At 54.0% G+C, this 128,484-nt stretch overlaps 11 protein-coding genes across 14 annotated transcripts in view; 5 read left to right on the top strand and 6 right to left on the bottom strand.

The window, feature by feature from the left end:
* The window catches only part of LRRC3 (leucine rich repeat containing 3), a 4,005-nt gene extending 3,107 nt beyond the window's left edge, over positions 1-898 (top strand). For all 3 annotated transcript variants that reach the window (XM_044250826.1, XM_044250825.1, XM_044250824.1), the window contains one exon: positions 1-898. This exon is cut by the window's left edge. The gene's annotated coding sequence lies outside the window, so the exon portion shown is untranslated.
* Positions 899-12,309: 11,411 nt separating this feature from the next.
* TSPEAR (thrombospondin type laminin G domain and EAR repeats) lies at positions 12,310-83,076 on the bottom strand. Its single transcript, XM_044251724.1, has 14 exons — positions 83,041-83,076; positions 73,310-73,507; positions 73,100-73,205; positions 72,237-72,457; positions 33,428-33,666; positions 31,391-31,481; positions 30,403-30,559; positions 28,643-28,774; positions 27,839-28,068; positions 26,590-26,776; positions 25,831-26,060; positions 15,941-16,128; positions 14,843-14,944; positions 12,310-12,463 (listed from the first exon to the last, which is right to left on the bottom strand). The coding sequence occupies exons 1-14, from the start codon at positions 83,074-83,076 to the stop codon at positions 12,310-12,312; spliced, it is 2,271 nt and encodes a 756-aa protein (XP_044107659.1).
* Positions 35,453-36,205, bottom strand: LOC122908248 (keratin-associated protein 10-7-like). The gene has a single exon (XM_044250828.1). The coding sequence runs from the start codon at positions 36,203-36,205 to the stop codon at positions 35,453-35,455; it is 753 nt and encodes a 250-aa protein (XP_044106763.1).
* Positions 45,125-45,709, bottom strand: LOC122910373 (keratin-associated protein 10-8-like). Its single transcript, XM_044255005.1, has one exon. The coding sequence runs from the start codon at positions 45,707-45,709 to the stop codon at positions 45,125-45,127; it is 585 nt and encodes a 194-aa protein (XP_044110940.1).
* LOC122908244 (keratin-associated protein 10-7-like) lies at positions 51,363-52,214 on the bottom strand. Its single transcript, XM_044250822.1, has one exon. The coding sequence runs from the start codon at positions 52,212-52,214 to the stop codon at positions 51,363-51,365; it is 852 nt and encodes a 283-aa protein (XP_044106757.1).
* LOC122908665 (keratin-associated protein 10-7-like) lies at positions 83,075-96,533 on the top strand. Its single transcript, XM_044251723.1, has 7 exons — positions 83,075-83,312; positions 83,380-83,520; positions 88,860-89,015; positions 89,390-89,529; positions 90,356-90,748; positions 95,544-95,737; positions 95,837-96,533. The coding sequence occupies exons 1-7, from the start codon at positions 83,075-83,077 to the stop codon at positions 96,531-96,533; spliced, it is 1,959 nt and encodes a 652-aa protein (XP_044107658.1).
* Positions 90,379-91,122, bottom strand: LOC122908249 (keratin-associated protein 10-8-like). Its single transcript, XM_044250830.1, has one exon. It carries the CDS (start codon positions 91,120-91,122, stop codon positions 90,379-90,381), a length of 744 nt encoding a protein of 247 aa, XP_044106765.1.
* A 13,187-nt stretch (positions 96,534-109,720) lies between the features above and the next one.
* Positions 109,721-110,575, top strand: LOC122908664 (keratin-associated protein 10-8-like). Its single transcript, XM_044251721.1, has one exon. It carries the CDS (start codon positions 109,721-109,723, stop codon positions 110,573-110,575), a length of 855 nt encoding a protein of 284 aa, XP_044107656.1.
* Positions 110,576-120,696: 10,121 nt separating this feature from the next.
* Positions 120,697-121,761, top strand: LOC122908239 (keratin-associated protein 10-7-like). The gene has a single exon (XM_044250811.1). The coding sequence runs from the start codon at positions 120,697-120,699 to the stop codon at positions 121,759-121,761; it is 1,065 nt and encodes a 354-aa protein (XP_044106746.1).
* Positions 121,762-125,762: 4,001 nt separating this feature from the next.
* On the bottom strand, positions 125,763-126,293 carry LOC122908261 (keratin-associated protein 12-1-like). 2 transcript variants are annotated; one of them, XM_044250852.1, is made up of 2 exons: positions 126,069-126,174; positions 125,763-125,990 (listed from the first exon to the last, which is right to left on the bottom strand). In XM_044250852.1, the coding sequence occupies exons 1-2, from the start codon at positions 126,141-126,143 to the stop codon at positions 125,763-125,765; spliced, it is 303 nt and encodes a 100-aa protein (XP_044106787.1). In that variant the 5' UTR covers positions 126,144-126,174. The 2 variants fall into 2 exon arrangements, with proteins under 2 accessions (XP_044106787.1, XP_044106788.1); XM_044250853.1 differs by having other exon boundaries at positions 125,763-126,293.
* A 2,025-nt stretch (positions 126,294-128,318) lies between these two features.
* The window catches only part of LOC122908260 (keratin-associated protein 12-1-like), a 285-nt gene continuing 119 nt past the window's right edge, over positions 128,319-128,484 (top strand). Inside the window, exon 1 of the mRNA XM_044250851.1 lies at positions 128,319-128,484. This exon is cut by the window's right edge and continues 119 nt beyond it. Coding sequence (XP_044106786.1) covers positions 128,319-128,484 — 166 coding nt within the window.

Genomic DNA, 128,484 nt, shown 5'->3' with positions numbered 1-128,484 from the left:
TTCTGCGCCCACCACCCAAGCCGGGGGTGCGGGGATGGAAGGCGGGGCCTTAGCTCCGGGGCGGGGGCGCCTGTCCTCCTGCCCGGAAGCTCGCCATTTCCTCTTATGCTGGAATCAGCCCAGAGCCTGGCTTCCCCCCAATGCAGGCTCTTCGTGGTGGGTGGGTGTATGGGGAGTGTGAGGTGACGCTGCCCCTTTCTGAGGACCCCGGACACACCAGGGCTGGGCTGCCGGGCCCTCCTGGCCTTTCTGGCCTTTCTGGGATCACCCTTCACGGGGACGCATCCCAGAGTGGACACCTCCCTCCCAGAAACCCCACCAGGCCCCTAAACTCCAGGACCACGGAGCTCCTTCCTGGTCATGGGAGCTCACAGCCCTGGTACCGGGGAGCCCTCTGCTCTCCCCTTGAGGGACGCCTCAGGACGACACCCCAGCTGGGCCCAGCCCCTTCCTTGCTGCCGCGTGTGGGCGCGTATCCCTGGATGCCCCCATGGGCCCCACAGCAGACTCAGCCCGCACCCTGGCCCTGAAATCTGTAGAGACTGTGGGGGGGGCGGTCAACCTGGCCTCATTGACAGAATCAGTGTTGACGGTGTCAGGTACGGGACAAAGGGGGTTCCTGTCTGTCGGGGTGGGGGGGGGTCACAGTCCTGTGGGACACGGGCGGCCCCTGACTCTCACTGTGATCCAAATGGGGACTCTCCGAGCACTTTATACAGACACACGGCTTTATACAGGACGGCTGTTGAGCGCCCTGGCCGCGGGAGGTAACGCTTCACAGGTCAGGGGTCAGGGCAGGGTGACTTTGGGGCTCCCCATGGAGCAGAGAGCTGGAACAGCCACCCCTGCTTGGGGGGTGACAGGGCCTCCCTTCCTTCCCATGGGGGTCGGTGGTGGCACTCTGGCTTCGAGGGAGACCTCAGGGCCAGCGTGGGGAAGAGGGCCAGGGAGGGGCTGGTGGAACCCGGTGGGGGCCTGGTTGCCCAGCCCAGCTGGTCTGGTTGGGCTGCTCCCTCGGTCCCCAGTCTCTCCACTGGTGCTCCTGGTATCAAGAGCCCCACCCCTGACCCTGACCCTGACCCTAGGAGGGGGCACCCTAGGAGGGTGCCTCCTGGCACCCCAGCCTCCCTCCTGTTTGGGTTTTGCGGTCACTCCCACGGGTAGCCCAGTGTTAGGGATGGGCCATCCTGGCACTCAGGGGCTCTCCGTGCTGGGCGGGGGGCGGCTCCCAGCTCTGCTCCTGAAGCCCTTCCCAGGCCACTCCCTGGAGCTGCCTGCGGGCTGTAGGGAGGCAGGACGGGCACCTCAGGACGGCTGCGGGGCCAGGACTAGGGGCGCTGGCCCCTGCGGACATGGAACAGCTTCCCTTGTTCACCCTGCCCTACAGCCTGGTACCCAGGGGCCACCTCCCCCCGCGGGGCCACCAGTCCCCAGCTTGGCCTGTAGTGGGGCAGGGGGGACAGTTTTAAAGTGGATGTGAGTTTGGGGAAGCCTGGCCTAGATGTGTTTCCTAATGGACAGCGGCTGCGGGTAGGAGACGAGGGGGTCCGGTGGTTAAAGGGAGGGTCGGCCACAGGCGCAGCCCAGGGGCGGCTACCATTCCCGGGAGGGTCTAAGGCCTGTGTGCAGGGTGGCTGGAGTGGGGGGTGGGGACTGCAGAGCTCCGCCCAAGGCCAGCGGAAGGCGTCGGTCAAGCCCGGGTGCGGGGCGCGCTCTCCTGGGAGTTCTGAGCAGCACAGCGGGGCCCTGGCCACAGGCACTGGGAGCCCCTCGGTAGGGCGTGCACCGGCCCTGCCCGGCTGGCTGGCTGGCTCCCGGACTCCGGCAGTGCGCTCCCCACGACGCGTGATCCTGGACGGGTCCCCTGGGGAGGAGGGGGCGCTGCTCGGGCAGTCCCCTGCAGAGATGGACCGTCCTGGAGTGGTGGGAGCTCCCAGCGCAAGCAGGAGCCTGGCGTGGCTTCTGGAGCCATCTTTCCGGAAGCTGGGTCTCAGGTCTGACCCACTGTCTTCCCCACTGCCCCTGAACTCTCAGTAAACCTCGCTGTGCTTAAGTCCTCTGGAGTGGATTCTGTTATCGGCTCCCCGGGGCCCGCCCGGCCCAGATCCCCTCCCCCCACCCCAGCTTCACGGTCACCTTGCCACCTAGCCGAGCGGCCACACCTGTCAGACCCGGGAGCCCACGCGTGCAGGAGCCTGTCGGCAGGTGGCCGCGGTGGGCGCTGGGGCCGGCTCCTATGGGCTCGAACCAGTCCTGGCGGCCAGGAGGTAAACCTGGGGGAGGAGGGCAGCCGCTTGACATCGTGACGGCCATCGGCAGCCAGACCCCCCTCGCCGGCCCCAGGACACTGAGCCAGGGCGCCACACTCCGCTGCTGGCTGAGGGCTTTCCGTCCAGGCACTCCCGGGCTGGTGCGAGGGTCACCTGAGGTCACCGCAGTCGGTGGTAAATCTGTGTCCCCAACGGCCTGTCCCACCCCAGGCCCTGCCTGTGCCCGTCCACCTTCTGCCCTGGGCTGCCCAGGCCAGGTCTCGTGTGTTCTGGGCACTACCTCCTGCTTCCGGCGCTGGCCCTGCCCCACAGCTCCTGGTGGGGGTGACGGGGGTGTCTCTCTGCCACCCGCAGGACCCCCCGCTTTCACAGTGTCGCCCGGCCCTGCCGTTCCCGAAGAGGCCCCCTGGTGCAGGAAGCTGCGCTCTCCTGGTCAGTGCGGTTCTCCCTGCGGGAATGGTGCCTTTTTTGTTTTTTTTTCCACGGAGAAACTCGTTTTTTTGTAGTTTTACCTTTTCTAGAAGTTTCATGTAAGTGGAATCCTTTGAACACAAAACTGTTATTGCACCGAGAACTTACCGTGGCTCTCCAATGCCATTGAACAGCCACACGTGCCTGACCGTCTCTAAATGTTGGGGTTGGTTTGGGTCAGCGCTCCATCAAGGACAGGCCGCGCACCTGCCTGGCACGGCCACTGGGCTCGTGGCATGGAAAGGCTCCTCCCCATCCGTCCTCGCTTCCCTGCAGTTCTGTGGTCGTCCTGTGACCCGCCCCCACCGTCTGCATTTTGCTGTGTGTCCTGTGGTGGCGTTAAGTTTGTTCCTCCGTCCCCGTTCCTGGGAACCTGGTGGTTCTGCTTGCTTTTCCTAGCAAGGCCGCGCTGTGGGTGGTGGTGTGCCCTTCCGCGAGGGTGTGGGGTTAGCAGCCTTCCATGGTCAATGCCGAGGGTTGCTACGTCCCTGGGGCCACTGCCCACGGAGTCTCAGCTCTGTGGCCCCTGCCCCATCTGTCAGCCGCAGCAGCCTCACACACGGGTTCTCCGGTGGCCGTGTCATGCGGCAATGGCAGGGTGAATGTGTGGTTCTTTATCAGTTTTCAAAACAAAGAGGTGGTTCCTCTGAAAATGACCAGTAATTTTGAAAGCGTCGTTATGCAAGAGTTTCAACACACCGACTGTGTTTCAAACCGCTTGGCTTCCTTTCCTGGGTGAAGCTCGAATCAGCCGCCGGGCAGCGGGGGGACCCTCCCCGTGTGGGCCGAGTCTGGTGGGCTACCCCCAGCTGGGACCGCGTGTTCTTGCCCCGCACATCCCCCGCCCCCCACCCCGGGCTCAGCCGCTGCTCTGGTCCTTTCTGTGTGGTGACATCGCTAGACCCCTCTGCCCAGGGGGCCCTTGTGCCCAGGCCCGTCCGGTGGACAGAGCTGTTTGAGAGAAAAGTCAGCCTTGGGTTCAGGTGGATGCTTCCAGCTCAAGCCCAGGCTGCAAGGTCGCCCTCACTGCCTGACCCCTGTGCTCCGCCCCAGGCACCGGGCACCCAGCGAACCTGCTCTGCCTTCCCTTCCTCTCCCCAACTCATGCAGCCACGGAGACGTCCGTGTCCTCATCCCAGAGCCTGTGAGGATGGAAGACGGGGCCAGGAACTGAGGAGAGCTGGAGGGAACGCAGGTGCCTCGGGACGCCGGGGAGGGGACGGAGCAGATCCTCGCCTGGAGCCTCCGGAAGGAACCCGTCCTGCCCGCGGTGTTTAGCCCCGTGGAGCCCGTCTGGGCGTCTGGGAGAGTAGGTGTGTGGCACTTTGTAGAGCAGGCTCAGGGGACGGGCTCAGCCCTCACTTTGAGAGTGGCCGGCGTGGCCAGAGCAGATGGCCGCCCGTGCCCAGTGGCCGTCCTACTCACCATCTCCACCTCTGAGCTCTCGGAGCCAGCGGGCCCTTCAGCCCGTGGCCAGGTGACCCCGGGAGCTCACGTCACCTGTTGGCCTCACTCCTTTTCCCGCGGAAGGGCCCCCAGGGAGCGGGCAGGGCCACAGCGTGGGGTGCAGCAGGGCGGCCCCACAGACCCACACACGCTCTCAGGCGTGTGCCCCACGATCGCACACACAGCCCTACACCCCCACGGGCACGGACTCACGCTCACCACACGCGCGCCAGGCGAGCACACTCCCACATGGTCGCACACACGCGGCCTCGGGGTCACACACCCCTCACTCACGCACACCCCCGCCAGGCGCGCCCCGCCCCCACTGCCTCCGGCACGCAGGCTGGAGAGGGAGAGCCTTGCCCCCATCTAACCTGGGCACCTGGGCAGATGCTGGGGGCTTGGTGAGTCGGGCTGGGAGTGGGGTGGGGGCCAGGGCAGGCACACGAGCAGGGACGAGGGTTTGACCCCTCTTTGGGGCAGGCCTGGGGGCAGGAGCTGAGGACCAGAGTCAGGAGGGTGCCCAGCCCTGCAGGAAGTGGGTATGCAGCAGCCCTCAGGCCCCAGCACGAGGCTGCCTGCCAGGCCGGGGCAGCAGGGCATAGGGCACCGGCCAGCCTGCTCCCCAGCGCGCCCCGCGAATCCTCCCAGGGGCCCCGCGCGGTCGAGAGCATGTCCGTTTTCAGCTGAGGGACGGAGACTCCAAGGTCTGCAGGAGACCAGTGTCTAGTCGGGAGCCGCCGGGTGGGGGCCGGGCTGTGCAGGAATCTGGGCCTCCTGACGCCGGGCCTGGAAGTTCTCTCTTGGGAGGGACAGGCCCAAGGCCTGTCAACACAGAGGTGGGCCCGGGGATTTGCCTGGGGTCAAAGCACAGTGCGGCGGGAGAGGGCGAGGAGAGCAGGGTCCATCCAGGGGCCCAGAGAGGCCCGGCATGTGGGGTGGCCTGCGGGAGCGGGCACAGGGCTGGCGGCCAGGCCGGCCACCGGGCGCTGCTGGTGACGTCGGATGTCAGAAGCCGCTACGCGCCGGCTGGGCGTCTGTGCGAAGGAGGTGGGGACATGGGGGCACAGCGGCTACAGACGGTCCAGGGTCCCCTGAGCTGGCAGGCGCCCCGCTGAGCTGTGACCTGGCCGCCACGCAGCTGGGGACAGCAGACAGACATGGGCACCGTCCCCGAAGCCTCAGCAGCCAGGCGGAGGGAGAGCGTGTGCGGGGAAAGTGGGGGGACTGTGCGTCCACCCAGCTCACGAGCGACTGTGGCCGCCGTGGCTCCAGGACAGAGTCTGCCGGCCGGGGTGTCGCCCTGGAGGCCTCTTCCTGCGTCAAGCCCGCCAGGCTCCCAGCGCCCAGCCGGCCGGCCGGGGCTGGTGAGGAGGCTCAGGGAGCCCCACTGCCCTCCCCTCCTCCCCCTGCCCCCCCTCCCCTCCTCCCCCTCTCCCCTTTTTCCCCTCCCTTCCTCATCCCCCTCCCCTCCTCCCCCTCCCACCTTCCCCTCCTCACCCTGCCCCCTCCTCAAACAGATGCTTTTGTCAGGACAGCGAGGAGGACCCTGGGGCGTCTCTGAGCAGTGGTCGTCTCGGTGCTGGACTTCCCGAGGGCCAGTTGTCCGAGGCCATGTAGGGGGTGAGTCCCCCCGGCGGAGCTCTGAGGTGCGGCCCTGGCCAGGCCCCACGGGGCGTCGTCCCTCCATCCACATGAGAGCTGCAACGGCCCCCTTGGGGGGGCACACACAGTCCTCAGCCCTCCCGCTGCCTCACGCTCAGCCCGCAGCCCCTCTGCACCCACTGCAGGGCCCCGGCCAGCGCGGGCCGAGCTTGGCCAGGGGGCCGGGCCCTGCTGTGTCTGCGGGTTAGCGGTGTTGACCAGCGGGTGGCCATGTGTGCCGTCGGCCCGAGCCAGGTCCCCACCAGCTTCCCCTGCTCTGGGGTCTCTCCGGGGCCGGTCGCTGGAACCGCTGGGGCGAGGGCTGGGAACGGACACCAGACCTCCTGTCCTTGCTCTGGACGGAGAATCAGAGCCCAGCAGTCGATGTCATAATAATTAGGACACTGAGCCTGAGGTTTCCCAAGCCAGTAGCTTCCATCGCCAACAGAAGGAACCACTCTGCCGAATTTTTAGCAGCGCGGCAGCCCCACGGGTCGGACCGGGCAGATCCTGTCACCACGACGGGCCCCGAAGCACCTGTCCCTGGGACGCCATGGTGACCTGGGCTGTAACTCCCCAGAATTCAAGCCTGTTTTCCTCTGCTGTGAATGTTTGCTCACGCCCTTTGCTCTGGTTCCCGTGAGGGCCTCGCGTGTGCACTGGCGTGTGAGCTTCCTCCAGGCCTCGGGGAGCGAGTCCAGCCCTGATGGACCGGCAGGCTGGTATTTCAACTGTACTTTTCGATAGTTTAAAAAAGCACAACATTATCTATTTGACAGATACGTAATCTTCCCTTTTCATTTATTGCCATTGTTTTTACGTCTAAAAAGTTTCCATCCAAATAGAAAAAAATCTCTTCTGGAATTATTTATTTCTGACATCTGTAACTTCAATGTTTCTGAATTTGTGCCAAGACCAAATCGAATTGGTTTAGTATAACTTAGTACATTCCAGAACGTTCTGTGGATCTCCCATTCACCCTCCAAAGTGGCAGCATTGGGCCTGGTCGCGGCGCACAACACCCCACAGTGACTCGGGAAACCGAGGCCGTGCGCGTCACTGGAGGGTCTGTCCAGTGCCTGACTCCTCTCCCAGAGCCTGACTTTGTGGTTTCCTCAGACTTTATCTCTAAGGGGTTGGGACGGTTTCAGCCGGGCTCTGTCTGTGCATGGGCGACCGTCCGTCTCTGTGAAAGTCACGCTCTGTTGGATGAGACCTCGAGGGTCCTGACTGGACACAGTCCTGCCCCTCCCCCCCAGCACGGGAGCCCTCTCGGGGGACACACCAGGGTCTGGGACCCAGGCAGAAGGGTCTCAGCTGTTCATGCGGTGGAAGTGGGGAGGGGGTCAAAGCCCCTGGGAGTGCTGGGCCCTCAAAGATGCCCCCATCTTTGAATCCCCAGAACCTGTCACTGTGTTAGGTCCCACAGCAAGGTGGGGTTCGGGTTGCTGGCCAGGGGCCATGGGAAAGGGACACTATCCTCTGTTGTCCTGATGGGCCTCGTGATGGTTGCAGGTGGAAGGTGGGGGCAGAAGGAAGTGATCCAGGCAGACGGCGGCGAGCCCCCCGCTGCGGGCCATGGAGGCAGAGGAGGAGCCCCCCCAGGAGGAAAGCAGGCGGCTTCTAGAAGCTGGAGGAGACAGGAAGGGGTCGCCCTGGGGCCCCCAGAGGAGTGACGCCGCCGCCCACCCCTTGACCTTGGCCTAGTAAGACCCGGCTGGGCCCTCTGAGCCCCAGAGCTGTAAGATAATACATTCTCATTGCTTTAGGCCACTAGTGTGTGACTGTTGGCGACAGTGGCCAGTGGTCTTTCTGGCTCTCTGCCGTCCTCCCTCCGTGGAAGCTGACGAGCTGGGCTTGGGCCCTTTCACGCACTTCCGGGCCAACGGAACTTGTGAAATGCTCTCACTGTTTCTACCACGTTCCCGCCGACCTCTCGTGTTTTTTCCTGGGCAAAGGGCAGACCGCCTGGGCTCCGGGGACACACGGCGACACAGGAGTCCCCGCCGGCCGTCAGGCTGAGAGCTCTCTCTGTTATCACGGGAACGAAAGACTTGAAAACGGCCAGGCCATTGGACAGCGGCTGGTGAGAAAGCTCTGCCCCTGGGTTCGCGGCTCCAGCAGTGACCCCACGGGCCACGCATGGGGCTCGGTGACGTCTGCTGCAGCCCTGGACGGGAAACCACCCAGAGGCCGGTCGGTAGAACAGATACACAGTGACAGACTTGTCATAGGAGGGAATAAAGCAACAAAATGAGCAGTAAAATCAGCAATAAGAGGGTGCCTGGGGGGCTCCGTTGGCAAAGCGTCTGCCTTCGGCTGAGGTCACGATCTCAGGGTCCTGGGATCGAGTCCCACATCGGGCTGTCTGCTCGGCAAGGAGCCTGCTTCCCCCTCTCCCTCTCCTTCTGTGCACTCTCTCTCTCAAATAAATAGATGAAGTCTTTAAAGAAGTAAAATAAAGTCAATATTAAGAACAAACAAAGACGTCACGACAGGGACGAGTCTCCAGCCGGGGGGCAGAGGGCCGGGGGTGCGCAGGGCACCTTCGCTGCGGGGAGAGCCGGGAGACTCCAGGGAGCCTGCGCCGCGGAGACGCTCGGAGCCTGTAGTGAATGGCCCCACATATCCCCAGGCAGAGCCAGACACGAAGGAGCAAACCCGCATGTTCCGAACGTCTCTGTTTTGTGTGGCCAAGTGCGAGCAGGTGAGAGAGACGGAGTCCTGGGTGCCCTGGAGGTTGGGGGGGGCTTTGTTGACCTGAGCCGGGGAGGGCCTCTCGCAGGGCCCGGGTGAGAGAAAGCTGAGACGGAACGGAGAATGCCAGCCTGGAGGGGAGCAGCTGAATGGCCGGGCGCAGGGAGGCGGAGGCAGCCTGCGGGGCCAGGTGGGGGCCGAGGGAGGAGGAGACGGCGGGTCTGTGGCCTTGAGGCTCACCCTGAGGAATCCGGGTTTTAACCCCCGGAGAGTTTGGTGGTGACTGGACTGTGTGGTCATGTGCGTGTCCCCAGGCCCGGCAGGACAGCGGGCACATAGTGGGCACTCGGTGCGAACAGTCGGCCATCGCCACCCGGGCCGTGAGCCGGCACCGAGCTTCCGCAGAACCAGGCCCCGGGTCTGCCCAGGACACAGCCCTTGGCTAGGAGGGACCGGAAGACGTGTGCACACCTGTGTGTGTCTGTGTGTGTCTGTGTGTGCACAGGTGTGGGGCATGTGTACTTGTGCACACGTGAGCGTGTATACATGTGCACGTGTGTAGGTGTGTGCAAGGTGTATGCTGGTGTGTGTGTGCATGGGTGTGTGCGAGAGGGTGTGTGTGGGGGTGTGTGCGAGATGTGAGCTGGTGTGTGCATGTGGGGTGTGAAAGTGCGTACATGTGCGTGCGTGGGCGTGCCTGAGCAAGTGTGTATATGGGAGGCGTGTGTGTGTCTGCAGATATGTGTGTAAGTGTGTGTTCAAGGTGTGCACTTGTGTGCATGTGTATGGGTGTGGGAGGCGTGTGCATGCGTGTGTGTGGGCGTGCCTGAGCGGGTGTGTTCTAGGAGGGTGTGCGTGTGTGTGTATCTGCGTGTGTGTGGCAGACGCTGGGGTCCGTGCTGGTGGTGGTGAGGTCAAGAGGCGTCTGGAAGAGGAGCCCATCACGCCGGGAGCGATGGCCGCGGTGGACAGGGCACTCGGCCCGCAGCCGACCTGACAGACTGTGAGAGAGGCGGAGTCCCCTCCTGGCCAGATGGGGGGACGGGTTGTGCCGAGCCTTGTTCCGAGGGAGCCTGGGCCAGAGCAGGACCTGGAGAAGCTGCCACGGACAGGATTTCTGCAGGAAATCCCGACTTCAAGACACGACCTTCTTTATCCCAGTGAAGCGCCTTGGAGAGAATTCCATGGGTTCACAGACGATGTCCGCCCAGCAGACCCCGGAACGCCGCCCAGAGGAAGCAGCGCGGCTGCCCGCGTGACAAGCACGTGGCCCCACAGGTCACACGCAGATTCACGCGGAGCCGCCCGCCGCCCGGCAAACCTTCATCAACTGGACAGAAACCAGAGCGCTCACTGGAGAAGATGTAAATATTTTAACATTCTGACCGTTTCCCCTCTTGTTTGCGTTCGTAACTTAAACAAATCTGGACTCACATGTAGGAGAACAGAGATCAGATACTGGGCCAAGGACGCGGCCGCGCTGTTTGCTGGCAAAGCCCCGGGCAGGGACGTGGTCGTTCCTGCGCGTCCCCGGCCGCCTTCCTCCCTGTGGGGGCCGCCCCTGGCCCCGGCCCCCGCCCCCAGGGCGAGCCCCATGCCACAGCGACACCCGCCAAGCCGATAGGAAGCTGGCTCACGTCTGTCCCGGTCTCTCCAGGGAGAGAGAAGTTGTGGGACGGCGCCAGCAGGCCCTTCCCCCACGGGTAAACCGAGGCTGGGAACCTGGGTCGTGGCACGTGGAACCAAACCTGGCTCCTGAGTGCTTTGTCCGTCAGCCCACTGTGCTGCCGGGCTCTGCAGAACATCGGCCCCGATGGGACAGGGCAGGAGGGACAAGGGCCTTGTCACTAGGACTAGGCGCAGAGGGTCTCGGAGGCTGTGAGGGCCGCCGGCCTGGGGGACGCCGGGTAGGGCCGAAAGGGCAGCTCCCGTCTGGGGAATCCCCCTTCTCGGGAAGCCTGCTCTGTCCTTCCAACCCTGCCTCCCCCTGACTGGGGGGGCCTGCTTTGCGGACAGCCAGCTGCTTTACTCGGGGTCCTCTGAGCGGGGTTAATGTCACCCTGAAGCACCCTCTGAGTCGACACACAGAATCATCGCAGGGCGCCTGCCCCGGCCCGTCATCGCCTCTGACGTTCTTCCTTGTGTCAAATCTCAGAAAAATCAGAGCCGCCCCCAGCAGACCCTGAGAGGCCTCATCACCACCACTGCTCCGCGGGGCGCAGACGGGGCGACCGAAGCCGGACAGCCGCTGCGACCTGAACTTCGCGCAAAGCCCAGACGTGCTCTAGTACGTGCTCTGGGCAGTCCTGGGGACGCGCGCAGACTGTGGTTTGTGGCTCTCATGGGACTGGGGTCCTGTCCTTTCATGGGGTGCCCTCGGCCCGCTGCCCTGGACCTGCGGACCCATGGCCAGCAGCATGGCCACGTGGCCCAGACACCCTGGGGCCCCAGGACACCCCTCCCCCCCGCCCTTGCTGTCATCCCTGGGAGGGACATGCTGTCCGGGGTCAGCCCCAGCCCTCTCGGAGGCACATGGCCATGTATGGGCCCAAAGGGGGCTCTAGAAAAATCCCCGCTTCTGGAAATGAGGAGGGCCCAGGCCTCTTGCAATCCCCGTCTGGCCCAGCCTGAGACCCCGCTTTCCTTCCCGGGAGGGGGAAGCGCCCTTGGGTCTCCCACGGATGTGGTCCTGGGAGCCAGACGCCGCTGGCTGGAGCGGCACCGCGCGCCTTGCTCCGCGATCCGCGGCAAAGATCACTGAGAATTTCACGACGGAAGCGACGGAGCATTAAACCGAGTGTGGGCCTGAGCAGCCTGGCTCCATGCCCCTCCCGGGCCTTCGCTCTCCCAGGGCGGGTGGTCGTGGGTGATGGAACAGGCCTGGCTCGACCCCACCCCGGTCTCCCGCCCGTGTGCGGACTCCCTGGTCTCCATGGGGCTCCCCAGCAAAGCTTCTGGCGAGCAGCACTGATTTCCATCCAGGAGGCCTTCCTGGAGGTGATGGTGCCTCCCCTTCTCCCCCAGGTTCCCAGAGTAGAGGCCCTGCCGGCTGTAGGGCTGGGACATCAGGCATGGGGCAGCCGAGTGAGCGCTGGCCCCAAGGCGGCAGTCCAGGTCCAGCCTGCGTGCCCGCGAGGCCAGCCGTGGTGACCAGGGAGCCGGCCGGCGTGCACAGACACACGGGCCCCAGGGACGGGCCCTGTCCCCCACGGGTGGGACACCTGACCCGCACCCCTGGCCGTTCCTCGCCTCAACCCACCCCCACTGCCTTCTGGGGAAACTGAGGCCAGAGGCACCAGCTCCCTGTAGAGGACAGGTGCCCTCCAGCTGGGCGACTAGAGCCCCAGGGTCATACCCCCCCGGTGGCGGGCCATCCTGCCCCCGTGACCTGTCCACGAAGAGCTGTCCCCCGGACACAGGCAGACACTGCCACGCTTTGGGTAGAAGCACCATAAATATATTTCTGTGTAGATAGACACGATAAATAGTTGGTAGAAAACAACATCCGCACGGAGCCTGCTCCGCCAGGGCTGGCCAGGGCCATGGACGGGGACCCCGCGGGCGCTGAGGTAACGTCTGGTGGGAACTTTCCTCTCAAAGAGAAATCCCCGCGGGACGCGCAGCCTCGCAGGGCAGCCCGGGGCTTCTGAGACCCGCCTGCCAGCCGCCCGGTCCGACACCGCGGTGCCCAGGGCAGGGGGTGGGCGGCCGTCCCTGCCACGTGTGGGCTAGGGACAGGGACCACGGGCTTCCCCAGGCCTCCGGGGTGTGCAGGGGGCCGTCAGCCCGTCCTCAGCTTCAGGACGCGGGAGCGCGGTTCCTTGGCGCTGGAGTAGACGAGGTAGGAGCCGGCCGCCGTGCGGAACGCCTCCCAGTCTCTGCAGCCGAAGGTCGGGAGGCTGTGCACCGCCACGAAGCCCTCGTAGCCCTGCCACCTGCGGGAGACACAGCGTCAGCCTCGCCCCTGCAGGCTGACCAGGGAAGCGCAGTGTTGCCCTCTAGGTCTGCACCCGTCCCTCCAACCCCTTGGTGCCCCTGGGCTGTGCGATCTCCCCGTGCCTACGGGAGGGAAACAGAGCCTATTCAGCCTCCGAGGAGGGAAACTGAGGCCCGGAAGGGGCCCCCTACCCTGTCCAAGACCCCGTAGCTCCTCACGTCCAGCCTGGGTCTTGCCAGCCCAGCGTGCCCGCAGATACCCCCGTGGGCGGGGGACATGGACGGGATCCCGGCCGTGCCAGAAGGTTGGTTGTTGGCGCTGAGCTGGGACCTCCCCCTCCTCCTGGGGCCGGTGTGGACGGTGAGCGCCCCCACGCACGCCTGTCACCACACAGGCGTGGGGACCCTCTGTTTTCAAAGGAGGTAGCAGCTCCTGGCACAGCGCCGGCCGACCCGGCCCCGACCCCCGAGCCCGTCCATCAGGCCACCCGCAGAGTCAGCGGTTCTGGGCTGAGCCCCCACAAGGGATCTGTGGGCGGGTGGCGTCCCCAGGGCAGGGCGCTGGGGCCTAGCGTGGGAGGGTTTTCATCTGGACACGCGTGCGGGTGACTTAGTGGGGAGGCCGGGCGGCTCCTGTCCCCACGGCCCCGTGCGCCGCCCGCCAGCCCTCCTGCTCACACACACTCTGCATTTTCTTCCTGTGCATGTCCTTGTCCCTGATCCAAACTAACACGGTCTTTTATCAACTTTTCTTTGATTCTGTATGCGATGCTTCTTCCACAGAAACCCCGAAGGCTTGGAGTCGCCCCGGCGGCCGCGTGTGCGGAACCCCACGGCCTCCCGAGCGGCCGAGGTCGTCTTAGCCTCCGCGGGCGTTTCTGTTGTTTACATTTTTCCATTTGGATGTTTAATCCCCGTGACGCTTGTTTCTCTCCACGACATGAAGCCGACGATGGCTTCACCCCCTCCAGATGGACAGGAAACTACCTACGGCTGCTTTGTTAAGTGACACGTCACGCGTTCTGGTCCCGTGGACGATGAGGCACTTGTCGTGACTGGAAGCCGCTGGCTGTCCTCTGGGCTGTGGCCCCCCCGCGGGCTCACCTCCGGCTCATCCGCCGGCCGCCTCCACGGGGCAGGACACTCCTTCACGAGCCTCCTTTTTCAGAATTTTCTGGGCCGCCTTTGAAAATCTGTTCTTCCGCATGAATTCTCAAACTCATTTGTCCTCTTGGAAATTCTACTTTCTAGTAAGTTAGAAAGCCTAACGAAAATCGGTGATTTTTCTGGCAAGTGCGGATGCCCCGACCGTCTGGAGAGGAGGCGAAAAGACGGGCTGCGTCAGTCGCCGCGGGAGAAACCGGGGAAGGCGCTCGAGAGACACGCCTGAAAAGAGCCAGGCCCGGGCGGCCTTGTCGCGGGATTTAGGCCGGCCGCAGGGAGAAGGGTCTGCTGGGGAGCAGCTCTGTGAGTGGACAGCCCAGCCCACGGGTGGAGGTGCAGAGCTCGGCCTGTGTGTTCGCCGAGCTACGCTCCGGATCAGACGGGGTAAAGGTAAGTCCCCGCGAGAAACGTCCGGCCCGCTCATGCGCTATCGTGGAGCGAACGCTGGAAGTCAGGCCCGCGCGCTGGGACCTCGGCGGCGACCCCAGCCGCCGTGCAACACCGTTCGGGGCGCTCGCCCGCCGCGGGAAGGCCCGGAGATCCTCCCTGAATCGTGACGTCGGCAGGTGGGCGGAGAAGAGCCAGGCCGGCAGGAGGGACCCGGCCACAGCGGGCCACGTCAGAACCACCGGGACACTCGGTCCGCTCCCATCAGACAGCGACACAGAGCTGTGGCCAAGACTGTTCTGGGATTTCTAGCTACTTCGGCAAACCAGTGAGGAGAACAAACATTAGAAATCGGGGGACAAAGCTGCCTGTACTCCCGGGTGTAATTATACCCCCAGGAACTCCACGAGATTCTTCTCAAGAAAAACTAGCCGACCTGAGATGATAATTCGGTCGGGCATCTGGACGCTGGTTAAATCCTGGCAGCAGCTGGAAACGGGAAGGAAAGGGTCCCCGGGGTTGTGCTCACAAAACTTGAAAGCAGCCCAGAGCGAACCGAATGCTGAGGCCCCGCACCGTGTGAGACACGCAAACCTGCGCCGACGGGGTAAGGGGCGTCCTGCCACCGTCCCGCACGGAGCTTCCACAGCGTCGAACCCCACGACCTCTCCCGCCACGGTGTCGGAAATTCTGCAGCTCCGGCCAGAAGCCCGCGGTGCGCGCGTCAGCGTGACCCCCGGGCCACCTGCCCTACAAGAATAGCGAGTCCCCAGCCCCCCAGGTAGACCCAGGGGGGAGGGAGGGGGCAGCCTTTGGAGGGTCTTTACCTGTAAATAATACTGTTGACAGAGAAGGTGTTTCCGTCAAAGGAGTTCGCCACCACGAGGAAGTAGTCCTCTCCCACCGAGAAGAACTCCCAGTCCAGGGCGCTGCGGAGACGGGGGCGGGCGTGAGCGGACCCGGGCACGGGCTCCGAGCCGGCGCTCCTAATCCCGGGGTCCTGTGCCCCCCGAGATCCGGAGCGGTCTTCTCGCACGGTCAACCGGGTCTGTTCTGGGGAAGTACAACTCAGCTGTTTGCTTTTTAAAACATTTTTTAAATTGATGAACTACAACTAACACGAACTGTGTCACCTTAACAGTTTCCCGTGGTCTGAGGACGTTAGTAACACCGCGGCCGTCACCAGAGGCCGTCTCCGGGACCTTCGCGTTCCCAAACCCAACCTCCGTCCCCCTTAAGCCCCAGCCGGGCTCCTAGAGCAGGCGTATTTCCACTCTTCAGAGCCGCGGCATTCGGTCAACTGTCCCTCAGCGGGCGGTGGACGGGGCCCACAGGATGGACCCATGAGCAGGATGGAACGTCGCTGGGCCGTGGAAAGCCGTGGAACCTGGGCTTGCGCCACACGCGGAGGAACCTCAAGGACCGTGCCCAGGGAGGACGGCAGGCGCCAGGGGTCACCTCCCACATGACTCCACGTGGACGAAACGTCCAGGATCGGGAGCTCCGTGGAGAAAGTAGACGGCTGACTGCCGGGCTGGGGAGGGGGGAGGGACAGCCGAACGGTAGGGGGATTCCTCTCGGGGTGATGAAAATAGCCTAAAACCACCTGGTGAGGGCTGCACGGATCTGCGAATTTAATAAAAATCATGGAACCGCGGCAAACAAGCAAAGTGCACGGTTGGAAAGCCGTAGGGCCAAGGTGAGAGTTTGGGCCCCACAGTCACTCAGCTGCCCTGGGAGGAGCCCCGAGAGGCCACGGTGCGGCCCCACAGACGGGGACACGCTTGCGCACCGGGAGCCGCCGCGTGCCCGGCTCTGGCCTGCTGCCCCGAGGGCAGGGTCGTCCTGTAAGTGAGCGGGCCCTGCCCCTGCCCCGGCCCCCGCCCCGGCCCCCGCCCCCGCCCCCGCCCCCGGCCCGGGCGCACCTGCAGGTGGGAATCTCCTGGAACTTGACGAAGGTCTGCGCGGTGACGTTCAGCTCGTAGATGACCGAGTTGATGACGTAGGAGTCGTTGTGTGCGCGCGTCTCCACGTCGTAGCTGTGGCTGTTGGCGACCGCGAGGAAGACCCTCTCTCCGATGTGGAAAACCTCCCAGTCCGCGGCGCCGAACGTCTGGGCAGGGCGAGAAGGAGAGGAGAGCGCCCCCTGCAGCGTCCTAGCTGGACCCCACGCGGCGCGGCAGGCAGGGGACAGGCGGCCCTCCCCACGCCGGCTTTGCTCACTTCCCAGCCTCACGGCCGCCACCCCCGTCCTGTGTGTGGTGCCCGAACGCGCCCACACCAGACAGATCACCTGTGCCAAGTGCTTCTTAGCCTTCCGTGCCTCCCGCTCCCCCAGCCCCAGTGCTGCCCGTCCTGCAGGTGCCAGCCGCTAAAACACCTCTTCCGGGGAGCCCTCCCTGCTTCCTCCAGTCCCAGCTCTGACCTCTGAAGCAACCTCTAGGCACTTGTGTTTCTCATGACATGCTGTCCCGGGCCTGAGGCTTTCCCTGAGTCCGATCAACAGCCCCACCCCTGGGACCCCGTGCACCCGTGCATCCTGTTCCTCCATAAACCCCTCATCACCCTCGAGGGTGAGGTGTGCCCGGGGAAACGGGGCGGGACTGGTACGCGGACGGCGCCGGTGCACTGTGGAGCCTCTGCCCAGAGCTCACGCGGCATGAGCTGACTTGCATGGGGACCCAGGAGGAGGACGTTTCTGCCCCGCTTGTGGCCAGCATCTCGGGGACTATGGGGGGTGCCGGTGCACAAGGAAGGATGGGACCAGATGCAGGCTCTGAGCCCCGAGGAGAGAGGGGGGGCCCCGAAATAAATGGGGGCATTTTCCTGGGGAGACGAGGGGTCCATGCAGGGGAGGCCCTTTGGGCAACCGCATAGGAAGACAGGGGATGGAGGGGGTCAAGCCGGAGAGGGCGAGCGTGGCTCCCCATGGCGGGTCTGTCGCGGATGGAAGAGCCGTCGGGGAGCCTAAGCCACAGCGAGTGGACGCCGCCGGGCTCTCGGTGCCCGTGTCGGCACAGAGGGGTTCCATGGACCCCATCTGTCCCCGTGGGCCACAGAAGCGGGCATGTGCGTGGACGGACTTCCAGCCTCCAGTGCAGACCACACTGTCCCCTGCTGACCAGGCGCAAACACAGCTGAGCCCGCCTCACATGGAGGCTCCGGACAGGGCCAAGGGCAGGCCCACCCCGCAGGGGCCGTGACCCCGGAACGAAGGGAATCCCGTGCACGCATCGCGTGTTTGCCTGACCCCCCTCCTGCCGCAGGGACAGGGCCCTCGGTGGGTGCAGCAGGCTGGCTGGCTGGGGGTCTCCAGGGGAGAGTCTGAGCTTCCGAAGCGGCTAGACATGAGAGGGAGCCCCCGAGATAGGAGGGAGCCCGGAGGGGGACCCTCAATGTCGCCTCTCGACCTCTCAGGGTCTCGTCTAGCTCCTGAGCTCACACCTGGGGCGGGCGTCCAGGGACTCAGGGGCAGCCGCCCGGAGGCTGGAGGCTTCCGCAGAAGGCAAGAGCGATGTGTGATCGAGAGAAACACGGATCGGAAACGCGGCAACAGCGCAAACACCGCCGCTGCCCACGCAGGCCCCGCGAGGCCTCTGGGGAGAGCCGTGGGGAAACGCGCCCGCGGCGAGCGCGGAAGCGGACGTTCGGCAGCGTGAAAACCGCGGGAGCCGAGGCACCGTCTCTAACGGAAATGTCGTGTCTCGATTCGGACGCTCGCGGGACGGGACAGCACCTGGGCCGTCGCGAAGGGACAATCAGGCAACCGCAGGGAGAGCGTCAGGAGTCATCCGAACGGAAGCGCACGGAGCGGAAAAGAGGTCCCAAGACACACGGACAGAGCCCACGTCCCGCGGGACCATGTGATGTGGTCGGGCAGCCGTGGGAGGGCAAGAGGAGGAGGCAGAGAGGACATTCACCAGCATGAGGGCTGAACTGTTTCCAGACTGGATTAAAAACACCAACCACAGGTCCGAGAAGGTCAGAGACCAGCGCAGAGTAAGTAAGAGACCCATGCCTGGACACGTCGAGTCCCCGTAGCTGGCGCAGAAGACAGGCTGAGAAGCTCGAAGGCAGCGGGAGACGATACGTCCCGGACCGCAGGGCGTGGGGACAACGGGGCAGCGACACCGGGGACGAGGGGAGCTCGGCGTCCACGGGAAAACATCCTCCGCGTCATCGAATGGAAAACACGGGTGGGAAGGTGAGGGTGTGTGGGCGGACGCGCGGCCCAGGGAGGTGAGCTCCCTGGCACATCTGTCACCTGCTCGGGTGTCACTGTCCCCTCTTGCAAACTCGGGATGTGCGGCCCAGCCTGCCTGCTTGTCCCCTGTCCAACCCCAGCCACAGGACCAAGACCAAAGTGCGTGGCTGGAGGCGGCATTCTCTCCACGCCCAGCAGAGGGGGCCGTTGTCTGCCGGGGCCCCTCCGACCGCGGAGAACAGTCCTCCCGCGGTCCCCAATGGGCCCCTAGTCCAGCAGCTCCAGAAACAGGTCTGGACCTGTCCTGAGGAGCGGAAACAGATGGGTTTCAGCTGAAACAGTAAGACTCCCTGGGACACGGACAAGGGGACCTGGACCCCCGGCGGTCACTGACTCGACGCGGGCGCCGGGGGCCGGCCTCAGGCCCTTCTGGATGAGCGTGTCTGTGGCTCCACGAGGGGCGCGGGGTCTGTCCCCTGGGGTCGCCTCACATCCAAGCAGGCTCACGGACTCCTGCGGCCCACGGAGCCGTCAGCATGGTCCCCGGGACACCTGCTGGGGACACACACCCGCGCGGAGAGTCACACGGCCGTCCCGCAGGAGCTCGGGCGCGAACGGGAGCGTCAGTCCACCGGGCCACAGCCGGCCTCCAGCCCCGCGCTGGGGAAGCTACACCACGGGGAGACGCACGTGTGCAAACACGCGAGTCTGCAGCCCCGCGCGCACACGTACGTACCCACGCCACGCGCTCCTGCGTGCACACACCGGCACACACACCGTACCCCCCACACTGTACGCCCCCCACCCGCACGCACCTGCTCACACACACTGTCCCCCCCACGCTTGCACACACACACTGTCCCCACACACCCACACACCCACACACACAGGCACGCGCACTCCCGCAGGGATGTGGCCGCAGGTGGTGTAACCCCCCCCCCCGCCCGAGCACCAGGGCTTCCCTCTGCTCCCAGACGCAGGACCTCAGCACGCTCACGGGCCTTCAGGGCCAGCATGGAGGCGCGTGCAGACGGGGCCCCGAGGGGGGCTGTGGGAGGCTCCCGGAGCGCGGGCAGAGGAGGTGCCGGGGCGGGGCGGATGGCCAAGGGGGTGGCTGGCAGCAGAAGGCAGGGAGGAGCCCTCGGTGCCTGAGCGGTTTGGAGGGGTGTCGCCTGCCCCTGCTCCACGCCCCCATACAGCAAGGACTGGGGTGCCTCATGCACTTCCAGTTCCAGGTAAGCAGGGGTTTCAGTCTGTGTGTGTCCTGTGCACTGCTGGGGACAGACTTTACTAAAGTTATTCACGGTTTACCTGGAGCCCAAGTTGAGCTCGGCATCTGGGGTTTTATCTGGGCACAGGGTGGCCAAGACCCCCAGGAGGCCTTCCGGGGCCACAGCCATTGGCCGTCGATGACCCCTTCCTCCCCATGTTGCTGGAGCCCCTCTCAGAACAAGGCCACCCCCTGCACCCTCGGGTCCGAAGCCAGAGTGGGGAGCGTCTGCCTGGCCGGGAGGAGCAGGGGCCTCGGGCCTGCTGTCAGGCAGCTCCGGGACCCCAGGCACACGAGGGATTCACAGGAATTCCCACATGAGACCGGCCTGCCAGACCCTGCCTGGCACCCGGCGAGGTGGCCAGCACCTGCTGGGCTGGGCGGGCCCCTCCCGCCGTCCCTCTGCACGGAATTCCCCTGGGCCTGTCCCGACCGCCCCCAGCACAGTGCTTGGCTGCCCGGGCGCCTTGCCAGGATGATGGCTTTTTAGGTACTTGGCAGCCAGACGCACCTGGAGCCCCCAACAGCCTCCCTCGTGGGTGGGTGGGCTCCCGGTGGCCAGAGGGTCAGGCTGGGCCAGGAGGCCCTTGGGTTCTGGCTTCAATGGAGCAAAGAGTCAAGGTCGGGAGTGCCGGGGGGCAGGACAGGGAGACAGGTGTGCTGCCAAGGGAAGGCGGGCGGCCCCCAGCGGGCCCCGGGGCGGGGCTGCTGCTAACCTCACGGAAGGCAGTCGGCCAAGGTGGATGAACTCCAGTTCCGGGGGCTCCGGGGAGCAGCACCCACCCTGGCTGATCTCTGGGTCTCCCCCAGGCTGCCTGCCCTCCCCCGAGCAAACAGAAGGCGCCAGGAGGCAGCCCGCGTCCCAGGGCCACCCCGCCATGCTGGCCCCGAGGGGCTCTGCTGCTGCCCAGCTTGCAGGCACGGCTGTCATCCCGCGATCTTGTCTGCCTCCCAGCTGCTTCCGGACTCTCACGTGCTCGGTGCAAACGGAGCCTCTGACGAGCCCCAGTTTCACCCGCTGCCCCCACACGCACGCTGACCACCGGCTCCCCTCTGCCCGTCCCTCCCTCAGCGGCTGCCCCCGTCCCTGGCACCTGAGACGTTCCCCCGGGAGTCCTAGGGGCGCTCTGCCAGCCCCTCACGTCCATCAGCCCGCCGCCCGGGGCCACAAACCCCGAGGTGGTCAGCGGCTCCCTCCCCTCCCCCACACCCCATGCCGGGTCCACATGTGATGACCGTGACCGCCGGCCCCACGGCCCGTGAGCGCAGGAGGCTGGATTTCCCGTGGACAGAGCTCCTGCCTTCCTGGACACACCCAGCCCCTCTTCTTCAGGACACCCCGTCCCCGGAGTCACAGCCCCAGGAACCCCCTCCTCCTGCCAGGAAGGGGCCTCGTGCTCACCCCAGGCCGCCTTGTCCCACAGGAGTATCAGTGTCACTCCGTGGCCCCCTTGGCTCTACGATGAGGCCCAGTCATCGGAGCCCTGTGTCTGCCCCCGGCTGGAAGATTCCGGAATTCCTGGGGGGATGCTGTGAGCAGCCAGCCTCCCAGTCACACCGGCCACCGGCCCCGTATGGCCAGGGCCTTCCTTGCGAGCCGACCTCGGGTGCCCAGCGCGCCCCAGCTCCTTGCCAGTACCGTCCTGCGGGACGTCCTTAGACACCGTTGGCCCCACGCCCGGCCCCGCCCTCTGGAAAAGGACCCCGAGGTCTTTCAAAGCTCCCGGCCTTGCCTGCTTCAAAGCACACGGTCACAAAAGATGTTGTAAAACTTCAAACAGGAAACACTCAGGCAATGCCAGGACCTAAAAGGATTGAAACACAGTGGGGGAATCGCTGGCAAACCATGAAAGTGGGCTGCTGCGGGGTTGGGGGCTGTCCAGGTGTGAGGAGATGGGGCGCATAAGGGAAGGCCTTGGGGCAGGGCACGAAGTCGCTGGTCCCCCGGGGCCTCCCTCGGTGGCCTGCAGGGTCGGGGGACAGTGGTGCCCCAGAGTTCTAGCTCCTGGGAACCCCCGCAGACTGGGGCGGGCGCTCAGAGGCTGCCCAAAAGTGCAGAACAGAGGCTGCCATCGGGGCTGGCTCTCAACCGATGTCGCCGGGGATGCAGTCCTGAAACTGCGGTCTGGGAGCCTCTCCCACCTGCCTTCAGCGCAGGCCCAGACCCCGGGAGGGTCGGCTCAGCAACACTCAGTCTCTCATCCCAGCCCCCGGCGGACGGAGAGCTCTTGGAGGGACGAGCCACGCTCACAGGTGCGGGGAGAACACACATGGCCCCAGGGACCCCTTCCAGGGCCCCAGTCCAGACTCCGGGCTCCCCATCCCGCAGTGATGGGGCCTCGTATGGACGGATGGACGGATGGCCCCTCCACACCCCTCCCGTGCCCCCAGCTGGGTCCCCTTGCTTCCCGCCTCCGTGTTCTCATCTGTGAACTGGCCTGCGGGCGAACCACGAGCCAGCTGAGCGAGGGTGACCACAGATCTGCCTTCAAATCTCTCTACCAGCAGCGGAAAGACTTTCCAGAGGGGGAAGCAAGAAAGGTTGGCACCCATGGGAATTCCAGCGTTTCTGGCCTGAGGCCTTCAGGAACAGGAAAAACCACGTCCCAAGCACAGGGCAGGGCCCACGGCCATCCGGTCTTGCCGGCTGGGGAACCGGCCTATCGTCTAGGGTCTGGGCCCCTGGAGACAGTGTGGCCCCTGCCTGGGGGCTGTGGGTGACTGTGCCCCTTAAAGAATCCCCGGGAAATGCCTCTGACTCCTGGAGCTCTAGGAAGAACACACGGGCCCCCTACTGTCCTTCACCACCCCTTGTCCCTCTACCAAGGAGCCCCAGCACGGACACTCAGTGTTGGACCCCAGACCGAGCCTGCGGGCTCTGTCGTGGGGCGACTCCAGGATCGAGATGTCCCTGTCAGCACTCACGGTGTGCAGACCACCTCCCAGTGTCACTCCTGCCGAGCCCTGCCCTTGCCGGGGGTTTCAGTGGTGGGAGGAGCTCCGTGCCACGCCAGGGACAGTCCCCACATGCAGGTCAAGCAGACTCTGTTGAACAGTGACCGCCCTGCCCGTGGCTCCCCGCACACGAGCCCCGGAGTGCTGCCCGCGGCGGCGTCCGACCAGCCGGAGATTGCCGCTGCGACCCCAACCCGTACCCGCTCCCCTCTTTTTCCTTTTTGGAGAAGAAAATCCCCATCTCTGCCATGACCTTGTGTTCCAGCCTCTCGCAGGTCCTGCCCCTCCCCGGGAGCTGTTCCGTCCTGCCCTGTGACACGGATAGCACCCTGGGGACGCCGTGTCCGCAAGCCCCTCCCGGGGGCGTCTGCTGCACCTCCGTCCCTCCGTCCTATCTTCACACGAGCCGGCCGTGTGTCCATGCTGTCCTCCCCTTCCCCCGCTGGCCCCCTGGCCTCTCCCCGCAGGCCAATGAGACTGTCCTCGCCCTGGAACTTGCCCTCACCACCATCTGGGCGGAGCCGCAGCTCCCACTCTGATTCCCACTGTCTGGTGACTCCGGTGCACGCAGGCACACGTGTCGTGGGCAGCGCCCCCCACCCGGTTTCCGTGTCCCACGCAGCTGCGCCGGCCAGCCAGCGCCGACACTGGGTGGGGCTGACGGCTGGTGGGGGCTTCCCGCCTCTCCTTGGATGGAGAAGCCACACGGCAGAGGAGATCTGGGGGCCCTCGTCATGCTTCACCGGGTGGGGACTAACCCTCGGTGGTGGTCTGGGTTCCTTCTCCCGCGCACGGCACAGCACACAGAACTCGGACTGGAAGTGGTCTTGTTCGGAACCCAGGGGAGAAACCCGCGGAGTGGCAGCCTGAGCCTCGCAGATCTGGTCTCCGGGGCCAGCGTCCCCCAGACGCCGGCACGGTCCCAGGTCTGGGAGCCCCTCGATGGCTCCATTGCTCTCCGCTCCCACGTCACTCCTTCTGGATCTCCTGGGTTGATCCCCTCGGTCTGTCTCATCTTCTCCTGCATCTAGATGTTTCCCCTGCCTCGACTTTCCGGTCTGGTTGACAAGTATCTTCCTGTACGGCCCTCTTTTTAATGCCCAAGAACTGTCCCTTCATGGCATCTGCTACAGACTTTACAAAGGTGATGTCTCCTTGAGTTCTTCTGAAGGTAATTAGAATTTAAAGGGTAATTAGGGTAATTGCAATTTTCAAAATCCCTCGCGTTCCTAGAGTTAGCTGGGTTTGGTCCGGCGCGGTGCACGTCTGCACACGAGCTCGGCTGTTCCGAGTCTCGGTCCTTCACCAGAGCCCGGAGGCCCCCGCTGTCCGTGCGTGCCCCTGGGGAGGACGCCGGCGGGTGGCTCTGTCCCTGCCAGGCGGTGCCTCCGGGAGCAGCCCTTGATGAAGAAGGCGGTTCTACCGGGGCCTTCGGTTCAAGTGCAGAGAGTTAGGATCCCGGTGCTGGTAGCCACAGGACCACGATCTCCCGGACGCCCTCCCAACCCGGCAGGAGCCCGAGTCCTACCAAACGCGCGGTTTCTCGGTTCTGCTCAAGACCCGGCCAGGGGGGCCACGCGGCCGCAGGCAGCTCCTTCCGCGCTCATTATGGGACCCTGTTCTCGGGACACCCCGGGGCCTGCTCCCCACCCCCGCCCACCCGCCAGCTCCTTGGAAGCACTCATCCCGCATGACCCTTCAGAATGAAGCCTTCCGTTCCCGCGGTCGCCCCCCCGCGGGCTCCCGATGCTCGGGCACGTGGACCCCCCCCCCAGCTGGCCTCCACATGACATCCTGTGTGGTTCCCCATGAGCTGCCGTGGGCCTGTCACCGGGCAGGCCCTTCCGCAGTGGCTCTGGGGCCCGTCATCCGCCCCAGCCCGTGCATCTAGGCCTCCCTTCGATTCCCTACGTGGCCACCCAGGGTCGGCTCCCAGACGCTCCGGCACCACCTTCTCATGGGCTGGGCTCTCGTTCCACGGGGTGTGTGACGGGCAGACCCCACACCAGCCGGCCGCTGAACGCTTTCCAACTGGCGAACCCACACCCAGCCCCGTTGTTGGGCACGGCTCTGCCCCGGCCAGCCCACCTGTCGTCTGGGGTCCTGGCCTCACGGCGATGGTGGGCGCCGTGGAGGGAGCCTGTGCTCGACGCTCTGTCCACCGCTGGGCTCCCATCCCGGCTCGGCCGGGTGCCGGTCCCAGGACCCTGTGCCCCGGCGCCCCCGGGCGTGAAGGGAGAGTACGGGCAGCTCACAGGGTGGAGGTGAGGGCCGGCTGGGCGGAGGGGGCGAAGCTCCAGGCTCCCGCACTTTCTGCCAGCCTGGCTCCGTGCTCAGCCCCCGAGGCCTGCACAGAGGCCCGTGGCTGCGAGGACTCCTGCCCGCCGTCGGCCCTCTTCTTCGGGACACCCCGTCCCCGGAGTCACAGCCCCAGGAACCCCCTCCTCCTGCCAGGAAGGGGCCTCGTGCTCACCCCAGGCCGCCTTGTCCCACAGGAGTATCAGTGTCACTCCGTGGCTGCCCCGGACCTCCCTGCGCTGGGCACACGGCCCAGCCACTCCCTCCTGCCCGCGGCCACGAGGGGCCACTCTCTTGGCTCTTCTCCGCGGCCTACACGTCGCGGACCCGGCCGCCTCCCGCGGCCCCACCCTCTGCGGCTTGCCCTCACGTCCCTCCCCGAGGGAGCCGCACCGACTGCCAGACACACAAGCAGAGGATGTTCCGGAAGGATCGGGGAGGGAGGAGTCCTGTCGGCGGTGATTGCAGCGAGTAGAGAACGAGGCTCACAGCTCCATCGCGAGCCGGGAAGGCAGGCAGCGCCGCCCAGTGTCCCAAGATGGGTGGCGTGCGTCCCCACCCCGCCCCTGCACCTGCTTCCCACGACCCTCGGCCAGGCCCGGAGCCTGCACGATGGCGTCCCGATAAACCCCTGTGGCCCTCGCTCCTCTGCACTTTGCCAGACTCCCCATGGAGCCTGCAACCCTCCGAGGGACTTCACGGTCTGAAGGGACAGTGGCCAGAGCTGTCCCTGCCCCCATACTCGGGCCAGCTGGGGGCCTGCTGCCTGGCTGCCCTGGGGCAGGAGTCTGATGCCCACGCGCCCTTCAGATGGTCAGGGCCTGGCCAGGGCCCACGAGCCCCACTGAGCACCCCGCGCTGCCCAGGAAGCTCCTGCCAGAGGGAGGGCAGGGCCCCCTCCCTCCTCAGCATCGGGCTCATCGCGGGGTTGCACGGGCTCAGCCTGAGCCTCCCGTGGGGGGCAGTGCTTGGCGAGGGCCTGCAGCCGGGCACCAGTCCTGCTCTCCGGGTCCCCTGTCTCTAGCTGCCGCGTGGCAGAAGCCGGGTGGCCGATGGAGGCGGGACTCGGGGCTCCCACGGCTCCTTACCAAGAAGGCCTGGAAGAGCCGGAAGGAGCCGAGGAGCCAGACGTAGAGGTGCGAGTGCAGCTTCGTGGACGTGCCGTTGAAGGCGTTGGCCACCACCAGGAACGAGTAGGGCCCCACGGTGAAGAACTCCCAGTCGTAGGCGCCGGACGTGGCGATGGTCTGGTTGGCTTCGAAGAGGCGCGTCCTCGGGTTCCACTTGTAGATGACGCTGTCGATGTTGTGGTTGTCGCCTGCGAGCCAGCAGCCGCCGTGAGGGACGCCAGGCAGACCTCCCCCAGCCACGGTCACTCAGGCCATCACCCCAGAAACCAGGCCCCCAGCCCCGGCCAGGCCTGGCCCCCACTCTGCACCTGCTGCGTCCCAGGGTTTGTGCCCAGAAGGCACGAAGCAACGTCCCGCATCCCTCCAGCGACTCTGCCCGCACACGGTCCGCACCGCCGTCCCTCTGCCAGCCCAGCAGCTGACCTTCCCACCTCCCCAGCCCGCCCAGGAGGAGGCTCGTTAGTTGGTTAGTTAGCTGCTTAGTTTCAAATGCGGTGGTCGGGCCCACATCCCCACCCCCACTGTGCGGGCCCCCACGCAGACGGTGCACCTGTCCTCCCGCCTGGACGGGAAGGAGGCGCTCAGGTGTGTTCACCGGATGTCACCGGGCCAGGTGCGATTCGTGATTTGTTAACCGGGCGGACACAGACCGGCAGGTGAGTCAGCCTCCCCCTCGCCCCACCAGGGATTCCTTCCATGTGCGTGACCCCGGCCTACCTTCCCGGTGGTTGGCCACGGCCAGGAAGTGCTCCCCAGCCACCTCGAAGGCCTCCCAGTCCCGGGCGCTGTGGGTGGGGACCCTCTGGTAAGGCGTGAAGCGCAGCTTCCTCTGACTCCACTTGTAAATGACAGAGAACTCCTGGCCCTTCTCATTCGGCTCGAAATTAGCCACAGCCAGGAAGACCTGAAAGGGAGAGCCCGGGACGCTGGCTCTGGCGTGGGTGCGTGGGGCCTGCCGCTGCCGCTGCCGAGCGCCCGAGTCCCTGCGGCTCCGGCCCTCACGTCTCTGCGCTCGTCGGCCCGTCGACCCATTTCCATCCCCACACGTGGGGACGGCTTCACGCGCACACTGTCCTCCGTGCCCGGCCTGCGACAGGCCCGGAGCAAGCCGGCTGGCTGTGTGGGGCTCGTCTGTTGAGCCCAGGAGCGAGCGTGCGTCCAGGAAGCCCTGCCCCTGCGTCAGGGACCAGACAGAACTTCCCCCCTTGTCTTTGCTGAATTTTCTGGTATTTCTTTGAGGCAAAGTTAACATTTTTTATATGAAAATAACCCAAAGGCCAGAGTGCTAGTCAGCCATTCACCACGCAGGACGGGGAGCGCGGCTGGGCTGGGGCGGACGGCGGGAACGGGAGCGCAGAGCCCTGTCCATTCTGCTCCCCGGCCATCCTGGGGCGGCCGAGGGGAGGGCAGGTTGTGCCTGGCACACACGAGCTGTGAGTGAGACACTGGGGGGCCGGGCGCAGGACAGCAGCCCCAGGACATTGCCCCTGGAGCCAAGGGTGTAGACGGAGCTGGTAAGACAAGGCATCGAGCGGTGGGCATCCCTTGGGCCCAGCGTCTGGGCCCCTGCTCCTTCTGGCCCCGGCTGCAAAGGGCCTGCCCACGAGGGTCTCACCCCCAGCTCCGGCCCCGGCCCCCTGCCGGAGTCTGGCCCCTTCCCCAGAGGTTCCCACCTCATTGACCGGCTCCTCAAATGGGCCAACGAGCTTTTAGCTCAGCCCCGATGGGTCTACGTCGAGCCGGACCGCAGGGTGGACACGGTCTCGTCTCCATTCTGCAGGAAGCCAAACAGACTTCCGTGCTGGGATTAGAGACCCCGGCCAACTGCCCGACCGTGTAAGCTGCCGAGAACCCAGGTAAGACCCTGAAACCAGGAGAAACACTTTCCCGGATCATCCGCGCGAGCCGTCCCAGCCTTTGGGTTTTCCCGAGAGAAGACGGAGACAGTGGCTGGGCACACACTTGCCTTTTTCCCGATGGTGAAGTGTCTCCAGGACTGGGCTTGGTGCGTGCGGATGTTCTGGTACGAGGAGAACTTGCCGTCTGTCCACTTGTAGATGGCGGACGTGGCTTTGCGGTTGGCGGCCGCCACGAAGAGCCCGGCCTCGGGGATGGCAAAGACCTCCAGACCCAGCGTCTCCGAGGTGGTGAGGAGGCTCTGCTGCTCCTCCACATAGTCCAGCTTCTCCCTGGCCGCTGCGGCGATCGGAGCCGGTGAGGGCCTCCCGGAGCGGGAGCGCGACCCCAGGGTCCCACGCCCAGACACCCCGCGTCTGCCACGGTCGGGCATTCACCGGGGCGACTGGCCCAGACCGCGTGCCACCCTCTCAGAGGAGACAGCTCGCGCCTGCCTGGGCTTCCGGCGGGGACGGCCCGGACGTGCCATTCCCACGCTCGCGGCTCCTGCACAGGGCTGTGCCCTCAAGTACACGAGGGACCAGGGTCAGGGCTCGCGAACGGCGGCTGCAGCCAGCTCCCGTGTCCTGCGGGCGAGGGCCTCGGGCGCCCTGGGCAGCCTCGACGTCCCATCCCCACGCGGGAAGGCACCGCCGGGAGCGCTCGGGGGAACCGCACGCCTCCAGGCTCTGGCATCGCCGCCTGGTGTCTGTGATCCGAGGGCGGACGGGGCAGCTGGAGGCTGCCCCCTGGGGCCACGGGGACGAGACGCGCAGGGGGGACGAGCCCTGCCCCCATGACGCACGCAGGTCTGCTGGCCTGGGGGGTCGCTGCCCGCTCCCAAGCAGCACCGGCTCGAGAAGAGCCGCCTCACCTGCTAACACGGAGACCCACTCGCTGCCCACGCACAGGAACAGCCCCTTCCGGCTGGCGTCGAACCAGAACTGGGCGTCCTCCCTTTTGGTGCACGGAGGCCGGGAGCCTAGCGTCACCTTCACGTCCGTTTCTGGGGGAGACAGGGAAGGGGAGCGTCCAGGCGCAGGTTCCCTGGAGGAAGATGGAGCTGGGAGGTTGCCCCCGCCCCGGGCAGTCCTGCCTTTGCCTCTGCACACACACGGGGACCGTCAGGACGCAGGGGTCTCCAACACGGCCCCCGGGAGGAAGTGAGGCCCCCGCGGCAGGACGGAGGCCGCGAGGCTCCCGGCTGGCCTCCCTGCCCACCGTCCCCTGGAATATCCTCAGTCATCACAGCCTGAGGCTAGTTTTGCCTTGTTCCCTGGCATTGACCCCATCACTTCCGATGGCTCCACCTCCGCTCAGGCCAAGCCACATGGTCCTGATGAGGCTGCGAGACGGATTCACAGCGACGTGGGCGCTGCTGCCTGCGCTGGGGGCACCTGGGCTCACAGCCTGCCTCCTGCCTCTTGTTCCGAGCTGGAACTGGACAGAAGCAGGAAATTTCCACTGGACAGGGAAATAATTTTCCTCTGTGTGTCTTCTTTTACAATAAAAATTATTCAAAATTATACTCTTACTATAAAATTCAAAATATCATGGCGATAAATGGCATCAGTATGTAGACTATCTTTGGAAAGATTTACTTACTTTAGAGCAAGACAGAGCAGCAGTGGAGGGGGAGGGGCAGAGGGGGAAGCAGGCTCGCCGCTGAGCACAGAGCCCGATGCGGGGCTCGATCCCACGACCCTGAGATCATGACCTGAGCTGAAATCCAGAGCCGGGTGCTGAACCGACTGCACCACCAGGTGCCCCAGTCTGTAGACTATTAAAGTGCTCCCCAACGTGAACAAAGAAAAAGCAGCCGGGGGTGGGGTGGGGCGCCTGGGTGGCTTCGTTGGTCGAGTCCAGCTCTTGGTTTCGGCTCAGGTGATGGTCCCAGCGTCCTGGGATGGAGCCCCGTATCGAGCTCCCTGGTCAGCAGGACCTCGGCCCCCCACCCCCGCTCTCTCTCTCTCTCATTCCTTCTCTCAAATAAATAAAATCTTTAAAAACAATGGCAGCAGACAAGCAGGTGTTGCTGGCACTTGGGAAGCCCAGGCCAGGACTGGATTGTGGGGGTGATGTGCTCAGGGCTCCCTGACTGGTGGAGTGTGACCCTGAGGCTCGGGAGGGGTGGGGGCTGGGAGGGGACGAGGCTGCTCCGGGGCAGGGGTGTGGCTTTCACAAACCACCCAGACAGGACCTTTCTACCTGGAGAGCACACAAGCACACACTAAAGAGAGCAGGGCAGGGGACCCTCGGGGTCCCCCGGGGTGAGGACTGAGGTGTAGCTGTCAGAGGCAGATGGGGACAAAGACCTCACATACTGGTGTGGGGGCAAAGCAGGCGGCAGATGAAAGTCCGAAGGCCCAAGGGAAGGAACGTGACGTTAGGGAACAGTCCCCGGCGTCCCAAGCAGGACCAGCGGTTCCCTGGGGACACCATCCAAGTGGGGTTTGGCGGCCACTGGGCAAGCCTCCTGGAGGAAAGGTGGATGGTGCTGGCTGGTTTGACGGAGACAGTCCTTCTGTTAATTTGGTAATCACTCTCCTGTCTGCTCCCCGGGGACGTGGGGAAGCGACGAGGCTCGCGGGGCCACCATCGGTGAAGGGGCGTGGGTGGTGTTGACCTACTAACCATAGGGATACTTTAGCACCTCGTTATCCTCTGGCTTCCCTGGGATGCCCTGCAGGACCGGGGGGATGGACAGCGCGGCCAGCTCGGCCCTCGGGCAGGGACAGAGCCGCGGGGTGGCGTCTGAGCCGGGCAGCAGGACCAGCTGCCTCACCAAGCCCTGCGGAGAGACGGACGGCGCGTCAGAACCTCGTCCCCAGAGTGCCAGGACCCCAGGGCTCAGCCTGTCTGGACCCTGGGGGAGGGGTGGGAACGGAGGATGGTAGGTCCATCGACCTGCAGAGCTAGGAGGGAAGGTCTGCTGATTGGCTGGGGGGGGGGCGCTGAGAGCAACGGCGGGGAATTCGCTCTCATTCTACGTAATTGAGTCACGGAAGGGGTTTTCCTGTGACCTAACCTAGGGTGACTGGGCTGTATTGCTCATCCAACCATCTGTCCTTTCGTCTGCCCATCCGTCCATCCGTCCGTCCGTCCGTCCATCCGTCCGTCCACCCGCCCACCCACTCATCCGTCCACGCAAGCACGCCATCCGTACATCTTCACCAAACGCCTATCGTGGCTCAGACGCGGGTCTAGACACAACAGAGCACGAAACACATCCCTTGCGCTCAGGGAACAAGCTCGCCCGGCTGCAGTCCAGGGGAGAGGCGGGTAACGAGCACCCAGCGGTCTGCGGGCGGTCAGGGCCGCAGGGGATGGGAGCAAGGCCCACCTTCTCTGAGGGGTGGGGGACGGTTTCCACAGAAGAGGACGCAGCAGGTCCCCGAGGGCAGAGGGTGTGAGCTGTGGGGGCCGTGGCCGTGTGTGTGTCAGGAAGAGGGAACACGGCAGAATGTGCCGGGCCATAAGGCGTCCCAGTGTAGCTCAGGGTCCCTGATCCGCGTGGCACACAGCCCGGCTGTCAGGCGGAGCGTGAGGACAGCGGGCCTGCAGGGACGGTCCCTCCGCGAGCTCTGGTGCTGGGGGGGGGGGCGGGAAGCCCCTACCTTACCGTGAACAGGCCTTTGGTCCTCTTCCTGCTGCCGATGAAGAACCGGGCTCCTCGCACTGACAGGCCGGCCGGGAAGGGCACGTCAGCCATTCTGAAACCATGGGAGGGTGGTTTTAGGGCCACGCGGTGTGGCGGGGGCGGCAGTGTCACAGCCCATTTATGGAGAAAAGGGCAGGGGGAGGCAGCACAGGCAAGATACTGGCTTCCCGGGGCGGCTGTGACAAACACCACGCACGGCGGGGCTTCAACAGCGGACGGTCCCCAGCTCTGAGGCCGGAAGGGTGGGTTCCTCTAGCCTCCTCCAGCCGCTGGGGGCTGCTGGTAGCCCTGGCTTGTAGCCCATGCACCCCTCAGCCTCTGTCTGCGGGTGGCCTTCTCTGTGCCTCTTCTCTTCTTAGAAGGACACTAGACTCTGGACGGGAGGTTATCCAGGACGACCTCAACTGAACTCGATCACACCTGCAAAGACGGTCTCCAAGCAAGGTTCTCTTCTGGGGTTCTGGCAGACCTGAGCTGGAGGGACGCTCTCTGCCCCCGAACGGGAGTCGTCCGCGAGTGTGGCTGCGGAGTTGTCCGTACAGTGGCTCCTCCGGCTCTCGGGACCCTGCCGTGGCTCCCACTGGCATTGAGTCCCCAGCCTGCCCACCCTCCCCCAAGCCTGTGGGGGAGCAGATGGTGTCTGGGAGGGAGGGGTCCTTGCTGGGGACCTGGAAGATGTTGGAAACGTGGCCAGAGCTGGACTTTGATGTGGACACGGCGGGTGAAGCTTGGGGTTGGTGGGGGGAAGGTGGGTGTCTGCTAGAGGGGAAGGTCTGGCTGAGCCTCTGGGGTGGACGGGCCAGGCGTGTGCTCTCTCCTCACTGCCTCCTGCATCTCGACGCCGTGCCCTCCCGTAAACACACCTGCCCCTCCCAGGCTTGCATCTGGCTGCGGCGGGCCACTGTGCGGCCGGTTCCTGACCGCCGTCCCAGAATGCGCCATGTTCCCATGGCCGCTCTGATCCCAGCGTGCCCTCCGTGCACCCGCGAGGCCTGTGAGGCCCGATCCCAGGGCCCAGATTCCTCCTCGGGCCCTATCGGCTGCAGTCCCAGCTCCTTCTGTCCCCTTCCTTGGCCCACGCTCCTCCCTGTCACAGAGATGTCCCCACTGCTGGGTCCCCACCGTCATCGCCCAGGAAAGGCCCTGCCGCACCTGGGGGTCACGGAGGGCACTGGTAATAGAGATGTATTTAGACCAAGTGTGTGAATGCAAGGATTCTTTTCATTATGGACTAAGTGTCCTCCAAGAAAGCAGCGTGAGAGTCAACCTTTGCAAGTAATATTTGCAATAATGACAGATTTAACGAAAACAGCACAATTTATGATTTAAAAAAAAAAAAAAGAGTGCCCAGCGCCCCTGAGCCCTGCTGGAAGCTGGGGGTTGGGGGGGTCGTCAGCAGCTGGCAGGGCTGTAGGGCCCTCTGCCTCCCTCCCTGGTCCAGCCCCGCACCCAGGGGACGGCGGGCCAGGGAAGGCGCTCTGGCCCCCGCGGGCCTGGGGCTGGGGTGGTGCTGGCAGAGGGTCCGTCTGCGTGTCTAGCTGGAGCTGTAGTGGCCGCGCACTCCCTCGGCCCCGACCAGCAAACCGGGTCTTGGGTCGAGCGATGTGCTGACACCACAGAGCCGAGCCGGGCTCGAGTCGGGAGCCGGAACTCCTGGTGGGTTTGCTCTGTGGGCTTTCACAACGTGACCATGCTCTGCGGGCGCACCCCTCCCCCAACCCCTGCCACGTCCAGCGCACCCGGCCTGGGCTCCTGCGTCCGCCCCACCCACCCCGCCTTTCCGGGGGACGGGTTTGGTCCCGGACCCCCGATGACCCTGTGTTCCTGCCCCAGAGTGTGGTTCCCAGAGGCTGTTTGCCCACAAGCCCAAGCACCCACGGTGCGCACTGCACAATGCCGGCCGTGCCTGGGACAGCCGCCCCGTCCCGCTGCCCTGGGCGCGTCTGGGCAGGCGGCACACAGCCCCGCGCCCCCCTCCCCGGGCGTCCTGCTACCTACATGTCCACCGGGCGGCCGCAGTCCGTGGTGAGGGAAAAGGATCCTTCGGACACGGCCAAGACCAGCGTGTGCCACTGGCCGTCCATCAGAGCGGGGCTGCGGAAGGTCACCCGGGTTTGCCAGGCCCCCGCCGTGTCCTGGCTGAGGAAGAGGAAGTGCAGCCGGGTGGGCGAGTACCGCAGGCCCAGCAGCAGGGCGCCCGGCTCCTCCGCCAGCACAGTGAACAGGTACTCGTTCTTCTGAAAGACAGGGTGAGGCCGGAAGGTCGGACAGGGGCGTGTGGGGCCGGGGAGGCTGGACAGGAGAGGACGGGGCAAGGGCGGGGAGGGCAGGGCCGGGGAGGGGAGGGCCGGGCTCACCGGCAGGGCCTCCTGCGGTGGCCGGGTCTGTGATGAAGGCGACCAGCCCCGCTCCCACCTGTCGGGACGGCTGCTCTCCAACGCGCAGGAACGTGCCGGAAGGCGGTGGGAAACGGGACATTGGAATGGGGCGTGGAGGCGCGCCCTGGGGACCGGGGATTGCCGCTCGGTGTGGCTGTTGAGGAGAACAGAGGGACGGGCCCTGGGCACCAGCGCAGGATCCAGCAAGTCCTCTCTGGGCCAGAGTGCGGAGGGAGGGGTGGGTCCTGGGGAGCGGCGCCACGCGGACCCCATCGTCCACAGGCACTCACGTGCAGAAGCGGCCCAGGGCACCCGAGGTCTGCCCGTGTGAGGCACGGTTACTCAACCTTGGACACGTCCCAGGGTTCACACGGATGACCCTGGAGGCCGTCACACTAAGGGAAGTCGGCCAGTCCTGCAAGACACGGACCACACAGTCCCACTTCCGTGAGGGGCCCTGAGCCGCCACGTGCAGAGACAGAGCCTAGAACGGGGCCGTGGGGGCTGGGGCAGGAGTGGCCGTGGGGCTCCGCGGGGAGATGGGAAAGTCTGCACCTGGACGGTGGGGACAGCTGCACGAGAGTGTGAAGGCCGCACCTCGCCTCCCAGCTTGGAGCACGCACACCTGATCACCCGTCGGAGGCCCTCAGGGGCCCCAGCTCCCAGCCCACCGCAGCTGGCAGCTCCAAGCTGGGCACCAGAGCGGGCGTCGAAGCCAGGCTGCAGCGTCTCCCTACAAGCCTCCATCTCCTAAATCCATGATCCCCGCCCGGGCCACAATGCCGCGGACATAGTACAAGCCGCCACGGTCCCCGTCTTCGACCTTACACCTCATCCAGGAACACGCACTTGGCACATGCAGGTCACACGGCCTGTGGTGCTGAGGGGACATGGAGGCCCCATTGCTTTCCAGGCTGGGACAGGGCACCCAGATAACTTCCACAGCAGGGGAGCTCTGTCCCATGTGGCAACTCTCAGGGAGGGGGAGGCGAAACGTAGAAGCCAAGAACCACAGTAAGGATGAAATCCTCACGGTGGGGCTGGGGATATGAGACAAGAGGCCTGGAAGGGGCATTGGAGTCACAGCCACGGCTCTGCTGGGACAGGAATCCCCACGTCCCGGGTTCTGGCTTTGGGCACACAGGGTCCAGGAGCCCTGACCTTCCCGGGCCAGGCGTGCCTCCCACCCCGGGGCCCTGCCCTGCGGGATTTCTCAGTGCCTCATTCCTAGAAATGTTCCTGGATGGAGGAGACCAATGTCTGGTCAGATCCCTGGACCCCCAACCCCATGAGAGTCAAGAAAGGAAGCAGATGCGCTGGTGAGTGAGTTTATTGGGGTGTCCAAGCAGGTGCCGAGAGGTCAGCAGTTGAGGTCACGGGACCCGAGCCGAGAAACTGGGAGGGAAGGACGGGGGACCCAGAAGTGGTGGAGGCCCCTCCTGGGAGCAGGAGCCCTGGGGAACAGCAGGGTCAGCGTTCTTGGGAGCTATTAGGTCAAGGTCAGGTCAGCAGAGTGGACGCATGGAAGACCCTGTCCTGGGTGTGGGCAGCCACCTAATAGGTCAGGACCGGACTGAGGGGCTGGGAGGACCATGGTCGCTGGGTGGGTCCTGAGCCCAGCTGGCTCCGGGGAAGACAGGCCCCGTCAGCAGCAGGACTTCTGGGCGGAGGCGGGCACGCAGCAGGCGGGCCTGCACACGGGGCGGCAGAGCAGGGACATGCAGGAGGACGGTCTGCAGCAGGACGAGGAGCAGGGGCTGGGCTGGCAGCAGGAGGAGGGCCCGGAGCAGACAGGGGTGCAGCAGACGGGCTTACAGCAGACAGGGGTGCAGCAGACGGGCTTGCAGCAGACTGGGGTGCAGCAGACGGGCTTGCAGCAGACAGGGGTGCAGCAGACAGGCTGGCAGCAGTCTTCCTGGCAGGGGGAGGAGCTGCAGCAGGAGGGCTGGCAGCTAGACTGCTGGCAGCATGAAGAGGCTGAGCAAGAGGAGGCCTCACAGCAGACAGGGGTGCAGCAGACGGGCTTGCAGCAGACAGGTGTGCAGCAGACAGGGGTGCAGCAGACGGGCTTGCAGCACACAGGGGTGCAGCAGACGGGCTTGCAGCAGACAGACACACAGCAGCCTTCCTGGCAGGGGGAGGAGCTGCAGCAGGAGGGCTGGCAGGAGCTGGTGCAGGCTGACTGGCAGGGGCTGGACCCGCAGCTTGCAGGGGTGCAGATGAGGGTCAGGCAGGAGGGGGCACAGCAGGAGGGGGCACAGCAAGGGGGCTCGCAGCAGCTCTCTGGGCAGTCGTCCACCTGCCAGGAGTCGGGGCAGGCGTCACAGGAGCCGGGCAGGCAGACGCGGCTGCCGTAGCTCCGGTCGCTGGAGCAGACGGACAGGGTGGACGCGGCCATGGTGGGCGGTGGGGCTGGAGGAGGCTGTATGTGAGTGTGTGAGTATGTGTGTGTGAGTGAGTGTGTGAGGCACTGGCTGTCTGTCGGCTTTTATACCCGCCGAGGTGTGTGTTGTCCAGCAAGAGGCTCCGTGAGACTTCCCCTTCCTCGTGGCTGTTTTGGCTGAGCCCTGGGAGTGCGTGTTACCGCCGGTTTATTGACACGAGAGTGTCTGCTTGTAAAATGCCTGTTGTGGTTGAGGACGGGGTTGGCCCCTGACTTTGTTTAGGTCTTTAAGCAAACAGCACGGGAACAACCTAGTGTCCTGCAGCCCCCGCCGGACAGCCTGCCCACCGCGTCCTGCTCTCGGCGGTGGTTTGCGGGGGGAGTTGGGGGCTGGGGGTGGGCAAGGGCTGCGAATCCCCGTCCCGGGGAGCACCAGGACGCAAGCCCAGGACAGTGTGCGCGTCAGCTGCCGGGCCCCCCACACGGAGAGCTGCATGGCGGAGCTCAGGGTTGAGCGGGAAGGCGGACAACATGTCTCAGCCCGGAATGACCGAGAAGGAACGTGGAGAGCTTCAGAGGCATGAGGACGCGCTCAAGATCCCGTGTTCAGCGCACGAGACTTCGGGAAGGACGGGTCAGTACCGGGAACGCTTCTCAGAGCAGAGGGCAATGCGGTGGCGGACGTGGGGTTCTGACCAGACGTGGGAGGAGACGGACAGAAATCGTGCACGTGTCGGCACACGGGCGTGCTCTCTCACCGACCTCACCACCCTAGATGTTTCCGGAGAGGCTGACACCGGCCCGCCGCTCAGCAAAGACGTGCGACCGGATCCCCAGCGTTGGAGGGGGAGGGGTCGGACCACGGCCTCTGTGAAACCGCCCGGTGAGAGGAAGGTACAGCCCTTCCCACGCTAGAGCTGTTCTGGAAAACTGCCGCCCCAACACCGCTGGTGGGAGCATCCCCAGACCAGCTGGTCCAGCAGAGTCAAGGCCGAAACAAAGAGAAGGAGGATATAGAAAATAATCAAGAGAAAAAGAGAATCAGCCAAAAGCAGATTGCAGGTCCTACCATCTTCAGGGAGAGGAATTCGCCCCCTTGACCCGACAGCCAAGCCGCGGCTCGCCGTCCTCCCCGCCTCCCTCCACGTACAACGCACTTGGTGGCGCTGGGTGGGGCCCCGAGTCCCGGCGGTCGCCCACGCACCGCCCCTAAGCCATGCAGAAGGTCCCTCGAGCTCCCCACCCTAGCAACACCTCCCTTTGCCCCAAACCCTTGTGGCCACCGACTCTCGGTCACTGCCCTTGTGGCTTTTCCAGAGTGTTCTATAAAGACGGTGTGCAGCCTCTGGGGTCTGGCATCTTTATTTAGCAGAACCTGCTTGTGCTTCCAGGGCTGAGGGCCGGGCGGCCGTTCCCTCTCTTTCGTCCGATCGCGTCCCGCTGCAGGCCGGGGCCATAGTTCGGTGATTCTGCCGCCGGGTGGAGGATGTTTCCGTCGCTTTCTGTTTTGGAGGGTTACGAGCGAAGAAAGCGGCCGCAGCATCACGTACCGGTCTTTGCCTGGCAGCGGATTTTTGTTTCTCCAGGGGAAACACGCAGGGGTGGCCTCACTGGGTCATGGGCTCAGGGCACGTGCAACGTGATCAGAAACTGCCGAACGATTTTGCCACGTGTCCATGCCGTGCTGCGGTCCCTCCAGCCGCGTACAGGGCTCGCGTGGCCCCGTGTCCTTGCCAGCCCTCGAAGTTGCATTTTGGTTCCATATTGGCCGTTCTAACAGGTGTGTGCGGTACCTTACTGCAGTTTAATTTGCGTCCCCTGATGACTAATGCTGGGTTGAGACTCTTGAACGCGCTTTCTTCCAACTGTCCCAAGTGCCTGAATGACGCTCCGGTTCCCCCAGCGCTGCTCAGGCTCCTCCCGCCTCCATGCCCCCACCGGCTACCCCTGGCCGGGCTTTGCCGTCTCGGCCATCCTCAGAGGCACGTTAGGTACCTCCGTGGGGTTTACTTGGCACCTCCCTGACGACTAATGGTGTGAGGTGTCTTTTTTACGTGTGTATTTGCCATCCACATGTCTTTTTGGTATTTCTGCAAATGTTCAGGCCCTTCCTTTTTTAGGGTTTTCTTGACAGTGAATTTTGAGCGCTCTTTATGCATGTTGGATATGAGCGCCATTGGACTGGAAGAAGGCGGGCGTCAGGGCACCAAGCCGCTCACGTCGAACATTGGTGTGTACAGATGTGTACGCCCCCCAGAACAGAACTGCCAACAGCCTCCTGTTGACCCGAAGTTCTAGGATAACACGGACTTGATGGACACATACGTGTCTTCCTGCAATAAAGTGAGCTGGAGAAGAAAATGCTCTTAAGAAAGTCATCAGGAAGAGAAAACACGCGCACGGTAGGGTACGGATTTCCTGGGGAAGGCGCCGAGGAGCGCGGCTCGCAGTCCAAGCCCGTGTTGCGCGAGGGTGGGCTGTCCTTGGCGCGGATGCGACTTGCGAACATTTTCTGCTATTCAGGCTCTCGACAGTGTTGCCGGGAGAGCAAAAGGGTTCCATACGGGAGAGACCTCTTCATCGATTTTCGTCTTCTTCGGATCGGGCTCTCGGCTAGAGCCCAGCTCAAGGTCGCAACAATTCTTCTGCGGTTTGCTTCTAAAAGTCTAAAATCTTTACATTTTACATGTAGGGCTATGATCAGTTTTTATGAAGTTTTTACACTAAGTGTGAGGTATGGGTCAAGGCTCCTTTTTGGTGTTTTGGATTTGGACGCCCAGTCGTTCCAAGCACACTTCTGTCTCTTGAACTTGCCTTTGCAAGTATCTGGTCAAAAATCAGTTGACTGTATTTGCGTGCGCCTGTGTGTCTATTCTGTCTCCGGATCTGCCTGCTTCTATTCCTTTGCCAACATCACATTGTCCTGAGTACTGTGGCTTTATAGAAAATCTTGAAGTCGGCTAGTGACGTCCTCCAACTTTGTTCTTCATTTCCAAGTGGTTTGGATATTTGAGCTCCTTTCCTATCCAAATAATTTTAGGATTCCCTTGTTCAAACTGACAAAAACTGCTACTGGGACGTGCTAGGGGATTGGCTTGAGTCTATAGATGAGTCTGGAGCTCACTGACAGAACAATATTCCCACCTGCGAACATGGTTTAGCTCTCCATTGACTAACGTCTGGTTAAGTTTCTTTCGTCGGTATTTTTGTAGTTCCCATTATGTACCTATTCCCTGAGAGTTATATCCAAGCTTCCATTATTTATTCTGTTGTAAATCATGCCTTTAAACAAAATTTTTCAATTCTAATGATTTATTGCTATTATATTGAAATGCAATTAATTTTAATTATTTTACGCTTGCACACTTCAACCTTGCTAAACTCTCTTATATATCTAGGAGATTTCTGTAGATTCTTGGGGTTTTCTATGTGGACACTGACATCCTCTGTGAATACAGACCACTGTATATCTTAATTTCCAGTGTGCATGACTTGTATTTCTTCTTGCTGGTTGCACAGGCAGGACTTCAGTATGGTGTTGAGTAGGGGCAGTGAGAAGGACATCTGTACCTTTTTCCTCGTCTTTGGAGGGAAGCTCTCAGTCTTTGACAATTAAGTATGGTGTTTGCTATAAGTTTTTCACAGATGTCTTTTATCAGGTTAACAGGTTTCCCAATTATTCCTAGTTTACTATAAGCTTTAAAAAAAAAATTGAACAGGGGAGAACCCTCCCCAATTCATTCTATGAGGCTTACATTACCCTGATAACAAAGCCAGGCAGAAAACCACAGACAAACATCCCTTACAAACAATCATGCAAAAGTCCTCAACAAAACACTAGCAAACAGAATTCATCAGCACCGTGAAGAGATTACACACGGCGACCATGAAGGACGCGTTTCTGGAATTCAAGGATGGTTCCACTTATGAACATTGGTCAGTATAAAACCCCACGCTACCAGCATGAAGAGAACAGTGCAGGCTCATCTCCATCGATACCGAAAAAGCATTTGACGACATTCAGCACGCTTCCATGGTGACCCACTCAACAGACTGTAAGGGCCTACTTAGCCAGAGCGAGCCATTTTGTTGTTTATGCAGTTAACTTGGATTGAACCTGCCCCTTCCCCCCAAGAGGAAAGCGCTCAGACACAGAACTGGTGAAATAGGACTGGCCAGCCCCTGACAACGGAGCCCGCATACAAGGACGTGTCTGGCCAGCTGGAAACGCCCAATCCGTGAAAGCGCACGTATGACCTCCCTGCCCGGCAAGGAGGAGCCAGGCCAGCGGGAAACGTCCAGTCAAGGGAAAGCGCACGTATGACCCGCCAAGGAGTGTGAGCCCCGCCTTCCAGGCGCCAGACAAAGGCGCCGATTCCAGCCAAGGTCATAGGCTGAATTAAATGACTATCATGGGGTGAACTGTCATTCAGTCGCCCACCTGTGTGTGGCCGGGCTCGACCACATGGCCTCTGCTCTATAGAAGTTAGTCTGTGAGGCTGGGAGGGGTCGCTCTTTGCAAGAGACGGCCCTGGCCGGTCAGTTTGATTCCCGATGCTTGGCGGGAAATAAAGCTTTGCTTGACCTTCGCTTTGCATCAGTCTCGTCCTTTTATCCATGGACCCTTTCAAGACTAGGAAAAGCAGGAACTAGCTCAGCATAATAAAATATTGTGTGAAAACCCGTCAGCCAAGATCGCACTCAACGGGGAAGACTGGGAGCTTGTCCTCTGAGATCAGGAACGGGGCAGGGATGCCCCTTTAGCCACTTCTATTCATCCCGGTACTGGAGGTTCCCAAGAGCAGTTGGACAGTGAAATGAATAGAAGCAGTGTAGATTGGAAAGGGAGAAGTGAAATCACACCTGTTCACCGATGTCATGACCTTATATATAGCGTGTGAGCACTAGTAAATGAATTCAGAAAAATGGCAGGAGACAAGGTCAACACAAAAATCCATTCCATTTCTATACACAAACAATGGACAACCCCAAAAGGAAATTATAAAAAATAATTCCATTTATGACTGCTTCAAAACAGAATAAAATAAAGGAACTGGCCAAGGAGGGGGAAGTCCCCTACAACGAAATCTATGAATCGTTGGTGAAAGCCAGCAAAGAAGACATAAGTAAATGGAAAGACAGTCCAGGTTCACGGGCGGAAGGCTCAGTGCTGTTAAGATGTCCAGACTACCCAAAGCAATCTACAGACGTAATGCGATCACTATTGAAATCACGGTGACGGTGCCCATTCACAATGACGGGGATGGAACCAGAGGGTATTGTGCTGAGTGGAGTCAGTCAGTCAGAGAAAGACAATTATTATATGATCTCTCTGATTTGAGGAATTTGAGAAACAAGACAGAGGATCACATGGGAAGGGAGGGAAAAATGGGACAAGACGAAACCAGAGAGGGAGACAAACCCTAAGAGACTCTTCCTCTCAGGAAGCAACTGAGGGCTGCAGGGGGGGGTGAGTGGGGGACGGGGTGGCTGGGGGTGGACACTGGGAAGGTCAGTGCTATGGTGAGGGCTGGGAACTGTGTAAGCCTGATGACTCGCAGGCCTGCACCCCTGAAGCAAACGGTTCACTGTATGTTAAATAAAAACAATCACAGTGACGTTTCACAGAAACATAAAACCACTCACACTCATAGAGTCTCAAGGGACCCTGAACAGCCGAAACAACCCCCAAAACACAAAGCTGGAGGACTCCCACCTCCTGAGTTTGAAACCACAAAGCTCCAGTAATCAAAGTAGGATGGTGTGGACGTGAAAACGGGGTACGTGTAGACCCATGGAATACACGTCTATATGGAATAGACCGGAGTCCGGGAAGAAACCTTCACCTTATAGGTCAAGTCAGCTTTCACAAGGACACCAAGTCCCTTCAACGGAGAAAGGACAGGCTTGTCTTGTCTTGTCTTTTAAAGTTTTTTCTTTATTTGGGAGAGAGAATGAGTGAGAGCATGAGAGGGGAGGGGTCCGAGGGAGAAGCAGACCCCCCACTGAGTGGGGAGCCCGATGTGGGACTCCATCCTGGGATTCCATCCTGGGATTCCAGGGTCACGACCTGAGCCGCAGGAGGTTGCTTAACCCACTGAGTCCCCGACGTGCCCCAGGACAGTCTTTTCCACAAATGGTGCTGGGAAAACTGATGACCCACGTGCAAAAGAACGAAGGTGGGCCCCGATGTCACACGACACACAAAAATGAACCAAAATGGATCCAGAACATAAATGGAAGACCTAACACTATAAAACTCTTGGAAGAAAACACAGGATGAAAGCTTCACAACATTGGATTTCATGAGGATTTCCTGGATATGACACCAGCGGCACAGGCAACAACAAAACAAAACAAAAATTGGACTTCATGAAAATTCTAAATATTTTTCATCAAAAGACAATACCAATAGAGAATAAAAGGTAACTCAAAGACATGGAGAAAACATTTGAAAATCACATTCTGATCAGGGATTAATATCTAAAACGCATGAGAACTCCCAAAACTCAGTAACAAAAAGCCAAACAGCCCAATTCAAAAATGAGCAAAGGACGTGAATAGACACGGAAGATGTACAAATTCTGTGACCAACGAGCACATGAAAAGATGCTCAACCTCACTCATTATTAGAGAAACCAAATCCAACGGCAATGACAAGCCCCTTACACCCATTACAGCAGATACATCATATATATAGTACTTATGCAATTGGAAACATAATGTACGTACAAGGAGAAGACATCTTTGTACATGGATATTATATATAAGATTTCATTTATTTAATTATTTACAGACAGAGATCATACGCAGGCAGAGAGGCAGGCAGAGAGGGTGGGGGAACTAGGCTCCCCGCTGAGCAGAGAGCCCCATGCGGGGCTCGATCCCGGGACCCTGAGATCATGACCTGCGTTGAGGGCAGAGGCTTTAACCCACTGAACCCCCCAGGGGCCCCTGGATATTATATGTAATAGATATACTGTAACAAGGAGAAGATACCGCACGTTGATGCTAATGTGGCGAACTCGAAGCCCTCCTGTGTAGTGAGTGAGAGCTGGAAATGGTACAGCCGCTGTGGAAATCTATAGGGTGGTTCTTCAAAAAATTAACAGGGGAGTTACCGTACGATCCCAGTAAATATACAGGGATATGTTCAAAAGAACCGAAAGCAGCCAGTTGAAGAGAGAGTTGTACGGCTGTGCTCACAGCAGCGGTACTGACAAGAGCGGAGCCCAGGGGCCCAGCGAGGGACAGATAAATAAGCCAAACGCGGGCCATCCACGCCGCGGACCCGCAGCAGCCCTGAAAGGGAAGGTCTGACTTCAGCATCATTGAAGCGTGACGAGGACATTAGTCACAGAAAGACAGCTACTCCGTGATTCCACTGACGTGAGGTATTTCAGAGACAGAAGGTGGAAGGGCAGGCGCGAGGGCTGGGGGCAGGGGGCTGGCGAGGCAGCGTTGGTGGGGACAGGGTTTCATCTGGCCGGGATTGGGAGGAGTCCTGGAGATGGACGGTGGGGACCGCGGCACGACACGGAGGATGTACTACGCGCCGCTGAACTCTGCGCTTGAAACTGGCTAGGACGGTGGACGAGGTTATGTGTATTTGGCACCAAGAAAAACAAACTGAAAAAAGAAGGAGAAGGAGAAGAAGAGGAAGAAGACGACGACTAAGAAGAGTGCGACCAGGCCAGGAAGAAACCGGGAGGAAATTCACGCGCCTGTGAGGGACGGAAAACAGCCAGTCTGAGAAGTCTCCATGCTCTGTGCACGAGGAAGGACCCCGCTAAGGAGACAGGAGACCGGCAGGTGCCCCGGCCGCAGGGGAGGGGCAGATGGAGCACGGGGCAACTTCAGGGTAGAGAGACCCGCTGTGACAGGGTCTCTTCCCCAGCACTCTGACCCCAAGCCCAACCCCTAGCTGCCTGGGCCTCCTCCCAACTCCCAAGACCATCTGTGAAACGTGGGGTGCCTGGCGCTCCACTGGGTTTGCCCTCCTTCATGGGGGCTGGACACATTCTCCAGCTGGTGGGAGGGCTGGGAGGTGCTGGGACATGCACCTTGCTCCTTCCCCTCCCCCACGCTTGTTCTGTGAGCCTCAGGCCCAAGATCTGACAGCCTGACTTCATGGTCTTAGTGCTCTCAGTTGGTCTGGGGGGGAAGGTACCCAAGTCCGTGTTTCCCCATCTTGACTGGAGCAGTGCCTCCCCCACGCCACCACCTTTCTGCTAAATAGGTACAGCCCACGGGAGGACCCCAGGGGGACCGCAGGCCTGTAGGGGCTGTGCTGCCTGCGTGCCCAAGGCCGGCTGTTCTGGGGCCGGTTTGTCCCGCTGGGCAGTGGGTGGAAACGGGCCAGGGGCTGAGAACTCGCAGACCACGACCCGTGTGCAGGTGGCCAGTCTTGGGAAGCCCTGGGCATGCAGGGGCCAGGAGCCCTGACCTTCCTGGGCCAGGGTGTGCCTCCCACCCCGGGGCCCTGTCCTGTGGGATTTCTCAGTCCCTCATTCCTAGAAATGTTCCCGGATGGAGGAGACCAATGTCTGGTCAGATCCCTGGACCCCCACCCCCATGAGGGTCGGATGAAAGGAAGCAGATGTGCTGGTGAGTGAGTTTATTGGGGTGTCTGAGCAGGCACCGAGAGGTCAGCAGTTGAGGCCACGGGACCCGAGCCGAGAAACTGGGAGGGAAGGACGGGGGACCCAGAAGTGGTGGAGGCCCCTCCTGGGAGCAGGAGCCCTGGGGAGCAGCGGGGTCAGCGTTCTTGGGAGCTATTAGGTCAAGGTCAGGTCAGCAGAGTGGATGCATGGAAGACCCTGTCCTGGGTATGGGCAGCCACCTAACATGTCAGGACCAGACTGAGGGATCGGGGAGGACCACGGTCACTGGGTGGGTCCTGAGCCCAGCTGGCCCCGCGGAAGACGGGCCCCGTCAGCAGCAGGACTTCTGGGCGGAGGCGGGCACGCAGCAGGTGGGCCTGCACACGGGGCGGCAGAGCAGGGACATGCAGGAGGACGGTCTGCAGCAGGACGAGGAGCAGGGGCTGGGCTGGCAGCAGGAGGAGGGCCCGGAGCAGACAGGGGTGCAGCAGACGGGCTTACAGCAGACAGGGGTGCAGCAGACAGGGGTGCAGCAGACGGGCTTGCAGCACACAGGGGTGCAGCAGACGGGCTTGCAGCAGACAGACACACAGCAGCCTTCCTGGCAGGGGGAGGAGCTGCAGCAGGAGGGCTGGCAGCAGCTGGTGCAGGCTGGTTGGCAGGGGCTGGACCCACAGCTCGCAGGGGTGCAGATGAGGGTCAGACAGGAGGGGGCACAGCAGGAGGGGGCACAGCAGGTGGGGGCACAGCAGGAGGGGGCACAGCAGGAGGGGGCACAGCAGGGGGGCTCGCAGCAGCTCTCTGGGCCGTCGTCCACCTGCCAGGAGTCGGGGCAGGCGTCACAGGAGCCGGGCAGGCAGACGCGGCTGCCGTAGCTCCGGTCGCTGGAGCAGACGGACAGGGTGGATGTGGCCATGGTGGGGCGGTGGGGCTGGAGGAGGCTGTGAGTGTGAGTGTGTGTGTGAGTGTGTGTGTGAGGTGCCCTGGGATGCCAGAGCTTTTATATCCGCCCCTGGGCTGGTGTTGTCCTCACAGGAGACTCACATGTCCCCTTCCTTGTTGGTGTCCCTGCGGGACAGGGAAGCCTAATTAGATGCGTCAGCAGCCTGGGAGGGTCAATGATGCCCGCCTGACCAGGGTCTCGCCCTCAGGAAGCTGGTGAGGGGCCGTGCTGTGGACAAGCCGTTCCACCTGCTGGTGCCCCGGGGAAGTGTGTGTCTGACTCTCTGTGGCAGACGGTCATGGTGGACCCTGGTGGGCCGGGTTGTGGCTGTGCTGGTCCATGGATTATGTCAGAGAAAGGTGATGCCCTGGGAAGGGCCAAGAAGGGTGTCAGGGCTCTCGGTAGGAAGGCCATGTGCCGGCAGGAGCCGTGGGGTCAGGGTGCTGGCACCCGGTGTTACCAGCAGCCTTCCGGTCGCTGTCCTCTCATATCCACACCTGGGCTGAGGCGTGGGGTGGGCGACTGTTGGGCCCTGGGGAGAGGCAGGGGGCCGGGGCGGGTCTTTCTCTTGCTCTGATGGGAGCATCGTGCCCGCTGGGGGTGCGGAGGGGCTTCTGGCTGTCATGGAAGCATCGTTGACAGCACAGGACAATTCTCAGAGATCTGCGTGTTACTGCGGCATAGACTTGGGGATCTGGACAGTCTGGTGTGAGCTCTAGGAGGGATGGTGTCTCCCTCTGCAGGCGACCCCACAGCGGCCAGCGCCGCCCTCCCATAAACACCGAGTCTCCCAGAGGGATTCCTAAATGTCCGTACCAGCGCGTGCCACTCTGGGCCACACATCCTGATATGTCCACGTACTGGCCATGGTCCCCCCAAACCAGCTCTGACCCAGGGTCTTTTTGCTAAAAGGAGCTGCTGTGCCGTGCACCAGGTCCCGGAGCCAGAACCCTGGCGGCCGCCCAAGTCCCCCCGCACCAGCCGCTCTGCTCAGTGCGGGTCTTGTCAGCCTGCTGGACTCCACATCCTCCCCCTACCCGCGAGGGCGGTCAGTCCTTTCCCACCGAGACCCGCGCTGGCAGGGGTGCAGGGCCGGCAGGACCTTCCTGCAGAACAAATCCAGCGGGTACCTCCCGCGACCACAGCGCACGGTGGCGTCCGTCAGACTCTTCAAGACAGACACGCCTGAAGTCGGCTTTCCCCGGGGAGCCTGGGACCCCGCACCCGAGCTCTGCGAGGCTGTGACTCCGAGACCGCCCCACGCCCGGCCGCATCACTGGCCATTGGCACACTCTCCCCTGCCCAAAGTTCTTCCTGGGGTTTTGTAAGGGCCTGCCCCGCCCAGAGGAACTGGCTTGTGGACCCTGGATGTAGGGGCGGGGCAGGCCGGGGGTTGGGGGGGGACGTCCAATCGGTGGGGCGCGCGTATATGCACGGGGGTGAATTGGGATTCAGTTGGCCACCTGTGTAGGGCCGGGGCTCAACCACCCCCATAAAGGTTGGTCTGCGAGGCTGTGGCGGGCAGAAGCAGAAGACGGAGAGTCGCGGGGAGAGAAGGAAGAGCCGTGAGGGCCCTTGGCAGAGCGGTGCGCGGAGCGGAGACAGCGGGCTGCGGCAGGCAGGCGGTTCCTTAGCTCCCGGCTCAAGCTGCCCTCGAGCGGCGCGCCGGGCCTCAGCCCGCAGCGGAGGCGCCTCCGCCTCACGCCCCGACGGCGCCCGCCCGCCGGCTGATGCTGGAGTGAGCGCTGCGGCGACGGGATGCTGGCGCTGCTGGCCGCCGGCTCAGAGCTCGTCGTGGCCGACGGCACCCAAGACGCCCCGCCGCCCGGCAGCCGCTGCGTGTGCGCGGCGCTGCCCCCGGAGGCGGCCCGCGCCAGCTGCCCACTGCCCGCGATGCCCATGCGGGGCGGCGCGCTGAGCCCCGGGGAGGAGCTGCGGGCCCCGGTGCTGCAGAGACCGTCGTGCTGCAGAAGTTGACGCTGGGCGCGCGGCGAGGCCATCCGCGAGCTCACGGGCAAGCTGGCGCGCTGCGAGGGGCTGGCGGGCAGCGAGGCGCAGGGCCCGGCAGCCACAGGCAAGGACACTATGGGCGATCCCCTGAGGGTCCCGGCCACGTCGTGGAGCAGCTCAGCCGCTCGCTGCAGACGCCAGCGGCCGCGCCGCCCGGAGCTGCGGCCCTCGGCAGCGGTGCCATGGAGAGCAGCCTCGCCACCACCAAGCCGCCGGCATCCCGACGCCGGCGGTTCCAAGACCCCAAGGGCCCCGAAGCCAGCGGCCCCACCACCTGGAACCACGGCCCTTGGGAGCGGCGCGGCGGGGAACAGCCTACAACCCCGACACCAGCAGCCCCCCCATCCCTGAGCCGCAGCCCCGCCGGGAGGAGCCTCACCGGAGCTGCGTCATTCTGGGAGAGGCCTCCTCCGTGAGCGGCCCTGCGGGAGCAGCATCGTCCAGCGGCCTCGTTCTGGGAAGAGGCTTCGTCCGGAGCAGCCACGTCGGGAGCAGTCTTGCCGGGGTCACCGACGTCACCTCTTCGCTGTCAAGTGCGTCATCGTCCGGGTCGCGGCCTCCTCTGGGGAGCCTCCTTGTCAGAGTGACGTCATGGGGAGCAGAGTCTGTGTCATCGGAGTTGTTGTCCTCCTTGTCATCGGCGCTGTCGTCATCGCCTCTTCGTCGTCGGGAGCGGCCTCGTCCGGAGTGGCCTCTTCTTGGGAGCGGCCCTGTCCGGGGAGCGGCCTCCTCTGCGGAACTGCCTCATCCAGAGCCGCCTCGTCTGAGCGGCCTTCTTGGGAGTGGCCTTGTCGGGATCATGGTCGTCGCCTTTCCATAAGAGACAGCCTGGACCGGTCAGTTTGATTTTTTGATGCTTGCTGTGAAATAAAGCTTTGTTTGATTTTCGCTTTATATCAGTCTCATTCCTTTGATCACGGACCCTAAGAGTTTCACCCTCCAGCTGAGCCGCGGCCGCCACTCCCCCATGGCAAGAGGTCGCCCTCCCGTCCACCTGCCGCCCGGCCCCTGTTGTGACCCTCGCCACTCAACCCTGCGGCCCCTGCTACAATGTAGGCCTCTGGCAGGTGGGGACCTTGTCTGCCTTGTTGGCCACAGTGCCCAGCACGGGGTCTCCCGGGTGGGGCTGGTCTGCTCAGCAGGAGAGCGCCAGAGAACCTCTGGGACGGCAGACGTTGACTTTCAGCCCCCACAGGCAGGAGGCTGTGATCAAGGTGTCCGCAGGCCCCTCTCCGAGGCCTCTCTCCTCCGCGGGGAGATGTTCCAGTGGGTGCGTCCGGGTCCCGCACGGCCGTCCCAGTGGGCAGGACTGCGTCCTCCTGGTCTCACAGGGACACCAGTCAGATTGAGGAAGGGACCAACTGACACAGTCAGAATGTTCGTGTCCCCCCAAACCGTGCACGGTGAAATCTGAACCACGAAGGTGACAGTAGTGGGGGGCAGTCAGGCCACGACCGTTCAGCCTCACGGGGGGGGGGGACCGGCCTTCCCGCCAGCTCCCCCGCTGCTCCCCGCCCACTCTGCTGCCCCCACATGGCTCCTCTCGGGTAGCCGCCGCCCAGAAGCCAAGCCCAGAGCTGAGGAGTTCGGGGATCAGCGCCGCTCCCCCGACAGAAGCAAACACACGTCCTCTGTGGGACGAGAAGCGGCAGGTGTTCCAGAATGCCGGGCCGGCCGGCGCCACCGCGGACACTCCTCCCGCAGCTTCTAAACCCCACATGGACAACTGTGGAGATAACGGGTGAGCGCTGAGATCTCTCCGGGGATAAGAAACCAAGAATGCTAGGGAGTGGGGGGCTGGGGTCAGGGCGGGGGCTGGGCCGGCTCTGCCTTGACACCGACACAGGGTCTGTCTCGAGGGCAGGGGCTCTGCAGGCTTTTGGGGACTCTGCAGGGCTGTGCACGGAGCAGTGGGGCTGGGAGGAAGGGGAGGACCCAGCGAGGCAGGGCTCCCAGGTGGCCCCAGGCAGGGCAGGAGAGGGTGGGTCAGAAGATGACCTGGCTCTGGCAGGGCAGAGGAGGGTGGAGGAGGTCAGAGGCCAGGCCTGTCGGTGTGGCCATTCGCAGCTTCAGCTCTCAGGAGGATGGTGTGGCTGCAGGACCAGGCTGGAGGGACAGGACACGCCTCGTACCAGACCCGGGGAGCAGTGTTTTCTTCCACGGGGACCCGGGCCACTGGCCAGCCAGCTACACTGGAGTCACCCTGGAGCCAAGGCTCTGGGCCAGGAAACACTCTCCATCGACTCCTGGTCCTTCTGACCTTGGGTTCCTACAGCACAATGCTGCGAAGCATGGTTTGCTTCTAATGTGGGTGTGTGAGGCCTCCCGGAGAAGGTCCTTCCTCACTGGGGCCATCCATGGCCCAGACAAGGCCTGCACCCTCCAGTGGAGGCACCTGGGGCCAGCGGGAATCCCTCCCCCCTGTTTCTTCCAGTACTTGATTTCCTGAGCAGAGTGCCCAAACGAGACCCACCATTCCCAACCCCTTCTCCCCCTGGCCATTGGTCCCTGGGATAGTTAACTTTATGTGTCCTCTTGGCCAGGCCATTGTGCTCTGTTTTTTGGCCAAATGCACACAGACTTGGCTGTGAAGATAGTTTTTAGGTGAAATCGGCATTTAAATCAGCTGACTAGACGCGGCTCTCTGCCATTCGACAGGTGGGCCTCGCCCAATCAGCCGAAGGACGAAGCAGCAAAGCGGTCCCTCAGGAGGCAGGGAGGCCACCAGCCCATGGTCCTCTGACCCCAGTGGCAGCAGCCCTCTCCCGGGAAGCCTGCCTGAGACTTCGGACGTGCCAGCCTCCTCAAGCATGCGAACCAGTTCCTCAAAATCCATGTCTCTGCACACACATGCACACATCCTATGGGCGGCATCTCCGGAGAGCCCTGCCCGACACAGGCTCGGGTCACCCCTGCACACACTCGCGGGTCTTCCTGTGAAGGGAAGCCCTGCCCCATGCGGAGGGTCTCTGGAAACTGGCTGCCACCCTCTTGCCCAAAGCCAGTCCTGGAGCGGCCTCTGGACCTTCCAGGCAAAGCGTTAGTAAATGGGCTCTCCTTCGTCCCTAGCAAAGCTCCACAGCCCTGAGACACAAGGCTCAGGGGCTGGACAGATGGCGCCCTGCCCCTCACTGGTAAAGGTGTCTAGGGGCACCCAGGTAGACAGGCTTCTCTGTGCTGGAGGCTGCAGGGGACGAACACGGCAGAAGGCCAAGCAGGGTGTGCAGGTGGCCAGCCCCACCCCGGGTGCAGTGGCCCTGGACACAGCCCCGCCCCGTGCAGTGTCAGGGCCCTTCCCTGTGGTTTGCCCAAATATGCATTCAAGGTCTTTGGAGAAGGATCGACAATGACTTTATTGATCAACAGACACGTCGCTCACATTGAGCAGGACAAAGTGTCCTCAGTCCAGCCAGAATGAAGAGGAGGGGGCTGGGAGGGACACGGCCCGGAGGGAGCTTGGAGATGCCCAGGGAGCCAGCTAGACAGTAAGGGGCAGCCTTGCTTGCTGAGGTGGGCATTCTGGGGCAGAAGGAGACCCCTGACTGGGGCTCAAGGCTTCAAATATTTTAGGTGGAAGTGCGAGCTGGCCCCAGGAGCAGTGGAAGGACGGGCCCCGTCAGCAGCAGGACTTCTGGGCCGAGGCGGGCACACAGCAGGCCTGGCGGGAGCACACGGGGCGGCAGAGCAGAGACACACAGGAGGCCTGGCGGCAGCAGCCAGACTGGCAGGAGGAGGAAGGGGCACAGCAGGAGGAGGCGGGCACGCAGCAGGCGGGCCTGCACACGGGGCGGCAGAGCAGGGACACGCAGGAGGACGGTCTGCAGCAGGACGAGGAGCAGGGGCTGGGCTGGCAGCAGGACGAGGGCCCGGAGCAGACAGGGGTGCAGCAGACGGGCTTGCAGCAGACAGGGGTGCAGCAGACAGGTTTGCAGCAGACAGGGGTGCAGCAGACAGGCTGGCAGGGGGAGGAGCTGCAGCAGGAGGGCTGGCAGCTAGACTGCTGGCAGCATGAAGAGCCTGAGCAGGGGGAGGTCTGGCAGCAGACAGGGGTGCAGCAGACGGGCTTGCAGCAGACAGGGGTGCAGCAGACGGGCTTGCAGCAGACAGGGGTGCAGCAGACAGGGGTGCAGCAGACGGGCTTGCAGCAGACAGACACACCGCAGTCTTCCTGGCAGGGGGAGGAGCTGCAGCAGGAGGGCTGGCAGCAGCTGGTGCAGGCTGACTGGCAGGGGCTGGACCCGCAGCTTGCAGGGGTGCAGATGAGGGTCAGGCAGGAGGGGGCACAGCAGGTGGGGGCACAGCAGGTGGAGGCACAGCAGGAGGGGGCACAGCAGGGGGGCTCGCAGCAGCTCTCTGGGCAGTCGTCCACCTGCCAGGAGTCGGGGCAGGCGTCACAGGAGCCGGGCAGGCAGACGCGGCTGCCGTAGCTCCGGTCGCTGGAGCAGACGGACAGGGTGGACGCGGCCATGGTGAGGGCGGTGGGGCTGGAGGAGGCTGTGAGTGTGAGTGTGTGTGAGTGTGAATGTGAGTGTGTGACTGTGGGAGGTGCTCAGGCTGCTGCTTTTATACCCACTGTGATGTGTATGTTGTGCCAACAGTAGGCTTAGTGAAGCCTTCCCTTCCTTGTTGGTGTTTAATGTTGTGATGTGTTCCTGGTGCTGGTTCGCTGTGAGGCTCCTAAATGTAGTTCAGCCTATCCTGACCTGTGTTTGCCCCAGAGGAAAGACAGTAGAAATGCTTTGATGCTTTTGTAGAGACCAAGAAATCAGGTGATTTCCTTAAAATGACAGCCTGTGCTCCATCCCACAAGGGGTTGCCCTTCTACCCCAAGGGAAGAGGTAAGGACGGGGCGCCCTAGAGTTTGGGCTTTGAGCAAAGGGAGAGACGCGCGGCCGGGCTGGCTCTGGGCCAGGGGCACTTTGTGGGTTGGTGCTGCCGGCTGTAGTGGGTGTTGATGGGGCAAGTCTGCCAGGAGTGAGCCCTGGGCAGGTATGAGGAAAGTGTCCAGGGGACAGAGATGGACTCACAGAAGGGGCCATGGTAAAGGGTGCAGGCTAGCCCAGGAGGAAGGACCACGACAGGCAATGGGTTTGCTCCACTGCTTCATGCCCCAGTACTGAGACCTGTGTACTGAGGTGGGTACACAGCTTCTGGCATGGACCCTCATGTCCTCATGGACACTTGGTCACTCTCTTCTGCCAAGTCTCTGAAGGGGCAAGGGAAGGACCCGTGGTGATGCTCTGAGCTGCGGGGCTCCATCCAGGGCTTGTTGGGGGCCTGCGGGCTGCAGTGTTGAAAGTGTCCCTGACCTCTGAGGAGTGGGGCTGGGGGCTGTCCCTGGGGCCACATGATAATCAGTCCTCAGTGGGGCAATGTTATTCTCTGAAAGTCATAATGGCTTAAAACCTTCCAAATCTATCTAAAACTATAATCCATAGATCTGGAGAGCTCAATGAACTCCAAATAAGATATACACAAAAGACCCACGAGAGTGCTCAAGACAAAAAAAAAAAGTCAATCAAGAATCCTCTATCCAACAAAGCTATGTTTACAAATGAGTCCGAATACATTCCCAGATAGATAAAAGCTGAGGGAATTTGATGCTGGCAGTCCCCCCTTATAAGACACACTGTCGGGAGTCCATTGGGTGGGGAATTCTGATCTGCAGGAGGGCTTGGAGCTTGCCAGTCAAGGAGGTCATGTGATTACAACAGACGGGGTGGCCCCAAGCTTTCCTCCTTTACTGAGTCTCCTGCAGTTTGCTTTTCCGACTAAAGCAGCTGCCTGCAGCAGGACGCCCAGATTGCATTGCGGGGTCTGGGGTGGGAGGTGATGTATTCGACAACACAAAAGAGGCTGGTGGGAGCAAAGCTGCAGTGGGCGGAGGAAATGACCACAGAGGGCACCTTGGATCACAGGAAAATGTTAAGGGAACAACAGATGATCAAAAGGCTAGGAGAACCAAAGCTGTAAATACAACACTTGCTTTGCTGTCTTCTCTCAGCTTCTTAGAAGTCATAAAAGCAAATTAGGTAATAATTATAATAATATATCGAGAGGTTTTTAACATTGACAGGCGGAGTGTATGTAACAGCAAGACCACAGAGGGACAAGAAGGGATGGAGCTCTGTATAAAAAGGAGCCTGTTGGGCGCCTGGGTGGCTCAGTGGGTTAAGCCGCTGCCTTCGGCTCAGGTCATGATCTCAGAGTCCTGGGATCGAGTCCCGCATCGGGCTCTCTGCTCAGCAGGGAGCCTGCTTCCCCCTCTCTCTCTCTGCCTGCCTCTCTGCCTACTTGTGATTTCTCTCTGTCAAATAAATAATAAATAAAATCTTTAAAAAAAATAAAAAAAATAAAAAAAAAAAGGAGCCTGTTTTTACGTCACTGGAATTGACTTCGTGTAAGTTGGAAGCTGATTCTGCCATGTTAAAATAAACATATGGAAGCCCCAGAGCAAAACTAGGAAAACCTAAAAAAAATAGTGAAAAATCATTAAAGAAATAAAAACACTGCATGCAAAAAGATTTGCTAAGTACAAAAGAGCACATCAAAGAGGGACGAGAGGAACACAAACGTAAGAGACAGAGGAAGCAAGACAGTGACATGGCCAGCAAGATCCAGCCATAGCCCATTCACACCACTGATGGCGACGTGTTATGGAAAATCACTGCACATGCTGGGTTAGCAAATATTAAGCATCACTCCTAGGGGAACTAGAGTTAGCTTCCTGTGGGCCCTGGTCCCATTTTCGTCCACTGATCAATGTGTGTGCCTGGGAAAAATGCAGCATCATCCTTCACTCATGAGTAATCCTTCTGACACCAGGTGTGTGGGTTTTTCCCATGGACCAGCCCTCTATACACCTTCTGGGTATCCCATAGTTCAGTTCCATTCTGACACTGGTGCAGAACCCCAGGTTAAGAGCTCAGACTCATGAGACTACCCCCTCTTCAGAGGCCAACAGTAGATGCCCAGTTACCCATAACCTGTGATTAGGCTACAAGGAAGAGGTTCCAATGATCTCCTCTTTGGGTTCAACACTTTGCTAGAGGAACTCACAAAACCCTGGAAAAGAACTGTCTTCCTACTGCTGACTTATTGCAAGGGATATTTTTAGGATAGAGACAAACAGCCACAGGAAGGATAGAGAGGGCGAGGTCTGCAGGGTCCTGAGTGAAGGAGCTTCTCTCCCTGTGGAACTGGGCTGTGCCACCCTCCTGGCACATGGACACATTCAGCAAACTGGAAGTTCTCAGAATTCCATACATTCGGGATTTTTATGGAGGCTTCATCATGCACACATGATTGATTATTAACTCAATTTTTAGTTCCTCTCCTCTTTCGTGAGGTTGGGGATGGGGCTGAAAGCACCAAGCTTCTAATCAAAGCTTGGTCTTTCCGGTGAGTAGCCCCATCCTGAAGCCAACTAAGAATCACTTCATTATAACAAAAATCGTTCCAACCACCCAGGAAATTCCAAAGGATTTAGAAGCTCAGTATCAGAAACTGGGGTCAAAGACCAAATATTAGCAAGAACGAGGGACAGAGACATTTATATTTTATTATATATATATATATACACACATATATGTGTGTGTGTGTGTGTGTGTGTGTGAATATACATTATCATTTCACAATGAATACTTATTATTTGTTGCTGACTCTTTAACACTGAAGTCACTACCAATAGCAATATAGCTCATCCCTGAAAGAAGCTTATCTAACACAAGCATTTTCCCTCTGAGGCACATCACAGCCTTCTTGTACTTAGGAGGCCATTTCAAACTGTGACATCATCAATAAGAAGCACAAAAGCCTGAAGAATGTGGCTTAAATAGACAGCACAGGATGCTTGTTTACAGCATGAGCTGAAGCAAGAGGCGGAGTTGTTTGACCTCAGCTGGAAACATGCATGTGGGGATACCCAATGTTTTGCTGACCTGTGCATGTCCATAAATGACTGTGAATGCACCATGAGTATTGACTTTGAGGTTATAAATCAATGTTAGTGAGTAGGTGAAGTTGCAATTGCAAAAATCCATGAATAATGAGGATCAACTATATATCAATAATAACACTAATTGTGAATAAACCCATACAATCAAAGGGAAGATTGTTAGACAGGATAAAATTGAGATTAAACCATACACTCATTATAGGAGACACACTTAAGAGTAAAAGATACAGCTAGATTGAAAGCAAAAGGACAGAAAAAGATATATCATGGAAACAGCAGCCATAAGAAAATATTCATGTTTTACTAACATTAGATAAAGTGGATGTAAAACAAAAATTGTTACTAGACAAAAAGACATTTTTAATGATAAAAAGGTCAATTGATGGAGAATATATAATAACTGTAAACATATATGCAAATAATAACAACACCGAAATACACAAAGCAAAAGCTGACAGACATAAAGGGAAAAAATAGACAATAATATTAGTTAAAGACCTCACTATCCCAATTTCAACAATGGATAGAACAACTGAAGAGAAGATCAACAAGGACACAAAGAACAGCACAATAAACCAGCAAGACCTAACAGATCTGTCAGACACCTCGGCCAACAACAGCAGAATATCCTTCTTCAGAAATGCACATGGCACATCCTCTAGGATAGAACATGGGTTATGTATAAAACAAACCCCAATACATTAAAATGGATAGAACACAATGGAGTGAAATTAGAATTTAGTAACAGAAAAAAAATTGGGGGGATTCATAAATTAAACAGCACATTCCTGAATAACTAAAAGGTCAAAGAAGAATCAAAAGGGAGATCATAAGATACTTTCAAGAACAAAATACCAGAACTTACAGGAGGCAATTAAAACCCTTCTTAGAGATTTATAGCTAATAAGTACATATATTAAGAAAGATTTATCGCTAATAAGTACATATATTAAGAAAAGAGAAAGGTCTCAAATAAATAACATAAACTTCTACTTTAAGATACAGCAGACAAGCAGAAGGAAGGAAATAATAAGAGTAGGACATAAATAAGTGAAATGGAGCATAGAAAAATAATAAATAAAAATCAATAAAACAGTCTCTTTGAAAAGATTGAAAAATTGACAACACTTTAGCTATACTGATCATAAGAAAGAGAAGAGAGGGAGAAAACTCAAATGATGAGAATCAGAAATGAAGGGGTCACTGCTGTCAGTCTTACAGAAATAAAAAGAATTACAGAGAATTACTATGAACAACTGTATGCCAATAACTAATATAAATTAGATAAAATTAATAAATACTTAGGAACAAGATAACTGCAAAACTAGTGCTCTGAAAGCCATAGAACATCATTTTTTATTTTGTTGAAGAAAATCTAAATCCATGGGAAAACATCCCTGCTCCAGGATGAGAAGAGCTGACACTGTGAGTATGGCAGTATTCCCCCATTTGTGTATTTATGTAATCCCTATCAGAATCCAAGCTGACTTCTTAGTACAAGTTGAGAAACTGATGATAAAATTCATATGGAATTACAAGGGATGCAGAATAAACCAAAGCAATCCTGAATAAGAACAAATTTGGAAGACTCACATTTCCCAATTTCAAAATTTACTGCAAAGCTATAGTCATCGACATGATGTGGTACTGGCATAAGGATAGACAGTATTGGTATTTATTCATTTATCAGTGCAATACAATTGAGAATCAAGAAATAAACCCATATCTATAGTCAACTGATTTCAACAAGGGATTAAGGCCACTCAAAAGGGAAAGTATAGTGTCTCTTCAACAAAAGATGCTGGGACCACTAGACATGAACATGCAAAAGAAGAAAGTGGACCCCTACTTCTCAACATGTACAAAAGTTAACTCACATGGACCAAACACCAAAATACAATCACTAAAGCTATAAAACTCTTAGAAATGAAGACTGGGGTAGATTTTCATGACCTCAGATTTGGCAATGGATTCTAAGATATGACATTAAAAGTATAAGCAAGAAAAGAAAAAAAAAAGATAAATCTGACTTCATCAAAACTAAAAGGTTTTCTGCTTCAAAGGACACTGCCACAATGAAAAGACAACCTACAGAATAGGAGAAAAATATTTGCAAATCACATACATGATAAGGGACTTCCATTTAAAATACATAGAAAATTTATAACTCCACAATAAAAAAGGAAATAATCCAATTAAAGCTGGGCAAAGAACTTGAATAGATATTTCTCCAAGAAGAGGGACAAACAGCCAATACACAAGAAAAAACACACAACATCACTATTCATCAGGGAATGCAAATCAAGGCCTCAGTAAGATGCCACTTTGCCACTTGCTGCCCATGAAGATGGCTAGAATTTTAAAAATCAGCTTATAAGAAGTGTAGACAAGATGTGGAGAAATTGCAAGATGGTGCAGCTACCTAGGCAGACAGTCTAGCAGGTCCTAAAAAGTTAAGCATAGGGGATCATCTGGGTGGCTCAGTCAACTAAGCGTCCGACTCTTGATTTCAGCTCAGGTCATGCTCGAAGGGTTGTGAGACTGAGCCTCCTGCATGGAGCCTGCTTAAGATTCTCTCTCCCTTTTTCTCTGCCTCCTGCTTAAAAAAGGAGCTAATGCTACAGTGACCGTACAACCCAGCAATTCCAAACCTAAGTATATACCCAAGAGAATTAAAAAATATATGTCCATACCAAATCGTGCACATGAATGTTTATAGCAGCACTATTCACTGTACCCAAAGGGTAGAAACGACCCACACATCCATCAACTGATGAATGGATGAACAAACTGTGGTATGTCCATACAGTTGAACGTTATTTAGCCATGGAAAGGAGTGAAGTGCTGATGAGCACTTTCACACAGACAAACCTTGAAGACGCATTACACAAAAGAAACCAGGAGCAAGACCATATATTTGTGAATGCATTCCATTTATATTAAATGTCCAGAGTAGGCAAACAAATAGGACAGAAAGTAAACTAGTTGTTGCTGGTAGGGGTGGGTAGCTGAAGCATGCAGGGCTTTAGCCTGAAGTGATGGCAAATTGCAAACTCCCCACAATGAGGGCTGCACAGAAGCTGGATACACCAAACATCACTTAATTGCACACTTCAAATAGGGAATTGTGTGGTATGTTAATTGCAGCTCAACAAAGCTGTTAGAAAATCACTGAGTGCTACCTACAAGAGATCCACTGTAGACATAAAAACACCTGCAGAAAGTGAAGGGATGGAGAAACATCCATCATGCAAATGGACGTCAAAAGAAAGTAGAGTGTCAATACTTAGGTGGGACAAGATAGGCTTTAAAACAAAGACTGCAACAAGAGATGAAGGACACTGTCATAAGAAAGGGGATGACCCATCAAGAAGATCTAGCAACTGTAGATTCTATCCCCCTAAATTGGGAGCATCCAAATATAAACAACAATTAATAATACACATAGGAGATACCAGTCAAGATGGCAGAGGAGTAGGAGACTGAGATGACATCAGGTCCCAGGAGTTCAGCTAGATAGTTACCAAACCATTACAAACGCCCACAAACCCAAAAGGAGATCGAAGAGAAGAAGAGCAGCAATTCCAGGAACAGAAAAGTGACCACTTTCTGAAAGGTAGGACCTGCAGGGAAGTGAATCCGAAGTGACCAGAAGATAGACTGCAGGGGGAGGGGCTGGCTCCTGGCAAGTGGTAGAGCCGCAGAGCAAAAAATCCAAACTTTCAGAAGCCTGCTGCACTGAAGGACATCGTTTCAGAGGCTAAGTGGGGTAGCCCTCACAGAGCGCTCAGGTCCCACCGGGTCACTGAAGGATCGGGGGTGTCTGAGTGTAGCAGAGCCTGCAGGTATCAGCGGGGAAGCCAGCTACAGAGATGGAGCCAAGGAGTGAGCTCTCAGCTTGGGGTTACCTTAAACCGTGATCTGCAGCAGTCAGTCTACTGCTCTTTGAGCAGGGATCCCACAAAGGCAAATCCAGGGAGATCCACTTTCCTCTGCCAGAAGAGGAGCACAGCAGTGATCTGCTGGGATTGGAGACTCCAAACGGGGCCATGCACCAGAGACAGAAAGGCTTGGTCACAGATGGGTGAGCTTGGAGCGCGGCAGGAGACCAGGGAGATGGGAGGGACTAACTGCTTTTCTCCAAGGACGCACTGCGGAGTGGGGCTCTGAGCTCTCAGCTCCTCCTGGCTGGAGATTGGGAGGCCGCCATTTTCATTCCTGCCCTCCAGAGCTCTACAGAAAGTGCTCAGGGAACAAAAGCTCCTGAGAGTGTTCCCAAGTAGATTACTCAGCCCAGCCCCTCACAAGGGTGGTGCAATTCTGCTTTGGGCAAAGATATTTGAGAATCACTGCAACAGGCCCTTCCCCTAGAAGATCAACAAGAACATCCAGCCAAGACCAAGCTTACTGATCAAGGAGAACAGCAGAATTCCAGAGCTAGGGGAAAGCAAAGCATGGAATTCATGGTTTTCTCCCCATGATTCTTTAGTCTTGCAAAGTTAATTAACTTTTTAATAATTTTTTCTTATTCTAATTTTTTAAACTTTTCCTCTTTTCCATTTTAGCATTTTTAACTAGTTTATCTTAACAATACCTTTCTAAAAATATCTTTTTAAACCTTCATTATTATATTCATATTTTATCCTTCATTGTATCTAACTTTATTTTTTGTATACATATAATGTTGTTTTTTTCTAAAAAATGTTGGGATACATTTTCTTCTAATAGATCAAAATATACCCTAAATCTAGCGTAGGGTTTTGTTCTAGTCTGCAGCCTGAGCAAATTCTCTCCACTTGTTTTTTTTTCTTTCTTTTTCCAGCCAACTTATCTTATCAATTCTTTTTTTGGAATTTTTTAAAATTTTCATCTTTACAATCATATTCCATCCCTTCATCATGTTTACCCTTATTTTTGTATATATATAATTTTTTCTTTCTTTAACATTTTGGGAGGTAGTTTCTTCTAAGAAGCCAAAATACACCCCAAATCAAGTGGGTGGCTCTGTTCTATTCACCAGTCATATATATATATATATTTTAATTTTTATATGTATATTTTAATTTTTAAAATTTCTTTTTACCCCCTTATTTCTCCCCCCAATTTGAGGTCTCTGCTGATTTGGTTAGCATACGTTTTTCTGGGGTCTTTGCCATCCTTTTAGTATTTTATTCTCTCATTCATATATTCTTATCTGGATAAAATGATAAGGCAGAAAAACTCACCAAGGCTAGGGACCTAATCAATACAGACATTGGTAATATGTCAGATCTAGAGTTTAGAATGACAATTCTCAAGGTGCTAGCTGGTCTCAAAAAAGGCATGGAAGATATTAGAGAAACCCGGTCTGCAGAAATAAAAGCCCTTACTGGAGAAATAAAAGAACCAAAATCTAACCAAGTTGAAATTTTAAAAAGCTATTAATGAGGTACAATAAAAATGGAGGCTCTTAAAGCTAGGATAAATGAGGCAGAAGAGAGAATTAGTGATTAGAAGACCAAATGACAGAGAATAAAGAAGCTGAGCAAAAGAGAGACAAACAACTACTGGACCACGAGGGGAGAATTTGAGAGATAAGTGATACCATAAGATGAAACAATATTAGAATAACTGGGATTCCAGAACAAGAAGAAAGAGAGAAGGGGCAGAAGGTATATTGGAGTGAATTTTAGTAAAGGATTACCCTAACATGGCAAAGGGAACAAGCATCAAAACCCATGAGGCACAGAGAACCCCCCTCAAAATCAATAAAAATAGGTCCACACCCTGTCATCTAATAGTAAAACTTACTAGTCTTGGGGACAAAGAGAAAATCCTGAAAGCAGCCCAGGACAAGAAGTCTGTAACATACAATGGTAACAATATTAGACTGGCAGCAGACTTATCCACAGAGACCTGGCAGGCCAGAAAGAACTGGCATGATATATCCAGAGCACTAAATGAGAAAAACATGCAGCTGAGAATACTATATCCAGCTAGGCTGTCATTGAAAATAGAGCAAGAGATAAAAAGCTTCCAGGACAAACAAAAACTAAAAGAATTTGTAAACACTGAACCAGCTCATACAGGAAATATCAAAAGGGGTCCTCTAAGCAGAGAGCCTAAAAGTCATAGCCCAGAAAGGAACAGAGACAATATACAATAACAGTCACCTTACAGGCAATACAATGGCACTAAATTCATATCTCTCAGTAGTTACCCTGAATGCAAATGGGCTAAATGCCCCAATCAAAAGACACAGGGTATCAGAATGGATTAAAAAACAAAACCCATCTTTATGCTGTCTATAAGAAACTCATTTTAGACCCAAAGACACTTCCAGATTTAAACTGAGGGGGTGGAAAACAATTTACCAGGCTAAGGACATCAAAAGAAAGCTTCAGTGGCAATTCCTATATCAGATAAACTAGATTTAAGCCAAAGACTATGATAAGAGATGAGGAAGGACATTATATCATACTCAAAGGGTCTTTCCAAAAAAAAGATCTAAGAATTTTAAATACCTATGCCCCTAACATGGGAGCAGCCAACCATATAAACAAATTAATAACAAAATCAAAGAAACACATTGACAATAATACAATAATAGTAGGGGACTTTAACACTCCCCTCACTGAAATGGACAGATCATCGAAGCAGATCAATAAGGAAATAAAGGCCTTAAATGACACACTGGACCAGATGGATATCACAGATATATTCAGAACATTCCATCCCAAAGCAACAGAATACACACTTTTCTCTAGTGCACATGGAACATTCTCCAGAATAGATCACATCCTGGGTCACAAATCAGGTCTCAACCAGTACCAAAAGATAGGGATCGTTCCCTGCATATTTTCAGACCACAATGCTCTGAATCTAGAACTCAATCACAAGATGAAAGTTGGAAAGAATGGAGACTAAAGATCATCCTACTAAAGAATGAATGGGTCAACCAGGAAATTAAAGAATTTTAAAAATTCATGGAAACAAATGAAAATGAAAACTGTTCAAAAATGACAACTGTTCAAAATTTGTGAGACACAGCAAAGGCAGTCCTGAGAGGAAAGTATATGGCGATACAAGCCTTTCTCAAGAAACAAGAGAGGTCTCAAATACACAATGTAACCCTACATCTAAAGGAGCTGGAGAAAGCAAATAAAGCCTAAACCCAGCAGAAGAGAAATAATAAAGATCAGAGCAGAAATTAATGAAATAGAAACCAATAAAACAGTAGAACAAATCAATGAAACTAGGAGCTGGTTCTTTGAAAGAATTAATAAGACTGATGAACCCTGGCTAGACTTATCAAAAAGAAAAGAGAAAGGACCCAAATAAATAAAATCATGAATTAAAGAAGAGAGATCACAACCAACACCAAAGTAATACAAACAATTATAAGAACATATTATGAGCAACTCTACGCCAGCAAATTTGACAATCTGGAAGAAATGGATGCATTCCTAGAGACATATAAACTACCACAACTGAACCAAGAAGAAATAGAAAACCTAAACAGACCCATAACCAGTAAGGAGATTGAAGTAGTCATCAAAAATCTCCCAACAAACAAGAGCCCAGGCCCAGATGGCTTCCCAGGGGAATTCTACCAAACATTTAAAGAAGAATTAATACCTATTCTCCTGAAACTGTTCCAAAAAATAGAAATGAAAGGAAAACTTCCAAACTCATTTTATGAGGCCAGCATTATCTTGATCCCTAAACCAAAGACCCCATCAAAACAGAGAATTACAGACCAATATCCTTGATGAACACGGATGCGAAAATTCTCACCAGAATACTAGCCAATAGGATCCAACAGCACATTAAAAGGATTATTCACCACAACCAAGTGGAATATATTCCTGGGGTGCAAGTTTGGTTCAACATCTGCAAATCAATCAATGTGATACAATGCCTTAATAAAAGAAAGAATAATAACCATATGATACTCTCAATAGATGCTGAAAAAGCATTTGACAAAGTACAGTATCCTTTCTTGATAAAAATTCCTTAAAATGTAGGGATAGAGGGTACATACTTCAATATCATCAAAGCCATCTATGAAAAACCCACAGTGAATATCATTCTCAATGGAGAAAACCTGAGAGCTTTTCCACTAAGGTCAGGAACACCGCAGGGATGTCCATTATGATCACTGTTATTCAACATAGTACTAGAAGTTCTAGCTTCAGCAATCAGACAACAAAAAGAAATTAAAGGCATCCAAATCAGCAAAGAAGAAGTCAAACAATCACTCTTTGCAGATGATATGATACTTTATGTGGAAAACCCAAAAGACTCCACTCCAAAACTGATAGAACTTGTACAGAAATTCAGTAAAGTGTCAGGGTATAAAATCAATGCACAGAAATCAGTTGCATTTCTATACACCAACAACAAGACAGAAGAAAGAGAAACTAAGAAGTCAATCGCATTTACAATTACACCCAAGACCATGAGATACCCAAGAATAAACCTAATCAATGAAGCAAAGAATCTGTATCCAGAAAACTATAAAGTACTCATGAAAGAAATTGAGGAAGACACAAAGAAATGGGAAAATAGTCCATGCTCATGGATTTGAAGAACAAATATTGTGAAAATGTCCATGCTACCTAAAGTAATCTACATGTTTAATGCAATCCCTACCCAAATACCATCTTTTTTTTTTCCAAATAAGTTGAACAAATAATCCTAAAAAGCCGCTGCCTTCGGCTCGGGTCATGATCTCGGGATCCTGGGATCGAGTCCCACATCGGGCTCTCTGCTCGGCGGGGAGCCTGCTTCCTCCTCTCTCTCTCTCTGCCTGCTTCTCTGCCTACTTGTGATCTCTCTCTGTCAAATAAATAAATAAAATCTTTAAAAAAAAAAAAAAAAGGAAAGGCCTCAAATAGCTAGAGAAATGTTGAAAAAGAAAGCCAAAGTTGGTGGTATCACAGTTCCAAACTTTAAGCTCTATTACAAAGCTGAAATCATCAAGACAGTATGGTATTGGCACAAAAACAGACACATAGACCAATGGAACAGAGAGCCCAGAAATAGACCCTCAACTCTATGGTCAACTAATCTTCGACAAAGCAGGAAAGAACGTCCAATGGAAAAAAGACAGTCTCTTCAAAAAATGGTGTTGAGAAAATTGGACAGCCACATGCAGAAAAGTGAAACTGGACCATTTCCTTACAACACACACAAAAGTAGAGTCAAAATGGATTAAAGACCTTAATGTGATAAGGGAATCCATCAAAATCCTTGAGGTGAACACAGGCAGCAACCTCTTTGACCTCAACTGCAGCAGTTTCTTCCTAGAAACATCACCAAAGGCAAGGGAAGCAAGGACAAAAATGAACTATTGGAACTTCATCAAGATCAAAAGCTTTTGCACAGCAAAGGAAACAGTCAACAAAACCAAAAGACAACTGACAGAATGGGAGAAGATATTTGCAAATGACATATCAGATAAAGGGCCAGTGTCCAAAATCTATAAAGAACTTATCACACTCAACATCCAAAGAACAAAGAATCCAATCAAGAAATGGGCAGAGGACATGAACAGACATTTCTGCAAAGAAGACATCCAAATGGCCAACAGACACATGAGAAGATGCTCCACATCACTCGGCATCAGGGATATACAAATCAAAACCACAATGAGATATCACTTCATACCAGTCAGAATGTCTAAAATTAACAAGTCAGGAAATGACAGATGCAAGCGAGGATGCGGAGAAAGCGGAACCCTCCCACACTGCTGGTGGGAATGCAAGCTGGTGCAGCCACTCTGGAAAACAGCAGGTTTTCCTGGAAAACCTGGAGGTTCCTCAAAAAGTTGAGAATATAGCTACCCTACGACCCAGCAATTGCACTACCAGGTATTTACCCTAAAGATACAAATGTAGTGATCCGAAGGGGCACGTGCACCTGAATGTTTATAGCAGCAATGTCCACAATAGCCAAACTATGGAAAGAACCGAGATGTCCATCAACAGATGAGTGGATAAAGAAGAGGTGGTATATATATACAATGGAGTACTATGCAGCCATCAAAATAAATGAAACCTCACCATTTGCAATGATGTGGATGGAACTAGAGGGTATTATGCTGAGCGAAATAAGTCAATCAGAGAAAGACAATTATCATATGATCTCCTGATATGAGGAATTTGAGAGGCAAAGTGTGGGGTTTGGGGGGTAGGGAAGGAAAAAATTAAATAAGATGGGATTGGGAAGGAGATAAACCATAAGAGACTCTTAATCTCACAAAGCAAACTGAGGCTTGCTGGTGAGGGGGGAGTATGGAGAGGGTGTTTGGGTTACAGACATTGGGGAGGGTATGTGCTATGGTGAGTGCTGTGAAGTGTGTAAACCTGGCGATTCACACATCAGTATCCCTGGGGCAAATAATACATTATGTGTTAACTTTAAAAAGTGATATACAAAAATAATAATAATAATTAGCATAAAGAAACTCATTGATAGGGACGCCTGGGTGGCTCAGTTGGTTGTACGACTGCCTTCGGCTCAGATCATGATTCTGGAGTCCCGGGATCGAGTCCCACATCGGGCTCCCAGCTCCATGGGGAGTCTGCTTCTCCCTCTGACCTCCTCGCTCATGCTCTCTCTCACTGTCTCTCTCTCAAATAAATAAAAATAAAATCTTTTAAAAAAAGAAAGAAACTCATTGATAATAATACAGTAATAGTAGGGTACTCTAACATCTCACTCACAGCAATGGGCACATCATCTAAGCAGAAGATCAACAAGGAAACAAGGGCTTTGAACAATACACTGGACCAGATGGACTTAACGATATACTCAGAGCATTCCATCCTAAAGCAGGAGAATACACACTCTTCTTGAGCACACATGGAACATTCTCCAGAATTGATCACACACTGGGTCACAACTCAGGTCTCAACTGGTACCAAAAGATTGAGATCATACCATGCATATTATCAGACCGCAACACTATGAAACTCGAAGTCAAACACAAGAAAAAATTTGGAAAGCTCACAAATACATGAAAGTTAAAGAACATCCTACTAAAGAATGAAAAAGTTAACCAGTAAATTAAAAAGGTAATTAAAAAAATACATGGAAACAAATGAAAATGAAAAAACAATAGCTCAGAATCTTTGGGCTGCAGCAAAGGCAGTTCTAAGAGGGAAGTATATAGCAATACAGGCCTTTCTCTAGAAACAAGAAAAGTCTCAAATACACAACCTAACCTTACACCTAAAGGAGCTAAAGAAGGAGTAGCAAATAAAGCCTAAACCAGCAGAAGACAGGAAATAATAAAGTTTAGAGCAGAAATCGGGGTTCCTGGGTGGCACAGTCAGTTAAGCATCTGTTCAGGTCATGATCTCATGGATCTGGGTGCTTGTCAGGGAGTCTGCTTCTCCCTTTCCCTCTGATCCTCCCTCCTTCTCATTCTCTCTCTCTCTCTTGCTCGAATAAATAAATAAAACTGTTTAAAAAAATTAGAGCAGAAATAAATAATACAGAAACAAATAAACAAAAATCCCAGTAGAACAGATCAATGAAACTAAGAGCTGGTTTCTTGAAAGAATTAATAAAATTTATAGACTAGACCTCCTGCTAGACTTATCAAAAACAAAAGAGAAAGGATAAGGCACCTTGGTGGCTCAGTCAGTTAAGCGTCTGTCTTCAGCTCAGGTAATAATTTCCAGGGTCCTGGGATCAAGTCCCACAACGGGCTCCCTGCTCAGCAGGGAGTCTGCTTGTTCCCCTCTGCTCAGCAGAGAGTCTGTTTGTCCCTCCCCCTATACTTGCTGCTCCCCCTGCTTGTTCCCTCCCCTTCTTTCTCTCTGGAAAATAAATAAATAAAATCTTGAAAAGAAAAGAGAAAGGACCAAAATAAATAAAATCACGAATGAAAGAGGAGAGATCACAACCAACACCACAGAAATATAATCCCAAGAGGAGAATATGAAAAACCATATGCCAAAAAATTAACAACCTGGAAAAAATGGATAAATTCCTAGAAACATACAAACTACCAAAACCAAACAGGAATAGAAAACTCGAACAGACCCATAACCAGCAATTAAATTGAATCAATAATCAAAAAAATCTCAACAAACAAAAGTCCAAGACCCGATGTTTTCCCAGGGGAACTCAACCAGACATTTAAAGAGTTAATAGCCATTCTTCTCAAACTATTTTAAAAATAGAGAAGGAAGGAAAACTTACAAATTCATTCTATGAGGCCAGCATTACTCTGATACCAAAACTAGGTAAAGACACTGCTAAAAAAAAGAGAACTACAGACCAATATCCTTGACAAACACGGATGCAAAAATTCCCAATAAGATATAACCAAACTGAATCCAACAATACATTTAAAAACATTCACCACAATTGAGTGGGATTTATTCAATATAAAGGATATTTCAGTATTTGGAAATCAATCAGTGTGACACACCACATCAACACGAGAAAGGATAAGGTCATTTCAGTAGACACAGTGAAAGCATTTGACAAAGTACAACATCCATTCATGACAAAAATCCTGAACAAAGTAGGGATAGAGGGAACATACCTCAACACAGTAAAAGCCATAAAAGAAAATCCAGGGCCACCTGAGTGGCTCAGTGGGTTAAAGCCTCTGCCTTCAGCTCAGGTCATGGTCCCAGGGTCCTGGGATCGAGCCCCGCATCAGGCTCTCCACTCAGTAGGGAGCCTGCTTCCCTTCCTTTCTCTCTGCCTGCCTCTGCCTACTTGTGATCTCTGTCTGTCAAATAAATAAAATATTTAAAAAAAAAAGAAAATCCACAGTGAACATCATCTTCAATGGGGAAAAGCTGAGAGCTCTTCCCCTAAGGTCAGGAACAAGACAGACATGTCCACTCTCACCACTGTTATTCAACATAGTGCTCGAAGTCCTAGCCTTAGAAATCAGACAACAAAAATAAATAAAAGACATCTGAACTGGCAAAGAAAAAGTCAAACTTCCACGATTTGTAGACATGATATTCTAGAAAATCCAAAGGACTCTACCAAAAAACTGCTAGAACTCGTTTATGAATTCAGCAAAGTCCAGGATACAAAATCAATGTACAGGTCTGTTGTGTTACTACACAGTAAAAGTGAAGTAGAAGAAAGGGAAAACAAGGAATCAATCCCATTTACAACTGCACCAAAACCAGTAAGATACCTAGGAATAAACTTAACCAAAGAGGTACAAGATCTGAAAACTATAGAATACTTATGAAAGGAATTGAGGAGGACACATGGAAAGGCATACCATGCTCATGGATTGGAAAAACGAATATCAAAGATATGTCTATACTCCCCAAAGCAATCCACACATTTTACACAATCTCTATCAAAATACCAAAAACATTTTTCACAGAGCTGGAACAAACAATCCTGACATTTGTTTGGAGCCACAAAAAACCCTAAATAGTCAAAGCAACCCTAAAAAAAAGAAAACCAAAGCTGGGGGCATCACAATTCTGGATTTCAAGCTGTCATCATCAGGACTGCTTGGTACTAGCACAAAATAGACACATAGATCAGTGGAACAGAATAGAAAATCCTGAAATAACCCATAACTCTATGGTCAATTAATCTTTGACAAAGCAGAAAGTACATCCAGTGGAAGAAAGAGAGTCTCTTCAACAAATGGTGTCCAGAATGTGGACAGCCACATGCAGGAGAATGAAACTGGACCATTTCCTTATGCCACACACAAAAATAAATTCGAAATGAATGAAAGACCTAAATGTGAGACCTGAAAGCATAAAAATCCTGGAAGAGAACACTGGCAGCAATTTCTGTGACATCAGTCATAACAACATGCATCTAGTTATGTGTCTTGAGGCGAGGGAAACAGAAGCAAATACTAACTATTGGGACTTCACCAAAACAACAAGTTTCTGCACAGTGACGGAAACAACCAACAAAACTAAAACATGGCCTATGGAATGGGAGAAGATATTTGCAAATGACATACCTGATAAAGGGTGAGTATCCAAAATCTATAAAACCTTGTAAAACTCAACACTCAAAAAAACAAACAATCCAATCAAAAAATGGGCAGAAGACACGAACAGACACTTTTCCAAAGAAGACACCCAAACGGCCAACAGACACAGGAAAAGAAGCTCACCATCACTCATCATCAGGGAAATACAAATCCAAACCACGGTGAGATCCCACCTCACACCAGCCAGAATGGCTAAAATCAACAACACAAGAAACAAGAGGTGTTTGTGAGGGTGTGGAGAAAGGGGAACCTCGTGCACTGTTGGTGGGAACGCAAGCTGGGGCAGCCGCTCTGGAAAACAGTGTAGAGGTTCCTCAAAAGGTTAAAAACAGAACTGCCTTATGACTCAGCAACAGCACTACTGGGTATTTACTGCCCCCCCAAACAAAAATACTAATTTGAAGGGACACAGGCATGCTGATATTTATAGCAGGATTATCTGCAATGGCCAAACTATGGAAATAGCCAGGTGTCCATCAACAGATGAATTGATAAAGAAGATGTGTATATTCACAATGGAATATCACTCAGCCCTAAAAAAGGATGACATCTCATCATTTCAATGACATGGATGGAGCTAGAGGATATTATGCAGAGCGAAATAAGTCCGAGAAAGACAAATGATCTCACTGACATATGGAATTTAAGAAACAAAACAAACAAACAGAGGAACAAAAAAAGAGACATAGAGAGAGGCAAACCAAGAAAGACTCAACTCTCGAGAACTCACTGATGGCAAAGGGAGGTGGGCGGGGGCTGGGGGACGTGGGGGTGGGGAGTCAGGGGCACCCGTCCTGAGGAGCAGTGGGTGACGTATGAAGTGTTGAGTCACTGTATTGTTCATCTGAAATGGATATGACTCTCTATGTAACTACCTGGAATTTAAATAAAAACTTAAAATTCTCCTTAGTGGCCCACATATAGAAACGTTTCTCAGAACAGCCCTCATACACAAGCAGAGACCGTGGTGTCATTGACAACCTTGAGGGCTTCACCGCACTGTCCTTCCAGTACACTTTGTAAGTGCACGGGTATAAAGTAGGTTTCTTAAATTACTGTACATTGGACGCCTGGGTGGCTCAGTGGGTTGAGCATCAGCCTTTGGCTCAGGTGATGATCCAGGAGTCTGGGGATCGAGTCCCGCCTCGGGCTCCCTGCTCAGCAGGGAGTCTGCTTCTCCCTCTGACCTTCCCCATATCGTTCTCTCTCTCTCTCTCTCTCATTCTCTCCCTCTCAGATAAATAAATAAAATCTTTAAAATAAATAAATAAAATTATTGTACATTTATTGAAATAAGCTCAGTGTTATTTCATTGACAGAGCGTGTTCAAAACAACATAAATAAAGCCACGTGTGTAAAAGATGCTTGTGGAGTGACACAATCTGAGTCCCCCGGGCAGTGTCCCCTCAGGGACAGAATGTGCTCCCCACATGTGCTGCCCTTAGTACCCTCTGTGGAGGCCCTGGGGTAAAACATGGTCCTGAAACACCAGCTCTGCATAAATGCCACTGAGCATGATGGAATATAAAAAGAGGAAGAGGACAGCAGAGCCAGCCCCGCGGGCAGTTCCCGCGTGGGAGTCATCCACAGAATGGAGTCCGCACACCCAAATACTGGACTCGTGCTCGGGACGGCAGCGGACAAGATGAGAAGTGGAATTTATATAACACAGAAGAAAATGGAACGTGTAGGACAGGGAAAACACAATGACTGGAAAAGAAAACTCAGCAGTGGGGCGCCTGGGGGGCTCAGTGGGTTGAGCCTCTGCCTTCAGCTCAGGTCATGATCTCAGGGTGCTGGGATCGAGCCCCACATCAGGCTCTCTGCTCAGTGGGGAGCCTGCTTCCCCCCTCTCTCTCCCTGCCTCTCTTCCTGCTTGTGATCTGTCTCTCTGTCAAATAAATAAAATCTAAAAAAAAGAAAGAAAACTCAGCACAGCCCAAGGTGCGAACGAGCGGCAGCATCGCCTTCCCCGGAGCAAACCAACAAGGAGGGTCAGGATTAGGGCCGAAGGGCTTTCCTTCCTTAGCTGAGGATTCTGACTCGGTCACAGACTTTGACAGGCACTGTCCCAGGCCCCATGGGGAAGCAGCAATGGGCACCGTGGGTCCTCACCTTTGGGGGTGTCCAGCTGAGTGGGGGGACAGGAACGTTAGCTGCACTGGGGTGGACAGGACTGCAAAGCACAGGTAATCGGACCCCAAAAAGCACCCTCTTGTTATTTGATCACCTGTTTTCCCAAGGAAAGACGTCAAACTAGGAACTCCAAGCCTCATCCCTAGCCTTTGACAGGTCAGCCCGCCAGAAAATACGGCTGCAGGAATTACCGGTATAAACACCTAGCAACGGTCCCACGGCTCTGCTCGCACGGTTGCTGTGATGGGCATCTCGCTACCTATCAGCATGGCCACTCTTGACCCCAAAGCTACCCTGGAGCTCGGGAGCAGTGCCTGGCCGCAGTCCAGGTCAGCCGTGCCCGCTGCGTGCTCGGGTCATAAGGATGTAGCGCAGGAACATGAGGAGTAAAGAGTGTCACTGACCTTCGGGGGAAGAGTGGGAACTTTCAAGGTTATGACGATCGAAAATTCTTCAGGGAAGAGGTCACATCGGACGAAAATCCTTGATGCAGGGAAGCTCACGGCGTGGGGGGCGGCGGCCGAGAGCTGAAGTCCTTGCACGCCGTGAGCCTGTGTCACCCTGATTCCACCTGCAGCTCCGTGTGCAGAGACGGCCTCTGCCAGGATGTCCAGGGGGCGCAGGTCTGTGTCAGGGAAACCACAGGTAGGTTATGCAGGCCCCCTCAAATCTCCCCTTTTCCAGCAGGGAAACTGAGGCCCTGAGGGTCAACAATGCACCTGTAGTACCCCTCCACCCCGGGTTTGCCCAGAAGGAGCCACACGTGTACATTTCGTGGCATGCTGTTCCCAGTCAGCGGCCACGCGCTGTGTTGAGCACGGGAGGGGAACGGAGGGTGGATGGGTCCCTGGTCCGGCCCCAGGGAGTGCCTGCCCTACAGCAGCCAGGCCCCATCAGTCCAGGGACCACCAAGTGTCGCGTGCCCCGGGCTCTCAGCAGGCTCCGTGACACGCGTCGTCACGTGCTGTGGCAGGCTGTGGCTTCCGGTGTGACCTGCAAGCCACCCTGGGCCTGGGCCCCACGCCTCATGCCCTCCTTAGAGAGACAGATGCGCCCCTGGAGAACCTCTGCGCTACAGTTCAAGATCATCAGAACGTAGCTGACGGGCTGGCCTGGCCTCAGGTGAGGCTGGATGATAGGAAAGGAAAACAGGGAACCCAGACAGCATCTGTGGCCAGAGGAGGCGTTTCTGGACCACCTCACGGGGCCCAGCCTCTAGAAAGGAGGGGGGGCAGAGCCCACGGCTACCGCTTGGACCCTGCCCGACCTGGCCACTGCATGCCTGGCCGTGGCCTGGGGTAAATGACCAGGCACGCAGGAATGACTTGGGCATTCCTGAAGCCATTCCCCCCGGACAGGGACCCTGTTAGGGCCTGGGTCCACATGGGGTTGCTGGGCCCAGAGCCCACACTCAGTCCACTCTACGGCTGGGTCAGCAAGGCCAGCAGGCCCTGCGGCAATGACAGTGGAGGCTGACCTGGGGTCCAGTGCGGTCCGTCATGGACTTCCCAACAGGAGCCACAGTCCTCAACACAAGGAGTCCTTCTAGGAGGAAGCAGCCTCCCTGGACAAGAGACCTGTGACTGGGGCCCTCGAGGGCCTCCGATGCTGTGACACAGCCCACGTTGCACTGCTCTGGGGCATAGTGGCCTGTGTCCTCTCCCGAGTGTGTGGCCTGTAAGGGACGGACACTGCGGCATCTCCATGTTCCCAGATGTGTATGGCCAGCCCCTGGTATACAGTAGCTGCTAACTAAATATGATAGATGACTAATATTTGGGGGTGTTTGCCAGCTTTCAGGTGCCCCTGTGGGCTAAGTTCATCCCCTCTATGCCCGTGCCCAGGCTGGTGTGGCTCAGAGGAGGGACTGAGTCCCTGCCCCCAGGAAGACCCCTAAGGCTTTCATCAGTGGACAGAGTAAGTGCACCCAGCCCTCTGCTGTCCAAACGTGGGCATGGACAACAGGTGACCAGGCAGGGTGAAGAGCGGGGGCAGCAGGGGAGCACTGCTCCCCCTCAGGGGCCCGGGTTACACGGCTGTCCGCAGCCGTCACATTCAACCAGACCCCACAGGCTGGGGCAAACACTCACCCACAGGTCTCAGGCAACCCACAGAAGAACCCAGAAATCCCAGGAACTCCCTCCATTAGGGGTCAAACCCGTGATCTTCCTTGAAGCAACAAGGGCTGTAGCCCCAGCGGGTGTGGCGGTGACATGAGGACAACAACCCGATTTTTGCAAAAAGTGGAGTCAGGCTGAAGCATCAGTGTGGTGGGCGGCCATCCCTGCGGCAGAGCAGCCTCTGAGACACGGGGGCCCCTGCTGGCCAGCAGACGCTCCCCACCACGCCCGGAGGACAGGGCCGGCTGAGCTGGGAGCCCCTGCCCACGCCCCAGCCAGGCCTGCCCCTTCGGCGCTGCTCCCTGCTGGGGTGAAGGCCCGGGGGCAGCCAGCGGGTGTGCTCCATAAAGGCCGAGGACAAGCGAGTCATGACGCAGAAGGTAGAGCCCATTTCCCCTCCCTTAAATCAAGGGAATTTAAGAAAGAAAACTGTCTCTGAAACGAGTGCAGAGGACGGCCCCCAAGTGCGAAGAAGAAGTAACAAGACAGCACATAAAGTGAGCGGCTGCGGTGGGGTCGAGGGAGGGCTGAGGCGGGGTTGGGGGGCATCCTGAGCGGGGCTGCAAGGGCCGCCGCACAAGGAAGGGGCTGGCGGAGCACCATCAGGACAGGGGCAGGGCGGAGGAGTCAGAATGACCCACCCCGCTACCTAATAAACACCCCCAGCAGGAACTGGGCAGGGCTGCGTCCCCAGGGACTCACAGGACAAAAGCCAGGGGCACCGAGTGCCCTGGAGACCACAGAATGGCCCGGCCTCGCCAATCGCAGGCATGGAGCGCCACCGAGGTCACAGCTGCCAATCGCCAGTGACTGGCTGTGGGGTACGGAGCGGGTCACCAGCAAGCCTTGGGTACAGCAGGGGACACTGAGGTCCTTCGGGAGAGGGGCGGCGACAAGGACGGGACCTGCCCACGTGTGCCGAGCGCCCTGCGCGGTGGAGGAACAGCTGGGGGAGGGAGGTGAGCGGCCCCCTGCTGATCTCGGCTGGAAGCCTGTGCACAGCGTGGGGGCCAGCGTGGGGGGGCAGCAATGTCGGGAGGACACGTCTGATGACCTCTGGGAGGGCTGAGAGGAGAGGGTGGCATATTCGCGTCGCCTCATTACTTATGTGGTACAAAGCGCAAGGAGAGAGCGCGGAGAGGGGCCACGGAAGCGTGTGCTGAATGGAGGGGCTCCCTGGAGCAAGTGGGGGGGTCACAATCGTGGGAGAAGGGTCTGCCCCCGCCAAGGACAAGGGCACCCCCAGGGCCGCGGTGTGTGTCGGCACAGGTCCCAGACCGACTCTAGAGAGGAAATGGGTATCTGGCGGGAAGCCTGTGCTCTGGGACCCAGACTCGGATGGGGCTCCGGGGTTGGATTCCGAGTGCTGCAGGGTCGTGTCTGGTCGGGGTCCCTGGAGCTTGTGAGGCTCTTAGGAAACACTGGGTCCTAAATTCACCCTCAAAACGCTGAGAGGCGCTGGGACCAGCGGCCGTTTCAGCTGAGGCAGCACCAGGGTCTGGCCCCTCATCCAGGACTAGGGAGTCCACCCCCAGCCACTGGCAAGCGCCCAGAGGTGCCGCAGCCTGGCTGAGCCCTGGGGCACGGGGCACTAGCAGCAGGGGAACCCTGAATCTGGCTAATCCTGGGAGAGCCTCTCCCTCCATTGTTTGATCGAACAGCGCCTTCCTGGTTGTCCTCCCCCAGCCCCACCCCTGCCTTGCAGCCCAAGCAGATGAGCCGGCTTTGCTCTGACAGATGCTCGGTCGTCAGCATCCGGTTCCCCACCTACGCCTCGTCTGCGGTCTGCACACACAGCTGGAGGGTTTCCCAGGTTAACATGGGCGGAGGGGTGTGCACCTCCCTGGAAACGCTCCTGCTGGATGCAGGGATGAAGGGTGACTGAGTCTACAAAATCAGAGCCACCGGGAGAAGGTCAGACGGTGATGAAGCCCTGGAGGTTAATTCTAATCAGTTAGACACGCAGTGACTGCAGCGGATGTATTCAGCTGAGAGGCTGTATGCACGAGCAGAGCCTGGACGGGCCACCTACAGCTGGCCTCCACACCAGCCAGCCTGGAAGCCATCAGCCCCAAACAGCCGGCACTTGGCCAACGAGGGACCAATCACGTGGGGGGGGGCACCTAGAGGTAGCTACCTGCAGCTTCCCCTCACCACAGTCCCCGTGGGGCCCATATGAGCCTCTCTCTTTCCACTAGAAGTTCTCTCCCTTCCCTGCTTTGAGCCTCTAGCAAACCCAGGGCTAGTGGGGTGCCCCCTGTTACAGCCAGCTTGAAATAAACAGCCTTTGCTTCTCATTTAGGTCGTCTCTCTTTATTCTACAAAGGCTTTTTGAAAGAGCAGCTTCAGAAACTCCTTTTGTCCTCAAGGTCTTTATAGTTCAGCAGAAAAATGTGGTGGGAACCATGAATACACAACTCGAAACTGGCTACATGAAAGGTCCTAAAACAGCCTCAAGGTCTTAAGATCTGGGCCACAACCTCAGAGGTATGAGTAACCGGACCTCTCAGAGCCTCAGTTTACTCATCTGTAAGATGGGATGGTGGTGATGTCCCCCGTCAGGGACCCAGCTGAGCTGCCAGATGTTGGGAGAGCCAATGACAGCCCCAAGCAAACTGGCAGAAGCAGTGAAGACTTCAGTCACCCACTGCAGTAGTTGAGCAGGAGGCTAAAGCCACAGGAAGCACTGACCTCCCACCCCCATGTGGTGGGGGCCATGCCTAGGAGCCCAGGACAAAAGCTTCCCATGGGTTGATGAGCCCTGAGGCCCAGGAAAGAGGAGGAGGGAAGGCTGGGCATGGAAAAGTACCGGGTACTGAGTCAGAGTGGGGAGGGGAGGAAAGTAGCTTCCAGGCACCCTACAAGGAGGTCTCTGATGGAGGTGCCAGGGCTACAAATGCAGATGGTCCTCCAAGGGGGGCTGGCAGACCTGGGTCCCCACTGAAGTTCTCCCAGGATGGCAGTGCCCTGGCTGTGTCCCAAGCCTGGTGTGTGGTGGGGCATCGTGTGGCCCCCGATGGGGGATGCCTTTGTGATCGCCCATGGCCGGGCCTGATAGATCACGCATGGGATTTTTGACTGGGAGCCAGGCTCTCTGTGCCCCAGAACTGTTCTCAGGGAAGGCTTCCTGTACTAAAGCCCGTCAAGACCCAAGTTATTTGGAAGAAGCCACCTGCGTCAGCTGGAGATGCAGGCGTGAGGCACAGCCCCTAAGCCAGGTGGACTGCACTCTAGACGGTCTCCAAGAAGGGGTTCTCCCACTGGGGTGGGAAGGGAAGCAGAACTAAATGGCCAAGAAAATCCTCCTTCTCTGTGGATTTCACTGATTTAAGTTGTGTTCCCAGGGCCCAGGAGGAGTTTATTTCCAGGAAGTTAGGTTAGGATATTATAAAGGTTGCCCTGTGGGAGAGTAAGACTAAATGTATAGCCACCATCACAAAACATGCAAACTCAGGCCCAAGAAAAGGCAGGTGGATCCATGGAGAGAAGAGATGGAGAACTTGAATGCCCGGTCGGTAAGTAGTCTATGCAGATCAGTGGGGAGAGACAGGTCATTGAGAGAAAGTGATGGGAAAGCTGGCTGTCTGTGGGGAGAAAACCAGGCTGAACTCCTCCCCAAACAGAATATACAGTTTACCCCTCAGGAGGGGTGAATGGTGCAACTTCCAAGTTAGAGGGAGAGTTGGGAGCCATCTTTGTGACTTTGGGACACAGATGATTCCCCAGACCAGCTCAACAAAAACAAATAAAGAGAAAGAAGCCAGTACACTTGCTCACATCATAACAAGAACTTCTGCTCAGAAAGGACACAATGGGTGAAGCCAGTAATCCCAGGACAGAATGAGAAAGGTGTTTGCCATACCTTGAAAGGTACAGAATGAACAGGGAGTCCCTGAAAACCAAGAAGGAAAATATAAGAACAATCCTCAGAAGGAAAAAAAGAAAGAAAGAAAGAAAGAGAAAAAAAAAGGCAACCTAAAAAAGAAGAAACCCAAAGGGTTCACATAAGACAAAATGCTCAAGTCAACATGCATCAGAGAAATGCAAACCAAACAGTAATAAGACACCACTCTTCTCCTACTACGCTGGCTAAAAAAGGGAAATAGGAAACCAACGTGAAGATAGAGCATACATGGGAAAATAACTCATGTCCCTTTTGTGTGTTCTTTCCTGCTCTTCTTAACTTGTTTTTTTTTTCCCTTTTCTTAACTTGTTTTAAAGGAAGTCATGGAATGTGAACAGATTGGCACACTGGGCTTTGAGCGGGACTCCTGGACACTTTGGGGCTGCAGCATGGATGCATCTGAAGCTTGGGAGGCAAAGGCATTGGGTGATCAAGCCACTGGAGCCTCAGGGAGGCCCCAAAATGGCAGTGACACCAAGAATCACCTCACAAAGACATAGTAGAGTCTTTGAGTAGAGCTCTGTGGCCAGCCTGTGCTGTGCCCTCTACACACATCAATGCTTTTAAATTCATACTTGTCCACCTCAGTCATCTGTCAAAGTCAAAGTGTTCTCGGGGTGCACAACACTCCCCAAAGGGTCAAGCAGATAGTATAGCAAGGACCGTGGCCTTGACGCCCAGCTCTCCTGGGATGTGCCATGTCCTGCAGCTTCTGTCATGGGCCTTTCTGAGGCTCGGTCTCCTCGTGAGCAATAGGGGATTGTACCTTCCTTTCTTGTAGGGGTCCAGGAAGGACTGAAAATACTGTCTGGCAGGCAGAAGTTGCTCCCCAGAAATGGACAGCCTCATAGTAACTGACTTGGAAGTGGACAGCCCAGCCTCATGATGCAGTCAGCTCCGTGCCAGGCCACATTTTAGGTCAACTATTAACTTCCCACATGAGCTTGTGGGAGGATATGTGTTTTCCTGCAGGAATGCAGGCTGCCAGGGCTGGCGAAGCAGGACCCTTGAATAAGATCCATGTGGCTAGTACACAGCTGATGTTAAGTTTACCTTACATAAATCAGCAAAAGGGCATCTGGCGGTGTGCCTTAATCAGCTGGCACAAAAAACCCCACACATAGTCTGGGGATAAGTCGACTCACTGGACTCACACTTGCCAGCCCAAAACCAGAACCTTCCTTTCTCACTTTTCTTGCGTGTTGTCCATTGTGTATAAGAAGCACCTGGCCTCACTGGGCACATGGACATTCAGGAGGCAAAAGACAGTGCATGAATCTGCAGACCACAGGGCTGGCATGGGGACAAGGGGGCTTAATCTGAGCTCTTCCCAGGAAAGGATGCTCAGCTGCCCTCCGGGTCCCACCCACAGAACTTGTCTCTAATGATCCAAAATGCCATCTCTTAGTCTCCTCTGCCAGGAGCTGGGAGTGGGGAGAGGAGAAGATGAAGCTCTAGTCCCTACCCCTAGGGGATCTTTGTAATAAAAACATGACTCTCTCCTGCCAGGCATGATTATCTCTGCAATCCAGCCAGCTTTCCATGTTCCCTTATCTCACGTCCTCCTGGCGAGTGAGAACAGGAACAGAGGATGAATCCAGCTGTAGTGGCCTCGGGCTGCAGGATGTGGAAGTCCAAATGCTCAGCACCTAGATGTTTGCCTGCCTGCCAATCCCATTGTGTGAGAGTCCTCATCAACTCTATTGCCCTTCAGATATGTGCACTGAATCCAGGAATTATGGAATCGGAGCCAGCAAGGGCCAATAGATGAGGCTGGTGGGGGTAGCTAAAGGAGAAGGAAGTTTATAGTAGTAAGTGCTTCCATTAGAAGAGAAGATGAGTATCAGATCCACCGTCTAAGCTTTAAATTAATAAACTTGAAAATGGAAGGATAAGTCAGTGTAATTGTATGTAATATAACCCAATGTAACAAGAAAACAAGAAAAACAGAGGAGATCAATTGAAACCAAAGTTTATTCCTTGAGAAGTTAAATAAAATTCCAGCCAGATTGACCGGGGAGGGGGAGATCCAGAAGAAATAATTTACCAATATTAAGAACAAAAGATGGGATATTACCAAATATTTTTCACAAATTAAAGAATAATGAAGGACTTGCACAAGCAACATTATGCCTTCTATTCAAAACCTTGTGTGAAATGGACCAACTCTTCAGTAGGCACTATATTAAAGAAGAAACAGATGGCCAGAAAGTCCTATACCTATTAAGGAAAACTCCAGTTTCTCAGGAGATTCTCCCAAATATTTAAAGAAGACCAAATACTGACTCTACACAATCTTTTCTAGAAAATAGAAGAGAAGGAGATACTTGGCAACTTTTGTCAAAACTGAAGTCATTGCAATAAAAGACTACAGATCGATAGCCTCATAAAAATAGACATATAGGTCCTGAATAACATATTACAAACCAAATCCAACAACATGTAAAAAGGAAAATACATCACAACCAAGTGGGGTTTATCTGGGACTTCAGGACTGGTTGAACATTTTTTAAAATTTTTATTTATTTATTTTTTGACAGAGAGAAACAGCAAGAGCAGAAACAAAAGCAGGGGGAGCAGCAGGCAGAAGGAGACACAGGCTTCCTGCCGAGCAGGGAGCCTGATGTGGGGCTCGATTCCAGAACCCTGGTATCATGATCTGAGCTGAAGGTAGACGCTTAATGACTGAGCCACCCAGGCGCCCCTGGGTGAATATTTTAAAAATCAATTAATATAAGTACATGGCAACTCTCTGTACTGGCTTTGTGATTTCCTGTACATCTCTAATTATTTCAAAATGAAAGGCTTTAAGAAATCAATTAATGTAATTCACCATATTAACAGACTAAAAAAGAAAATTGTATAATCATCTCAATAAATGCATAAGAGCATTCCATGAAATCCAACGTCCATTTATGATATAATCTCTCAGTAACAAGAGGCAGCTTTTTATCTTGAGAAAGCTAATCTAGACAAAACCTCAGCTACCACCACCCAGCAAGCCCAAAGACTGAATGTCTCCCCCTGAGTTCAGGCACATGTTAGCACACGCACAAGCATTTCCTTGCTCTGCCCACTAAAGAAGTGACACCCCAGCAGCCTGAGCACACCTAGCTCCAGATCGTGGTTTCTAAATACCATCATCCACTAAAAGGAGCAGGGATCCCTGGAGAAGTGGTTGATCCCAGGAATGGGACGGGGAGATTTCCAGGGGAGTTGGAACCAAATGTGAGATGTTGGGGAGTTGCAAGCATGCAGACAGTACAGGAGCCAAGTGAAGGGGATCCCAAGGCTCAAAGCCAGAACAAAGTGAATAAGAAAATAATGATGATACTGGATTATTACTCAAATAATAAAACAAATATCCTTTAGTTTAATGAAATAAAATAAAACAGAACAGGTAAATACAAGGAGGAAAAGGGGCATCTCCTCCTTGTAGATGAATTTCAGTTAATGAGTGGAGGTGGAGTAGGGAACTAGAAACTCACCATCAGAACACCACAGTGAGTATAGTGTCTAACATAACATACTAAAGATAAAAAATAAAAAATAAAAAAAGAACATCACAGTGACCTTGCTGCAGGCATGGCCCCCAGAGGGACACTAAAACCATTAGACAAACATGACAGCAGAAACAGGATACTTGCAAAGTCTTGTAGAATCTCCCCCCACTGCAAATATTTATTAATTACAAAGGGGACAAATAACCATATTCCCAGTGACTAGACACAGCAACAACATGTACCCCTGCTTCACTGGGCAGGTTACTTCTGTGGGATTCATCCCCAAACACAATAACCTCACTCTAATTGCGAGGAAACCTCGGACAACCCCAAATTTCTACAACACACATGACCAAGGCTCTTCAAAAGTGTCAAGATACAAAGGATAAGGAAAACCCAAGAAACTGTCTCAGACTAGAGAAGAGTAAGGAAACCTTACAATGCACATGGGGACCTGGACCAGAGAGGGGACATTTATGGGCAATGGGTCTGTCCTTCGGTGAACAGTAATGTGCCAATGTTGATTTCTAAGATTTGTCACTGATCTATGGATATGTAAGATGTTCCTAGAGGAAGCTGGGCGAGGGCGTGTGTAGCCACTGTGCTCTTTTTACAATTATTCTGTAAATGACGTGAAGGCACAAAGTGTCCCATGAGCTCAGCCATGCCAGGGCAAGCAGAAGATGTGCAGGTGTGGCTGGTCTGTCATGCCACGTGCCACCTGTGCCCCATCTTTCACCAGCTGTGGACTGTAGTCCCCAAAAAAGGAGGCCTGCTCCAACTTTTCTTCCATCCCAGACCCTGGCTTGAGTCTGCTTCAGAGCAGGAGCTTGCTAAGAGTCAAATTGTGTCCCAACCCCGGTACCTGCAGAAGTGACCTTACCTAAAAGATGGTCATCACAGATGATCAAGATACAATGAGGTCATTGGGGGAGAGGTGTCCCGACCCAGTATGACCAGCATCCTTGTAAGACGAGAAAACATGAATGCAGCAGCACACAGGGAGGATGGATGGAGGCAGAGATGGGGAGATGCTTGTACAAACTAAAGAACCCCAAGATAGCCAGAAAACTCCCAAAGCTGAGAGAACATGGAACAGATTCTCCATCTTGGCCCCAGGACGAAACAACCCTGCCAATCCTTGATCTCAGACATCCAGCCTCCAAATGACGGATCTCTGCTGTTGAAGCCCCGTCTGCGGTTAGCCATAGGACACTCACAGCGCAGCAGACAAATCGTGACTCATCACCGTTACACAGAAACCAAGTAAGCCTCCAAGCACAGAGGCACTTGATGGTGCTCAGCCAGCAGAGCAGTCCACCACAGTGCTCGCCCAGACCTGGGCCTGGGACCCAGCCCCCAACACCCGGGTATGCCACCTGGGCCCCCAACGACCCCACTAAAACAGCAAGAAACCTGCATGCCACCGCCCAAGCTTGCCTTCTAGGACTGAAAACAGTTAGAGATCCCAGATCAGTTTCCGGAGTGTCGTGAGCTAAGCAGGGACTCCAGGAAGTGGAGCAGCTGTGGCTGGTTCTGTAGGACCTGGCTCTCGGCACCAAGGAGGGGAGCTCCTGGGGGGACTAATGCCAAATAGCACAAGCCAGAAGGGTATGAAGAGAAAGTCAGGGCACCCGGCACACACTCACTTTCACACACTCGCTCACACATTCACACTCACACTCACAGCCTCCTCCAGCCCCACTGCCCCTACCATGGCCACGTCTACCCTGTCCCTCTGTTCTAGCAACCAGAGCTACGGCAGCCATGTTTGCCTGCCTGGCTCCTGTGACTCCTGCCCCGACTCCTCCTGGAGACAGGTGGACGACTGCCCAGGGAGCTGCTACGAACCCCCCTGCTCATCCCCCACCTGCTGTGCCCCCACCTGCTACGAGCCCACCTATCGCGTCCCCACCTGCTGTGAGCCCCCCACGTGCTGTGCCCCCAGCTGCTGCACCTAGCTTCCTGACTGACTCTCATCACACCCCTGCGAGCTGCGGGTCCAGCCCCTGCCAATCAGCCTACACTAGCTCCTGCCAGCCCTCCTGCTGCAGCTCCTCCCCGTGCCAGGAAGGCTGCTGTGTGTCTGTCTGCTGCACCCCTGTTTGCTGCAAGCCCGTATGCTCTGGGCCTTCTCCCTGCTCAGCCCCTCCTGCCACCAGCCCAGCCTCTGTTCCCTGTCCTGCTGCAGACCCTCCTCCTGCGAGTCCCTACTCTGCTGCCCCATGTGCCCAGCCTGCCCCAGGAACAGAGGCTGTTCCTTAGCCCAGAAGTCCTGCTGCAGATGAGATACATCCTCCACACAGCCAGCTGAGCTCAGGTCCTACCCAGTGACTGAGGTCCTGCCAGCCACCCCTCCTCAATCCGTTCTTCACCCATCTTAAGGGGCTGCCCCACTGAGGACAGGGGCAGGTCCCACCTGGAAGCTGATCACCATGTCCCGAATTGCTCCAGCACGTGGACCATTCCTCGTGTCTGCTGGTCCAGCCTCCTGTTGAGCCGCAGACATAGACAAACCAAACATCCACACTCAGTGCTGTGGCCCTAGAAAGGTCTCCTAGAACATCCCCATGGCAGTGGTCTCCCCTCCATATCTCTCACTCTGCATGAGGGTCAGCCCAGCCTCTATCCACCTGTCTCTGTGTCCTCAGCTCAGTGACCCATCAGCTGTCTCTGGATGCACTTAAGGAAACTGACCAATAAACATTCAAGACCAATCAGAGCCCTGGCTGCATGTGTCATTACTCCCAGCCCAACCACATGCCCACTTCCGCCCTCTGTACACAACACTGCCGTCCTGCAGGACCCTGTGTGGCTTCGTGTGACTCCCTGGGGTCCCAGATGGACAGCAGAGGGTGGAGATAGGTATTGCAGCCTTTTGTCCCTTGGGGCCATCCTGGGCTCATCCTTCACCCTCCTGTACTTTTCCTTGACTTGCCGCTGTCACTCCTCACAATGCCCATTCAATAGGGATTAGGATCTGCGAGATCCATGTTTTCCCAGAGCATGTCTAAATGCCCTCCTAACTTCAAAATTGGCAATTTTCATCTCTGTATTGCCTAAAATCTTCTCCAATGCCCAACTGATATCCCTGGCATGGAGTCAGGAGCATGTGCTGAGGGGTGTTATCTGTTACACATACAGATCCCAGAAGTCACATATTAATGGTCGTCCTAAACCTGCCTGAGAATAAAGCCTTCTCTCAATCTGCCATAACAAACATAAAGACAAGCACAGAAACAACACAATTATCAAGCCAATCCACAAGTGGTAAGTGCCAGACAGAGCAAGGCCCGTCACTCCTTACAGGAAAAAAAGAACATACAGCATTCAACAGTATTACACTATTATTTTATTGAAACCCAGCATCCGATAAAAAACTGGGGGACACATTTTTGAAATATTTTATTAATTTTGGGACTGGAGGAGATTATGCTGAGTGAAATAAGTCAAGCAGAGAAAGTCAATGATCATATGGTTTCACTTATTTCTGGAACATAAGGAATATTGTGGAGGACATGGGGAGATGGAGACGAGAAGGGAGTTGGGGGAAATCAGAGGGGGAGACGACCACGAGAGACAGTGGACTCTGAGGAACAAACTGAGGGTTTTCGAGGGGAGGAGGTGGGGGATGAGTTAGCACAGTATTAGGTATTAAGGAGGTCATAGATTGCATGGGGCACCGGATGTTATATGCAAACTATGAATGTTGGAGCACTACATCAATAACTAATGATGTACTGTGTGGTGACTAACATAACATGATTAAAAAAAGATTTTATTTATTTGAGAACACCCATGCACACAAGTGGGGGCAGGGCAGGGGGAAGGGAGAGGGAGAGAGAATCTCAAGCAGACTCTGCAGTAAATGTGGAGCCCAACACAGGGCTCCATCCCACAACCCTGACATCATGACCTGAGCCAAAAGCAAGAGTTGGGACGCCCAACTGACTGAGCCACCCAGGTGCCCCCAAATCACTAGACACATTAAGAGGAAAAATCTAACTCATAATCCAGAGGCAAAACAGATTATACAAACAAACTCAGAAACGACAATTGCTGGAATTAGCAGACAAGGCAGTTAAAACAATGATGATAAATGTATTCATGGATTTCAAGGGAAACATGAACACAAAGAAGGAGAAATGTAAGATACAAAAGAGAACTAAATGGAACTCCAAGAGCCAAGAAACTTAACAATAAAAAAATTAAAGGATGTGGGATTGGGAGGGAGACAAACCATAAGAGACTTTTAATCTCACAAAAGAACCTGAGGGTTGCTAAGGGGAAGGGGAGCTAGGGATAGGGTGGTTGGGTTATGGACATTGGGGAGGGTATTGCTATAGTGAGTGCTGTGAAGTGTGTAAACCTGGTGATTCACAGACCTGTACCCCTGGGGCAATTAATACATTATATGTTAATAAAAATAATTTTAAAAAATTAAAGGATGAATTTAAAAGTAGAATAAAGACTGCAATTGATCAGTGACCTGGGAGACATAATCACAGAAATTACCCAAACTGAAAGATAATCAGGGTCCCTGAGGAGAAAAATATTTAAAGGGTGGGAGAGACAGAAAAATATTTAAAGAGATAATGGCCAAATGTTTTCCAAATTGGATGAAATTGAGAAGTACATAGGAAACTTGAGAAACACTATACACTAACCTGAGCTTACTGATATGTATACAATATTCCATCCAACAACAGTGAAGTCGAATTCACATTTTTTTCAAGTGTACATGGAACATTAAAAAAAAAAGTGTACATGGAACATTCACCAAAATAAATCATATCCTGGGTCATAAAACCAGCTTTAATATATTTAATAGGATTGACATCATACTGAGAATGTTGTTTGACCACAACAAAATCAGAAATCATGAACAGAAAGATATCTGAAAAATCAAAAACTATTTGGATATTAAATAACACTCTTCAAAATAATCCATGAGTCAAAGAAGGAATCACAATGGAAAATTGGAAATATTAATAAATTAAAAATAAACTTTATAGAATGCAACTAACACAGTATATAGGGGAAGATCTATAGCTTAAATAATCCTTAATAATAAAGAAGGAATCCATCAATGATCTGAGGTTCTACCTTCAGAAGCTACAAAAAGAAGCACATGTTGAATCCAAAATAGGTAGAGGGAAGGAAATAATCGAGAAGTGTAGAAATCTACCAAACAGAAAACAGACAAATGAGAAATTTAATAAAACCAAGTCTAATTTTTAGAAGATCACCAAAATTAATAAATTTCTACATTAACTAGTCAAGAAAAAGAAATGAAAAGGAAATAAATAGACAACATCAGGAAGAATGAAAGGGCTATTGCCCCAGATTCTACAGACATTAAAAGAACAATAAAAGAAGGCAACTCTTGATGCTGACACATTCAACAACTTAGGTGAAACGGACAAGTAACTGGAAAGATATAGTCATATAAAAACTCATACAAGAAGAAATAGAAAACCAAAATAGCCCTCTGTCAATCGAAGTAACAGAATTATAGTTAAGATCCTTCCCAAAGAGCAAATCCCATGCCCAATCCTAATATGTAAAAATGCTAAACGCCCAACTTTTGTATCAACATGGACGGGACTGGGGGAGATGATGCTGAGTGAAATAAGTCAAGCAGAAAGAGTCAATGATCATATGGTTTCACTTACTTGTGGAGCATAAGGAATAACACGGAGGACTTGGGGAGATGGAGAAGAGAAGTAGACTGGGGAGACACTGGAGGGGGAGGTGAACCATGAGAGACTGTGACTCTGAGAAACAAACTGAGGGTTTTGGAGGGGTGGGGGGTGGGGGGCTGGGTGAGCCTGGTGGTGGGTATTAAGGAGGGCACGTATTGCATGGAGCACTGGGTGTGGTGCATAAACAATGAATTCTCAAGCACGGAAAAGAAATATAAATAAATAAATAAATAAAATATTTTAAAAAAAATTCCTAAGTGCAGTTAGCAAGGTCACAGGATACAAGGTCAACACACAAAAACTGATTAAATTTCTACATAGTAGCAATGAGCACTTGGAAATGAAATAAACATACCATTAACTAAAACACTGAAAAATAAAATAATATAGAAGCTTAATATATGTACAAGGTCTATGTATTAAAAGTAATAAAATATGGAAAAAAGTCATCCAAAATGATTAGAAACAGATTTATAATTATGAATTGAAAGACTCAATATTGTTAAGATGTTAATTCTTCCCAAATTTACCTGCAAATTTAATGCAATTCCAATAAAAATCCCAGCAAGTTCTTCTTTAGAAAATGATGAGCTGATTCTAAAATCGATACAGAAATATAAAGGATCTAGAATAGCCAACGAATTTTGAAGAAGAAAAGTGGGGTCACCTGGGTGGCTCAGTCGGTTAAACATCTGCCTTTGGCTCAGATCATGATCCCAGGGTCCTGGGATGGAGTCCTACATCGGGCTCCCTGCTCAGCGGGAGTCTGCTTCTCCCTCTCCCACTCCCCTGTTTGTGTTCTCTCTCTCTCTCTCTCTCTGTGTGTGTGTGTCAAATAAATAAATAAAATCTTTAAAAAAGAAACAGAAACAGAAAAATGCAATCGGATGACTAGCTTCTTGTTTCAAGACTTCACAGAAAGCTGTGTTGGTGGAGACGGTGTATTATTGGTACAAGAACAAAGGCTGAAGACAGGACACAGCAGGGTCCGGAAATAGACCCACACATATACAGTCGATAGATTTTTTTGAGGGTCATTCAGTGGAAAAAGGATAATCCTCTTACTAAATGATTCTGGAACAACCAATAGCGGATTCAAAAATTAACTAGAAAGGGATCCTAGAACTTAACATAAAAGTTAAAGCCATAGAATATTTAGAGGTACGCATAGGACAAAAACAGCGTGACCCTGGGTTTAGGCAGATTTCTTAGCACCACTGAAGAAAAGGAATTCATTGAATTTAATCAAAATTAGAGATATCAGCTACTGAAAAAATGCTGCCAAGAAACTGAGAAGTCTGGGCACAGGTGGGGAAATTTGCTGTGTACACATACGATAAGTGACCGGCCCTGGAATGCGTGAAGAACACTTAACGGTGAACAGGAAGACAGGCGATTCGACTACGGGGCAGTGGGCAGAGGACCTGAGCAGACAAACGGGCATCCGGCACCGGAAGCCGACCCACCCATCACAGCAGCCGGCAGGAAGGCCAGTATCACCACGAACACTGCACTTGCACGTGACCCAGCAAGCCCACCCCGGGTGCTCGTGCAAGAGCAAGGGCAGCGCATGGAGTACGGGGGCTCCCAGCAGCTTCCTTCATAACCACTAAAACCTGGAGACAGCCCAGATGGACGTCAACAGGTGAGTGGACGGCTGTGACCCCCCATGCGATAAAACACCACTCGGCAATTAAGAAGGAATTCACTATGAATATATGCCACGGAAGAGGCAAGTGGACAAAGCCGGTCACAAAGCAGGCCTGTTGCACGCTGTCTTCCCTGGACGCTCCAGAAAAGGTCAGCCTCGGCAGCACCGTGGGGCCCTGCTGCCAGGCGGCCGGCATGGAGGCTGGGGGTGCAGGGAAACCTCTGGCAGGAGGGGAAGCTGATAGCTGCGGACTCCAGCGGAGGCAGCAAGATGCAGACCGTTCTCAATACTCGTCAAACGGTACCGTGAGACAAGGCGCATCTGACTATATGTACACCGGACCCAGAAAGCGGATTTTAAACTAAGGAGTTAGTTAAAACACTGCTAGGGTTGGGGAAGGGTTTGGGCAAGGAGCTTGTGGCAGGTGGGGAGTGTGGCTCGGGCAGGAGGGAGCTGGGGTTGAGGGGACGGTGATGGACGGAGAGCCAGGGGAGAGCATGGGTTCCCTTTGTGGGTTCTGGCTGTGGACACAGCCATGGGGAGAGTGGGGCTCCCGGGCAGGGAAGGGAGGGCTCAGGAGGGGCGGGCGGGGCCGCTGGGCCACTGCTTGCAATAGTTCTGGAACCCTGGTGGGGGGGGTGACCTTGCTGTATGTTCCTGCCCTTGTCCACCAGTGTCCTCACGCGACATCACCGTCATCCTGACATCTGAGCAGCTGTTCACAGCAATTCAAGGCCTGATGGTTTCTCAGTTTACAGGGAAGGCCCCGCACCAGGTCTCCGTGTCCCTTCCAGGCGCAGTCCAGACCTATCAGGTGATGGCCTTCAGCGTCCCGCCCAGGACGGGATCCTGGGGGTCCTGTCACTGACCCGTAATAAAATAAAATAAAAATTTTGTTTCAAACCTAGTTGTTTTCTTTGGGACCTTGGAGCAATGCCTCCCCCTCCCCACCACCTTTCTGCTAAATGGGTACAGCCCATAGGAAGACCCCAGGGGGACCCCAGGCCCATAGGGGCTGTGCTGCCTGCAGCCCCCAGGCCAGCTCGTCTGGGGCCAGTTTGCCCAACTGGGGCAGTGGGTGGAAACAGGCCAGTGGCTGAGAATCCCCAGACCACGGCCCATGTGCAGGTGGCCAGCCTTGGGAAGCCCTAGGCACGCAGGGTCCAGGAGCCCTGACCTTCTTGGGCCAAGGTGTGCCTCCTACCCCGGGGCCCTGCCCTGTGGGATTTCTCAGTCCCCCATTCCTAGAAATGTTCCCGGATGGAGGAGACCAATGTCTGGTCAGATCCCTGGATCCCCACCCCCATGAGGGTCGGAAGAAAGGAAGCAGATGCGCTGGTGAGTGAGTTTATTGGGGTGTCGGAGCAGGCACCGAGAGGTCAGCAGTTGAGGCCACGGGTCCCGAGCCAAGAAACTGGGAGGGAAGGACGGGGGACCCGGAAGTGGTGGAGGCCCCTCCTGGGAGCAGGAGCCCTGGGGAGCAGTGGGGTCAGCGTTCTTGGGAGCTATTAGGTCAAGGTCAGGTCAGCAGAGTGGACGCATGGAAGACCCTGTCCTGGGTGTGGGCAGCCACCTAACAGGTCAGGACCGGACTGAGGGGGCGGGGAGCACCACGGTCACTGGGTGGGTCCTGAGCCCAGCTGGCCCCGGGAAGACGGGCCCATCAGCAGCAGGACTTCTGGGCGGAGGCGGGCACACAGCAGGCCTGGCGGGAGCCCACAGGGCGGCAGAGCAGGGACACGCAGGAGGCTCGGCGGCAGCAGCTGGGCTGGCAGGAGGAGGAAAGGGCACAGCAGGAGGAGGCGGGCACGCAGCAGGCGGGCCTGCACACGGGGCGGCAGAGCAGGGACACACAGGAGGACGGTCTGCAGCAGGACGAGGAGCAGGGGCTGGGCTGGCAGCAGGAGGGAGCCGAGCAGAGGGAGGGCCCAGAGCAGACAGGGGTGCAGCAGATGGGCTTACAGCAGACAGGGGTACAGCAGACGGGCTTGCAGCAGACAGGGGTGCAGCAGACGGGCTTGCAGAAGACAGGGGTGCAACAGACGGGCTTGCAGCAGACGGGCTTGCAGCAGACAGACACACAGCAGTCTTCCTGGCAGGGGGAGGAGCTGCAGCAGGAGGGCTGGCAGGAGCTGGTGCAGGCTGGTTGGCAGGGGCTGGACCCGCAGCTCGCAGGGGTGCAGATGAGGGTCAGGCAAGAAGGGGCACAGCAGGTGGGGGCACAGCAGCTGGAATCACAGCAGGTGGGGGCACAGCAGGAGGGGGCACAGCAGGGGGGCTCGCAGCAGCTCTCTGGGCAGTCGTCCACCTGCCAGGAGTCGGGGCAGGCGTCACAGGAGCCGGGCAGGCAGACGCGGCTGCCGTAGCTCCGGTCGCTGGAGCAGACGGACAGGGTGGACGCGGCCATGGTGGGGCGGTGGGGCTGGAGGAGGCTGTGAGTGTGAGTGTGTGTGAGTGTGTGTGTGAGTGAGTGTGTGTGGTGCTTGAGGCTGAAGCTTTTATACCCTCCTGGCTATTGTCTCCCAGGCCCCCAGCAGGCTCTAGTTCCGGCTCCCAGGCCATGCTGGTGTTTGTTTGCCAGGATATTGTCTGGCTCATAAAACTCCTGGAGCAGCTGACTCCCGAGTTTCTCATTGTGTCCTGGGGAGCAGGAGTCCCAGCCCTGGTTATCAGAGCAGGGGATGGCGGGTATAGGGCGAGTGTCCCTCAGCCCTGAGTACCAGCACCCCAGCCTCCTCGCAGGAAACAGCTCCATCCCCCCTTCATCCCTGTGCCTGTCTCTCAGTCTCATTGTCCCTTATTCTTTCTCTGCACACACATGTGCACACAGAGTGCATTCTCATTACACAGTCACTAGGTTCTAGAAAGTCACCAAAAACACTGAATTAGCAAATCTGGGAACACGGGACCATCGCTCCCAGGTGAATATGGGGTTGGGTCCCTGCAAGCTCTGGTCAGATTTTCAGCAACCCTCAATACATGGTGGGTTAGATGTGTGTTTCTGTTTAAAGCGACTTATTTAATAAATACTTGAGATACATTTTATTTAACAGTGGACTCCTTTCAGTCACACCTGAGCAAGGCTTATCAGATGCAGATTTTCTCCATAAGGCACGTGAGCCCTCTTGTGCTCAGGACTCGAGCCCTCCAGCGCTACGCCTGGCACCACTTTCACCAGCAAAATCACAGCCTAAAGCACAAAAAGCGACATGAAGTGCGAGGACAGGCTTACAGTCTGAGGGCCGACACGGGAGGCAGAGCCTCATTCCACCTCAGCTGGGAACACGTGTCCACTTCTTAAATTTGGAGCAGTCTGCACATGTCCGCGAATGACCAGGCACACATTGTGAGTATTGATTTGGGGTTACAAAGAAAGTTTAGTGAGTAGGTGAATCACAGATAAAGAATCCATGAATAATGAAGATTGACTTTGTCATCTTTCTCTGTACACGTACTCATAGGTGTATAATGTACATTTTTAAAATACACATTGTATCATAATCTACCCATGCTGTTTTTTTGTAACTTAATGTAACAATGGAGCTCCTTTCCCATGAATACATAAAGATTTCTCTTTCTTGGTTAGGGCTTCACAGAATCTCACATTGTCCTCTGTATTTGTCTATATGTTTCCCATCTTTGTGCTTCCAAACTTCCTATGCCCTTATATTTAGGATCTAGTTCTTAGAGTTGGTATGCAGGTTTTCCATTTTTGTCAGACTCTTTATTTTATTTATTTGTAAATTGAAATATTTTATTTGATACTTGACATTTAATTTCAGTATTGATAGTTGGGTTTATATCTGCAATCAGGTTGTATGTTTTCTGTTTGTCTAAAATGTCTTATGTTCCTTTTACAAACTATTTCCTGACTGCTTTGGGGTATTTTTATTATTTATCTTCCTTGTCCCACTCATTAGTTGTTGTCTGTGGTTTCGTAACTGTCTCAGAGGTCAGCCCAGAGGCTACAGCATGCCTTCCTAAGATGGCCAAGTCTGATGGGCACGGGCCCATCCGGAGCACGGGCCACTTCCAGAGCAACCCTGAGACCCCAGCACACCTCGGCTCCTCCCCCTGCTTGTGCAGCACCGTTTATCTCTACTGGAGTGTAGAACCCACAGGAAAGTGTAAATATAATATAGTATAATATTGCAAAGGGACATGTGGGCCAGTTTCCACTCTACTTGTACTGTTATCTAACCATTCAGGTTCTCCTCCATTTTCCTGCACTTCTGCCCTCTGGCCATCCTACCTGAAAGCTTCCTGTGGCGGCGACTTCAAAGTGCATCTTCTGGTGAGGACTCCACTCTGCGTTTGCTGGTCTGGTGATTTTTGTGGCACCTTCACCTCTGATCGGCATTCTTGGGGAGCCCTATTCCAGTTCTGCAGTCATTTCATTTGGCCCCTTAAAGATGCCATCCCATTGTTCCGTTCCCACTGTCCGCCCCCCACACTGCTATGACAGCCACCAATCGGTTCATAAATGTCAGCCCTGTGTTCTCTTCAGTCAAAAATTTCTACTTGTTTCTTCATCTATGTTTCAGTTTTACAATAAAGGTCTCCCTCCTTACACCTATTTCCCGGAGCACTTTCAACACAATTCTCTCAAAAGTCTGTCTGATTAACTCCAACACTGTCATCTCAGGTTTGTTTCTATCATCTGTTTGTCTCTTGACATGACTGTAATTCTTGATTGAATGTTTGACATTGTGAAAAAGTCTCGCAGCTCTGGATGAGTTTCTCTCCTTCCGAGGAGTTTCACTCTGGCTGGCAGCCTGGGTGGAGCAGAGGACTCATACCGATGTGAGGGTTCTCCCCTCCTGGGGCCAAGCTGTCCTGGGGTCTCACCTGAGACTGGCTCCTCCTTGGCCAGTCATCAGGGTTATGAGTCTCCCTGGCAATGAGGCTGCCAAATCTCTGCTTGGGTTTTAAGGGCTTTCCGCTGGCTTTCTTAGCACCTTTCCTGTGTAGCATAAAAATTTGGCTAGTGCCTTGAGATTCAGCCTGTAGCTCTGGAATTCCTCTTGGGGACTGCCATCTCCCTGGGTTCTTGACCCCTTAGGTCCATGTTGCCTCTGCAGTTGCAGACTCCCGTGGAGTTCTCTCCACCCTTCCTGAGGTTTCCCGAAGCTCTGCCAGCCTCTCTACATGCCAGTCACTTCCCTTCACACCCCACAGCAGGATTCATCAGCTGCACTTCAGGAAAAGCCGTTCTGAGATGCCAGCCCACCTCTCTGACATCGCTCCTCTCCACACGTTGGCCCTCAACATTCAGTCTCATCAGCAGCCTTCAAAAGCTCTGCACAGATGTTTTTGTATCTTATCCAGGTTTTGGGGCCATCCTCAGCCAGCATACATATATCTAACAGAGGCCGCCACATCATAGACAGCAAATATCACCCTCTCCCCACCGCTGCCAACCACTTCTAGCTTACAGATTAGTTCCTGTATCTCCAGAAGGGCCAGAAGCTGAACCAGGCTCAGATCTACACCAGGCTTATAACTCAAGACATACAGAAAGACAACTCGGCCACAGTTTATTTGAATTCCTAGAACCCCTTTCTTCCCCAGCATGGACATTCTTGTAGGTGAGAGGCCTGGGGTGAGAACCTCTTCTGGAAACAGAATGGCCAGGAAGGGGGAGAATCAGAGGCCACCGATGCAGCAGGGGCAGCATACGCTACCTGCACGCCCCCAGGGCCCTCCTGCTGGGGTGTGATGCCACTACCCCGGGCCCCATGCTGCTGAACCCCTTCTTCAAGATCATCACGGGGCACTAAGCACCCACCTCCCCTGGCTGACAGGGCTCCACGGAGTCGAGACCCATGCGTTCTCCAGCTCGACACTGTTCCCAGCACGTGGGGCCTGGCTCTGCAGTAAGTACATCATGCTTGGAAGGTGGAAGGACCAGGGAGGATGGAAATCTACTTAACAGAGGGAGCCAGAACCACCTGGTGGCCACCAAGATATTCTTCACAGAAGAAAGGAAGGGGTTTGGATGACCTTCAGGTTTCTGGCTGGGGTGACCCCAGGAATTTTTCAGTTAACAGTCAAGAAAGTCAACAGGAAACACTGCTTGACAAAAAACAAAAACAAAAAAAAAAACAAAAAAACATTGCTTTTCCAATGAAGGCTTTGTGGGAGCTGCACTTCCTGCAGGCGGGAAATAGGGCACTCCCATTTGTACTCCAGTTGTGCAGGGTTTGGGTGTAAGAAGGCCATGAACATGGCTCAGTGAGTGGTCAGGCAGAAGCGGCCCACATGGCCACCCAAGGACATGGAAAGTGTGGCCACCTGACTGCCTCACCTTCCCCTGCTTGCCACCTGCACGTGCCCTCAGGGGAACTCCCCATGCCAGAGAGAGGACCAGGGAGTCACAACCAGAACATGTCTGGCTCCATACTCTCTCTGACCAGCAGCTGTGCCACGCTGACAAGCAGGGGTCCCCAGTGTGCACAAGACCCACCCACGTGTCCACAAAAGGGCAGTTAGGATTGGAATTGATGGATTCTTATGCAGCCAACCTGGCCCCATGACATGCTATTTACAGACTCACTGGCATGTTCTAGACTGCGGGTAGCTTAGGATGAGTCAACAGACCCCAAAACACACTAGGAGCTTTATAGCTAAGCAAACACCTCGTAGAACCAAACACGCAGCTGTCGCTAATGAGAGTCCCTGGAGCTCCAAACAGCAACAAGGAAGGGAGGTGAGCAGGGTTGCTGCTGGGACAAACACACCCAGGAGGGTATAAAAGCCGACAGACAGCTCAGTACCTCACACACACACACACATTCACACTCACACTACACTCACAGCCTCCTCCAGCCCCACCGCCCCACCATGGCCGCGTCCACCCTGTCCGTCTGCTCCAGTGACCTGAGCTACGGCAGCCGCGTCTGCCTGCCTGGCTCCTGTGACTCCTGCCCCGACTCCCCCTGGCAGGTGGACGACTGTCCAGAGAGCTGCTGTGAGCCCCCTTGCTGTGCCCCCTCCTGCTGTGCCCCCACCTGCTGTGAGCCCCCCTGCTGTGCCCCCTCCTGCTGTGTCCCCACCTGCTGTGAGCCCTCCTGCTGTGCCCCCACCTGCTGTGTGCCCACCTGCTGTGACCCCAGCTGCTGTGCCCCCTCCTGCCTGACCCTCATCTGCACCCCTGCGAGCTGCGGGTCCAGCCCCTGCCAACCAGCCTGCACCAGCTCCTGCCAGCCCTCCTGCTGCAGCTCCTCCCCCTGCCAGGAAGACTGCTGTGTGTCTGTCTGCTGCAAGCCCGTCTGCTGCACCCCTGTCTGCTGCAAGCCCGTCTGTTGCACCCCTGTCTGCTGCACCCCTGTCTGCTGCACCCCTGTCTGCTGTGAGGCCTCCCCCTGCTCAGTCTCTTCATGCTGCCAGCAGTCTAGCTGCCAGCCCTCCTGCTGCAGCTCCTCCCCCTGCCAGGAAGACTGCTGCCAGCCTGTCTGCTGCACCCCTGTCTGCTGCAAGCCCGTCTGCTGCACCCCGGTCTGCTGCAAGCCCATCTGCTGCACCCCTGTCTGCTGTAAGCCCGTCTGCTGCACCCCTGTCTGCTCCGGGCCCTCCTCCTGCTGCCAGCCCAGCCCCTGCTCCTCGTCCTGCTGCAGACCATCCTCCTGCATGTCCCTGCTCTGCCGCCCCGTGTGCAGGCCCGCCTGCTGCGTGCCCGCCTCCTCCTGCTGTGCCCCCACCTCCTCTTGCCAGCCCAGCTGCTGCCGCCGGGCCTCCTGCGTGTCCCTGCTCTGCCGCCCTGTGGGCTCCCGCCAGGCCTGCTGTGTGCCCGCCTCAGCCCAGAAGTCCTGCTGCTGAGTGATCTTCTATGGCCACTCCAAACCTGAGGAGTTCCTGTGCACAGCCTGGATTCTTCACTGAGCACCAAGACAGCTGTCCAGCCCCCTTCGCTGGGCCCCATGGTGGACACTGGTCACCTGTTCCCCACTCTGCATTTGTCCCGCTGACTTTCCTCAAGTAGCAACTTTTCCCAAGTCAATATGCCCTGCCTCCTCCACCTGGGTTGGCAGTGACCTCAGCACAGCCAGCTGGGCTCCCCCAAGCCTTTGAACCCCATGTGCTGTGAAAGCAGAGGAGATCGAATACCATCTCCAGAGCTGTGTCTCAGCATTGCTACTGGACCTGTATGTCCCAGGCTCCTGCACTGATTCCTGAGCTGGCTTCTGCATCACCCCTCATTCTGTGAGCTGTTGATCTCCAATAAATTCCTGTTTTGATCATCTTCATCAGAATTCATGTCTGTGGTTTCCAAGAAAGACCTCCATCTGACACTCCCCACCCCGGCATAAGGGTGGTCCGTCCTTGTTGCCCCAGCCGCCAGGATCCGGCCCTTCAGCAGAGTCTAGGAGGTGCCTCTGGCTACATGTATGTCCAGGGCATGGACCCTCTTTCAAGGACATACAGGCTGAATAGTCTGGTGGCAGTGCCTGGGGAAGAGCCACCTTCAGGTGACTTCCCTGAACCCAGACTGTCTCCAGCCCCTGCACTTCAGAAGGATGGACTCCACAGGCCCATGTAGTTAAGAGCCAGCACTGCAGGCTGGCACAGCTGTCCTTAGGCCTGCTGACAACATGGGCCCTTGGGTGGTGTCTGGGAATGTGGATTTGGGAGGGTTTCCACCCATGTGAAAGGGCCTCACTGGCCATAAACTGTACAAATACTATGGCTTGTGCTGAACACCCACTCTTCCTGGGGGTCTGGAATTCTGGTACAAGCCAGGCAGAGGTTGCCCACATGACATGGCCCCAATAAAAACTCTGGGTGCTGACCTCTGACAAACTCCCTGGGGGGGAGGGGGCGATACCTCATGCATGTTGTCATTGCTCCTGGCTGGGGAGTTGGGCAAGTCCTGTATGACCCCACTGGGCAGGGCTCCAGAAATGCATGCCCATAGCCCCTGGCTTCTCCCCACGCACCTTTGCCCTGGGCTGATTTTGCTCTGTGTGCTAAGTTCTGGGATGTCCCCCAGCAAATCTCCAAATCCTGGAGACCCCACACCCAGCACCCTGGTAGAAGTGTTCGAGTCTGATGACGGCTTGCATGCCCAGGACGGTAGAAAAAAGGTCTGCTCTGTGCCACAGGTGAGAGTTTCCAAGCAAGTCGGTAACATCTGGAAAAGCTGACCCTGTGCACACCCTCACCCCAGGGCAGCTCTCCTGGAGAAGACCTCATGTGTGTGTACATGAGACATGCAGATTGTCTCACCATGGAGTTTGGAGGGTCTAAGTGTTAAACACCATGAAACGTCCTGCACTAGGAGAATGGACAACCAGACAACAGCACAAAAAGAAGGCAGCCAACTGGGTGTCTATATGCGGAAACAAACTTTGCCTTCTTCCTCACATCATGCACAGAATTAATGGAGGGAAGGCAAGAATACTAGAACTTAATGCAGAAGGTAAAATAGTGGAGGTCCAAAAGGATAAGCAAGAGAGTATCTTCACAATGTGTGGTGGGCAGAGACATCAAAAACACTAAACATAAAAAGGAAGAGTCAGGGGCACCTGGGTGCCTCACTTGGTTCAGTGTCCAGCTCTTGGTTTCAACTTAGGTTGTGATTTCAAGGATCATGGGATTGAGCCCTGCGTTGGGCTCCTTGCTCAGTGGAAAGTCTGCCTAAAGGTTCTATCCCTCTACCCCTCTTCACACTCACGTGTTCTCACTCATTCTCTCTCTCGCGCGCGCGCTCTCTCTCTCAAATAAATAAATCTTTAAAAAAGAAAGAAAAAAGTCATTATACCGGACTTCATTAAAATTAGGAACTTCTGGGGTACCTGGGTAGCTCAGTGGGTTAAAGCCTCTGCCTTCGGCTCAGGTCATGATCCCATGGTCCTGGGATTGAGCCCCACATCAGGCTCTCTGCTCAGCAGTGAGCCTGCTTCCTCCTTTCTCTCTGCCTACTTCTCTGCCTACTTGTGATCTTTGTCAAATAAATAAATTAAATTAAATTTTTTAAAAATTAGGAACTTCTATGCATCAAAGGACACCATGAAAACCACACATCCACTAGGACATCTCAAGTTAGAAAGGCTAACTACCCTGAGTGTCAGTGAGGATGTGAAAGAACAGAGAAATACACATTTGCTGGAGGGAATGTAAACGGGTATGGTCACCTTGGAACCAGTGTGGCAGTCTCTCAATCATCACCAATCATGTGGCCCAGACTTTCCACTCTTAGTTGTTTACCTAAGAGAAGTGGCAACACAAGTGCACACAAATAATTGTTCATGACCATTCATACCAGCTATACATACATCAACAGCTCATCAGAGGAACAAATTGCATTATATACACACAATGGAATATCACTCAGCACAAAAAGAAGGCAACCTTATGCATATTTACATATCTCAATACACTCAGGGAAGAACACAGTCCCTAAGAGTTCATACTATATAATTTAATATATGTGAAACTGTAGAGAACACAAATCCAACCTACACAGAAAGGAGTTCTGTAGTTTCCTGGAGCCAGGGTCCAATGCAGTGGGATTAAGAACACAGAGGAAATTTTCAGGATGATGAAGTTCTTTTTTTTTTTTTTTTTCAGGATGATGAAGTTCTATATCTTGCTTGTGACAGTGGTCACTCTGGTGTATATCTTTCCAAAACTAAGCAAATAGAAATGTTAGATGTACCTGTTATGGTATGTGAATCATACCTCAATAAAGTCGACTTTTTAAAAAGGTCACCATCAAGAGGATGAGCAAAACACGTCCTTGACTTGGAAGAGTTGTGTGTAATGCTCATACCCAGTGGCGTGCTGGAAGACATTGTACCAGTTCTTCCCAGTTCTGTGTTCAGAACATCAATGAGAGCTGTGGTGTATATATGCCATGGGAACTGGCACAAGCAACAAATCAGGGATTTTTTTGTTTTGTTTTGTAGAGAGCTAGTTATTAAACATTTATAACACTCCACTGTATATATACAACAATTAAATCACATTTGAGATATATAATAAATTTTTATAAGCCAATGAGAAATACAAATAATCCTACTTTTAAAAAATCAAGCAAATGACTTGAACATGCACCTCAGAAGAAAAAGTATCCAAATGCTTAATGAGCAGCTTTAGTAATCAGGGAATGCAAATTAATGCAATGATGTGGTATTACTACACCCTTTCCAAAATGGGTAAAATTTTAGAAGACCGACAAAACCTCATCTTATAAAGGATATAGGGTAACTATAAGTCATAAGATTGGCCAGTGGGAACGTAAATGTCTTTAGAAAGCCACTGGACAGAATATAAGCTAAACTGTACATGTCCTATCAACCCAAAAATTCCACTTGTGGATGCACACTGAAAAAAGGTTGGCAAATATATCCACCAAAAACAAAATCCATAAGAATTTTTATAGCAGCATCATGAATAGTAGCCAAAATCTGGAAATAATCTAAATCTTTATTATTGGGGAAGATAATGAGGCAATATGCATAGCAAGGCTTAATGTAGCAACTTGTAACACAGGAAAAAAAAAAGAACAAACTACTGAATCTGAAGCCACATGTGTGCTTATCACAGACATTCTGTTGAACAAAGGGAGCCATAAACTAAGGAGTAGATAGAAGAGGCAAATCCCAATCCACAGGGAAAGAAGGTGGAATAGAGAATCCTTGTGGGTGGGGGGTTAACTGAGAAACAGCACAAGGGAACATTTGAAATTCTGGAAGCATTCTATGTCTTCAACAAAATATTCTAAGGGATAACTCTTCCAATCCAGAAGATTATACCCAGCTAAATTATCAACCAAGAATAAGGACAGAATAATGCCATTTTTAGATAGGCTTTGCTCAAAAGATATCTCCCATGCACCAATTTTCAGAAAGCTACCAGAAGGTATGCTCCACCCAAATAAAGGCATAAACTCAGAAAGGAAAGGACACCACATTCAGGAAAATAAGAGGCCCATCATATGAGAGAGATGGAGAAAAACCCAAAGGCAGTGGTGAGGAGCTCCTTGGATGACACCTGTGCCCTGCGCAACCAAGGGAGTAGACAACAAACATCAGCCCACAAACAGAGGGAGATCCTGGAGAGACGTTTCCACCAAATTAAGGAAGCTAGTAGATGACCTGATTATGCTCACTCTCTTGAATGGAGCTTGGGAAAAAATTAGTCAGAGGATTTGAAGATGATTTAATGATAGGTACACAGAGAAAGAAACAAACATAAGAAACAATTGTTAACTCTAAAAAAGGAAAAACACAAGCAAAAATAAACATGTACAAGTGAGGAAATTAAATCTGGCCCCACTACACAGACCTGGCTATGAATAACATTCCCTGGTTAAAATGATACAGGTTTGACAAGGATTTAACAAAATATTGGGGTATTACTGCCTTCTGAGGCTGGAAAGAAGAACTTTTCATGGGGTTTCAGGGGAAATAAGAGAAAGTGCCTTCCTCCACAACAGAAAACCACGTCATACCTAAAGCTGAAAATTAAAGGGGGTGTGGGGATGATGGCAGTGGCTCACCTCCTCCCACAAATATAATTAGATAATTCATCCCAAATACCCGAGAAACTGATCTGAAGACTGGCAGAACAAACACAACCAATTGGAGAGAAGAAGTAACATCAAAGAAGGTAAGAAGTGCAGAGATGTGGCTTGGGAGAGAAATGGATCATGGCCACTGCAGCGGAGAGGTACCTGTGGCCATGGAGAGTGGCAACAGACAAACTAGCACACAGGGGAGCACATGAGGAAAATGAATCCCCATAGCAATTGGCATGGAAAGCAAGAGGACCAGAATTTCACGAGTTCTACAACCAGCAGGGTTTAGAGCCTGAGGTTTTAAAGGTCAGTGTGCTTGGCTCTAGGAGAGCCTGGAGGACATTGGGGATGCTCTTGGCGGAAATGCAGGGCAGAAAACCCTTGGACATACAGCATGGGAAAAGTGATCTGAAGAACACCTAAGGCAGACAGTGGGGGAGTTATTTGCTCATCCAGCAGCACATCCCAGAGAAGCGTCATTTAATGAAGAGACCCCTCTGTGAACGAAGGAACTGGAAGACACCATTTCCCTCCCATATCACTCAGCATAAGCACAGAGCCACCTGCAAAAATGAGTCCCATTGATGATACTGGCTACCTAACTTTCTTACACCAAGCCCCACATCCCTTGTGTTCCAGAAGAACCACCACTCCCAGTCATGCTCACCTCAGGCCCAGTGCAGTGGGCCCCTTCATCCAGACCAACCCAAATGTCTACTCACACTTCATCTCCCAATATGGGAATCTCATGGAGCCTCAGTTCTGGTGGTGGTGGTAACAGGTCTCACTTCACAAGCAGACCAGATCACAGGTAATTAAAATATGCCATATTTAGGACAGAGACTAAACATGTAGCCCAACAGGTAAAGAAAGTCTAGAGATGACCGGCTGAGGGTTAAAGTGGCCAGAACACAAGAGAGAACATGCAGCACAGACAGGAGAGAGTCCCTGAAGCACCAATCCCTGCAGAACAGGGGACACCACATGGCAGGGTGCTATAAGACCTTCTTTTCATAAAGTCATTACCTTCAAAAACAGGTGACATAACACAGAGAAACAGGCACAGAAAGGTAAACAAAATGAGAAGACAGAGGAATTTGTCCCAGTTGAAAGAACAGGACAATGCCATAGCCAGAGATCTAAGTGAAACAGATAAAATAGAAAATTTTTTAAGACTTATTTATTTATGTATTTATTTATTTTTTAGAGAAAGAGAGCAGGAGTTGGGGGGAGGTGTAGAGGAAAAAGGACAAACAGATTGTGTGCTGAGCATGGAGCCTGATGTGGAGCTTGATCCAATGACCCTGAGATCATGACATGAGCCGAAATCAAGAGTCAGATTCTTAACTGACTGAGTTATCCAGACACCCTGCCTGATTGAAAATTTAAAGCAATGATCATGGGCATCTGGGTGGCTCAGCCAGTTAAGGGGCTTAGATCATAATCCGAGGGTCCTAGGATCAAGCCCTGCATCAGGCTCCTTGCTCAGCAGGGAGTCTGCTTTTCCCTCTCCCCACCCCCACTCATTCTCTCTCTCATTCTCATAAATAAATAAATAACTCTTTTTATTTTATTATTATTTTTTAAAGATTTTATTTATTTATTTGACAGAGAGAGAGAGGTCACAAGAAAGCAGACAGGCAAGCAGAGAGAGAGCGGGGGAAGCAGGCTCCCCACTGAGTAGAGAGCCCAATGCGGGGCTTGATCCCAGGACCCTGAGATCATGACCTGAGCCAAAGGCAGAGGCTTAATCCACTGAGCCACCCGGGTGCCCCTTTATTTTTTATTAAGATTTTATTTATTTATCTGACAGAGAGAGAGAGAGCACAAGTAGGCAGAGTGGCAGGCAGAGGGAGAGGGAGAAGCAGGCTCCCCTCCGAGTGGGAGCCAGATGCAGATCTCAATCCCAGGACCCTGGGATCATGACCTGGGCCAAAGGCGGCTGCTTAATTGACTAAGCCACCCAGATACCCCAATAAATCTTTCTTTAAAAAGGGTATAAGAGCTGAAAAGTTCTTTCATTTGAGGGAGGAAATAGACATTCAGATCCAGAGAGCACAGAGAACTCTCACCAAAATCAAGAAATAGTGTAATTAAAATGAAAAAACATTGTAATAAAGAAAAACAAAAGAAGCAAAAGCAAAGAAGCAAAACAAAAGAAGACCATAAATTACAAGGGAAAACACATAAGACAAGCAGGGAATTTTTCTGCAGAAATTTTGCAAGCCAGAAGGGAGGGGCATGATGTATTCAAAGTGCTGACTGGGAAAAATCTGCAGCCAAGGATACTTTGTCCAGCAAGGCTATCATTCAGAGTAGAAGCAGAGATGAGGAGTTTCCCAAGCAAACAAAAACTAAACCAGCCCTTCAAGAAATATTCAAGAGGACTCTTTGAGTAGGAAAGAAAAACCAGAAAGACAGTATGAAGGCAGGAAGCATAAAAGCAGTGGAAATTAATATTTATATTTAAAAAATCAGTCAAGGAACACACAAAATAAAAGGATGTAAAATATAACAACATACGCCTAAAATGTGGGGAGGACAGTCATAAAGCATGGGTTCAAACTTAAGTGACCATCCACTTAATATAGATTGTTATGGGCAGAAAAAGGTATATACAACATAAACCATATATCAAAACTACTAACAAATATGCAAAGAATAAAGGAAAGAAATCCAAATATATCAGTGAAGAAAACCAACAAACCATGAAAGAGAGAATGAAAAAAAAAAAAGGATCAGAGAAAACCTTCAGAAACAACCACAAAACATTAAAATGGCACTAAATACATATATGTCAATAATTACTCTGAATGTAAATAGACTAAACACTCCAATCAAAAGATACATGATGTCAGAATGGATTTGAAAAAAAAGATCCATCCATATGCTGCCTACAAGAGACTCACTGTAGATGTAAAGATGCTGCGGGTTGAAAGTGAGGAGACAGAGAAACATCTATCATGTAAATGGATGTCAAATGAAAGCCATTATGGCAAACTAGATTTTTTAAAGATTTTTATTTACTTATTTATTTGACAGACAGAGATCACAAGTAGGCAGAGAGAAGCAGGCAGAGAGAGAGGAGGAAGCAGGCTCCCCACTGAGCAGAGAGCCCGATGTGGGGCTTGATCCCAGGACCCTGAGACCATGACCTGAGCCGAAGGCAGAGGCTTTAACCCACTGAGCCACCCAGGTGCCCCTCAAACTAGATTTTAAACCAAAAACTGTAACAAGAGAGGAAGAAGGGGGGCGCCTGGGTGGCTCAGTGGGTTAAGCCGCTGCCTTCGGCTCAGGTCATGATCGCAGGGTCCTGGGATCGAGCCCCACGTCGGGCTCTCTGCTCAGCCGGGAGCCTGCTTCCTTCTCTCTCTCTCTGCCTGCCTCTCTGCCTGCTTGTGATCTCTCTTTGTCAAATAAATAAATAAAATCTTTATTAAAAAAGAGAGAGAGAAGGAGAAAGGGCATTGTATCATAATAAAGGGGATAATCCAACAAGAAGGTCAGAAGATCTAGCAATTGGAAATATTTATGCCCATAATTCGGGAGCACCCAAACATAGACAACAGTTAATAACGAACATAAAGGAACTCACTGGTAATAATACAATGATAGGAAGGGACTTTACTACCCTATTAACAACAATGGACACATTATCTCAGCAAAAAATCAAGAAGGAAACAGTGGCTTTGAATGACACAGTGGGCCAGATGGACTTCACAGAATATTCAGAACATTTCCCTCCAAAGCAGCAGCATACACATGCTTCTGGAGTGCACATGGATGTTCTCCAGAACAGATCACACACTGGGTCACAAACCACCCCTCAATAAGTACAAAAAGAGTGAGACACCATGCATATTCTCAGACTACGACACTGTGAAACTTGCAGTCAAATACAAGAAAAAAACTGGAAAGACACAAATACACAGAAGTTAAAGAACATCCTACTAAAGAATGAATAGGCATTAAGGAGGGTGTGTAGTGCATGGAGCACTGGGTGTTGTACACACACAATGAATCTTGGAACACTGTATCAAAAACTAAGGATGTATTTTATAATGACTAACATAACACAATAAAAAAAATAAAGAATGAATGGGTTAACCAGGAAATTAAAGAAGAAATAAGAAAATACATGGAAGCAAATGAAAATGAAAACACAGTATTCCAAATCTTTGGGATGCAGCAAGGGCTGTTCTAAGAGAGACGTATATGGCAATAGAGGCCTACCTCAAGAAGCAAAAAATCTCAAATACACAACCTAACCTTACACCTGAAGGAGCTAGAGAAAGAACAACAAATGAACCATAAAGCTGGCAGAGGAAGGGAAATAATAAAGATCAGAGCACAAATAAATGATAAACTAAAACAAAACAAAACAGAGAACAGATCATTGAAACCAGGAGCTGGTTCTTTGGGGAAAAAAATCAATAAAATTGATAAATCCCCTAGCCAGACTCATCAAAAAAGAGAGTGAGAGAGAGGAACCCAATTAAGGAGGGCACGTATTGCACGAAGCACTGGGTGTGGTGCAAAAACAATGAATTCTGTTATGCTGAAAAGAAATTGAAAAAAAAATAAAATAAAAGCACAAATGAGAGAGGAGAAATAATAATAAACCCCACAAAAATACAATTATAAGAGAATATCATGAAAAATTATATGCCAACAAGGTAACAACCAGGTTAATGGTTGTTAAATGGTAAATTCCTTAAAACATACAAAATATCAAAACTGAAACAGGAAGGAATAGAAAATTTGAACAGACCCATAACCAGCTAAAGAATTGAATCAATAATCAAAACACTCCCAAAAAACAAAAGTCCAGGACCAGATGACTTCCCAGGGGAATTCTACCACTTAAAGAGCTAATAGTTTTTTGCCTCAAATATTTCAAAAAATAGAGAAGGAAGGAAAATTTCCAAATTCATTCTATGAGACCAGCATTACCCTGATACCAAAACCAGATAAAGACACTGCTAAAAAAAAATAAAGAGAGAGAGAGAGACAGAGAGCTACAGGCCAATATCCCTGATGAACACGGATGCAAAAATTCTCCATACGATACTACCAAACTGAAACCAACAATACATTTTTTTGATCTTTTTATTTTATTTTATTTTAATTAAATTAATTTATTTATTTTCAGAAAAATGGTATTCATTATTTTTTTCACCACACCCAGTGCTCCATGCAATCCGTGCCCTCTATAATACCCACCACCTGGTTCCCCCAACCTCCCACGCCCCCTCCCTTCAAACCCCTCAGATTGTTTTTCAGAGTCCATAGTTTCTCATGATTCACCTCCCCTTCCAATTTACCCCAACCCCTTCTCCTCTCTAACACTAACAATACATTAAAGAAAATTCACCATGATTGAGTGGGATTTATTCAATATAAAGGAAGGTTCAATATTTGCAAATCAATCCATGTGGTAATCACATCAATAAGAGAAAGGCTAAGAAACACATGATCATTTCAACAGATGCAGAAAAAGATTGACAGAGTACAACATCCATTTATGAAAAAGGCTTCAACAAAGTAGGGATAGAGGGACCATACCTCAACATAATAAAGTCCATATAAGAAAATCCACAGTGAACATCATCTTCAGTGGAGAAAAACAGAGCTCTTCCCCTAAGGTCAGGAACACGACAGGGATGTCCTCTCTCACCGCTGTCATTCAACTTAGTGTTGGAAGTCCTAGCCTTACTAATGAGACAACAAAAAGAAATAAAAGGCATCCAAATTGGCAAAGAAGATGTCAAACTTCCCCTATTTGTAGACAACATGATACCCTATATAGAAAACCTGAAAGACGTCATCAAAAAACTACTAGAACTGGCTCATGAATTCAGTAAAGTGCCAGGATACAAAATCAATGTACAGAAATCTGTTGTATTTCTACACATCAGAAATGAAGCAGCAGACAGAGAAATTAGGGAATCAATCACATTTATAATGGCATCAAAAATAATAAGATACGGGGGTGCCTGGGTGGCTCGGTCAGTTAAGCATCCAACTCTTGATTTTGGCTCAGGTCATGATCTCAGAGTGGTAAGATCAAGCCCTGAGTTGGGCTCCCCATGCAGCAGGGAGTCCGCTTCAGATTCCCAGTCTCTCTCTTTCCTGTTCCTCCATACTGCTCGTGCACTGTCTTTCCCTCTCAAATAAATAAATGTTTTTAAAAATAATAAGGTACTTGGGAATAAACCTAGCCAAAGAGTTGAAAGACTTGTAATCTGAAAACTATAAAATGCTGGTGAAAGAAATTAAGATAACACAAAGAATTGGAAAAACATTCCATGTTCATGGACTGGAAATCAAACATCTTTAAAATGTCTATACTCTATAAAGCGATCTACACATTCAGTAAATGCCTATCAAAGTACCACCAGCATTTTCACAGAGCTGGAACAAACAATCCTAACATTTGTTTGGAACCACAAAAGACCCTGAAGAGCCAAAGGAATATTGAAAGAGAAAGCCAAAGCTGGTGGCATCACAATTCCGGACTTCAAGCTCTATTACAAGGCTGTCATCGACAAGACAGTATGGCACTGGAACAAAACAGACACATAGATCAATGGAACAGAGTAGAAAACCCAGAAATGGCCCCTCACCTATATGGTCAACTAAATTTCGACCAAGCAGGAAAGAATACATAATGGAAAAAAAAAAAACAGTCTCTTCAACAAATTGTGTTGGGAAAACTAGACAGCCACATGCAGAGGAATGAAATGGGACCATTTTCTTACACCACACACAAAAATAAATTCAAAATGAATGAAAGACCTAAATGTGAGACCTGAAACCATAAAAATCCTGGAAGAGAACATTGACGGTAATTTCTGTGACATTGGCCATAACAACATGTTTCTAGACATGTCTCCTGAGGCAAGGGAAACAGAAGCAAATATTAACTGTTGGGACTTGACCAAAGTAAAAAGCTTCCACACAGCAATGGAAACCAACAAAACTAAAAGACAACCTACGGAATGGGAGAAGATATTTGCAAATGACACACCTGATAAAGGGCTAGTATCCAAAAATCTATAAAGACCTTGTGAAACTCACCACCCCAAAAAATCAAAAAATGGGCAGAAGACAGGAACAGACATTTCTGCAAAGGAGACACCCAAATGGGCCAACAGACACACGAAAAGATGCTCCACATCACTCGGCATCAGGGAAATACAAATCCAAACTCACGCCAGTCAGAACGGCTCAGATCAACAACACAAGAAACAAGAGGTGTTGGCGAGGATGTGGAGAAGGGAGCCTCGTGCACGGCTGGTGGGAGAAAGGGAGCCTCGTGCACGGCTGGTGGGAACGCAAGCTGGGGCAGCCGCTCTGGAAAACAGTGTGGAGGGTCCTCAGAAAGCTGAAAATAGAGCTGCCCTGTGACCTAGCAACTGTATTTCTGAGTATTTCCCCAAATGATACAAACATACTAATTCAAAGGGATACATGCACACTGGTGCTTACAGCAGCAGTATCTACAGTGGCCAAACTATGGAACAATCCCAAATGTCCTGCACTGATGCATGGATAAAGAAGATGCGGTGCATATGGACAACGGAATATTACACAGTCATAAAAAAGAATGACGTCTTGCCATTTGCACTGACACGGACGAGCTAGAGAGTATTCTGCTGAGTGAAATAAGTCAGAGAAAGACAAATAACATATGATCTCACTTGTATGTGGAATTTAAGAGACAAACAAATGAGCAAAGGGGGGAAAAGAAAAGACAAACCAATAAACAGACTTAACTCTAGAGAACACACTGATGGTCACCAGAGTGGATGGGGGAAATAGGGGATGGGGATTAGAGAGAGCATTTGTTGTGATGAGTGCCAGGTGATAAAAAAATAAAAACTTTAAGAAATTAAAGTTTTAAAAATAAATAATAAAACGGAAAGCTCAAGAACAGAAGATGCACATCATTTGGTAATCATGAGATGAACGGGGGAACAAGGGCAGTCGGGGGTGGACTGTGGGAGTCCCCCGCCAACCAGGGTCTGAGTCTGCAGGTGGAGCAGGGGACGGGGCAGTCCCCCGAGCCAACACACCCTTGTTCGGTGAGGTGTGTCTGGGCCCTGTGCAGAGCAGACCAGAATTCACACCACAGATACACAAGCAAAAATGGGAAGACGAGCCCCTGTTTTAGACACACGTGACCATGAGCCAATCAGCCCACATCTGCCTCTCAGCGTTTGCTTTCTGGACACAAGCCAGCAGCCATCACCGGACACATTCAGCGTCTTGGGGACGGTGTTACAAATATCTTACAGCAAATAAATTAATGAGGGTTGTCAGGAAACACTGGGAGCGATAACAAGGAAAAGGAAGGCTGGGAGACTCACGTGAGGCTCAGCACCCCAGGGACAGATATAAAAGCCCGATGCCCAGAGCACCCCACTCACACACTGGTCACACACACCCCTGTCCTGCTCATTTCACAGCACAGACCTCCAGCATGGCAGACACCTGCTGCTCCAGGACCTACGTGGTGGCTGCGTCCACCCTGTCTGTCTGCTCCAGTGACCTGAACTGTGGCAGCCGCGTCTGCTCACCCACTGCTTGTACCAGCTCCTCCTGGCAGGTGGACAATTGCCAAGAGAGCTGCTGCGAGCCCCCCTGCTGTGCCCCCAGCTGTTGCCAGTCCAGCAGCTGCGCCCCCACCTGCTGTGCCCCGGCCTCCTGCCTGACCCTCATCTGCACCCCTGCGAGCTGCGGGTCCAGCCCCTGCCAACCAGCCTGCACCAGCTGCTGCCAGCCCTCCTGCTGCAGCTCCTCCCCCTGCCAGGAAGACTGTGGTGTGTCTGTCTGCTGCAAGCCCGTCTGCTGCACCCCTGTCTGCTGCACCCCTGTCTGCTGCACCCCTGTCTGCTGCAAGCCCGTCTGCTGCACCCCTGTCTGCTGCAAGCCCGTCTGCTGCACCCCTGTCTGCTGCAAGCCCGTCTGTTGCACCCCTGTCTGCTGTAAGCCCGTCTGCTGCACCCCTGTCTGCTGCAAGCCCGTCTGTTGCACCCCTGTCTGCTGTAAGCCCGTCTGCTGCACCCCTGTCTGCTGCAAGCCCGTCTGTTGCACCCCTGTCTGCTGTAAGCCCGTCTGCTGCACCCCTGTCTGCTGCAAGCCCGTCTGCTGCACCCCGGTCTGCTGCAAGCCCGTCTGCTGCACCCCTGTCTGCTCCGGGCCCTCGTCCTGCTGCCAGCCCAGCCCCTGCTCCTCGTCCTGCTGCAGACCGTCCTCCTGCATGTCCCTGCTCTGCCGCCCCGTGTGCAGGCCCGCCTGCTGCGTGCCCGCCTCCGCCCAGAAGTCCTGCTGCTGATGGGGCCCGTCTTCCCCGGGGCCAGCTGGGCTCAGGACCCACCCAGTGACCGTGGTCCTCTCCGACCCCTCAGTCCGGTCCTGACCTGTTAGGTGGCTGCCCACACCCAGGACAGGGTCTTCCATGCATCCACTCTGCTGACCTGACCTTGACCTAATAGCTCCCAAGAACGCTGACCCTGCTGCTCCCCAGGGCTCCTGCTCCCAGGAGGGGCCTCCACCACTTCTGGGTCCCCCGTCCTTCCCTCCCAGTTTCTCGGCTCGGGACCCGTGACCTCAACTGCTGACCTCTCGGTGCCTACTCAGACACCCCAATAAACTCACTCACCAGCGCATCTGCTTCCTTTCATCCGACCCTCATGGGGGTGGGGGTCCAGGGATCTGACCAGACATTGGTCTCCTCCATCCGGGAACATTTCTAGGAATGAGGGACTGAGAAAGCCCACAGGGCGGGGCCCCGGGGTGGGAGGCACGCCTGGCCCAGGAAGGTCAGGGCTGCTGGACCCTGCATGCCCAGGGCTTCCCGAGGCTGGCCACCTGCACATGGGCCGCGGTCTGGGGGTTCTCAGCCCCTGGCCCATTTCCACCCACTTCCCCAGCTGGGCAAACTGGCCCCAGACGAGCTGGCCTGGTTGCTGCAGCAGCACAGCCCCTATGGACCCGGGGACTCCTGGGGTCCTCCCATGGGCTGTACCCATTTAGCAGAAAGGTGGTGGGGAGGGGGAGGCACTGCTCCAAGGTCCCAAAGAAAACAACTAGGTTTGAAACAAAATATTACGGGTCAGTGACAGTATCCCCAGGATCCCATCCTAGGCGGGACTCTGAAGGCCATAACCTGATAGGTCTGGACTCCGCCTGGGAGCCTGAGGGACATGGTGACCTGGTGCGGAGACTTCCCTGTGAACTGAGAAACCATCAGGCCTTGAGTTGCTGTGAACAGGGCTGCTCAGGTGTCAGGATGACAGAGATGTCGCGTGAGGACACTGGTGGACAGGAGTGGGGACATCCAGCAAGATCACCCGCCAGCGTGGCCAACACTGGCCTGTCCACTCCTCAGCCCAGGAACACTGGCCCTGAGCAGTTTGCACAAGTGACCTGTGAATCTCCAGGCGTTTCCCCAGTCTCCCGGGCCTTGCCACCACTGCTGGTGAAGACCCTTCTGGTTTCAGTCTACACCACCCAGGGCCCTGTCCTTGTTTCGGGCCCCTTGCCTCCGCGCATCTAGCCATGTAGACCCCTTGCAGGGAGGCTGATAAACTCCCACGCCCCACTTTGGTGATGGCACCTGGAGTGTCTGGCGCCAGGCCCCTGAGCTCCGTGGTCCCCCAGTCTGGAGTCTCACTTGCACAGCCTCGAGGCGTTGAGTGCCCTGAGCCCATGCGCTACTCCTTTGATCTGTTCACAGCAAAAACCACCGGCTTCCCACAGCCCTAGCCGTTCTCATAGACCTGCTCAACTGCAGGCTTACAAAGGACGGGGATTTCATCTCACAGCTGCTCTCTGAGGCGTGAGCTCCCCATCCCCTCTTTACGAGGAGGAAACTGAGGGATGACGTGTTGGGAAAACACAGTAGACAGCCCCCCGTATGGCTTGTTGCCAGGATGCCATAAAGGCTGCCCAGGAAAGGGGCCTCTGACCAGCCCTGACCTCCACCCTGACCCCACCCAACCCCAGGCCACCATGAGCCACAGCAGCTGCTCCACAGGCTGGCCCCTGGCCTACCTGCTGCCTCTCCTGGGCTATGGAAGTTCCCGTGGCCACCGAGACCCCCGCATGGCTCTTCTAGGGCAGTTTCTGTGTACCCAGCCCTCCTCCCAGCCCAGCTAGCTACATGCCCATGAGCTTCCCCTCGGGGTCCTGCCCAACTCACCTAGACCATCCCCTAAAGTACCCTCACTTGCTGCTGTGCTCCAACCCCACCCTGACTCAGGAAGAAGCCCCAAAGCCCAGCCCTTCTCTTTCCCAGCCAGTGAATCTGTCATCATGAAAGTCCTTCCAGGGATGACCCAGCCATATCTGCATTCCCCACATAAAATGCCCCCAAAGCACCCCAGGACACCCTGAAAGGGAGAGACCAGGGACCCTCCCAGGCCTGATAGGCAGCAGGAGACGTCCTCAGCCCCACATTGCCCCAGGGTCAGTCAGACCATGCACCTCCCTATCTGCTGAGTACTTGAATACTTTAATGTCTCACACCCTTTCCCTCTGTTTCCTATGTGGTTTTGTTGACAAAGGGGATTCACAGCTCATCTGGGAACAGGGGACCCAGGGGAGTCATGTGACCAGTAGCCAGCACCCTGGCTACTGTGTCTCTGCCACTCCTCTCTGGGGCTTATACTGCTGCCTTTGGGGGCCCCGGAGCTCTGCCAGCCAGCCATGTCTACTTCAGGTCATCACTCCACGGTCTGGCTACCATGACAGATCTGAAGCTTTGCTCCAGGAAAATCCTGTGGGCTGACAACAAAGACTCCAACCCACTGTGAATAGGAGCAGCTCCTCCCCATGCACAGGTGGGGGCTGTCCCAGAGGTCAGCACAGGCCACAGTCTTGCTGGGAGGTGGGGACAGAAGAGACTGGCAGTCAGTTTGTCCAGTGTCCAGAAGGTCTTCTTGGGACAGGTGGGCATCCTGGACTCGTGCCTACATTCACAGACACCAGAAAGTCCTCTGTTCCAGCACCAGGCCATCTGCTGGAATGCAGAGGGCAGAGAACAGGACACAGTCTCTGGAGCTCCTGCCTGCTGGGCTGGGTTGGCAGAGAGCAGCTAGGAAAGGAAGATCACAGACAATGATAGTGGAGAAAGGGCAGAACAGTGTAAGAACGTGTCTAGACCAGAAGGTGGGAGGAAATGTGAACACACGTGTCCAGATGCAGCCAGATGCATCTTCCCACACGCATGAGTAAATCTGAGAATGAACTCCTGGAAATGCAGAGCAATGGGTCAGATGGTGATGTGGAAGTTGCATTGCTCACAAGAGGGTCTGGGTCCTCTTTTTTTTAATTTAAGTTAAATTAGCTCATATATAGTACATCATTAGTTTCAGTGATTCATCGGTTGTGTAATAATCCAATCAAGAAATGGGCAGAAAACATGAACAGACAGTTCTCCAAAGAAGACATACAAATGTCCAGTACACACATGAAAAAAATGCTCCACATCACTCAACATCAGGGTCTGGATCCTCTTAATGACAGCAAAGATTCACAGCAGGGGGGCCTACATTTTTCTATTTTTGCCAACTTGATAAGGAATAATACCTTATCATTGCTCCTTTTGCCTAGACACATAGCATCCCAAATGTTTGGTTTATTGATTTATGCAGAAACAGGGGGACAGGCATCTAAAGTCTGTCTACTTTTGATTATTACAAACACCACTGTGAGGGTCCTCACCACTTACCTGTGTGCACCAGTGTGTTTTCACTGGGTCTAAATTCCTAGAAGTGGGAATTCCAGGTCAGAACATTTGCTGATTTTAAATTCTGAGAGATCAACCAAATAAATGCCATCACAAGGACTTCTAAAAATTGTGCCTACTAAGAGTGATGTCAGAGAATACTGGAAATGGGGAACTCTAAGAGCCTCCTCACCTCCATAGAAACACTGAAGAGACTGGCAAAGCTGCCAGAATCAATTTTATCTGAACTGTGGAATATGGTCAAAGGTTTACAACAACCAAGGGAATGCTTCATCAACACAAAAGTGACTACAGCCTGGTGGACTGGGTCCCAGTGAGGGCCCTGGTTCTGGAGAGAGACAGTGGGCCCCATTCTCTGAGAAGTGTGGTTGTCTGTGCGGTAGCTCTGGGGGTGCCCATACCAAGGACTTGGCCTTATTTCTCGTAACTTGAAACTCCTTCAAGGCCGAGAAGCAGCTACACAGAGAGTTTGTCAAATGAACCCATTGTTGCCTGGGAAAAGGGATATCAGTTGTGGGAAATAGATGACACCCCAAAATTCTGAGGACAGAAAGCTGGGGAATGAAATATTTAAAGGAATAAGGCTTTCAGGCTTCCACAGGTGGCTGGAAGTCCAGAAGACCCAACACATGCCTCCAAGAGGCCTGTGCTCAGAAAGGACCCAAGAGGACCCTAGGCACTCACCATGGGCTACACATCCAGCTCTGACAGGCAGGAAGTGAAGATGAAAGCAGAGCTTTAAACTGCCTGGCCCAGGGTTGTGAGCATAGTCCCATCACACAAGAGTCCAGCCACAAAGACTGGGAAAAAATATTGTTTGGCTCCAGGTGATTAAGGAGCTCTCTGTCAAATCACCCTCTGACCACTGGCTAATAGAACAGTGACCACACCTGACAAAGAGTGCAGTTATTACAAAATAGTTTAAGTAAATGAAAGTTAATAGAGGCCATTGCTAGTGGATAGACTTGCCCTACAAGAAATGATAATTCAGGCTGAAATAAAAGGGAACTAAATAGAAACACACTGATAGGTCACAACAATCAGCAATGGACTATAGGGAAGGAGAGAATCTGATATTCAGAATTATCACATTATAATATTAAAAACATCCAATTTTCAACAAAAACTATGGAGTATACAAAGAAGGAAGAAAGGATGGTTTATTCAGAGGGAAAATGCAATTAGCAGAAAATGCCCCTGAGAAAGCCCAAGGATTGAACTTTCTAGACAAAACCTTTAAATAAACTCTCTTAATATACTCTAAGAATCAGAAAAAACCATAGTCAATGAATTAAAAGAAACTAAGAGCATAATGTTCACCAAATCGAGAATATCAATAAAAAACACAAGTATAAAAAAACCAACCACATAAAATTTCTAGGGTTATTGAACCAGTTGCAATAAGTGAAATGATAACCTCACTAAAGGAGCTCAATAGCACACATGAGCATCCAGGAGAAAGAATTAGCAAATATGAAGACAGGACAGTTGAACTACTCTAGTCTGAGGAGTAGATCGAATAAGGAATAAGGATAAATGAACAGAGATAACAAGACCTGCACGACATGGTCAAGTAGACCAAAATGCACATGACAGGAATCCCCAAAAGAGGGGGGAGAAAAAAATATTTGAAAAAACAAAGGACGAAAACTTCCAAAAAACAAAGAAACAAACCAACCAACAAACCAATATGATTCTACACATCAAAGAAGCTAAATAGACTCCAAGTAGAATAAATCCAGAGATATCCACACAAAGATACATGATAACCAAACTATCCAAAGACAAAGAGAGCATTTTAAAAGCCACAAGAGGGAAGACTGACAACCAATTCCTCATGAGAAATGTGAGGGCAGGAGGCAGTGGGATGGCATGTTTAAAATGCTGGATGAAGGACTGCCAACCAAGAAGTCCCTGCCCAACAAATGTAGGAAGGAAAGATTAAGACACTTCAAGGTAAATGAAAGTTCAAAGAATTCATTGCTAGGGGACAGACCCACCCTACAAGAAATGATAATTCGGGCTGAAAACAAAGGGCACTAATCAGTAATTTAGAGCCATAGTTAGAGCTCAACTCCGGGAAGGGTGCTGATTTGGGTAGTTTGTGTGTTTATAAGGATTTGTGCATCACATCTAATTATTCGGTGCCCAGTTAGTATTCTCACTTAACCTTTTTCACTCATGCAAGGTCAGTAGTGATGTCCCCATTTTTACTTGAGTCTTCTCTCTGTTTTTCTAGTCCGTCTAGGTAAGGGTGTGTCCATTCTGTTGCTCTTTTCAAAGAACCAACTTTGGTTTCACTGATTCTCTCTGCAGTAGTTCTAGTCTCTTTTTAATTAATCAGTGCTTTGTTTCCTTCTTCTGCAAGCTTTGCGTTTAGTCTACCCTTTCTCTAGTTCCTTAAGATGTGAAGTTAGGTTATGGGTTTAAACACTTCTTCTTTTTATAAGTGTCAACAGCCACTAATCTGCGTCTGAGCACCGTTTTTGCTGCATTCTGTAAGCACTGGCGCATCGTACTGTCATCTGCTTTCATCCCAAGGAATTTCCCAACATCTTTTGCTATTTCTTCCTCAACCTGTTGGTTGTTTCAGTATGTTTTGTTTAATTTTGTGAATTTTCCCATGTTTCTTCTGTTATTAGTTTTCTTTTCACTGTGGTCAGAGAACTTTGTATAATTTCAATCTTTTAAAATTTACTGAGATTTGTTTTGTGGCCTAACTTATGGTCTAATCTGGAAAGTATTCCATGGGCACTTGAGAAGAACATGCATTTCTGCTGTTCTTGAGTCAAATATTTTATGCACACATTGGGTTTAGCTAGTTTACGGCTATATTCAAGACTTCTGTTTCATTACTGCCCTTCTATCTAGTTGTTCTATTATGTCATTTTCTATTAGTGGAAATGGCTTATTGAAGTATCCAACTATTATTGTAGAACTGAAACTCTTTATTTCTTCAATTCTGTCATTTTTACTTCATACATTTTGGGAGTCTGTTATTAGGTGCATATTTGTTTATAATTGTCATATCTTCTTGATATGTTGACCCCTTTATCAATATCTAATGTCATTTTTAGTCTCTTACAACAATATTTGACTCTGAATCCATTTTGTCCGATTTTATTATAGCCATCCAGCTCTCTTTTGGTTATTATTTGCATGAAATATCTTTTTTTCATCCTTTCACTGTCAATCTATTTGTATCTTTGAATCTCAGGTGAGTGAACTGACCCAAGAAGAAATGGGCAAAACAAGTAAGGAGATCAGTGTAATCCAAAACCTCCCCCACAAGTAAAGCTCAGGACCAGATGGTTCCATGCTAAGTTCTGCTAAACACTTATAGAACAGTTAACACTAAACTTTCTCGAATTCTTCCAAAAAACAGAAGATGAGAAAACACTTTCTAAATCATTCTATGAGGTCAGCATTATCCTGATATCAAAGTCAGATGAAGACAAAAGAAAAAAGCACTACAGATAAAAATCTTTTATAGATTAAGATTTGTAAAACTTCCACAAAATACAATCACACAAAATCTAGCAGGGTGTTAAGAGAATTATACACCATAACCAAGTGGGTTTATCCCAGGAATGCAAGACTAATTCAGCATAGACCAATCAGAGTAATGCACCACATTAATAGGATGAAGGGAGGAAACATGATCATCTCAACTGAGGCGGAAAAATCATCTGAAAAAGCCAACCTCCTCTCATACTAAAATCCTCAACAAACTATGAGAAGAGAACTTCCTTGACATAATAGAGGGTAAATGAAAACCCCACAGGAAACATCAGCCTCCATGGTGAAAGACTGAAAGCCTTCCCGTAGGCCAGGAACAGGCAAGAATGCTCACTTCCACCACTTTCCATGCAATATTGTGCTGGAAGTGCCAGCCAGAGCAATTTGGCAAGAAAAACAAATAAAAGACCTCCAAATTGGGAAGAAGACATAGAACTTACTACAAAGCTATAGTGATCAAAACAGTGGTCCTGGCATAATGATAGACATATAGGTCAGTGGAATAAAATTGAAAGTAGAAAAAAACATACATATCTGATCAAGTGATTTTCAACAAGGGTATCAAGTTCATTTTGTGGGGAAAGTATAGTCTCTTCAACAAATGGTGCTGGGACAACTGGACATCCACGTTCAAAAGAATATAGTCAAACCCTACCTCACACCATATACAAAAGTTAACTCAAACACCAATCAAAGACCTAAATATAAGTACTGAAACTATAAAACCTTTGGAAGGAAACATAGGGGAAAACCTGCATGACCTTAGATTTGGGAACAATTCTCTTGGTTATGACACCCAACAAAAGAAAACAGATAAGTTGGACTTCATCAAAAGTTAAAGTTTTGCGCACTGAAGGATGTTATCAAGAGACTGACGGGGTGGCTCAGTGGGTTAAGCCGCTGCCTTCGGCTCAGGTCATGATCTTGGGGTCCTGGGATCGAGTCCCACGTCGGGCTCTCTGCTCAGCGGGGAGCCTGCTTCTCTCTCTCTCTCTCTCTCTGCCTGCCTCTCTGTCTACTGTGATCTCTCTCTGTCAAATAAATAAATAAAATCTTTAAAAAAAGAGAGAGAGACTGAAAGGCAACCCACAGAGTGAGAGAAAATATTTGCAGAGCATAATTCTGATAACGGTTTAGTATCCAGAATATATAAAGAACTCCTGTAATTCAATAATCAAACTACAGATAATGCAATTAAAAATGGGCAAAGCACTTTGATAGACATTTATCTAAAGAAAATATTCAAATAGCCAATAAGCACTTGAAAGGAACTCCAATATCATCGGTCATGAGGGGAATGTAAATCAAAACCACAATAAGATGCCACTTCATACCCACAAGGGTGGCCACCATTTTTTTTTTTTTAAATAAAAGAACAGAAGCAGTGCTGGGGAGCATGTGGAAAAATTCTGGAAATGTAAAATGCTGCAGGTGCTGTGGAAAGCAGTCTGGCAGTTCCTCAAAATTTACACATAGAATTTCCACCAGACCCAGCCATGCCACTGCTGGGTCTACACCCGGAAGAACTGAAAAGAGGCACTGAAACAAAAACTTGTACACAAATGTCCATAGCGGCATGATTTGCAACAGCCAAAAGGCGGAAACAACCCATATGTCTGCTGACTGAGGAACAGAAAAATAAAATGTGGTGGATGCATTTGCTGGAATATTACTTAGCAGGAACAGGAGTGACACACAAGCACACGCTACAACACAGATGAGCCTGGAAAACATCACACTCAGTGACCAGAGTCAGACACAAGAGGCCGTGAACTGTGTGATTCCTTACACATGAGAGGTGTGGAATAGGCAAATCCACAGGGACAGAACGCAGATTAGTGACTGATGGGGACTGCCGAGGGCTCCTTCGTAGTTCAGGACGTCCTTCTGGGGGGACAAGAAGGCTCTGGATCTAGCTGGTGATCACAGTTGCACAACATTGTGGCTTTGCTAGACATCACTGACTTGTACGCTTTAAAATGGATGGAATTATACATTTTATATATTATGGGCTCAATCTGTAAAAATCATGCCTGCTGGGGGTTTCCAGGAGTGAGGCCCCCCTACTTGGCAGCACTGGAAACTATTAACATGGTAAATTTTGGTTGATCTCACAGGTGAGATATTTATGTTTTAATTTGATAACAGTTGGTCATTAATGAGCTCAAGTAGCTTTCCATGTGCTTATGGGAATTCTGAATGTTTTGAATTTTATATTTGATGCTTTTGTACCCTCTCCTGCTTTAGTCGCGGGGACTTTCATATTTTCATATTAACCTTTCACCCATCACACATATTGCCAATATTTTCTGTTAGTTCAATATTCTCAATTTGTATTCCAAAAAGATTCCCTTTCGGTTTTGAAATAAAACGATGATGGATTGTCCCCACATCACCCCCCCTCCATGCCCACCTCCTCCAGATTAAACCTCAGCCCACCCACAGGCCCCCATCAGGGACCTGCCTCTGCCAGGACCACTGACCATAGGCTCCAAGGAAGGAGCATTAGGACCCAAAGGTCAGTCCTTGAATCCGGTCCTCCTAATGACCTAAGGAGTGAGGCCTCACTGGGACATTTTGGCTTCTGGGGGAGGGGACATCCAGTCCTTTCGATGGGCATCCTCCTCCTTGTCCCTGACATTGGCTGACACCGGGACCACGGAAATTCATTAGTCCGTCCGGAAGAATCAGCCCCACATTGCCTGTGCCCTAAAATATGCACTTCTGTCCTCTTTCCTCCCAATCAGAGGCCAGACCAGCTGTTCCAAGTGAGGTCCTGCACACCCTGGCGGGGTACACACGGAGCAGTCCCATGAGCCCATGGCCATCACCCAGAGACCCAGCACATGAACTGCCAGGTGGAAGCCACAGAGGTAGCCACAGGGAGCCCACACCTTCCCAACAAGTGTACGGGGAAACCAGGCTCACACCACGGACAGCCAGCCCTGCCCGGAACTGTCCAAGGTTTACAAGCTGAGCAAGATCATGTCCTGACAACAGAACAGGCGCTAATGATGGTCCTCACAACCCAAAACACCAACAAGCAAGGGGGCGTGGTGAGCCTTCACCCGGACAACATAAACATCCGGGAGGGTATAAAATCCGCCAGCCCAACACCTCACACACACACTCACACACACACTCACACTCACACTCATATCCTCCTCCAGCCCCACTGCCCCACCATGGCCGCATCCACCCTGTCCGTCTGCTCCAGCGACCGGAGCTACGGCAGCCGCGTCTGCCTGCCCGGCTCCTGTGACGCCTGCCCCGACTCCTGGCAGGTGGACGACTGCCCAGAGAGCTGCTGCGAGCCCCCCTGCTGTGCCCCCACCTGCTGTGCCCCCTCCTGCTGTGATTCCAGCTGCTGTGCCCCCACCTGCTGTGTGCCCACCTGCTGTGACCCCAGCTGCTGTGCCCCCTCCTGCCTGACCCTCATCTGCACCCCTGCAAGCTGCGGGTCCAGCCCCTGCCAGTCAGCCTGCACCAGCTGCTGCCAGCCCTCCTGCTGCAGCTCCTCCCCCTGCCAGGAAGACTGCTGTGTGTCTGTCTGCTGCAAGCCCGTCTGCTGCACCCCTGTCTGCTGCAAGCCCGTCTGCTGCACCCCTGTCTGCTGCCAGGCCTCCCCCTGCTCAGCATCCTCATGCTGCCAGCAGTCTAGCTGCCAGCCCTCCTGCTGCAGCTCCTCCCCCTGCCAGGAAGACTGCTGCCAGCCTGTCTGCTGCACCCCTGTCTGCTGCAAACCCGTCTGCTGCACCCCTGTCTGCTGCAAGCCCGTCTGCTGCACCCCGGTCTGCTGCCAGGCCTCCCCCTGCTCAGCCTCCTCATGCTGCCAGCAGTCTAGCTGCCAGCCCTCCTGCTGCAGCTCCTCCCCCTGCCAGGAAGACTGCTGCAACCCCGTCTGCTGCACCCCTGTCTGCTGCACCCCTGTCTGCTGCAAGCCCGTCTGCTGCACCCCGGTCTGCTGCAAGCCCGTCTGCTGCACCCCTGTCTGCTCCGGGCCCTCGTCCTGCTGCCAGCCCAGCCCCTGCTCCTCGTCCTGCTGCAGACCGTCCTCCTGCGTGTCCCTGCTCTGCCGCCCCGTGTGCAGGCCCGCCTGCTGCGTGCCCGCCTCCTCCTGCTGTGCCCCTGCCTCCTCCTGCCAGCCCAGCTGCTGCCGCCGAGCCTCCTGCGTGTCCCTGCTCTGCCGCCCCACGTGCTCCCGCCAGGCCTGCTGTGTGCCCGCCTCCGCCCAGAAGTCCTGCTGCTGACCAGCTTGAACTTCTGCATCTGGCGCTGCTGTCTTTGCTCCTGGGCACAAATGTCCTCTCAGGAGCTCTGACGTCCAAGACGATCCCTCTGGCCGTCGGTGGACACACAGCTGCTGTCTGCTGGGGCCTTGAACGTGCCGCCCATCCTTTCCTGAGAAGAGATGCCAGCCAGTCCCTCAGTGGGGGTGGACTGCGGCTCCCGAGACCCTCTTCTGTAGGGCCGGTTGCTCGTGTTCCACGTGACCAAGGCCAATCGCTATAAGCAATAAAATGTTTGTGTCATGACCTAGAGACCAGTGTGTGTTTTCTCCTCCTCCTCGGACGCCAGAGACCGCCCAGACTGGAGCTCTTTCTGGTGGAAGCCAATAATAAAGACATATTCTCAAACTCCTAGTTCAAAGCCCCTGAGAGATGATGAGGTCTGAACGTGGCTCTGCACACTCCGTGTCCCTTCTCCACCTGTGGCCCTGCCCTCCCCGCAGTGACGAGCCCTCCAAGCCTGGGCCAGGGGAGGGGGTGGGCGTGGTTGCACAAGGCTTAGACCCTGAGGGGACTTTGGGGTCTCGCCCATGCCTGGCCCCCTACCCATGCAGGTTAAAGGTGAGCTGAGGAGCAGCACGACCTAACTGGTGGGAACTTGAGGTCCGGTACCTAGCACCACACCAACTCCCTCGGAGAGAGGTGCTGCCCAGAGGAATGCCTGCATGCTGGTCCGGGCACAAGGGCTGCCGCCCTGAAGCACCAGCAAATCCCTGTAGGCCCCCAGAGGGGTGCAAGGGTCGGTTCAGACATCATTCATTCTACTCAAGACTTCAAGGTCTGATTGGGGAGATAGGGAGAAAAAGATGCCTTGTTGACAAATCCTCAGAACAGTGGACGATGATGAGCCTGCAGTCTCAGTGGACCACAAGTACTAGAGAGTCAAGCGGGCACCAGTCAGACCAGTTAGGTCAGCATCAGGCTTCCTACTCACCCCTTCTGCCAGGAACAGACGGAAGAGGCCCCCAGGAGCAGAGCAGCAGAGGCCCGGCAGGCGGGAGGAGGAGCCGAAGGTATCTACCTCTCCACAGCGGCTGGCTCCGTCCCAAGTTAGCTCTACCCCAGGGAGGTGGAGACAGAGCGAAAACCTCAGGGGCCTTTAAAGAGAAAGGGGCTGGGTTGCAAACCCACCTTGACTCTTAAATCCCTCAGTCTACCTGAACTTACTGAAAACCTGTACCCATTACTTGCTCGTTTGAAGGGAAATGTGACCACCTGCACAGGTAAATGAACAGGGACCTCGATGGATTCTTCACGGCACAGAGTTAAAGACGTGGAGGAAGCCCCCACCGCATCCATAACCAAAGACTGAAGTGCAGGGACGTAGACTCCCGTGGACACCAGCAAAGCACAGTGTAGCCAAAATAGTGCGTGGAAGGGATGGGGGGCGCCTGCAGGACGCTCCCTGGCTCTGGCCCAGTGGCTCCAGAACATCTAGGACCTTCTGGCGGCTACTGCAGGAAAGTCGGTCACAGCTGGAAAAGGCATGGCCGGCCACTGGTGGCCAGGCTGCTCCCAGCCAGGGCGTTTACGTGGTCGGCTGAACTGCTCACAGACGGGGTGTCTACAAGGTCAGCCAGGCTGTTTACTAATGAGCATCTACACAGTCAGCCACACTACTCACTGACGGGGTATCTACACAGTCAGCCAGACTGCACACAGATGGGGTGTCTACATGGTCAGTTAGTGTGCTCACAGATATGGCGTCTATATGGTCAGCCAGATGATTCCCAGCTTGGGCATCTACACAATAAGCTGTCTGCTCACAGATGGGGCATCTACACGATCAGTCTCAGTGTTCACAGATGGGGCATCTACACAGTCAGACAGACTATTCCTGGCTGGGGCGTCTACACAGTAAACTGTCTGCTCACAGACAGGGAGTCTACACAGTCAATCTGACTGCTCACAGATGGGGTGTCTACATGGTTAGTCAAAGTGCCCACAGACAGGGCATCTACACAGTCAGCCAGACAGCTCACGGAAGGGGTGTCTACACAGTCAGTCTGACTGATCACAGGTGGGGCATCTTTGTGGTCAGCCAGGCTGCTCACAGATAGGGAGTCTACACGGTTAGCTGGTCACCACTGCCCAGCGGTGGGGGGTGGGGGAGTCGGAGGTGACAGGAGTCTTTACCTTGGGAGGCTTCTTTAACACGTGTACACAGTGCGGGGACAATGCCCGATGCTCTGAGACCCTCCAGATCTCGGGGAGCCCTTCTGCGGGCAGCTCCCCGGCCCCGGACACCCCATCACTGTCATGCCTCCGACCCAGACGGTCACTGCCCTCAAAAGCATCACTGAGGACCCGGGGCAGGCCTCCCCCGCTGTCTGGCGGAGGGCGCCGCGGCTGCCGGGGTGCCTGGAGGGAGGGTGTCTGCGAGGTGAGGGCCTGACACGCAGGGGCTGGACACCGGGACGGTGACAGGCGGCCGGCGTGGGGTCTGCATGGACCAAGGATGAGGCAGAGCTGTGCACAGTAGGTGCTCAGAGAGTCCCTCTGAATTTCCCATCACGTATCCCGTGACCTCACGATAATGGACGTTTCCAGATCCGTGGATCCGTGATCCCGTCGCAGGAAGGACTCCCCTCCCCCCACCAGAGCTTTTCTTAGACTGCTTCTCGGTTCTCAGACAGCTCCCCTCTGGCACCCCGGTGTGCCCCGGCTCCCTTGTGCTGATGACCGTGCACGCTCTGGGGGTCCCCCACCTCCCGCCCAGGGCGGCCCCAGCATCCTTGCTCTTGGGTGGCCCGGGGTCCTCCCACAGGGGCTGAGCCCACGCTGTCAGGGGCAGGTGTCCCGACCGGCACAGTGCAGGCTCCACGCAGGGGCACACAGGAGGGCAGCCACCCGAGGCTGTGCCACGGAGAGGCTCTGTCTGTGCCGTGGCCCCCAAGACAGACCATACACACGGCGGTCCTCCCAGAACGCCTGCACGACCCGGTCCCGGTCCCTTCCAGCCACGAGCGGCGCCGCCTGCTCCGTGGGCATCTACACGGCCAGCAGAACTGCTCACAGGCGGGGCGTCTACACCGTCGCGCGCGGAGAGGAGTCGGAGGTGACGGGGCTCCAAGTCCGCAGCCCAGTGCCCCTTCCCACGGCCTCCTCCTCCGCGGACGCCCTTCCTCTCCCGTCTCCCACGTCCCTGGGGTGACGTGAGCCCCCGAACCAATCCAGGACGGCTCCTGGGGCAAGACCCTCAGTCCGCCCCACCTGGGGAGCTGCCGTGCCTGCAGGGCTGTGTTCACCGGTTCTGGGGATGACGGTGTGGACATGTCCGGGAGCTACAAAAGTCACCCACAAAGCCCTGTCCCCCCGAATGGGAGAAGGAGGAGCCCTACTCGTCTGTAGGGCTACACTTGAATTTTGAGACTGGGTTGGCTCTGCATATTGGTTGCTGAGCAGGGGACCTTTTTACCTAAAAAGGGTCAAACCCCAAAGTTAGGGATTCGCCCTCAGTTCCCCCAGCAGAGTAAGAAATAACCTCGCTGGTTCAAGGGACCAAGGGGGACCAAAGGAAGCCCAGGGCCCAGGGCCCCTGAGCTAGGGGCATCCAGTTGCCCAGGAGGCCACCCTGAGTGGCCGGTCCCCCAGGGTACAGGCATGTGGTAACTTGTGGCCTCTCCGCAGAGGGAGCGTCCCTGGATTCTGGGAGCCACGACCAGAGGAAGCCGTTCAGGGACGGGTGTAAAGGAGAGACGGTGCACACACTCGGTGGGCTTCAGATCACTCTGGAATTTATTAGACTTTTGTGCGGGGGCTGCAGAGCTGGGCACCCTGCACCAGCCAGAGACACTGGGGGCGACTCTCCGCCTGGGTACCGGGGACCAAGTGGCTTTGCTGTAGGATGGTCTAGTCGGGTCCGGAAGGTCTGAAGCGGGTGATGTCTGGGCTGCCTGGTAGGAGTTGGGAGAGCAGCTACCTCTGACCCCATGGAGGAGGGGTCCTAGGAGGCCGTGGGCTCAGCAGCAGGTAGGGGTGCCGCAGGGGACAGGTCTGCAGAGCAGGGTGGAGCAGGAGGGCTGGCAGCCCCCAGAGGACTGGCAGGAGGGAGCCACATACACAATGGGCTTGCAGCTCACAGGCAGGCACACGGCTGGCTTGCAGCTCATGGGGACACACACGGCTGGCTTGCAGCTCATGGGCACACACACGGCTGGCTTGCAGCTCATGGGCACACAGCAGGACGTCTGGCAGGAGCTGGGCACACAGCAGGACGTCTGGCAGGGGCTGGACATGCAGCAGGACGTCTGGCAGGGGCTGAGCACATAGCAGGACGTCTGGCAGGAGCTGGGCACGCAGCAGGCCGGCTGGCAGCCCGTGGAGCAGCTGGACTGGCACATGGTGGCGTGGGGCTGGAGCGGAGTCAGGGAGGAGGACGGGGCTGGTGTGGAGGCTCCTTCCCCAGGCAGCCTTTATACCCGGGCTGTGGCATCCTGGCCACAAGCCACACGGGGCCTTCCTCCTGGTGGCCTGATTGTTTTCTTCCTCCTCCTCCTCCTCTGTGCGTCTCTTCCTGGAGTTTCCTGGTGGAAGCGACTCTGTTCAGGAGACTCTGTGACAGCTGGAGGCTCAGCGTGACCCAGCAGCCCCGCGATTTCTCGACCCAGCCCAGGTAGGATGGTGAAGGACCATCGGCTGGGGACAAGGGCCCCCATATCAGGATCCTCCAGGTCCTCCCCGAGCTCACGTACCCTGTCCTCTGCCCACACAAGCACCGTCCTGCTCGCCAGACCGGGGATCCCTGTTTCGATTTGGAAACTCCGTGACCAAAAGGTCTTCCCAAGGGACCAGAGCCCCGCGGCTGGGCTCCTCACTGGGGACAGCCGTGGCCGTGGCATCCACCATGTCATCCGGTCCCAGCTTTGTGCCAGGTACCACGCTGTCAGCTCGTCACTGACTAGTCACCAGTCCTTGCCGCCATCCTAGGGGTAGGGGAGCCACGGACGCGGATGCGCGGTTGGATTCCGGGATGCGTGCGCGCTCTCCCCCTGCGGCCAAGAAGCAGGCGTTTGAAGCTCAGTTTCACTCTGGGGTCTGTGGTCATTACTGTTGCGCCAAATTATGCTGGGGTTTTAGGGGTTTTCTGGGACTCTTGGATCTGTAAGTTAGAATTATTTTTAAAAGATCTAATTTGGGAGGTTGCCTGAATGACTCAGCTGGTTGAGCATCTGATTCTTGATCCCAGCTCAGGTCTGGCTCTCAGGGTCATGAGTTCAAGCCCTGTGTTGGGCTCCAACTGGGCATGGTGCCTACTTGAAAAAGCAGGGAGAATTGTCTATTATTTATGCTTCAATATCATTCTCTTCTTCTCCATGGGTTGAAATTGCTTCTTGTTGGACTGCCTGATATTGTCCACAGACCCCTTCATGATTCTTAATTCTGTTCTCTCTTCCTCCGATTGGGTGATTCCTACTGATGCGTCATCACATCGACAATCTTTCTTATTCCATCGGCCGGGACCGCAAGGCCTGGACTCACGCTGTGCCGTCTGCACTTGTCCACCTGCGCCTGCTGCCTGGTGCCCGCACCGCAGGATTTCCCACTGTTTCGGGAACGTGCCCATCTCTGCCCTAGTGTCCTCACGTCCCCATGGCTGCTTCTGCTTGGAACCCCGCCCCACCCCCCACCTTGACATCCCCCACGTCGTGCCTGCTCAGCATCGCCTCCGCACACAGGTCCCCAAACCACTCGCCAGCACCCCCATTCCTCTCCACCTACTGAGCCCGTTTTCCTTCCTGGGGCTCAGCCCACCCTGGCATCATTTCACGCGTTAACTTTCATGGTCTCGCTTATTCGTTGCCCCACGAGGCTCACGAGGCTAGGACGTCTCTATAGCCAGCACACAATATACATTTGCTGCATGATCAAATCAATGATTGTATAGATTACTAGAAGGCAGAAGTTGGTCAACTTTCTATAAAGGAAAGAGAGTAAGTATTTCAGGCTTTGCAGGGGCAGGGTCTCGCTCATAACCACTCCACATTATAGTGCAAGCCCTAGACAGCATGTAAGCAAATGAGCGTGGCTGTTTCCAATAAAGCTTTATTTACAAAACAAGGAGAGGGCCAGATTTGTCCCACAGACTGCCCTGGTTCCCAGTTTGCAGATCCCCAGTCTAATGTTTTCCTGTGCCCAATAGAGGCTCAAGAAGCATTACTGCCTCAAAGCCACCACCGACGGCTGTGAGACAAAAAGAACAAAGGTTGTGATACCCAGTGGGGCCGGCGGGGCTGTGTGCACAGTACTGGTCTGGAGAAACGGCACGAGCCCCACGTAAAGCCAAACCAGAACATCCTGTTTACAGAAGAAGGAATCAGCCTCTCAGCCAAACTCATTATAGTGGAGCAAAACACAGGGAGCGCATCCCACGACAAGATGTTGGGGAACAACTATGAGGAAGTCAACAGCTGTGCTTCTGTGTTGCCGGGACGCCTACTGCCCGGGTATAAAGGCCGCCCCGGGCAGGAGCCTCCAGAACTCCCCGCCCTCCTCCCTGACTCCACTCCAGCCCCACCATGTGCCACACCAGCTGCTCCACGGGCTGCCAGCCGGCCTCCTGCTCCCCCAGCTCCTGCCAGACGTCCTGCTACGTGCCCGTGAGCTGCAGGCCCGCCGTGTCCGTGAGCTGCAAGCCCGCCCTGTACGTCGTCCCCTCCTGCCAGTCCTCTGTGTGTGTGCCCG

Source organism: Neovison vison, chromosome 6 (genome assembly GCF_020171115.1).
Source record: "Neovison vison isolate M4711 chromosome 6, ASM_NN_V1, whole genome shotgun sequence".
Taxonomy (NCBI): Eukaryota; Metazoa; Chordata; class Mammalia; order Carnivora; family Mustelidae; genus Neogale; species Neogale vison.
Note: the sequence above shows the minus strand (reverse complement) of the source record. Positions and strands in the feature narration are given on the sequence as shown.

Excerpts from the sequence above, each read along its gene's own strand:
- LOC122908248 (XM_044250828.1), bottom strand. The coding sequence starts at position 36,205 with ATGGCCGCGTCCACCCTGTCCGTCTGCTCCAGCGACCGGAGCTACGGC.
- LOC122910373 (XM_044255005.1), bottom strand. The coding sequence starts at position 45,709 with ATGGCCACATCCACCCTGTCCGTCTGCTCCAGCGACCGGAGCTACGGC.
- LOC122908244 (XM_044250822.1), bottom strand. The coding sequence starts at position 52,214 with ATGGCCGCGTCCACCCTGTCCGTCTGCTCCAGCGACCGGAGCTACGGC.
- LOC122908665 (XM_044251723.1), top strand. The coding sequence starts at position 83,075 with ATGGCCACGTCTACCCTGTCCCTCTGTTCTAGCAACCAGAGCTACGGC. Across the intron at positions 83,313-83,379 it reads GTGCTGTGCCCCCAGCTGCT|CCTACACTAGCTCCTGCCAG; the intron begins GCACCTAGCTTC and ends CCTGCCAATCAG. Across the intron at positions 89,016-89,389 it reads TTCTCAATACTCGTCAAACG|TGTCCTCACGCGACATCACC; the intron begins GTACCGTGAGAC and ends CTTGTCCACCAG.
- TSPEAR (XM_044251724.1), bottom strand. The coding sequence starts at position 83,076 with ATGGTAGGGGCAGTGGGGCTGGAGGAGGCTGTGAGT. Across the intron at positions 72,458-73,099 it reads GCCAGGCATGCAGTGGCCAG|ACCTGCGCCCCCTGGACATC; the intron begins GTCGGGCAGGGT and ends TCCCTGACACAG. Across the intron at positions 26,777-27,838 it reads ACTTCACCATCGGGAAAAAG|GTCTTCCTGGCTGTGGCTAA; the intron begins GCAAGTGTGTGC and ends TCTCCCTTTCAG.
- LOC122908249 (XM_044250830.1), bottom strand. The coding sequence starts at position 91,122 with ATGGCCGCGTCCACCCTGTCCGTCTGCTCCAGCGACCGGAGCTACGGC.
- LOC122908664 (XM_044251721.1), top strand. The coding sequence starts at position 109,721 with ATGGCAGACACCTGCTGCTCCAGGACCTACGTGGTGGCTGCGTCCACC.
- LOC122908239 (XM_044250811.1), top strand. The coding sequence starts at position 120,697 with ATGGCCGCATCCACCCTGTCCGTCTGCTCCAGCGACCGGAGCTACGGC.
- LOC122908261 (XM_044250853.1), bottom strand. The coding sequence starts at position 126,143 with ATGTGCCAGTCCAGCTGCTCCACGGGCTGCCAGCCGGCCTGCTGCGTG.